Raw genomic sequence first — 144,179 nt, 5'->3', positions numbered from 1 at the left:
GTGAACAAGACACATAGAATGCCCTGCCTTCAAGAAGTTTACAATCTTCCACAGAGATATTTCAGAAAGTGTGTGTTTAGAGAGAGAAGGTATGTTTAAGGGTGTGGAGAGAGGAGATTTTTCTGAATCGTAAATTGACTGTTTCCCCTCCACAATTTTATGAGGGCTGGCTAATTCATAGCAAATGGAATGTATACCTCTGGACTTTCATATACAGGGATTTTTGAGAGAAAAAATAAAAATGGTTCTAAACTCTAAAACCTCCAAGTTCATTTTGTTCAACTAAGTTGACTCATGAAAAGTCATTTTTTTTTTTTTTTTTTTTTTTTTTTTGAGATGGAGTCTCGCTCTGTCGCCCCGGCTGGAGTGCAGTGGCGCGATCTCGGCTCACTGCAAGTTCCGCCTCCCGGGTTCACGCCATTCTCCTGCCTCAGCCTCTCCTGGTAGCTGGGACTACAGGCGCCCGCCACCACGCCCGGCTAATTTTTTGTATTTTTAGTAGAGACGGGGTTTCACTGTCTCGATCTCCTGACCTCGTGATCCACCCGCCTCGGCCTCCATTTTTTGATCAAGAATTATGTGGAAAGAGTGTAAAGCAAAATGGCTAGTATTGAAGTCCATGGAGAAAAAGATACATATTGAGGAGTTCAAGTGATGGGGTACCTAAAAGACTGTTAAATAACAGGAACTTAAGATCACTTTTCAGTGATTTCTGTTGTTTCATGTTAAATGCTTTTTTAAAATTAACCTAGACTAAAATAAAGTCTGCTACACAAATTGTGGGGTTTTGGAAAACTCAAGTAAAGTGATTTTATTCTATGTCTGTATTGGTATGGCACAAAGAGACGAGAATAGTTTTGGGAAGAGAGACTTATTATTCACTAGAACCAGATACTGGGATCAAGTGTCACCATAAAAAAAATCAGACCCAAGGAATGCACAGTAATCTAAGTGAAAACACTAAAACACTGCCCCCTCCCTCCACATTACACATGCCAAAACAGAATATAGGTCTGTGAGCTTGAGCCAAGTTTATTCAAATCTCATGTAGTTTTACGTGGGTTACTTTGATTAGTAGAGTTTGAGGTTTGTTTGTTGTTTATTCCAGTGGAAGAAAATTTTTAAAGCAACAAGTGGAGATACAGAGGTAAAAAGCATCATGCAAACTGTAGAGATCTGTAGGTCCTTCAGCATTGTTGGACTGTATATTCCAAGAACAGAGTAGCAAGTGATGAGGCTGATTGAGGAAGAGAATCAATTTCACGGAAATGAAAAGCTTTCTGTGGGTTGAGAGGCAGCTTGATCCATCCCATAAGCAATAGAGAGACATAGACTTAAGCAAGAAAGTGACAGATCAGCTTTATGACTCAGTAAGACCATTTGGCATTGTGGATAACATAGCTATGAAGGGATCAGGTACATAGTTAAAAAGGTTACTCATGAGTCAGTTCAGTAACAGGATTAGTTATCTAATACCTGACCAATTTCATTCAAGATTTTCTTGAGAGGCCTAGCATTCCTGCCAGTGTAAAGTACTCAGGAGCAAGAAACTGTTGCCTAGAAAAATGGAAATTCGGATTCAAGTTAAAAAGACAAAACCACAGAAGGATGACTTTGGTATTTTCTTTTAACTAGTGAAAACATCAGAAATTGCTAATGCCCACAGTTTTCCAGGAAGAAAGAATTGCTTTGCATGGGGCTTTCTTGCCAAAGTTCTCCCCACAAGCCCCACTTTTTAAAAGACAGCCTTTGGGGAAGCCCACAATCTATAAATTCGTATTTGAATAACTACTTGGTTTTGCTTTTGGAATTTTGTTACAGAAATTAAATTTTCTTATAAAAATGTTTTTGGAGGTTGATAATTGAGAAAGCCAGACAATAAGGATGAAAAAATAATGTGGTTCGATGTATTTAAAAGATAGAAAGAAGAATCTTTAAACAATGATAATCTGAAAATCACAAATAAATAAGAATATTGTGGACAAAATTGAGCACAGAAACAGAAAAAGATGAGGTCTTAAAATTCCTTATGCAAAAGAGAGCTTTTAAATCACATTTAAAGAGGTAAGAGAAACAAGAAGAAGAAATGCCTACTAGTTCAAGAAGTTTAAACACTGCTTTCTTTCAACTTATCTAAGTAGATAGAAAAAGTGATTAAGAGGAAATTGGAACCCAAGATCAGTGAAAAGGTGCTAAGAGGACTTAGCCATTTCAAAACATTTCAAGTGTGTGGGCCCAGAAAAATTAGATTTTATAGAACTGAAAGAAAATTCAGGGGTGATCATAAAACCATCATCAGTAATGTTTGTGTAATTGTACCAGTTGTAAATGGTTTTGATCGCAGGAAATATTATAGAAGACTTGAATAATTTTGGCATATGAAATAAAGGCTTTTAAAACTTTGGAGATAGGAAGTTGAGTTATGATTCTATAACACCACAAAATTATTGAACTCCTGCATTCCTATTTTTTTTTTCCATTTTGCCATCCTTGGCATATTAGCTTCATTAAAATAAATGCTTGTCACTTGTTGGTCACATAGTGAAAATCACAGCCCCAAACCATTGTATCCTCACACAACTTTGTTTAAGGTAAAAGGGTATCTATTCTTCTATCTTCTTTTTTCATTTATGGAGCAAAATTCTTGCCAGACCCAGCCTGTCCCCAAGCAGATGCCTCCTTAAATGTCTTTGTTCATAACTGAATTACCTTCCTAACCCTATAAAATCTGTGGTGGAATGAATAATGTGGCCATGATTAGGTCAGCTATCCATGCTTTATCCCCTAGGGAGTAGGGATAGTCCTGTTTTTCTTGAGCATTCTGGCTCCTAAAAATTGAGGTTCTATAAGATAAGAAGGACTACTGGATAGGTTTAATGGTACCATTTGGCAGAGTATTCATGAAACATAGTTATCAGAAGACAAAGATAAACAGTATGTATTTTTAAATTACTTGTTAAAGTTTTATTATGAAAATCTCATACTAAAAGTGAATAAGTCAATGACTCTCCCTGCCCAGTATCAACCTGCCAACTTTCACAATTTTCAATATTTTGCCAATCTTTTTTCACCTATAACTCACCCTTTTTGTGGGATTATTTAAAGGAAATTGAAAAATCATAATATTTCATCCTAAAATATTTTGTCTTTTTATAAGTGAAGATATTCAAAAGCCTAACAATACTCTTATGGCATTACAAATTATATATTAAAAACATAAATATAACCAACTTGTACCAAAATTTTTAATGGTCATGAAATGTCTTTAAATTTTTATTTTAAAATAATCTTTAGATTTACAGCACAGTTGCAAAAATAAGACAGAGACGTTCCTGTGTACTCTGTACCCAGCTTCCTCTAATGTTAATGTCTAACATAACTGCAGTGTAATAATAAAAATTAAGAAATTAACATTGACAAAGTACTATTAACTGAACTCTAGACTTCATTTGCATTTCCCAAATTTTTTCACCAATGTCCGTTCTCTGTTCTAGGATCTAATCCAGGATATGACATTCTGTTACGATGTCTCACTAGTCTCCTTCAACCTGTGACAGTTGTGTAGAATTTCTTAGTACCTTCTTATAGAAAAAAAAAGAGATTTTTCTACAAAAGATAATAAAATACGGTAAAATTTCAACAGCTATACAGTAAGATTATCATTTAAACACGTTGCCATTATTCACTCAGACCTTTTTATTCATTCAACAAATATTATTGAACACATAGTACCTTCTATGTATTGGGGATACAGTAGCAAACAAATGACAAAGTTCTCTGCCCTCATGAAACAAATATTCTATGATAAATAGCAATAAAACTCTAAAGTAAAAATAAATATGTGCATATTTGGAGACAGGAAGTAATCAAAGAACCAAGAGAAATTATTCAATAGCATAGGGATTTTTAGAGAACTCCTATATAACTGGAAAGATAGAAATAACTCAAGTAAGGAGTGAAAAGTTGACTGAATGTCTTGTGATCTATGGGAAAAAAATAAGGAAACTCCTTGGGAATTTGTCCTCATTCGTGAAATGACCTCTGCATTTTAATTAGGAAAAGAAACTTGTTTGGCCATACTGCATTGAAAGTCAACCTAAAGGATTATTTCCTCCAAAATAAAAACATAGTTTACAGTTTACATGCCAAAAGTCCAACCCTTAAATCCCAGAGCGATTTCCTCTTTTTATTTTAATCAATAACTTGAATAATGAGGTAGACTATTACTGTTCAACAATACTTGGTACCCTTCCTGGGGAAAGATTATATTTCCTTCCCTCTTGAAAATAAACTTGGCCAATGATCTTGGCTAATGAAATATGATAGAAGAAACACTAGTCACTTGTAGCTGGAAGTGCAAAAAGTCAGTTATGTCCCTACATTTTCTTTTCCCCCAAGCAAAATCAGCAGCTATGTTCCATATACTGTCCTGTCAGCCTGGGCCCCAGAATGAATACCACGATGATGTGGAGGATGGGAGCATCTCTCTATGTACTTATGTCATTCATTTCCCTCAGCAATATTTTGTGTAGCTTTCAGTGTGCAGGAGGTTAGTATGCTCATCTTCTGCATTAGGTTTTTGCAGAGTTTTTGTTGTTGTTGTTTGCATAGAAGTTGACTGTTGTGAATAAAGATGGTTTTAGTTCTTTCTTTCCAAATATAATCCCTTCTATATCCTTTTCTTTCCTTATTTTATTCTGGAAGCTACAGTGTAATGCTTAACGGATGTGGTGAGAGCAGATATTGCCTGGCTCCTGACTATAGGAAAAAGATTTTTTCTTTTTACCAAATATAATTTTGAATGTATGTATTTTTCTTTACCATTAGATCTGTTTTTGTTTCATGTATTTTGAACTCTGTTATTAGGTGAATGTATAATTAAGATTTCTATATTATCTTCATGAATTTACCCTTTATCAGCATGAAATGTCTTTTCTATCCCATATGAATACTGATATCCCTGTTCAAAGGCTTATTTGTCTGATATTAATATAACCATTTTAGCTATCTTTTAATTAGTGTTTATGTAACATATCATTTTCCATTCTTTTACTTTTAATATATTTGTGAATTTACATTTAAAGTGGGTTGCACTCACCTGCATCATGGGTATCCTTTTAATTTTTTTATTTTTCTATTAATCCTAATTTCTTCCTGTTATGTGTCATCTTGCTAATTTTTCACATGACACATTCAGCTATTCTAAATATCTAAACCTTTTTTTGAACAATTGATACTTGTGAAAATGTATAATTTATCCTCTCCTATTTAACATCTTTATAGAAAAATCTAGGTGAAAGTTTGTTATCAGTGAGTTTTTTATTTGTTCTCCATTCGTAAATGTCTAGCCATCTGTCAATACTGCAAGACAGTGGCTCATTGTTCTATCCTTACACAAATTCAGTTACCTATATACATTCCATCTATAGAAGGGGCCTACTTAAAAATGACTGCAGGATAGTAAATATGATGACATTATCTTAAATATTTTGCTTGTAATTATTTTCAATGGCGCACCTGAAAATACATGTTTCTTGAAAGGAATTAATTATTTGCTCTTGATGCTCAATGCTCTCTTTCAAAAAAAAATTATTTAGCTTTCATCTATCTTATCATGTAAAGAATAGAATAATTTATATGCATGTAGAACATAATACTCAATAAATTTTATTTATTATTAGACTATTCATGCTATGGTCATATTGTTTTTTAGAATTCAATTGTGCCTTATTTAGATTATTATCTTACAATTAAATATTCTCAATGCAAGCTAATTTAAATCCTTATTTTTTAAAATTAATACGTAGGTTTTCTTTCATTTCTTCTATGCCTATCAGGCTTTCAAAAGACAGAAAAAAATATTCTTCAACATTTCTTGAACTGTCAAGTCTCCGTGTGACACTTTTTAACAAGGTTAAATAAGAAATTTAATTCTCGTATAGGTATGAAAGGAAATGATGGCCAGTATAGATTTATCTGTGGTCATCTGAGGAAGACTCAGAAGAACTTGAACATATCTGCTAAGATCTAGCTCCAAACTAATGAGAGCAAAAACAGCACTTCCTTGTCTTTCACGGCGACATTTTTCCCTAGAAGTAAATGTTTATCTTGCTTTTGCATTAAGAATTGTGTTTCTTTTAAATGTAAAGAAATTGCAAGTCAATATTGTGGACGCTTTTATCTAAACACTTTTTTAGTTATATTGCATTGTTTTCAAAATCCATAGAGGCAACAGATGAGTAGCTGTGAAATACGTATGAACATTTCTCACCTTCATTCATCATTCTAAAAATTCCTATTTTTTATTTTTAAGGAAAAGAATTCTCAAATCCTTTCCCTATGTTTTTTTTTTTTTTTCCTTGAACTTTTCCATTTCTCTACTTTTACCCTAACCCAGGTTTTCACATCTATATCTGTTTCTCCTTTCCAGTTGAGTGCTCCAACCAGTTAGCAAGGCTGCCAGTAAGTAAAGATTTACTCAGCGTGTGAGGACGTGGAGGAGTATTTGGCTGGTGCATGCCTAGCCTAGCTTTCTCTGGCAGGGCTACACTGAAGACTACTGTCAAACAGAACTTCATATTGACCAAAAGACCTGGGGAAGAGCCATTAGAACCAGCGGAAATTATCTGTGGGTTGGTCTACTTTTTCTTTTTTTCACTGTGAAGGAATATTCTTTCTTTCCTTTCAGGATTGCTGTATTTCTTCAATTGACTTAAGAAAAATGCTTAAATTTTAAACAAGATGACATGTATAAAGAAGGAAAAACAATGCAACATATCCAATAAAGTTTATTATTTAGTTATATCTGTTAGTAAAAATCACATAAAGAATTTCAAATTCATATTCAAGTATTTAAATGTTTGCAAAGGCCTCACATTTATTGTATGACATGCCAAATGCTGTAATTGTAAGACTGTATCATTGGTGGTATTGCAAGGGAATAGAGTGGGTGAATATAAAAGTAAATACTGCATATATAAGAAATTATTTGCCTAGTGATCCTATGTAAATGGTTCTTAATATGTTCAAACTATATGTGTATGTATTCTTGGACATAAATTATAAAATACTCAAGTATTTGTGGACAATGTCTTCTTTAAAAATTATTTTAGAAACAGGGTCTTGCTTCATTGCCTATGCTGGAGTGTAGTATTGCAATCATAGCCTCAAACTCCTGGGCTTAAGCGATCCTCCTGCCTCAGCCTCCCAAGTAGTTAGGACTACTGGAGTGCACTGAATGCCTGGTTAATTTTTTTTTTATGTTTGTAAAGATGAGGTCTCTCTCTGTTGGCCAGGCTGATCTTGACCTCCTGGCCTCAAGTGATCCTCCTGCCTTGGCCTCTCAAAACATTAGATTACAGGTGTGAACCACTACACCCAGCCAGTAAGCTGGATTACAGGCATAAGCCACCACACCAGCCAGACAATATCTTGTAAATAAATAAAAAATTAAGTGATTAAAGTATATCATTATTCAAAGACATGACTTATAATGCAACAAGTCTCTTAAAAACTGTAACAAATTCAAAGTAGATCTTGCATTGCAGTGAACCAATATTCCTTTGAGATGACCTTAGGTGGATTCCACGCCAGAACACATGAATTACTCCTCTTTAATTTAAAACAATTAGAAGGTCAGGCACTTCAGTTGATTATATTATTTCAACAAAAGAAAGGTGTAGAAATAACCTCTCCTATAATAATGTACCCAATATGCACATTAATACCATTATCTTTGTTGTATCTATCCTACACAAGCCTCCAGGGTCACTATACCTCTTAGGTTTATTTGACATTACAAATACCTCTGTCTAGACTTAATTCCTTCTCATTTTCATTGTTTTTTATTCTATTAACTTTAGATATTCTAGACTCCAACCTAATTTGTCAACCAAGAACTGATTCTCACCATTTTTTCTGTGTGTGTCTTCCAAATTTTGGTTTTGCCCAAAGCCCTGACAACATGAAACTGCTCAAATCTTAAACTGCTGCCAGAAAAACTTCATGGCTGACTCACTGATTCTATCCTAAGGGTCTAGGTGTCTAGCTAAGAATCTACAATAGCCCAGTGTTTCAGTTTGGCATGGACCAAATGAATAAAGGAAAAACCAGATATTCTAAGAGTCCTTTGTCTTTCAGTTATTTATAAAAGTATTCTTTTCTAATTCTCTTTCCCTCTCTTTTCTCCAAAGTTGTCTTCTGCTAAGTTTTTATTCACAATTTTCATTTAACCATTTGTGGGTAAAACATTTCTAATAACTCTATATAATAGGCATAAAATAAAATTTGAACTAGGATCTCATATAAACTTTTTGCCTACATGATAATGTTTTAGAACATGAGTCAAGACCAGAAATTTTATCCAAAGTTGAACATCAATTTTTAAAATTATATGTTAGAAATTTCTCCTCAATAAGTTGTTTGATATTTCAAATAAAATATTAAACGATAGAAGGATTTAGTTTTCCCTCTTGGAATATATGATCATAACACCTTTCCATGTCCTTGTGATGATCGGCAATTTATTCTATGGATGTGAAAAATTTCATAGGCTTTAGATCGGAAAATCAAGTGATAATTTTGAACCTCCTGTCATAAGAAAATAGTCTGATATTAGCAATAGATAAAATAATTGGTATGTCATTTTGCTATTTCAATTATGCTGGAAAAATCATTTACATTTCAGAATCACTTCCATAGCATCTCCATAAGTTTTTAATAAAATATTTTTATTTAATAAATATTTTTCATAAAATATTAAAAATTATTAACAATCTTATTTAAAGCAATAGTGTCTTATTTTCAAATTATTCTGGAGTATAGTGAATAGAGTGTGAGTCTAAAACAAATCATTTAACATCTCTTCCTTTTGTTTTTCCCAGTTGTAAAATGGGAATGTAAACACCTACTTCATGAAGTTTTTGTCAAACGCAAATTAAATGCTCTATGTAAAATAAGTTTGTAAACTATAAGACATTTATTAGCACTTCAGGAATTATCATATGAAATTTTTATCAGTATAACAAAATTAGAATAATTTTGTATATTAAAACATAATGGAAGTTTGTATTAATATCAAGTGAGTATTATAATATTCATTTCTTTCAGAGAATAAAGGTTGAGATCATAATTTAAAAGATATGTGAGCCACAAAGCTCTTAAGGTTGAGGACATACATAATTGTGTAAAGAATTACTAGCTACAGTAATTTTTACACATTGAAAATTTGACTTTAGTTAACATAAGTGACCAATTCTATTTGAACTGTAAACAATAAATTAGAGCTTCATTTAAAATATTATGCAAAAAGCAGCATTTTAACCTATTACTCTTGTTTCAATTTATCACTGGAGTAATACATCTTATGCTATATTTATTATTAAATTAAAGCCTTAAATCTTTTCTTCTAAAATCTTGGGAAAATTTCATGCAACTATGTGACAGAAAAATATAATTTTATGTTAATATAATACTTACAGTATTGGTTTATTTAGATTTTCCATTTCCTAGAAGTGCATGGTTTAGCTTATTTATATAGCACAGTTAACAAAATCAACAAGTCAGTGTGTGATTTGATGTATTTGCTTTGAAGCCACTTATGTTAGAAGTTTCAAATAGGCTATGGATAAGTGATAATCTTAACAACTTCAGTTATGTCAGTTCTTGTCAATTTACAAAGTGCCGTACCTCTCTGTATGTCTCTTGTTTACAACACATATAAAAGAATGTGAAAATATTTTTCTTTTCTTTTTTTAATTTAATTTAAATTTATTTTAAGTTCCAGAATACATGTGCAGAATGTGCAGGTTTGTTACATAGGTAAACATGTGCTATGGTAGTTTGCTGCATCTATCAACCCATCACCTAGGTATTAAGCCCCACGTGCATTAGCTTTTTATCCTGATGCTCTCACTACCTCCTGTCCCCCAACAGACTCCAGTTTGTGTTGTTACGTTTCCTATGTCCATGTGTTTTTATTGTTTAGCTCCCATTTATAAGTGAGAACATGCAGTGTTTGGTTTTCGGTTTGTGTTAGTTTGCTGAGGACGACGGCTTTCAGCTCCATCCATGTCCCAACAAACGACAGGATCTCATTCCTTTTTATAGCTGCATAGTGTTTCATGGTGTATATGTACCATATTTTCCTTTCTACCACTCACAGGATTTGGGTTGATTCTGTGTCTTTGCTATTGTGAATAGTGCTGCAAGGAACATACATGTGTCTGTATCTTTATAACAGAATGATTTATATTCCTTTGGGTATATACCCATTAATGGGATTGCTGGGTTAAAAGGTATTTCTGCTCCTAGGTCTTTGAGGAATCACCACACTGTCTTCCACAATGGTTGAACTAATTTTCATTCCCACCAACAATGTAAAACCATTGCTATTCCCCCACAGCCTCACCATCATCTTGTTTCTTGGCTTTTTAATAATTGCCATTCTTACTGGCATAAGATTACAGGTATCTCATTGTGGTTTTGATTTGTATTTCTCTAATGATCAATGATACTGAGCTTTTTTATATGTTTGTTGGTCACATAAATGTCTTTTTTTGAGAAGTGTCTGTTCATGTCCTTTGCCCACTTTTAATACAGTTTTTTTTTCTTGTAAATTTGTTTAAGATCCTTGTAATCTCTGGATATTAGGCCTTTGTCAGATGGATAGGTTGCAAAAATTGTCTCCCATTCTGTAGGTTGTCTGCTCACTCTGATGATAGTTTCTTTTGCTGTGCAGAAGCTCTTTAGTTTAATTAGATTCCATTTGTCAATTTTTGCTTTTGTTCCAATTGTTTTTGATGTTTTTGTCATGAAATCTTTGCCTGTGCCTTGTCCTGAATGGTACTGCCTAGATTTTCTTCTAGGATTGTTATACTTTTGGGTTTTACATTTAAGTCTTTAATCCATTGTGAGTTAATTTTTGTGTAATGTTTAAGGAAGGGGTCCAGTTTCAATTTTCTGTATATGCTAGCCAGTTCTCCCAGCCCCGTTTATTAAATAGGGAATCCATTCTTCATTGCTTGTTTTTTCCAGGCTTGTGGAAGATCAGATGGTTGTAGATGTGCAGTCTTATTTCTGAGATCTCTGTTTTGTTTCATTGATTTATGCATCTGTTTTTGTATCAGTTCCATGCTGTTTTGGTTACCATAGCCTTGTAGCATAGTTTGAAGTCAGATAGCTTGATGCCTCCAGTTTTATTCTTTTTGCTGAGAATCGTCTTGGCTATGCAGGCTCTTTTTTGGTTGCATAGAATTTTTTTTTTCTTTCTTTTCATAGATAAATGACTTTATTTTTCAATGTCCTCAAATATCACCATTAAACCTGTATTCACTAGCAATTGGCACTTTATTATTAACAAAGAAGAACCCCTAAATGTGTCAAGTAACCACTGTAAACCAAATATTATAGCCTAGAATATATTCAAATTCTCTTTAGAATTTAGAAAATGGGAAGAAATTCATTTCCTTAAGAATGCTAGTATGTCTCAGCATAATTAATTTTTGTGAAAGGTTATAGTCTGGAAGGTTAAGGTTTTCCTGGTGCTTTGTAGCAATTTTGAGCTCAAATCAAGGAATTACAAAGTGTTAACACTCTTGGTGTTAAATCTAGCACTGACTATCAATACTATACTCTTGCATTGTGGAGGATGGGGGAGCTTGTGGGATTTGGCCTAATCTGTTTTGTTTGAAACTGAAAATCATGTTGTTGAAGTTTGCATTCTGTTTTCTTTCTTTTTTTTTTTTTCTCTTTTTTTTTTATTATTATACTTTAGGTTTTAGGGTACATGTGCACAATGTGCAGGTTTGTTACATATGTATCCATGTGTCATGTTGTTTTGCTGCACCCATTAACTCATCATTTAGCATTAGGTATATCTCCTAGTGCTGTCCCTCCCCCTCCCCCCACCCCACAACAGTCCCTGGAGTGTGATGTTCCCCTTCCTGTGTCCATGAGTTCTCATTGTTCAATTCCCACCTATGAGTGAGAACATGCTGTGGTGGTTTTTTGTCCTTGTGATAGTTTACTAAGAATGATGTTTTCCAGTTTCATCCATGTCCCTACAAAGGATATGAACTCATCATTTTTTATGGCTGCATAGTATTCCATGGTGTATATGTGCCACATTTTCTTAATCCAGTCTATCATTGTTGGCCATTTGGGTTGGTTCCAATTCTTTGCTATTGTGAATAGTGCCGCAATAAACATACGTGTGCATGTGTCTTTATAGCAGCATGATTTATAGTCCTTTGGGTATATACCCAGTAATGGGATGGCTGGGTCAAATGGTATTTCTAGCTCTAGATCCCTGAGGAATCGCCACACTGACTTCCACAATGGTTGAACTAGTTTACAGTTGTAAACAACAGTGTAAAAGTGTTCCTATTTCTCCACATCCTCTCCAGCACCTGTTGTTTCCTGACTTTTGAATGATGGCCATTCTAACTAGTGTGAGATGGTATCTCACTGTGGTTTTGATTTGCATTTCTCTGATGGCCAGTGATGATGAGCATTTTTTCATGTGTTTTTTGGCTGCATAAATGTCTTCTTTTGAGAAGTGTCTGTTCATGTCCTTTGCCCACTTTTTGATAGGGTTGTTTGTTTTTTTCTTGTAAATTTATTTGAGTTCATTGTAGATTCTGGATATTAGCCCTTTGTCAGATGAATAGGTTGCAAAAATTTTCTCCCATTCTGTAGGTTGCCTGTTCACTCTGATGGTAGTTTCTTTTGCTGTGCAGAAGCTCTTTAGTTTAATTAGATCCCATTTGTCAATTTTGGCTTTTGTTGCATAGAATTTTAAAGTAGGTTCTTTTCTTTTTTTCTAGTGTGAAGAATCTCAATGCTAGTTTAATGGGAATAGCACTGAATCTATACATTACTTTGGGCAGTATGGTTATTTTCATTCACAGCATTGATTCTTCCTATCCATGAGCATGGAATATTTTTCTATTTGTTTGTGTCCTCTCTTATTTCCTTGAGCAGTGATTTGTAATTCTCCTTGAAGAGGTCCTTCACGTCCCTTGTTAGCTGTATTCCTAGGCATTTTATTCTCTTTGTAGCAATTGTGAATGAGAGTTCATTAATGATTTGGTCCTCTGCTTGTCTGTTGTTGGTGTATAGGAATGCTTGTGATTTTTGCACATTGATTTTTGTATTCTGAGACTTTGCTGAAATCACTTATCAGTTTAAGGAGCTTTTGGGCTGAGTCAATGGTGTTTTCTAGATACAGGATTATGTTGTCTGGAAACAGAGACCGTTCGACTTCCTCTATTCCTATTTGAATAGCCTTTATTTCTTATTCTTGCCTGATTGCCCTGGCCAGAACTCCCAATTCTGTGTTGAATAGGAGTGGTGTGACAGGGCATCCTTGTCTTGTGCCATTTTTCAAAGGGGAATGCTTCCAGCTTTTGGCCATTCATTATGATATTGGCTGTGGATTTGTCATAAATGGCTCTTATTATTTTGAGATATGTTCCATCAATACCTAGTTTATTGAGAGTTTTTAACACGAAGGGATATTGAACTTTACTGAAGGCCTTTTCTATATCTATTGAGATAATCATGTGATTTTTGTTTTTAGTTCTGTTTATGTGATGAATTACACTTATTGATTTGCATATGTTAAACCAGCCTTGCATCCTGGAGATGAAGCCGACTTGATCGTTGATTTGAGCTTTTTGATGTGCTGCTTGATTCGATTTGCCAGTGTTTTATCAAGCATTTTACACCAGTGTTCATCAGGGATATTGGCCTGAAGTTTTGTTGTTGTATCAATGCCAGGTTTTGGTATCAAGATGATGCTGGCTTCATAAAATGAGTTAGGGAGAAGTCTCTCCTTTTCAATTGTTTTGGAATAATTTCAGAAGAAATGGTACCAGCTCTTCCTTGTACTGCTAGTAGAATTTAGCTGTAAATCCATCTTGTTGGTAGGCTATTTATTACTGCCTCAATTTCAGAATTTGTTATTAGTCTATTCAGGGATTCAACTTCTCCCTGGCTTATTCGTTCATAGAGGTGTTTATAGTATAGTGTTCTCTGATGGTTGTTTGTATTTCTGTGGGGTCAGTGGTGATAACCCCTTTATCATTTTTTATTGTGTTTATTTGATTCTTTTCTCTTTTCTTTTTTATTAGTCTAGCTAGCAATCTATCTATTTTATTTTATTTTAGTTTTTAAAAAAACCAGTTCCCGAATTCATTGATTTTTTTGAGATCTTTTTTCACCATCTCTATTTCCTTCCATTCCTCTCTGATTTTGGTTATTTCTTGTCTTCTGCCAGCTTTTGGGTTTGTTTGCTCTTGGTTCCCTAGTTCTTTTAGTTGTGGTGTTAGGATGTTGATTTGAGATCTTTCTAGCTTTTTGATGTGGGCATTTGGTGCTACCAATTTTTCTCTTAACACTGCTTTAGCTGCATCCTAGTGATTTTGGTATGTTGCCTCTGTTCTCATTGGTTTCAAAGAACTTCTTGATTTCTGCCTTAATTTCATTATTTACCCAGGAGTCATTCAGGAGCAGGTTGTTCCATTTCTATGTAGTTGTGTGGTTTTGAGCGAGTTCCTTAATTTTGAGCTCTAATTTGATTGCACTGTGGTCGGAGAGATTGTTATAATTTTGGTTCTTTTGCATTTGCTGAGGAGTATTTTATTTCCAATTATGTGATCAATTTCATAATCAGTGCCATGTGGCACTGAGAAGAGTGTATATTCTATTGTTTTTAGGTGGCGATTTCTGTAGGTATCTATTATGTCCACTTGATACAGAGCTGAATTCAAGTCCTGAATATCCTTATTAATTTTCTGTCTGATGATCTGTCTACTATTAAATTTTCCCACTATTATTGTGTGGGAGTCTAAGTCTCTTTGTAAGTCTCTAAGAATTTATTTTATGAATCTGGATGCTCCTGTATTGAGTGCATATATATTTAAGATAGTTAGCTCTTCCTATTGAATTGATCCCTATACCATTATTTAATGACTTTCTTTGTCTTCTTTGATCTTTGCTGGTTTAAAGTCTGTTTTGTCAGAAACTAGGATTGCAGCCCCTTTTTTTCCTGCTTTCAATTTGCTTGGTAAATTTTCCTCCTTCCCTTTATTCTGAGTCTGTATGTGTCTTTGCATGTGAGATGAGTCTCTTGAATACAGCACACCTATGGGTCTTGACTCTATCCAGCTTGACATTCTGTGTCTTTTAACTGTGGCATTTAGCCCATTTACATTTAAGGTTAATATTTTTATGTGTGAATTTGATCCTGTCATCATGATGCTAGCTGGTTATATTTCAGATTTGTTCGTGTAGTTGCTTCATAATGTTGTTGGTATTTGTACTAAGTGTAGGTAGTGGTTTTTCCTTTCCATATTTATTCATATTTATTATTTTCCTTCCATATTTCTTTCAGGAGCTCTTGCAAGGCAGGCCTGGTGGTGATGAATTCCCTCAGCATTTGCTTGTCTGAAAAAGATTCTACTTCTCCTTCACTTATGAACCTTAGTTTGGCTGGATATAAAATTCTGGGTTGGAAATTCTTTTCTTTAAGAATGTTGAATATTGGCCCCCACTCTCTTCTGGCTTGTAGGGTTTCTGCTGAGAGGTCCACTGTTGGTCTTATGAGCTTCCCTTTGTAGGTGACCTGGCCTTTCCGGCTGCCCTTAACATTATTTTCTTCATTTTGACGATGGAGAATTTGAAGATTATGTGTCTTGGAGTTTATCTTCTCATGGAATATCTTACTAGGGTTCTCTGGGTTTCCTGAACTTGAATGTTAGCCTGTCTTGTTAGGTTGAGGAAGCTCTCCTGGATGATATATTAAAGCATGTTTTCCAGCTTGGTTTTGTTCTCCCCATCTCTTTCAGGTACCCCAATTAGTCATAGGTTAGGTCTTTTTACTTAATCCTGTAGTTCTCAGAGGTTTTGTTTATTCATTTTCATTCTTTTTTCTTTAATCTTGTCTGCCTGTCAGACAAGATTTCAGTAAGATAGTTTTCAAGCTCTGAAATTCTTTCCTCTGCTTGGTCTATTCAGTTATTGATACTTGTGGTTGCATTGTAAAGTTCTTGTGTTGTGGTTTTTAGCTCCATCAGGTCATTTATGTTCCTCTCTAAACTGGTTATTCTGGTTAACAGCTCCTGTAATGTTTTATTGTGGTTCTTAGCTTCTTTGCATTGTGTTAGAACATACTTCTTTAGCTCAGCAAAGTTTTTTATTATCCACCTTCTGAAGCCTACTTCTGTCAATTCATCCATCTCAGCCTCAGCCCAGTTTTGTGCCCTTGCTGGAGAGGTTTTGTGATCATTTAGAAGAGAAGACACACTCTGGATTTTTGAGTTTTCAGCCTTTGTTTTTTCATTGATTCTTTCTCATATTCATGAGTGTGTCTAACTTCTATCTTTGGGGCTGCTGAACTTTTCATGGGCTTTTGTAATTGTAATAGGCCCTGAAGATACCACTGGTCTGATTTAATGAAAAGTATAAAAATTATGGAGGTAGAAACTATAGTTATAACTAAAGGCAAAAGTATAGAACACCTAATATCACACCTGTTTCTAAAACTGGACTATTTAACTAACAAAAAAACTTTACACTTTATATGGAAATATAAACATGTGTGACTAGCTAGAAAATTTCTTAGAAACATAAGTAATAAGCAACATCAAGCGTTAAAATATATCACAAAGCAAATCAATAAAAAATGTTAGTATTGGATGAGTAACAAATCAGTGAATCAGAAAACAGATCCAATAATTATATCAAATATTTCCGAAAATTTAGCTCATATATGGCAACATTTTCAAATTTATATGGAAAAGATAGATTATTCAAAAAGCAGTTAGGAAAAATGGGCAGTCACTTAGAAAAATATAGTTGAATTTCTCCTTCCCTCAGTCCTTCTACCAAAATAAGTTTTAGATTGAGATAACATTTGAATATAATCAATACAAACTTTAAAGTACTTTTAAAAAATTGAAGATTTTTTAAAGCATGCTTGGAGTAAGAATGGCATAAATAAGACAAAATTCAGAAATTACCTTTTAAAATATTTGCTAGTTAACAACATACAGGTACAAAACTAAAACTGAGAAGAAAAATGACTGGGGAAAGTGTTTGAAATTAATATGCAAGTATTTATTTTTTAACTAGATAGTGTAGCATAATAGTTAAGAATTCATACGTATGTTTGTACACCTACATTAACACATGCAAATATATGTGTATGTGTGATTGTAAATGCATACCAAGTTTAGCTGGAATTATAAAGGGAAATTGGGATTCAGAGTAATAATAAGACTTGCTTTCCATCTCATATCCTTCATATTGGTGCACCCGCACCAAACGAATCTTCCCGAATCAAACCTGACCCCTCCCCCTCATAAATCACTCAACTCCCTATATTATTAAAATTCAACACTATCACCAGCCCATCATATTCTTTCGCCCATAAAACCAACCCAACCTCCATTACCAACCCCACTAAAACACCCACTAAAACCTCAACCCCCGACCCCCATGCCTCAGGATATTCCTCAATAGCCATCGCTGTGGTATACCCAAAAACAACCATCATACCCCCCAGATAAATTAAAAAAACTATTAAACCCAAATACCCCCCTCCACAATTTAAAATAATAGCACACCCCACTACACCACTAACAACCAGCACTAAACCCCCATAAATAGGAGAAGGCTTAGACGAAAACCCCACAAACCCCACTACCAAAATTACACTTAACAAGAACAGAGCATATGTCATTATTCTCGCATGGACTACAACCACGACTAATGATACGAAAAACCATCGTTGTATTTCAACTACAAGAACACCAATGACTCCCCTACGCAAAACTAACCCGTTAGTAAAACTAATCAATCACTCATTTATTGATCTTCCAACCCCATCCAACATTTCTACATGATGAAACTTTGGCTCACTCCTAGGTGCTTGCCTAATCCTCCAAATCATTACAGGACTATTTCTAGCCATACACTACACACCAGATGCCTCCACAGCTTTCTCATCAGTAGCTCACATTACCCGAGACGTAAACTATGGTTGAATTATCTGCTATCTTCACGCCAACGGCGCCTCAATATTTTTCATCTGTCTATTCTTACACATTGGCCGAGGCCTATACTACGGCTCATTCCTCTACTTAGAAACCTGAAACATTGACATCATCCTCCTACTCGCAACTATAGCAACAGCCTTCATGGGCTATGTCCTCCCATGAGGACAAATATCTTTCTGAGGAGCCACAGTAATCACAAACTTACTATCTGCCATCCCATACATCGGAACAAACCTGGTCCAATGGGTCTGAGGTGGTTACTCAGTAGACAACGCCACACTCACACGCTTCTTCACCTTTCACTTCATCTTACCCTTCATTATCACAGCCCTAGCAGCCTTACACCTACTATTCTTGCACGAAACAGGATCAAACAATCCCCTAGGCATCCCCTCCCAACCAGACAAAATCACCTTTCACCCCTACTATACAACCAAAGACATCCTAGGAATATTCCTTCTCCTCCTTATCCTAATGAGCCTAGTACTATTCTCACCCGACCTCCTCGGAGACCCAGACGACTATATCCAAGCTAATCCCTTAAGCACCCCTCCCCACATCAAGCCTGAATGATATTTTTTATTCGCATACGCAATCCTACGATCCGTCCCTAATAAATTAGGAGGTGTGTTAGCCCTCCTACTATCAATCCTCATCCTAGTAGCAATCCCTACACTCCACATAGCTAAACAACAAAGCATGATATTTCGCCCACTAAGCCAACTCACGTACTGATTCTTAGTAATAAATTTGCTAACCCTCACGTGATTTGGAGGACAACCAGTAAGCTACCCATTCATCACCATCGGACAAGTAGCATCCATACTATACTTCACCACAATCTTAATCCTGATACCAACCGCCTCTCTAATCGAAAACAAAATACTCAAATGAACCTGCCCTTGTAGTATAAACCAATACACCAGTCTTGTAAACCGGAAATGAAATCCTCCTTCCAAGGACAACTCAGAGAAAAAGTACTTAACTTCACCCTCAGCACCCAAAGCTAAAATTCTAACTTAAACTATTCTCTGTATTCTCATGTGGAGGCTATTTTGGGTACAACCCCAGTACTAACCCATTCTCCCATGATTTTATGTACTTCGTACATTACTGCTAGTCCCCATGGATATCGTACAGTACTATAATCACTTGACTAGCTATAAGACATAACTCATTAATTGTACATACCAGGCAATCCAACATGCTTATAAGCAAGTACTAGAATTCCTCAACTAACTATAAAACATTCACCCCCAACCCTACCATTAAATCCTCACTCAACATGCGTATCAAACGATAGAGTCCGTCCACCAACAAGACATAGCACATTCATTCGTTCGTCGTACATACTAAGCCTAATCCACAATCAACTCACAATCCACACAAGTAATCTATTTCAGATAGGAATCCCTTGCCCAGCATCCTCCGTGAAATCAATATCCCGCACAAGAGTGCTAACCCTCCTCGCTCCGGGCCTACAACACCTGGGGGTAGCTATAGTGAGCTGTATCCGGCATCTGGTCCTTACCTCTCGGCCATATAATCTAAAATCGCCCACACGTTCCCCTTAAATAAGACATCATGATGGATCACGGGTCTATCACCCTATTAACCAGTCACGGGAGCTTTCCATGCATTTGGTATTTTATATAGGGGGGTGTGCACGCGATAGCATTGTGAGACGCTGGAGCCGGAGCACCCTATGTCGCAGTATCTGTCTTTGATTCCTAACCCATTCCATTATTGATCGCGCCTACGTTCAATATCCTAGCCGAGCATAATCTGTCAAAGGTGTTAATTAATTCATGCTTGTTGGACCTAACAATAACCAACCAACACACCCCTAAACCACACCCCCTCGACGGAATGAAAAAATTCACTCTGCAAACCCCCCCTCCCCCCAACATCTTTGCCAAACCCCCAAAAACAAAGAACCTCGCCCAGCCAACCCCGCTAAAATCCAAATTCATCTTTTGGCGGTACACACCTTTAACAGCCACCCCCTCAACTAGCACACATTCTCCCCCTCTCTCCCCTCCGCCCACCCATTACTAATCCCTTACCCTGAACCAACCTAACCCCAAAGAGTCCCAGTTTATGTAGCTTAACTACCCAAAGCAAAACACTGAAAATGTCGAGACGGGCCCACTCACCCCATAAACAGATAGATTTGGTCCTAGCCTTTCTATTAGCCCCTGGTAAGATTACACATGCAAGCATCCCCGCCCCGGTGAAATCGCCCTCCAAATCATCCATGATCAAAAGGAGCAGGTATCAAGCACGCAATTAATGTAGCTCAAAACACCTTGCCTAGCCACACCCCCACGGGAGACAGCAGTGATAAACCTTTAGCAATAAACGAAAGTTTAACTAAGCTATACCAACCCCGGGTTGGTCAACTTCGTGCCAGCCACCGCGGTCATACCATTAACCCTTGTTAATAGAACCCGGCGTAAAGAGTGTTTTAGACCATTCTCCAATAAAGCTAAGCTCCATCCAAGTCGTAAAAAACTCTGGCTGGCATAAAATAAACTACGAAAGTGGCTTTAGTACCTCTGAACACACAATAGCTAAGACCCAAACTGGGATTAGATACCCCACTATGCTTAGCCCTAAACTTCAACAGTCAAATCAACAAGACTGCTCGCCAGAACACTACGAACAACAGCTTAAAACTCAAAGGACCTGGCGGTGCTTCACACCCTCCTAGAGGAGCCTGTCCTAAAATCGATAAACCCCGTTCAACCTCACCATCTCTTGCTCAGCCTATATACCGCCATCTTCAGCAAGCCCTGACAAAGGCTATAAAGTAAGCGCAAACATCCACATAAAGACGTTAGGTCAAGGTGTAGCCCATGAGATGGGAAGAGATGGGCTACATTTTCTATCTTAGAAAACCACGATAACCCCAATGAAACTTTGGCGGTCGAAGGAGGATTTAGCAGTAAATTAAGAATAGAGTGCTTAATTGAACAAGGCCCTGAAGCGCGTACACACCGCCCGTCACCCTCCTCAAGTATATTTCAAGGAACCCCTAACTAAACACTCCACACATCTATATAGAGGAGATAAGTCGTAACATGGTAAGTGTACTGGAAGGTGCACTTGGATAAATCAAGGTGTAGCTTAATATAAAGCACTCGGCTTACACCTGGGAGATTTCAATTAAACTTGACCACCCTGAGCCAACCCTAGCCCCAAATCCCCCAGCCCTACTATCAAATAACATCAACCAAACCATTCACCCGTATAAAGTATAGGCGATAGAAATTATTAACCTGGCGCAATAGATATAGTACCGCAAGGGAAAGATGAAAAACACAACCGAGCACAAAATAGCAAAGATAAACCCCTGTACCTTCTGCATAATGAATTAACTAGACACAACTTAGCAAGGAGATCCAAAGCTAAGACCCCCGAAACCAGACGAGCTACCTAAGAACCGCTGAAAGAGCACACCCGTCTATGTAGCAAAATAGTGGGAAGATTCATAGGTAGAGGTGACAAGCCTACCGAGCCTGGCGATAGCTGGTTGTCCAAGACAGAATCTTAGTTCAACTTTAAATCTACCTGTAGAACCCCCAAATCTCCTTGTAAATTTAACTGTTAGTCTAAAGAGGAACAGCTCTTTAGACACTAGGAAAAAACCTTGTAAAGAGAGTAAAAAGTGTAAACCCCATAGTTGGCCTAAAAGCAGCCACCAATTAAGAAAGCGTTCAAGCTCAACATCACCCACCTAGTAAATCCCAAACATACAACTGAACTCCTTTCACCACATTGGACCAATCTATCACTCTATAGAAGAGATAATGTTAGTATAAGTAACATGAAAGACATTCTCCTCCGCATAAGCCTATATCAGACCAAAATACTTCGCTGACAGTTAGCAGCCCAATATCTAAAACCAATTAATAAATCATTATTACCTACACTGTCAACCCAACATAGGCATGCTTACAAGGAAAGGTTAAAAAAAGTAAAAGGAACTCGGCAAACACTACCCCGCCTGTTTACCAAAAACATCACCTCTAGCATTACCAGTATTAGAGGCACCGCCTGCCCAGTGACACATGTTCAACGGCAGCGGTACCCTAACCGTGCAAAGGTAGCATAATCACTTGTTCCTTAAATGGGGACTTGTATGAATGGCTCCACGAGGGTTCAGCTGTCTCTTACTTTCAACCAGTGAAATTGACCTGCCCGTGAAGAGGCGGGCATAACCTAACAAGACGAGAAGACCCTATGGAGCTTTAGTCTATCAATGCAAACAACACCCAATAAACCAACAGGCCATAAACTACCAAACCTGCATCGAAGACTTCGGTTGGGGCGACCTCGGAGCATAACCCAACCTCCGAGCAGTACATGCTAAGACTACACCAGTCAAAACGAACTCTCACATGCAATTGACCCAATAATTTGATCAACGGAACCAGTTACCCTAGGGATAACAGCGCAATCCTATTCTAGAGTCCATATCAACAATAGGGTTTACGACCTCGATGTTGGATCAGGACACCCCGATGGTGCAGCCACTATCAAAGGTTCGTTTGTTCAACGATTAAAGTCCTACGTGATCTGAGTTCAGACCGGAGTAATCCAGGTCGGTTTCTATCTGTTCTATATTTCTCCCTGTATGAAAGGACAAGAGAAATAGGGCCCACTTCACAAAGCGCCCTCCCCCCTTAGATGATATTATCTCAACCTACAACATACCTAGACCCGCTCAAGAACAGAGCCTGTTAAGATGGCAGAGCCCGGCAATTGCATAAAACTTAAGACTTTATAATCAGAGGTTCAACTCCTCTTCTTAACAACATGCCCACAACCAACCTCCTACTCCTCATCTTACCCACCCTAATTGCCATGGCATTCCTAATGTTAACTGAACGGAAAATCCTAGGCTACACACAATTACGCAAGGGCCCTAATATCGTAGGCCCCTATGGCCTACTACAACCTTTCGCCGATGCAATAAAACTCTTCACCAAGGAATCCCTAAAACCATCCACATCAACCGCCACCCTCTACACCATCGCCCCAACTTTAGCCCTCACCATCGCCCTCCTACTATGAACCCCTCTTCCCATACCCAACCCCCTAATCAACCTCAACTTGGGCCTCCTATTTATTCTAGCTACATCCAGCCTAACCGTCTGTTCCATCCTATGATCAGGGTGGGCATCAAACTCTAACTACGCCCTAATCGGCGCATTACGAGCAGTAGCCCAAACAATTTCATACGAAGTCACCCTAGCCATTATCTTACTATCAGTCCTACTAATAAACGGATCATTTAATCTTTCTACCCTTATTACAACACAAGAACACATCTGACTACTCCTACCAACATGACCCCTAGCTATAATATGATTTGTCTCTACATTAGCAGAAACCAACCGAACTCCATTTGACCTCACCGAAGGGGAGTCAGAACTAGTTTCAGGATTCAATACCGAATATGCTGCAGGCCCATTCGCCCTATTCTTCATAGCCAAATACGTGAACATCATTATAATAAACGCCTTAACCACCATAATCTTCCTAGGCACCACATACGATACCCACCTCCCAGAACTTTACACAACATGTTTCACTATTAAAACCCTGCTTCTAACCTCCCTATTCCTATGAATCCGAACAACATATCCCCGATTCCGCTACGACCAGCTCATGTACCTCCTATGAAAAAACTTCCTACCACTCACCCTAGCACTACTCATATGATATATTTCTCTATCTACTATAATTGCCAGCATTCCTCCCCAAACCTAAGAAATACGTCTGATGAAAGAGTTACTTTGATAGAGTAAATAATAGGGGTTTAAATCCCCTTATTTCTAGAACCATAGGAGTCGAACCCATCCTTGAGAATCCAAAACTCTCCGTGCCACCCGTCGCACCCTGTTCTAAGTAAGGTCAGCTAAATAAGCTATTGGGCCCATACCCCGAAAATGTTGGTTATACCCTTCCCATACTAATTAACCCCCTAGCTCAGCCCATCATCTACTCAACCATTTTTGCAGGTACATTCATTACCGCATCTAGCTCACACTGATTCCTCGCCTGAGTAGGTCTAGAAATAAACATGTTGGCCTTTATCCCAGTCTTAACAAAAAAAAATAAACCCTCGCTCCACAGAAGCCGCTATTAAATATTTCCTCGTACAAGCAACCGCATCCATAATTCTTATAATAGCTATCCTCTCTAATAACCTACTCTCCGGACAATGAACCACAACCAACATTACCAGCCAATACTCATCACTAATAATCTTGACAGCCTTGGCTATAAAACTAGGAATAGCCCCCTTTCACTTCTGAGTCCCAGAAGTCACCCAAGGAACTACCCTCACATCCGGCCTACTCCTCCTCACATGACAAAAACTAGCCCCTATCTCAATTATATACCAAATCTTCCCAGTAATAAACGTAAACATCCTCCTCACGTTTTCAATTTTATCTATCATAGTAGGCAGCTGAGGCAGACTAAACCAGACCCAACTACGCAAAATTCTGGCATACTCCTCAATCACCCATGTGGGCTGAATAATAGCCGTACTTCCATACAACCCGAACATCACCATCTTCAACCTAACTATCTACATCGTACTAACAACCACTGCATTCCTAGCACTCAGCCTAAATTCCAGCACTACAACCCTATTATTACCCCGCTCCTGAAACAAATTAACCTGACTACTGCCCCTAATTCCATCCACCCTGCTATCACTAGGAGGCCTGCCCCCACTAACCGGCTTCCTGCCTAAATGGCTGGTCATTGAGGAATTCACAAAAAACGGTGCCCTCATTATTCCAACCATTATAGCCATCATCACCCTTATCAACCTATACTTCTACATACGCCTAATCTACTCCACCTCAATCACACTATTCCCCACATCCAATAACGTAAAAATAAAGTGACTGTGAAAATATAAAACCCACACTCCTCCTACCTACACTCACCATCCTCACCACTCTTCTCCTACCAATCGCCCCACTTACATTCCCTGCCCCATAGAAATTTAGGTTAAACACAGACCAAGAGCCTTCAAAGCCCTCAGTAAGTTAACAAAACTTAATTTCTGCAACACACCCAAGGACTGCAAAACCCTACTTTGCATCAACCGAACGCAAATCAGCCACTTTAATTAAGCTAAGCCCTTACTAGACCGATGGGATTTAAACCCATAAAAATTTAGTTAACAGCTAAACACCCTAAACAACCTGGCTTCAATCTACTTCTCCTGCCGCGGGAAAAAAAGGCGGGAGAAGCCCCGGCAGAATTGAAGCTGCTTCTTTGAACTTGCAATTCAACGTGAAAAATCACTTCAGAGCTGGCAAAAAGAGGTTTCACCTCTGTCCTTAGATTTACAGTCTAATGCTTTACTCAGCCATTTTACCCCCCCCCCCACTAATGTTCGCCGACCGCTGGTTATTCTCCACAAACCATAAAGATATTGGAACACTATACTTGCTATTTGGCGCATGAGCCGGAGTCCTAGGCACAGCCCTAAGCCTCCTTATCCGAGCCGAACTAGGTCAACCCGGCAATCTCCTGGGCAATGACCACATCTATAACGTCATCGTAACAGCCCACGCATTCGTCATAATCTTTTTCATAGTAATACCCATTATAACTGGGGGCTTTGGCAACTGACTAGTCCCTCTAATAATCGGCGCCCCCGACATGGCATTCCCTCGTATAAATAACATAAGCTTCTGACTTCTTCTTCCCTCTTTCCTACTACTGCTTGCATCCGCCATAGTAGAAGCCGGTGCCGGAACAGGATGAACAGTCTATCCCCCGCTGGCAGGAAACTACTCCCACCCAGGAGCCTCTGTTGACCTAACCATTTTTTCTCTACACCTAGCCGGAGTATCATCTATCCTAGGGGCTATTAACTTCATTACCACGATCATCAACATAAAACCCCCAGCTATATCCCAATATCAAACACCCCTCTTTGTCTGATCTGTCCTAATTACAGCAGTCCTACTCCTTCTCTCCCTACCAGTTTTAGCCGCTGGCATTACCATACTACTAACAGACCGCAATCTCAATACCACTTTCTTTGACCCAGCTGGAGGAGGAGACCCCATTCTATATCAACACCTATTCTGGTTTTTTGGTCACCCCGAAGTTTACATTATCATCCTACCAGGCTTCGGAATAATTTCACACATCGTAACTCACTACTCGGGAAAAAAAGAGCCATTCGGATATATAGGCATAGTCTGAGCCATAATATCAATTGGCTTCCTAGGTTTCATTGTCTGAGCCCACCATATATTCACAGTAGGTATGGACGTAGACACACGAGCCTATTTTACCTCCGCCACCATAATTATCGCCATTCCCACTGGTGTTAAAGTATTTAGCTGGCTCGCCACACTCCACGGAAGTGACACCAAATGATCCGCTGCAGTACTCTGAGCCCTAGGCTTCATTTTCCTCTTTACAGTAGGAGGCCTAACTGGCATCGTATTAGCAAACTCATCACTGGATATCGTACTTCATGACACATACTATGTCGTAGCTCATTTCCACTACGTCTTATCCATAGGAGCCGTATTCGCTATCAAAGGAGGCTTCGTCCACTTATTCCCCCTATTCTCGGGCTACACTTTAGATCAAACCTATGCCAAAATCCACTTTGCCATTATATTTGTAGGAGTAAATTTAACCTTCTTTCCTCGGCCTATCCGGAATACCACGACGTTACTCCGACTACCCCGATGCATACACTACCTGAAACATCCTATCCTCTGTGGGCTCGTTTATCTCTCTAACAGCAGTAATACTAATAATTTTCATAATCTGAGAGGCTTTCGCTTCAAAGCGAAAAATTCTAATAATCGAAAACCCCTCCACTAACCTAGAGTGGTTGTACGGATGCCCGCCACCTTATCACACATTTGAAGAGCCCGTCTATATAAAACTTAGACAAAAAAGGAAGGAATCGAACCCTCTAAAACTGGTTTCAAGTCAGCCCCATAACCTTTATGACTTTTTCAAAAAGATATTAGAAAAACTATTTCATAACTTTGTCAAAGTTAAATCACAGTTTCAAGCCCCGTATATCTTAATGGCACATGCAGCTCAAGTAGGCCTACAAGACGCTACATCCCCTATCATAGAAGAACTAATCTCTTTCCACGACCACGCCCTCATAATCATTTTCCTTATCAGCTTCCTAGTCCTATATGCCCTCTTCCTAACACTCACAACAAAACTAACCAACACTAATATCACGGACGCCCAGGAGATAGAAACCGTCTGAACAATCCTACCTGCTATTATTCTAGTCCTAATCGCCCTCCCATCCCTCCACATCCTTTATTTGACAGACGAAATCAACGACCCCTCCTTTACTATCAAAGCAATCGGCCATCAGTGATACTGAGCCTACGAATATACAGACTACGGCGGACTGATCTTTAATTCTTACATGCTACCACCATTATTTCTAGAACCAGGGGACCTTCGACTCCTTGAAGTCGATAATCGAGTAGTTCTTCCAATTGAAGCCCCTGTCCGTATAATAATTACATCACAAGACGTCCTACACTCATGAACTGTCCCCTCCCTAGGCCTGGAAACGGATGCTATCCCCGGACGCCTAAACCAAACCACATTCACCGCTACACGCCCAGGAGTATATTACGGCCAATGCTCAGAGATCTGTGGGGCCAACCATAGCTTTATACCAATTGTTCTAGAACTAATTCCCTTAAAAATCTTCGAAATAGGACCTGTATTTACCCTATAACCCCACCCCCTGCCTCCCGTAAATTTCACTGTAGAGCTAGATCAGCATTAACCTTTTAAGTTAAAGACTAAGAGAACTACCACCTCTTTACAGTGAAATGCCCCAATTAAACACCACCGTGTGGCCTACAATCATCACGTCAATACTTCTCGCACTATTCCTCCTTATACAACTAAAAACACTAAACATGCACTACCACCCACCCGCTTCCCCAAAACCCATAAACATTAAACCCCACAACAACTCCTGAGAACACAAATGAACGAAAATCTATTCGCTTCATTCGCTGCCCCTACAATCCTAGGCCTACCCGCCTCAGTGCCAATTATTCTATTTCCCTCCCTATTAATTCCCACTTCCAAATACCTCATCAACAACCGACTAATTACCACCCAACAATGACAAATTCAATTGACCTTAAAACAAATAATAACAGTACATAATACTAAAGGACGAACCTGGTCCCTCATATTAATTTCTCTAATTACTTTCATTGCTACAACTAACCTCCTTGGCCTCCTACCCCACTCATTCACACCAACCACCCAACTATCCATAAACCTAGCCATAGCAATTCCCCTATGAGCAGGCACAGTGGTCACAGGTTTTCGTCTCAAAACCAAAAATACCCTTGCTCACCTTCTACCCCAAGGCACACCTACACCTCTCATTCCCATATTAATTATCATCGAAACCATTAGTCTATTTATCCAACCTATAGCCCTGGCTGTACGATTAACTTCAAACATTACAGCAGGTCACCTACTAATACACCTAATTGGAGCGGCCACACTAGCCCTATCAACTATCAACCTACTTGCAACTCCCATCATCTTCACGATCTTAGCCCTACTAACAATCCTTGAAATCGCTGTCGCTCTAATTCAAGCGTATGTCTTCACACTCCTGGTAAGCCTCTACTTGCATGACAACACATAATGACCCGCCAATCGCATGCCTACCACATAGTAAAACCCAGCCCCTGACCTCTGACGGGAGCTCTCTCAGCCCTCCTACTGACGTCTGGCTTAGCCATATGATTTCACTTCCACACCACCACTCTACTAACACTAAGCATACTAACCAACGCACTAACCATATTCCAATGATGACGCGACGTAGTGCAAGAAGGCACATACCAAGGCCACCATACAATACCTGTCCAAAAGGGACTTCGCTACGGAATAATTTTATTTATCACCTCAGAAATTTTCTTCTTTGCTGGATTCTTTTGGGCATTTTACCATTCCAGCCTAGCCCCCACCCCCCAACTAGGAGGGCACTGACCCCCAACGGGCATTACCCCGCTTAACCCCCTAGAAGTCCCACTTCTAAACACCTCCGTACTCCTCGCATCAGGAGTTTCAATCACTTGAGCCCACCACAGCCTAATAGAAAACAATCGAAATCAAATAATCCAAGCACTATTCATTACAATTCTACTAGGCACCTACTTCACCCTCTTACAAATCTCAGAGTATTTTGAAGCCCCTTTTACCATCTCCGACGGCATTTATGGCTCTACATTTTTTGTAGCCACAGGCTTCCATGGACTCCATGTCATTATCGGATCAACATTCCTCATCATCTGCCTTATCCGCCAGCTACTATTCCATTTCACATCTAAGCACCACTTCGGCTTTGAAGCCGCCGCTTGATACTGACATTTCGTAGATGTGGTTTGACTGTTCCTGTATGTCTCCATCTACTGATGAGGATCCTACTCTTTTAGTATAAACAGTACCGTTAACTTCCAATTAACCAGCTTCGATAACGCTCGAAAAAGAGTAATGAACCTAGTATTAGCTCTAATAATTAACACACTCCTGGCCTTGTTACTAATAATTATTACATTCTGACTACCACAGTTCAACACCTACATAGAAAAAGCTAACCCCTACGAATGTGGATTCGACCCACTATCCCCCGCCCGCATCCCATTCTCCATAAAATTTTTTCTAGTCGCAATTACTTTCTTACTATTTGACCTAGAAATTGCTCTACTACTACCCCTACCATGAGCTCTCCAAACGACAAACCCATCACTAACGATCACATCATCACTTACACTAATCACCATTCTAGTCCTAAGTTTGGCTTACGAATGATCACAAAAAGGACTGGACTGGGTCGAATTGGTAAGTAGTTTAAGCTAAAACAAATGATTTCGACTCATTAAATTATGGCAACCATACTTATCAAATGCCTCTCATCTACATAAACATTATACTGGCATTCACTATCTCACTCCTAGGCATACTAATCTACCGCTCACACCTGATATCCTCCTACTATGCTTGGAGGGAATAATGTTATCATTATTCATCATAGCCACCCTTATAGCCTTAAACACACACTCCCTCCTAATCAATATCATGCCTATCGTCCTTTTAGTCTTTGCTGCCTGCGAAGCGGCAGTGGGCCTAGCCCTACTAGTTTCAATCTCCAATACATACGGCCTAGACCATATCCACAACCTAAACCTACTCCAATGTTAAAACTAATTATTCCCACCATCATACTACTGCCTCTAACATGACTATCTAAAAAACACATAATTTGAATCAACACAACTACCCACAGTCTAATTATTAGCCCCATCCCACTATTATTCTTTAGCCAAACTAACAACAATCTACTTACCTATTCTCTGTCCTTTTCTTCTGACCCCTTAACCACACCCCTCTTAATACTGACAACCTGACTACTCCCTCTAATAATTATAGCAAGTCAACACCACCTATACAACGAATCCCTTCTACGAAAAAAACTCTACCTATCCACACAAATCACTCTCCAAGTCTCACTAATTATAACATTCACCGCCACTGAACTAATAATATTCTACATCCTCTTTGAAACTACACTCATCCCCACTCTAATTATTATTACTCGATGGGGTAATCAACTGGAACGCCTAAACGCAGGCTCATACTTTCTATTCTACACCTTGGTAGGCTCTCTCCCCCTACTCATTGCACTTATCCACACTCACAACACCCTAGGCTCACTAAACATTATATTACTAAGCCTTTCTTCCCAAAGCTTAACGGATTCTTGATCCAATAATTTCATATGACTAGCATATATAATAGCCTTCATAGTAAAAATACCCCTTTACGGACTTCACCTATGACTCCCCAAGGCCCACGTTGAAGCCCCTATTGCCGGCTCAATAGTGCTCGCCGCAGTACTCCTAAAACTAGGCAGCTGCGGCATAATACAGCTCACCCTTATTCTTAGCCCACTAACAAAACACATAGCCTACCCATTCCTAATATTATCTCTATGAGGCATAATCATAACAAGTTCCATCTGTCTACGACAAACAGATCTAAAATCCCTCATCGCATACTCCTCCGTAAGCCACATAGCCCTTGTAATCGCAGCTATCCTCATCCAAACCCCCTGAAGCTTTACAGGTGCAACTGTCCTCATAATCGCCCATGGACTAACTTCCTCCTTATTATTCTGCCTTGCAAACTCAAACTATGAATGAACTCACAGCCGCATCATAATCCTATCTCGAGGGCTTCAAACCTTACTCCCACTGATAGCCTTTTGATGACTCGCAGCAAACCTTGCCAATCTCGCCCTACCCCCCCACTATCAACCTCCTAGGAGAACTCTTTGTACTAATAGCCTCTTTCTCCTGGGCAAATACCACTATCACACACACCGGACTTAATATACTAATCACGGCCCTATATTCCCTCTATATATTTATCATAAAACAACGGCTGGGTTATGAGATATATGACAAGATTGAAGAGGGATGAGTTTAGAGTGATATTCTGCGTGCAGGTAAGCAAATACTTTATCTTTCTAAGTAACTTTTTTTTTATCCTACAGATACTGGGGTGCCATTAATGAATTCTGGCATAGAAATTATATAAGATACATATTGTAAAAAATAACTCCTATGATATTGTAAAGAATGAATTTGGAAGTGGCAAGACTAGCAAGAAGATCATTTAGGTTGGTACTGCTATAATTCAAGCAAGAAAGCCTGAGGATTTAAAGTTAGACAGCAGCAGGGACAATAGAGAGAAGAATAACATAGAATCAATGAAATTTTCTGGTGGATGAAACATAATAAAGGAAAAGACTGATTCAGAAATAACTCAAGTTTTTTGCCGAAGGAAAGTATTACCATTCAGCTGTATGTGGAATACAGACAACACAAATTTGTTAGGGAAGAGAAGAATATATTTGATTTGTTGACTTTAAGTTGCCTCAACTATGTGAAGATATACAGTAGTTGGTTATACTTATGTGCCTGGATATTATTGCAGAGATCTTGGCCAGAAGCAGATTAGGACGTCACTGTAGGCTAGGTAATAGTCATGAGAGTGGATAGGATCTCCTAGGAAAAACTTGGTCCTTGTTTTCCACTAGCAATCTAGCTTAGTTACAGCTTATCATTCTTTCCCAATGAAATCAAGATAAAACCCAGGAAGAGTGCTTCTAAAAGTTGTTATAAATTTGTTTGGACTGTAACACATTTTAAGGTTGCCAAAGTTCTTTGCCGAGACCAGCTCTGTCAGGGAGACCCTAACCCAGCAGCACTGGAGGAAATAAAGACACATACACAGAAATATGAGAAGTGGAGTGTGGAGTGGGAAATCAGGGGACTCACAGCCTTCAGAGCTGAGAGCCCTGAACAGAGATTTACCCACATATTTATTGACAGCAGGCCAGTGATAAACATTGTTTCTATAGATTATAGATTAACTAAAAGTATTCCTTATGGGAAACAAAGGGATGGGCGGAAGCAAAGGGATGGGTCTGGCTAGTTATCTGCAGTAGGAACATGTCCTTAAGGTACAGATTGCTCATGCTATTGTTTGTGGTTTAGGAACGCCTTTAAGCGGTTTTCCACCCTGGGTGGGCCAGGTGTTCCTTCCGCTCATTCTGGTAAACCCACAACCTTCAGCGCGGGCATCATGGCCATCACGAACATGTCACAGTGCTGCAGAGATTTTGTTTATGGCCAGTTTTGGGGCCAGTTTATGGCCAGATTTGAAGGCCTATCCCCAGCATGTCACCCTTCTTGTTTTTGCAGGGCAATAAAAGCAAAGGCAGCTTTATCACAGTGACCTACTTCTCGCAGGAGTTGGGATCTTCATCTGCAGACTATACAAAGACAAACAACACATGTTAATAACACAATCATCATTGAAATCACAGAGCCTCCAGGTGTTTTTATCTATTTTAATGGGTTACTAGCTGCTAATCCATCTGCAGCTCCTTCAAGCACTCCAGTTCCTGGCATTAAGGTCATGTGTGCCTGGGATGCTTTAAATATTTGTTCTTTTAATTTTGCAACATCCAAAGACAAGTTTGTAGAGTGTCCTTCTACATGCTTTTTTATTCTTTCCCAAATTATTATTTTATTAAGAGCCATTAATAGTTTCCACAAATTCTTATGTTTAGCTCCTACAGCAGGCCATATCATTTGAGGTTGAGGTGCCACTATGCCACCATGCCACCATGCCACCATGTTTCCAGATAACAGGAACTCTAGCTGTATTTCTTACTATTTCTACTGTCTGACCATTTTGTTTAGACCAGCTGAACATAGTGTGGCCATGGCATGCAGACTGAGAGGTGCAATTCAAGCTAAACATCCCCTTAGGGGACCAATCAATAATGATTCCATAGGAATTGTTGCTCAGCACCTCTGCTTGTTCTGCAATGTAATCTTTCCAAATAAATACATTCATTATTTCTGGCCAGGTCCAATTCTGTTTACAAATAGATTTTTCAGGGTGGTATGCCTCAATTATAGGAGCAGATTTATTATGGTAAATACTGAGATCAGAAAGCATATGTAATTGTGTCATAGAGTGATTACATCCAGGCATTACTGCCAGCCAAGATTGATAAATATGCCTAGTGAGTATAATTATTCTCTGTGTCAGCCCTTGTTGATGGAATACTCATGGCAATGGTGATCACCGCTATCATAGCTATCATTAAATTACTGGTTGTCCTGCTTTCCTCAGGTTTTATTCTGCCATCTGTGACAGCTTCTTAATCTGTCCCCAGGTAGGTGGCTGTGTTTGACAGGTGTTGCTCGTGATACTTGGGGTCCTCCTCAGCATCAGTCTCAACATGGCTGCAACCGGGGGGTCCTCAGGGTCTGGCTGGCTCATGATAAGGTTTTAGGTGTCTTGATGGTATCCAAATCAGCTGATGATTCTAGCCTGGAGAAACACAAGCATAACCTCTACCCCAAGTTATTATATTTTTACCTATTTCCCAACTATTTGTTATTGGATCTCTTCACCATACCAGTTGTTCTGCTTCTGTCTTTGCAGCTGGTTTCTGTAGATATTGTTCAGCTGCTGTTAGCATCTGGCCTTTAGGCAGGCTCAAAAAATTTAAAGTCAATAATGCTAGATTCAATTGCATATGTGGTGTTCCGTAGTCTGTGTTTCCCCCTTTCTGCTTTTGCAATTGTCGTTTTAGAGAGAGATTCATTCATTCTACAATGACTTGTCCTTCAGAATTATATGGGATGCCAGTAATGTGTTTAATATTCCATATAGAGAAAAATGTAGCTACAGCTTGGCTAGTATAGCCTGGGGCATTGTCTGTTTTAACAGAAGCTGAAATGCTCATCACCACAAAACACTGCAAAAGGTGATGTTTAACACAGGCAGAAAACTCTCCTGATTGGCATGTAGCCCAGACAAAGTGAGAAAAGGCATCCACACATACATGTACATAAGCAAGTCTCCCAAATGAAGGAACATGTGTGGCATCTATTTGCCAAAGAGAATTAGGTTCCAATCCTTGAGGATTGGAATTGTTAATACTCCTCCTGTAAAAAATGAGGAATGTACCATTTGGCAAGTTGGGTATCACTGGATAATAGCTTTAGCTTCTTCCCAGGTAATGCTGTATCTGTGTTTGATACCAGAGGCATTAACATGGGTTAAATTGTGAAACTCTCTAGAATTAGATATTGCAGTAGCAACTAGGTGATCAGCCATTTGATTCCCTTCAGTTACAGGTTCTGGAAGAGTGTATGAGCCCTAATGTAAGTGATGTAAAAAGGGTACATTCTACTCCTGACTGCTGTTTGCAATTGGGTAAATAAAGTCATCAGTTGTTCATCTGTGTGAAATTATAACTGAGCATTTTTAACTAACTCTGTGGAATGAACCACATATGAAGAATCAGAAATAACATTAATAGGCATATTAAAAGCAGTCAATACCTTAATTACAGCTATAAGCTCTGCTTTTTGAGCTGAAGTATAGGGTGTCTGAAAAACTTTACGTTTTGAGCCAGAATAAGAAGCTTTACCATTATTAGACCCATCTGTAAAAACATTCTCAGCACCTTTAATTGGTTTAAATTTAGAGATTTTAGGGAGAATCCAATTAGCTAATTTTAAAAATTGAAACAGTTTCATTTTAGGAAAATGATTATCAAGAATACCCACAAAGTTAGCTAAATGGGTTTGCCAAGTGAGACTATTTATAAAAGCTTGCTGTATTTATGCCTTCGTGATAGGGACAATAATTTTTCCAGGATCATATCCATGTAATTTAACAATCTGGGTTCTCCCATTTCCTATCATAGTAGTGATTTGATCCAAATAAGGAGTCAAAGTCTGTGAACTAGTATGTGGAAGAAAAAGCCCCTGTACAAGATCTTGCTCTTGAACAATAACACTAGTAGGTGAATGCTGAGTTGAAAAAATTAGCAAATCTAGGGTTTTTTTTTTTTTGGATTTATTCTATTTATTTGAGCTTTATGGACTTGCTTCTCAATTAGCTGTAACTCTACATCAGCCTCCTTTGTTAATTGCCAAGGGCATAGGTAGGAATGCCTGGAGCAAGTCATATCCAATTAATGTCCCCTAGTAATTTTTGAAAGTCATTTGATGTTTTCAATTGATACCTATGTATGGTTACTTTTTGTGGCACAATTGTAGTGTCATTTACTAAGGTCCCTAAGTAGGAGTAAGGAGCAGTAGTCTGAATTTTGTCAGGAGCTGTAATTAAACCAGCATGAGAAATCAAATTTTGCAAATGATCATAATATTAGAGTAATATTTCTCGAGTGGGGGCAGCAAAAAGTATATCATCCACATAATGAATAATGTAACACTGTGAAAATTTTTTATGAGTAGGTTCAATTACTTGCCCTACATAAGGCTGGCAAATTGTTGGACTATTTAACATGCCTTGTGGCAACACTTTCCAATGAAAACACTTAGCAGGCTGCAGGTTGTTTACTGCAGGAATTGTAAATGCAAATCTTTCACAGTCTTTCTCAGCTAAGGGGAAACAGTCTTTTAAATCTATGACTACTAAAGGCCAATTTTTTGGAATCATAGCAGGAGAGGGCAGTCCTGGCTGCAATGTCCCCATAGGTTGTATAAGTGAATTAATGGCTCTTAAGCCAGTTAACATTCTCCATTTACCTGATTTTTTCTTAATTATGAAAACTGGAGAATTCCAAGGGGAAAATGTTGGAGCTATGTGTCCTTTTTCTAATTGTTCAGTAACTAATTCCTCTAAAGCTTCCAGTTTCTCTTTACTCAGTGGCCATTGTTCTATCCAAATTGGCTTATCTGTTAACCATTTTAAAGGTATAGGTTCTGGAGGCTTAACAATGGCTGCCATCAAAAATGATATCCTAATCCTTGGCAGGAACTTTGTCTTTCCACTTGAAGTGGTTCCTTCAAAGCTTGCAAATTTTTTTCTAGTCCCATACCAGGGACTTACCCCATTTCATGCATCATATGTTGACTTTGAGGGCTATATAATTGCTCTGGAATTAGAGCTTGTCCTCCCCATTGTTGTAATAAATCTCTCCCCCATAAATTTGTAGGTACAGAAGTTATTATTGGTTGAATAGTCCCAGGTTGTCCATCGGGCCCTTCACAATCCAAAATATAACTACTTTGATGTAATTCATGGGATTTACCAACTCCAACTATGTTAAATTGAGTGGGTTGAATTGGCCACACAGATGGCCAGTGCTGTAGAGAAATGATTGAAATGTCTGCTCCTGTATCTACCAAACATTTAAATTTCTTTCCCTGAATAGTTATTTCACAGGTAGGACATTTATCAGTAATTTGATTCACCCAATAAGCTGCTTTGCCTTGTTTATTTGTGCTTCCAAATCCTCCTGTTTGTTTAATTTCACTTTTCCCCATTTCCACATATGGCACAATTAGGAGCTGTGCTATATGCTCTCCTGGCTCTGCTTTCCAGGGAACCAAAGTAGACATAACAATTTGAATTTCCCCATTGTAATCTGAATCAATGACTCCATTTGTACTTGTACTCCTTTCAAATTTAAACTAGATCTACCTAGAAGTAATCCTATCGTCCCTGCTGGCAGCATCTGACTGAAGACAGCAACATACTTTGACAGTCCCATTACAAAAGGAGAACCTGGGCCATAGTGATTAATAGCTTGTTTAAATTCTTTGAGTAATTTAAAAGGAAAAGGCTCAAACGTAGCTATACTATTTCCCTGCTGATCTGGGGGTGTATTCTAACAGAGAACTGCCAAGCCTCTATATCACCCGCATGTCTAGCTTACTGGATTGGTGCCTGAATAGAACTGAGAGTGGTCACTAGAGGCACTGTTTAAACAGTCACTGAAGCAACTACTTTTCACCCAGTGTCCTCCAGAAAAGAAAGATCTTGAGGGACAGGCCACTCTTTTTCTTCATAATAAGGAGGGGGTACAGAAGGGTAGAGATGGACCGCTTCTTCCTTTGCCACTTTAGTTTTGGCTGGCAAACAAACCTGCTCTGTTACCTCTTCTGTTACTTCGTTATACTTTCCTTTTTCCTTATTATCAGTGTGAAAAGGTTCCAATGTGGAACAAGCCAGAGCCCACACTTGTCCCATTGTTACCCTAATGCTTCAGAGCTCCACTTCTTACTCACTACAGGGATTGCTTAAGAGTACTCAGGTGTCCTCCAGCTTAGTTCCACGTTCTCCAACCATTGCTCCAGCAACCCTTCGACCTGGGTTCGAGCCCCACGTATGGACACCACTTGCTGAGACCAGCTTGCTTGGGTAGACCCTAATCCAGTGGCACTAGAGGAATTAAAGACACACAAACGGAAACATAGCATGTGGAGTGGGAAATCAGGGGACTCACAGCCTTCAAAGCTGAGAGTCTCGAACAGAGATTTACCCACATATTTATTGACAGCAAGTCAGTGATAAACATTGTTTCTATAGATTATAGATTAAAAGTATTCATTATGGGAAACAAAAGGATGGGCCAAAAAAAAGGGATGGACTCTGGCTAGTTAGCTGCAGCAGGAACATGTCCTTAAGGTCATGTTCTAATAGCAGATCGCTCACGCTGTTGCTTGTGGTTTAGGAACACCTTTAAGCAGTTTTCTGCCTTGGGTGGGCCAGGTGTTCCTTGCCCTCACTCTGGTAAACCTACAACCTTCAGCGTGGGCATCATGGCCATCATGAACATGTTACAGTGCTGCAGAGATTTTGTTTATGGCCAGTTTTGGGGCCAGTTTATGGCCAGATTTGGGGGTCTATCCCCATCAGTTCTTCATAGTCTTGATTGTATAGTTGCTTTATGAGGTCTTTGGGCTGCGTATTTAAGTAGTTTTTTTCATGTGTTATCAGGTTTTATTCTTTCATTTCCATGTTTAGAACTCCCTGAAGGATCTATTGTAAAGCTGGTCTAGTGGTAACAAATTCCCTTAGTAGTTGCTTCTCTGGAAAAGATTTTATTTCTCCTATGTTTATGAAGCTTAGTCTGGGTGCATCTGAAATATTTGGTTGGCATTTTTTTCTTTAAAAAACCAAAATAGGTCCCCAATTTATTCTGACTTGTAAGGTTTCATTTGAGAAGTTCACTGTTAGCCTGATGCAGTTTCTTTTGTGAGTGATCTTACATTTTTCCCTAGCTACCTTTAAGATTTTTTTCTTTAATGTTGACCTTGGACAGTCTAGTGACTATATGCCTTGGTAATAATGTTCTCCACATGAACTATCCAATTTGGTCTATGTTTCCAGTGCATAGATAATTGTGAAATTTTGCAGAAGTGTTATTATTCTGTAGATATAATATTATTACTAGAGGCTTATAGAAAATAATTAGGCAGGCTTCCAGAGAACATTTGGTGTGGATTCTTTTTCCTATTCATTTGGGAAGTCATTCTTGAAAAATAAAGTTTTCATTAAAAGTAGAGAACTCTATTATTTGAAGATATTTTCTAGATTATAAGAAAAAAAATCCTCCTGGCAAAAATAACTCATCTGGGACATATTAAATAGTCCTATTATTATCTTAGGAATTAGATCATATGTTTACCCATTCTGATACCACTTACATAGAAAAAAATTAAAAACCTAAAATTGGGTAAATTCTCACAAGATTAAAAATGTACATCATCGGCATTACTTGGAAAGACATTAATATATCTATAGTATCAAATATTCAAGATGGTGTTATAAAGGAATAATACTGTAAATGTCAAAAACATATTAAGGAAATCAGCTCCACTTCTAAGCTCTTAAAATAACCCTATCTAATATATTTTAGCTCTTTTTAGTTTTGCCCTTTTCATTTTTTCCATTTCAGGATTATAATATTTCAAAGCATTTGTGGTTCACAGCTTATGCCTTTAGCTTATTTGTAAGGCAACATTTTTGATTGTTTAGAGGTCAAATTATCATGTTGAGCATACTTTTTGTGTTCTTCCAAGCTCTTAAGCCTCCAGCATGCATTCCTGCTTTTCTTATCAAAATATTGGATCTAATAAGCTTGTAAATTCTGTGAGAAGCCACTAACATTTGAGCGGAATTAGGAATCCACATATCTGAAATAATACCAAAACTTCTTGCAAATCATACTATTTTTCAAAGATAATCTGGACACTATTGTTTAATTTTTTTAAGCTAATCAAAGTGAAAAATATGAGAGTTTCTCTTAGATTATCTTTCTTTTTATTAAAAAAACTGAAGATTTCTGTTTCTTACTGTAGTGAAATAACAAGGATCAAACTTCTCTTCCCAACATACATATATATGAAGGAGGGAAAAATAGATGATAAAATTGTTTTCAGATATTGGTCACCAGGCAACACTTGTAGTGCCTAAGAGAAAGGAGACAAGCAAAGTGATCCCCATGATCACCTGTCTGTGGGTCTTGCGAATCATTCCACCTGTAGTCCAGAGAGGAAGTTCCCAAGCAGAGCATCACTGTGTGAGTTGAGCAGACAAAGAATTAAGTTCAAGAACGCTGAGACTATCAGAAGTTGCAATGCAGAGTTTTGGAAAAGAGGAGGCTATTCAAAGAAAGAAGTCCAAACATTTGCATGAGGTCACCTTCAGTTTTTGCTGAATACCAGGCAACTCAAGCATAATGTAATACTCCAAACGATTGACAAACAGTAATAAGAGAAGAATAAACAGAACCATTTTTAGAGCTCACCCCAGACTAGGAGACAACCTAGCTCTGATCAACAAGAGTGGATATTCCTGGCTCATCACCTGAAACAGTAAATAGAGATCTTAATATGAGAGTAAACTATCTCTAGATTATGATAAAGTGACAGTCCTAAAAGCTGCCAAAGTAAAAAGAACCATTTCTAGAGACAAATACATAAAAGAATGACTACAGATATCTCTTCAGAAAATACATAAGTGAGAAGACAATGAAATAACATCTTTAAAGTGCTAAAAGCATACAACTATCAACCTAGAATCCTACATCCAGTGAAAATATTTCCCAAAAGTGAAAGCAAAATAAAAACCTTGGAAGAATACCTGTAATAATAAGTTTGTGTGTAAATATATTTTATCATTTAAAATTTCAGATACACTTGACTGTTTCAACAAACATAGTTATAAATTGTGAAATTTATAATAATGCAAAAGTAAAATTATGACACAAGTAGCCCAAAGAATGAAAAGGGGTAAATGGAAGCATTTTGTTGTAAGGCTTTTATGTTACATACAAATAGAATAATATGTTTTGCAGAATAGCTACTATTACTTAAACATGCATATGATAAGCTTAAAGAAATTGTCAGAAGCATTTGAATCGGAGGGACTCCATCTTGTATGGGAGCTAGATTAAATAAGTCTGAGACCTACTGGGCTGCATTCCCAGGAGGTTATGCATTCTTAGTCCCAGGCTGAGGTAGGAGGTCAGCACAATATACAGGTCACAAAGATCCTGCTGATAAAGCAGGATGCAGTAAAGAAGCCCTCCAAAACCCACCAAAACCAAGATGGTAATGAAATGAACTCTGGTTGTCTTCACTGCTCATTATACATTAATTATAATGAATTAGCATGCTAAAAGACACTCCCACCAACACCATGACAGTTTACAAATGTCATGGCAATGTTCAGAAGTTACCCTATATGGTCTTAAATGGGGAAAACCTTCAGTTTCAGAAAATCCCTGCCCCTTTCTCGGAAAACTCATGAATATTCCACGCCTTGTTTAGCATATAACCAATAAATAACTATAAGTATACTAAATTGAGTAGCCTATGCTACTGCTCTGCCTATAGAGTAGCCATTCTTTTATTCCTTTACTTTCTTAATAACCTTGCTTTCACTTACTCTACGGGCTTCTCCTGAATTCTTTCTTGCATGAGGTCCAAGAACCCTCTCTTGGTGTCTGGATCTGGGCCCCTTTCAAGTAACAAAATCACTAAAAAATTAAAACAAATAGACTTGCAAATGAGCAAGAAGCAGAGTTAAAACGGAATATTTAAAAATTTCAATTAATCCAGAAAAATACAGGAAAGAGTTAAAGCAGGTAAAAAGCAAATAGCAAGCTGAGAGATTTAAGCCTTATCATTTCAATATTATATTTAATGTAAATGACATGCATATTTAACAGGATAAATTGTCAGACAGGATTTAAAAAATGGCCCAACCCTGCTACCTACAAGAAAACTATGTTAAATATAAAGAAATGATAAGATTAAAAGTAAGTCTTTAACAATGAGATCCCACTGCACACCTGTTAGAATGCTAACAGTACATGCTAGCAGGGATGCGGAAGAACCTTCAGATATTGCTGGGAGGAATGCAAAATATGGTACAACCACATTGGAATATTTTTTTTTTAAAGTTAGGCATACAATATCCCTTATAAGGGAATCCTTACAAGGCTTTATTTATGATCACCAAAATCTGAAATTAATCTAAATGCTTTTCAACTGGTAAATGAATGATGTAATATGGTACATCCACATTATGGAATACTACTCAGAAGAAGAATGCAATGTACCACTGACACACAACAGCATGGATGAATCTCTAATCATTTGTGCTGAGCGAAAGAAGCCAGACTCAAAATATTACACTGATTTCATTTTTTATGAAATTCTGAAAGAGGTAAAACTATCTGACAAAACAGAACAGGGGTTACAGGGACTGAGAACAGGAGACAGCATTGAAGATAATGGGGCACCAAAGAATTTTTGAATTGATTGTGTTGCTTGCTAGATGACTGTATGCATGTGCCAATAGTCTGAGAATAACACCACAAATTATGCAATGTATACACTAAAATGCATAAAAATTGGGTCTCAAAAAAAAGTAAGTGGATGGATGGAAATTATTCAGCCACTATCATGTGAATCCTGGAGTGGCAAGATTAATATCAAATAGTCTTCAGAACAAAATTATTACCAAATATTTTTATACAAATTACATGCTAAACAATAATATTTTGGATATGTTAGATCAAATAAAATGTATTATTCACATGAATTTTTTTTCTTTTACTAATGTAGTTATTTGACAATTTAAGATCACATGTGTGGCTCATATTAAATTTCTATTGGATGGTGCTGGAATAGTGTGTCCGAGGATAGATCCACATACTAGTGATCAATTGACTTCTTTAACAGACAGTAATGGTAATTCAATAGGATAGCATCATCTTTTCAACAAACGGTACTTGAAAAATTGAATATCCATATGGAAAAAAATAAACCTCCACCTTTACCTCACACTATGCACAAAAGTCAGCTCAAGTGGATCATAGACTTTATAAAACTCTTAGAGAAAGCCATATTAAAAAATTCTTGCAACTTGGTGTAGCAAAGATTTCTTAGATATGACACAAAAAGTGTAAATCCCCCCCAAAAAAAAAAAAAAAGATAAACTGGACTTCATCAAAATTTAAAACTTTTGCTCTTCAAAAGATGTCATTAAAAAAGGGTTAAGACACTAACTGGAAGAAAATATTCAAACTTTCTATATATAGTTCATCTTTTAAAAAGATATACATATATATTTATATATGTATTTATGTATTTATATCTAAATATAAAAAGATAACCAATTTTTAATGGGAAAAATATTAAAACAGTATTTCACAAAGTAGGTATACAAATGACACATGAAAAGATACTCAATGGTATTATTCATCAGGTAAACACCAAATAAAACCCCAATAAGATAGCATTACACACCAGTTGAATCACTAAAATCAAAAATATCAAATAGAATTAATTTATTTAAATTATTTTAATAGATATAAAAGATTAATTAAAATAGAAAAAGGAGTTTGCCAACATGTGGAGCAAATGAAAGCTCTGTTACATTTACTGTGAGAATGTAAAATGGCACAACGACTTTGAAAAACAGTTCAGCAAAATCTTTTAATTGTATATTTACCATATGACCCAGAAATTCTACTTATGTACTCTAAAAACGAAAATATATGTATACTCAAAGACTTGTACGTGAATGTTTATAACAGCTCTACTTGTATTAACTAAAGGATGGAGCAATTTTAGTGTCTGTTAATAGGTGAAAGATAAGACAATTGATGGATATGCATATAATAAAATACCACTCAATCATAAAAAGGAGAAAATTACTGCTAAATGTAACAATATGAACAAATCTCAAAAACATGCTGAGCAAGAAAGGCAAGGCAGAAGACGGTAATACTATATATTAATATAAAACTCTAGAAAACACATCTTTTTTATTTAAATTATACCTCAATAAATTTGATTTAAAATGATTGAACATGGTTCATGAAAATCTGAAATAAAATCCACACAACCTCTGAGAAAATGCAATATACAAATGGAACTATCATTTAGTTAGTGTTCAGCAAGTGCTAGGTAATTTCAACTATGTTCTATCATTTAATTTAATTCTGTTATCAACCCTGTGAGGAAGTAATTATAATTCCCATATTACATATGAGCAAACTATGCTTAAGCAAAGTTTAATGAAACTTCAATGGCATTAGCCAACTAGAAAGAAGCAAAGTTGACATGGAAACACAACGTTTTTCACTACAAATGCAATATCACAGTTTATGCCTAATTTTACATAATTATTAATGATATCTAATGTTATCATGTATGTGGATATCTATATGCATTTTGTATTTTTATCTTTAACAAGAAATTTTGTTATGTTTTCCACTTCAATGCTTCTCCCAGAATTCCTACATTCTAGGCACAACCACCAAGCATGTCATCATTCTTGCTTCCTGAAGTCCAATGGCTAAGTTTTAACTACTTTAATGTCTTCCAAAATATGGTTTTCTTATTCTTTGATGGTTTCTTATCTATATTAGTCTGTTCTTGTTTTATGGGTGTACTGTATCCCCTGAGGATATTGATGGTAAGATTTTAAGAGGTACTTTTGTTTTCTCTGAAACATCTGCTTCTTCTGGTGTCCGTTGATGTGATGCTTGCTTTTCTGTGCTTATGTCTGACAGTTCATTTTGTCTGTTTTTATATCTGTTTGAAGAACTGGATTGATTAAAGTAGGTATCTCTCATTGCCAACCTGTCACCTGGATAAGAGAGGTCTGACTTAAAGTTCTTTATGTGTATCATGGCATGTTAATAAGGTGGACTCATTTGAGGGTATGTGGGCAGGGTGGGGTTGAAGGGTAGAGTGAAATCCAGGAGGTCACCTGAATGAAAATCAGAAGGCAGATTCTTCAATCACTTTGCTTTATGGCTGTACCATAAAGAGAAGCCTTCTCCTCAACTGCACCCTTCTCTTGGGTGGGCTCTGAGCTGAGGCACCATGTGTTCTGAATTGTCAATATGATTTCAACTGCCATCCACTTTCAGGATATCCATGCTTTTATGAGCATAACATTTTTATTTGTCTTTATTTCCCTTTTTATGAATTGATGAAAGAGAAGTAATTCAGTCTATTTTCTTGAAAAAGTAGTTTACTAATTAAAAATCTACGGAACGCAAACCTCATCCTTTCCTGGTGTTCCCTGAGTCAGTGTTCTTTTTAAAATTTTTTATAGTCTACTTTTAAAGAAAGCTAAATCTCTATTCCTCTTCTACAGATCTTTCTACATCTAGCAAATGTATGGCATATTCAAAGATTACAGAATTCTGTATAAGAGTAATTTCTAAACCTGATGTAAGGAGAACTAGTGAAATTATTCCCTGTCCCCATGGAAATGTCCAGCAGGAGTGATCCAGTAGCAAGAGATGGGCTTTAGATTTAGAGAGATGGAGACATGAATCACATTTCCCAAACTCAAGGCCCTAGACCGTGTTGCTTAACCTTTTAGAATCTACACTCTAAGACATAAGAATGGGAAAATAATATTGTCTCACAAGTTTGTTGTGAGAACCAAATACGTTAAATGTATAGCAGTGTTTCTAAAATATTGTTGGTTCTCAACACACGTCATCCTTCTTCCTGCTCTCAATCATCTTCAATTCATTGCTTACAGACATATTAATCATGTAAGAATCAAACTCTAGATCCCAGGAGTATTAAATAACTTTATTGTAAGGGGCTATAAAACTGTAAGTTTGTTATTAATACAGAATGTATCTCATACTTTGCTCCTGTGCTCAAACTCTGAATTCCTGAGTGGCTTTGAGTATACTGTTATGTGTCATGTTATTCATGTGTTATTCATGTGGCATCTGTTAGAGCACCAACAGTGCATTTTAACCCTAAAGAGATTCTTTCAACCTTCCTCTGCTCCCCCACTGACGTGTCCAGACTCACGTACAGCATGCCTTCAGCTTTTCGTTGCTGTTGTTTCTAGACTATTCCTGCCATAAGGTATTTTGCATAGTGTTTATTTATGTAAGAAATTATTCCCCTTCCAAGTTACTTCTACTCTTCCTTAAGTTCTTCTAAACTTTATGTCAGTTACTCAGGAAAGTCATCTTTACTCTTCCTGCAAGGTCAAGTCCTTCTTTTCAACACTGCCATGGTATCATAAATATTTTCTTTGTAGTAACAAAGTTCTATAATCTCCATGGTTTCCTATATTTATTCATGTGATTATCTAATTAGTATGTGTTCCTCAAGAGAATCTAATTTCCTGAAGGCATTTTTGTTTATAAACATATCTATACAGTGATCAGCGCAAATCTATAGCAGATTGTAGGAACTCAGTAATTTTTGCATGAATGAAAGCAGAAAGCTTCAGAAGGGGCTTTTTGTTATATTGTCCCTAATCATGCTGCTCTCATATCATTTTGTAAAAAATTCTTATCTGTCTTAGCAGAAGGATTCAATCAGCCTAGGCTTTTTAAAAGCATTTCTAATTAAATTTTCTTTTTTGAGACCAGGTCTTGCTCTGTTGCCCAGGCTGGGGTGCAGTGGTGCAATCACGGCTCACTGTAGCCTCAACTTCCTAGGCTCAGATGGTCCTCCAATCTCAGCCTCCCAAGTCAGTGGGACTAGAGGCAGGCGCCACCACGCCTGGCTAATTTATGTAGAGATAGGGTTTCATCATGCACAGACTGGTCTCAAACTCCTGCGCTCAACTGATCTGCTCACCTCGGCCCCCCAAAGTGCTGAGACCACAGGCTTGAGCCACCACATCCAGCCTCTAATGATATTTGCTATCAGTTCATGCCTTTTAAATAATTATCTCTAATTTCTACTTCATCGTCTGTACACGTTTTTTTTTTAAACAGAGCTTATCAGATACAGTCATGTGTAGGCCCTCTGCTTTTCATCCTCATCAGTACAGTGGTAAACATAATTGCCAACTCACTGTGGTTTTAATCAGAAAATATTTGTTAGTAATCATTGGAAAATTAGTTTTCATAACTTAATGGTCTAGTGCAAGGATGCTTGCTTACCAGCATTGTTTCACGTTCTGATAATTCCGTGCAAGGTGACATAAGGATCGGAGGATAAAAGGAAGTAGAGAATATCTAATTGTTAAGTATAAGAGCAGTGTTCTAACGAGTTTGCCTGCTTTTTTTAAATCTCAAACTGATACAATTTCAACTTAATTACAACAAATTAATAAAAGAGGATCAGATTATTTCACTAAACTATTTCTTTAGCTCCTGAATATTATGGTGCCAGGGTAGAAATGTCACCTCAGATAAGTTTTTAAAATCAACTCTAACAATGTAATTCTTTGTGCAATGAATTAGCTTAAAGTCCAAATCTGAAATTTGGTATGTTTGCAAAAATGATAGCTGTTTCTTTGCTTGGCTCACCATGCTATTTAGAAGAGTTTACATTTCTTTAAAAACATTTTAGAACAGCTAGAGAACAGTCAAGATTTTAGAGGACAATATTGAAAAGTGGACCCTGTAATATGCAAATTATCTAAGGTTAGGAGAGTTATTTTCATAATACTATGCTTGAAATACATAATTATTTTTTAATATATGAAAAGTATTAAAGTAACACATGGTCTGGTAAACTTTAAATGCTAAAATAATGATATTAATACTATTCTACAAGCATTGATCGGTTTTAAATCCACGTCTATCAATAAACTATTTTCACTAGCTATAGCACTTTATGTTTGTGTTGACCTCACACTATAATGTGGAAAAAATATTCATTTTCATCAAAAATAAAATTAGGAATTGTTGGAATGCTCACTCAACAATACTGATATACCATTTGTAGAGTCCAAGGAAGTAAAAATCACTGAGGTAATTGTGCTCTTGGGTAGAGAGATGAGTAAGAATATTACCATTCTCAAAGAGCTTATCTTTTAAAGAATATAATAAAACACAAATTAAATAATTACAATGGTCAAATTAAAAGGATATCATATTGGAGAGCATTTAATTCTTACAAGAATCACAGGAAAATTCCTGGAGGATTTCACATTTTTTTAAGTGCCAAAGGATCAATAGTATATGACAGATGAATAGTTTCCCCAAATTAAATAACAAAAATGATTATAATAATAGAAAATGGCATCCACTGACCACATATTATGTGTTTATTATTCCTTTAAGTACATCACACATAATGTGTCAATTAATTCGTAGAGCAATCTTAAGGAGATATTTTGTTCCATTTCACAGGTAAGGTAAATTGAAGTTAAATAACTTACCCGAGGACACGCCTTGTGTAGAAGATAGGTAAACAATATGAACAAGACTATGGAAGTTCTTAAATGTTTTTACAAGGGTGTTTGGTTTTTCTTCAGCAATGAAAACTCATGGAAGAGTTAATTTCAAGGGTTCTGGGGCTGGGAAATACGAATGTATTAAAAAGGAATGGAGAAAGACACAAAGAGGCTCCAGCTGAAGACATTACAATAGTAAGTGGAATTGACCATGAAGATCTAAACTAAGGGCAAATAGAAGAAAACCTTATACTGACAGAACTGATGGGGCTTCCCTGTTGTGGCAGGAGCAGGAAGGACCAGAAAAACAGTCTATGTAAAGTCATACTATTTAAAAAGATGGTCATGTATCCTTTTGAAAAAATGTTCCCATAAAAATCTGCTTTTAAGTTTTGCAATCCTTAACGTATACATCATTGTTTTAATTACCAGTATTTGGAACCACTTAGCTCTAAACCAATACTTATTATATGATCAAAAATGTTGATGTCTTTATAATTTGCACTCCAGGAGCTATTTATGTGAACCCTTCTTCTTTTTCTTTTGTATTATCTGCTCTCTTGCTTTCCTTGATCATTGCATGGAATTTATCCCTCCTAAACTCCTACTCATTTACTTTCTAAAAGTATTTGAGGTATTTATTGTCCTGTCAATTCTTTTATAATCACTTTGTATCTTTCAGATTCTTTTTTCCTACTTTATAAATTCTTATCTCTCTTTATTCAAAATCTCCCTTGCTATGTTTCTAAATATGTTTCTCTTTCACATACAAATACCTAAATAATTAGGTCGATTTTGTAGACATCTGGTATTGAGTATGTTATTTATACTAATGTCAATAAACCAAATTTAGAAGACTTACAATAATTTTGTTCATTTATCTTAAAGTGATTTCTAAATCAAAATAGGCATGCAAAAGGAACTGAAAATAAAACTTTGAAACATGATTAATTTTAATATGTTTATGGGAAATAGTAAATCCACCAGCAGAAAAAAAATTACCAAAACTAACATTTTACAGATTTTTAGTATCAAAGCACAATACATTTTTCATAGAAACAAATAAATCACCATTATAGGTACCATGATATGGCAATATTTATACACAAGGTCATTTACCATTTAAAAAAAAATCAGTGGCAATGGTGATGTAATACATTAGTTCATCTTTGTTCAACTTTTTGCTATGATACTTCCTGGCCTGCAGGAGTATTTGCCAGGATACAAAAGAAAATATGTGACCTCAATTTTAACAGTACATAGAAAGCTCTGGCTGCCCATGCTTAACCCTACATTTACTACATGATTGCTAGGAATGTTTTCATACCACCACTCTGACTTTATTACATTTATTTTTAAGGCCATTCCCAAGGAATCAAACATTTTAACAGATTCATTTGGATATTAAAGGATTATTTTATATAAAATAAGAAGTGCAATATCAGAACTTAATATTCTATATGCCTAAATTAACAGAAAAAAAACTTTACAGTTATTAAGTGGAAAATTATTTGATTTTGGAGTTGGTAATGGCATAGCACTGAACTGGGGAAAATGTGATAAGATTTCTTTCAGTTTTAGAGTCGATTATTTTTAAAAGTACTAGATTTTCTGAGGGCCATTCACATTCAATGTTTAGATTCATTTTATTAGTGGCATATACAAAGCACCATATAATATATGAAATGTAGAACAACCATGACTATGTAATTAACTGTAGAAATAACTGCTAAGAAAATATAGCAATATTTAACACAGGATTTCTAAAACCATTATACTTTTCCCAAAGCTAATGTCCCATGTTTTATTTTATAGACTTTGTTTATCAAGATTTATATGCATCTGGCACCTTTTTGGGCTGAAAATAGCTGATGTACTCTGTACAGTAATGTTACAGTTTTATACAAAATTCAGAAATATTGCATTTGGAATAGTCTTTATGATCCTCTTCCAAGTATTCCATTTCACACAACAGCAAATACTCTGAATGCCTTTCCTCCTGGAGGATTCTGTAAACTGCAAAAAAAAAATACAAAAAGTATATTGATGTCATCTCTATACATAATCCTTCTTATAAATCATGCTTTCTTATGACAGTCAAGAAAGCAGCTCTACGAATCCAGATGGTCAACTTTCTTAGGCTACTATAATTTAGAGTTATTGGAAAGCTTGAATGAGGATGACTTAACTCTTAACTCTTGGTTCTATGCTGGGCTGCAAGTTTACTAATGACATTTAAGATGTGTAATGGTAATAACAGTAGTCTCCACAGAACTTCACAGATTCTAGATCATGTTTTCCTGTATTACCTACTTTCATTCTAATGAAGCAGAGTTCAGCAGCTGTTATTCAATTTTAATGAGGAATACTGAGACTCAGATTTAAAACTGATATGCATGGTTACAAGCTAAAAAGATAGCTGATACTTAGGCAACACTCTAGAGCACTAGCTTATTATCATTGCCCAAGTCTGACAAAATTTAAATTATATTGCTATCATACAGATTAATACTCTTAACATCTATAATTTCAAGGAAAATGTTAGTAAGGATATTTAATGGTCAATTCTGAAAGACCTAAGAATATCTTCACTGAGATGAAAAAATACACACACACACACACACACAGCATTCAATGTCATTTTGAAAGTACTTTTAAATAGAAGTTAAAAGTAATGCAGACTCATAAATTTTACTCTTTATTAAATTGTGTATATTTATTTAGCAACATAAATCTAGATATGTTTTGTTTAAATGTCTAAAAGTTAAAACAGATTGGTAGTACCATTAATCATTATTTATTCAAATCAACTGTAAGCTTTTGAAACTTTTACATAAAGTTTTATTTTCTTAATAATTACAAAAGACTTTTGGAGATCAATAAAATAAATGCTAAGAAAGAGACAAAGTGAAAGATCTTTTATATTTTTATTCATACAAGAAAAAAGGGAGAGAATTTTAGAGTGAGCAAAAATAAGGGTATCACAAGTGCGCACACACAACATATACACACATGTGCATGCATGCATGCCAGGTTTTTCATGCAAGTAGATGGCCAATCCAAAGCCATTTTACTTATGAGAAACAAACTGACTGAGTGCTTTAGGAAGTGAATGTGTTTGGTGTGTTTCCTTTTTGTACACAAATACTGGAATAACACATATCTCTGAGCCTACAGACTGAATCTGAGCTTTGAGATTTACAAGTTATATGAACTTGGGCACATTATTTAACCCCTCAGAGTCTCAGTTAACATATATATATGTATATATGTATATACATGTATGTATATGTGTATATAGAGGTATATATATATATCTCTATATGTGTGTATATATATATACATTCACACATATATACACAGAAACACATATATACATACACATACACATATATACATACACATATGCACACACACATATATACAGTCACACACATATACATATACACACGTATATACACACATACATATATACACAGACACACACACACACACATACATATACATACACACACACACACACACACACACACACACACACATATCTCCGGGTATAGGCCTGACATTTCAGGGCTGTCGAAGCTGAGCTAACATACTTAGAGTGCTCAGGAGCATCTAACATTGTAATTTTCATAGTAGGTACTCAAAAATAATTATTATACTGTTTTATTAGGATATCACCTATCATTTTATAGTTTTAAAATAAATCTAAGAATTATGAGGCATCAGTTTAGCTTATAAAATTGCATATCCAATTTTATAACTCAAAGATTCATTTTATATATTATTGGAGCAAGTCTGAAGGCCAACCTTAAAGGTGACTGCAATGGTAAGACCCCTCCCCAATCTAATCTAGCAAACACCTGTTCTGTCCAAACAGTAGGCTTTAGAGTATCAAAGCAATAAAAAGCAAATTAGCTTCTTTTATCTCTTCTAGGTCCTGTTTGTCATTCTTAAATTTTAGCCTTTGTTCTACACTGGGCTCACTCTGACCAAATGTTCATAGGTTAGATTATTCATCCCTCATGTATGTTCACTTTTGCCTAATACAAACTCCATCATAGTTCTGCATATGACTATGGCCCCTCTTCCAAACCCTAATATATTAAGGAGGCCATGAGCAGGTTGTAGAGGTGTCACTTTCTCAACACTTACCTCTTGATATAGTCTAATATGAAAACAGATAATGCAGATTTGTATTTTTGTGAGGATGACACCCAGATGGTTATGCTGAAGATAACCTAGATACCCCATATGATACATCCTTTGGTGTACATGTGTGTGCTCTCCACTGGCAATTTTGAAGAACCCAGGAAATACCCAAAAGTTAGGGATTTTTCTATATACAAATAAATAGGACTTTTAATATTACTTTTATAAGTAATAATGATTTTAAAAATCACCATTGCTTCATTTATTTTAATATTTATTGATACCTGATAAAGTGAGTTACATGAATTTTCTCAAATCACCAAAATATGACACTAGTGGGTGGGTTAAATAATATGAAAAATGACCTGAAAGAGTTCATTTATATCACACTAGGCGTCCAATTTCAAATCAATAAGAGAATTTGGTTCTAGGGAAAATCAGACATTGTTTTTGTCAAATACTTTGTCAGATAACTGGATTAGAGAAATATTCTGTGCCTTGCTCACCTAGAAAGAATTAAATATAAAAACTAATCTAGAAAATCCAAAAGAGGATGAAAGAAAGTTCCTAATTATAAGATCAATTAACAAAAGAGTAGTTCTGACTTGTAATCCGATTTTCATGTTGATTTTTATAAGCCTGCAGGAGACAGGCACCTCTGGTACTACAGCTTCTCCCATCCCTGGAAGGCTGACTGGTACACAAGTGTGCAAAGGAACACACTGGCTCTGCCACTTAACTTTGAAAAAAATTAAAAATATTAAAGTGGGTCAACTGTAAAGCAATCATGAATACAGTGATAAACAGTATTTAAAAGTATACATACATATGTTTTGTTTTTACCTTTCTGAGAAGATTCCATTCTGAAAAGAAGCAATGTAGGTCTTTCTTTTGTCCACAGGCATTACATCAACATAACCACCGTGATTTCGAACCACTCCAGCATGTACTGCTGCTCTGCAGATACTGGACAGCTGAGAAGGTAAAGAAACAAACTGCCATTATTGAAAATTCCTGCCGGACTTGTCCAGCCTATTCTTCTATTATTAATAGACTGAAGTCGCTGACATCCTGATGTCATGCATAGCCAGTGAGCAGCTACAGGACGAGGTTTTGTGCATAAAAGAGTGTTTGAAATGTCACAAAGTCAAAGCCAATTTGGAGCAAGTCTGAAGGCCAACCTTAAAGGTGACTGCAATGGTAAGACCCCTCCCCAATCTAATCTAGCAAACACCTGTTCTGTCCAAACAGTAGGCTTTAGAGTATCAAAGCAATAAAAAGCAAATTAGCTTCTTTTATCTCTTCTAGGTCCTGTTTGTCATTCTTAAATTTTAGCCTTTGTTCTACACTGGGCTCACTCTGACCAAATGTTCATAGGTTAGATTATTCATCCCTCATGTATGTTCACTTTTGCCTAATACAAACTCCATCATAGTTCTGCATATGACTATGGCCCCTCTTCCAAAATACAAGAAATGGGGCAGTTTTTTTCTTAGTAAATAATATAATCTACACAGAGAAACTTTGCCTAAAAGAATAACCCTAAAAAGAAAAAAATGAAGAATCATCATAGCTTCTACCTTCATTTGCAATGCCGGTCAAATTAGTTTTAATGGTCTGACATGAAATACTAGGAAAGTCCTATGATTACATTGTACTAGTCATATAATCTGAATTGAATGGGATTTCTATGGAGAAGAAAATTATTGTTTCAGGTCCAATACTTTTGAATTTTTAAAACTACTGAATTCTAAAAGTCAGATCATTTCTTTTGGCCCATTAAAATCTTCTCAAGATTTTAACATTTGCTTTACTCCAAATGTTTTACCAAAATTTGTCAACAACTAAGTACAATCCAAGGAAATCCAACCAAAGACAATATTTGAACTGTTTCAGTATAAAGCAATCCATGTCAAATGCCCATGGGTCTTTTCTGATCCCATTGCTGTGTTCTTTTCTTATCTCTATGCACATGTGAGTGATTTAATATGCTTTTTAAAGTTCACATAAGCATGTATATCTTACATGACCTTGCTTTATTACTGTGCTGTGAACTCTAGAGCATCAGTCAGTATTTATTAGATCAGAGTCTGAATGCCAAGCTGTTTAATCCTTTCCATGCTTTTGCTGTATCGCAAAATACCATGTATCTAAAACCTGCATCCTTACTCAAAGGCATTTTCTTCAACACTTAAAGTTCCATTGAATCATATTTGCATCCAATATGGTTCCTAACAGATGGAATTAAAAATAATTCCGTGCACATTTCAGTATTTGTTCTCCTAAAAGGATATTAATCAGCATTTTTCCCAAGGCAACAAAAGTGCTTAGATATAACATTTACTAAGTCCAAGTATTTAATATGTTTTGAGACTATTGTATTGCCTGCAATTATGCATTCAGCAGGCATCCCTATTTGAGTTCAAAGGTCAGAAGACATTTTCTTTTCATAGACTTTTAAAAAATTAATATATGATGAAAAGAATTATCTGTAAAAATAGAATTTTTTAGTGAATGCAGAAATATATAATAAACTATAAATACAAGTTCAAAGAAACAGAATGTACAAGGTCTAGCTCTACAAACGGAAGGAAAGAAAGAGAAAGGAAGGAGGGAGGGAAAGAGGGAGGGAGTCTGGCTGATTGATTCTCACATTTCCATCCTTTATTTGGAGAGATAATGTATTTTGTAGGGCCAGGAAGACTGGCTATTAATGATTGGACCTCTGATTTCGTACTTGCCGTTTGACAGTAACCTTTATATTTCCAACTTACTCTTCAAAGGACCTATATAAGACACATATTATGCACCCACTTCACTGAGGGTAGAAAGATAAAATGATCTCAAGATATGAGTTCTAACAAAACCTTAACTCTAGCAAATAGATGACTTTAAAGATATAGAAGTATACAGGATATTTTGAAAGACTTTCACTAGACATGACTAAAATTAAAAGTTCTCCTGCTTAAAGGGAAAATCTGAAAAGTATGATTTCTTTGGAAATCTCTGTTGAGTTCAGATATGCATATTCCTATATATTTATTAATCTACTTGTTTCAACAAATATTTATGTGCAAGGTACTTGGTTAATATCTGATGTAACTATGTGCTCTAAGCTCTGTTCAGGCAGGACATGCCTGTCTTGTTCACAGCTTGGCGGACATCAAATTAGTGATCAAAAAATGATGAATGAATAACCCAGCTGCTGCCCTTGAGAAACTTACGAACTAATAAAAGAGATAAGGTAATAATCATAATACCCAATATAACAGGCTAAGTGCCAAAAGGAAAAAATGAAGTTATAGGGGTTGAAATAAGGGCAACTTCATACTTGGGTTGGAAGGTCCAGCAACGCACCCTCACAGAGAAAGTGGCAATAATTTAGGTTTTGAAGAATGACCACAGTTTTGACACAAAATTTTCAAAAATACTGTATTTCAACAGAGGCAAGAATATAAGCACAAATGTGAAGACTAGTACATTCAAGATACCAGCAGGACATTTCAGTGGCACATAAGACTAGTGCAAATCTGGAGCTTGAGAGAGACTCAGAATTGGAGAATAACTGCAAAGGTAAAGCTGAACTGAAAAAAATCTTGGTAAGTAAGCTCACCAAGAGAAACAGGTGGTAATGTACATATTCAGGCCTCTTTACATGATCAAATTCCCTTAATATTCTATTGAATATGTGCATAAGACATTTCCTAAATTTGCATTTGTAACTCTCTGGCTTAGAAATCTGTAATGGTTTCTAAGTGTTTGCCTCATAAAACGTAAACTCATCAGCAAGCACTTTCAGACTTTGTCTACACACTGATGTGAGCTGGATTCCTCTCTCTCTCAGACTAACTTGGTTGAAGCCTCTTTTTGTTCCGATTTTCAGCAGCTTAGAGACAAAGCTATCTGCTAGACTGATGTGCAGCTCATTGACTCTTAACTCCATTACTTCGTAAATGTCACTTATCCCACTAGAACATGTTCCCTGATCCTCTTTACCAACCGACACTAAAAACCTGGCTCAACAAGCACTTAACAGGCCTGGCATCTTGGAAGGCCAAGGCAGGAGGACTGCTTGAGGCCACACCAGCCTGGGCAACACAGTGAGACCCCACCTCTACAACAACAGAAAAAGAGCCAGGCATGGTGTCATGTATTTGTTAGTCTAGTCACTTGGGAGACTGAGGCAGGAGGATCACTTGAGCCCGAGTTTGAGGTTAAACTGAGATATGATCATGCCACTGCACTCCAGCCTCGGCCATCACAGCTCATATTCCTTGTCCAACCCCACTAAGATCATCTCTTACAACATCCCCTCGACTAGTTCTCTTTTGCATATATTTTAATGTAGCATCTCTATGACTCTATGCTACATTTTAAATGGCCGTTTGGCAGTGAAGATATTGTTTCAACTTTTGACAAATTCCTAATTATCTAGTTTAGACTTCAAATAATAAAGAAGCAAAACAAAAACACAACACATTTTCCTTCCCAACAATGACTACAGACTATTTCATTATGTGTCTTATATAAAACATATGGGGAGACTGTGAAGAAAAATTTTGTCAAATAATTATACACTCATATCTTACATATGGATATTAATTTTTCAGTGATATGGATGTTTAAGTCTTCTGAGAATGCATATTAACAAAGTCTGTTTCTTTGCTCTGTATATAAATGTACATATATACATTTAAATGTGTCTATACATTTATATATATACATGAATGTTGAGAGCTGTATAAATTAGGATACTTACATCAGAATAAACTCGAGTTCCAATTACACGAGCATAATGTGGATTTGCTTGCATACAGTTACGAGGACAGTATACTCTGAAAAAAATAATATATTTTATATATATATAAAGTAAGCTGGTTACTTAAGTCTTTCTTATTAGTAAAACCACAGATATGCATACACAAAGTAAGCTCGACATTCTAAACCCTACTCATTTTTTCTCCTGAAATAGGTCAGTTGTACAAGCCCAAGCAGTAGACACAATTGCTTCTGTTTATCTGTTTCTATCTTTTGGCATAAATGTGATTTTAAAAAAATTAGTTAGGAAGCTTTCTAATGTGGGGATTTGAAGCCAAAAGAAACATCAGAAAGCATCTCAATGTATCTGAAAAGTTGGTACCCAATGTATCTGTAGAATTTAGTAAACCAATAACTTGGAAAATCTGAATCATTGTCTGCCTCATACACCTCAGTTTCTCTTCTTTATATTCACATCTTTGGAATCTCATCCAATTTCATGGTTTTAATTATCATCTTTAAATGGCTGATTTCCAAATTTACATTTCCAGTTGGGACATCTCTTAATTCCAAACTTGAATGTCCTACTGCTTATTCAACATCTCCACTTAGCTATAATAAACATCTCAAGCTTACCATGTATGAAACCAAATTCCTAATCTCCTTCTCTAGTTCCCAAATCTGTTCTTTCCCTAGGCTTCCCATTGCAATAAATGGCACCTCCATGATTCCAAGTGCTCAGGCCAGAAACCTTTCTATCCTCAATCCCTCCCTTAATCTCACACCTTTACATTCAACCCATCAGCAATTTCTATTGGCTATACATGAAAACATATCCAAGACCAGAGCATCCCCAAGCACCTCAATCATGGTAACTCTGGGCTCTATCATCTACTGTCTAACTTACTGCAATAGGCTCTTCTATGCTTCTTCTATGGTCTCCCTGCTTCCAATTTGGCCCTCTCCAATCTGTTTTCCATACTTATATTAAAACGTACAAGTCCAGCCAGGCGCCGTGGCTCATGCCTGTAATCCCAGCACTCTGGGAGGCCGAGGTGGGTGGATCGCCTGAGGTCAGGAGTTTGTGACCAGCCTGGCCAACATGGTGACACCCCATCTCTACTAAAAATACAAAAATTAGCCGGGCATGGTCCTGGGTGTCTGTAATCCCACTACTCAGGAGGCGGATGCAGGAGAATTGTTAGAACCTGGGAGGCGGAGGTTGCAGTGAGCTGAGATCATGCCACTGCACCCCAGCCTGGGCAACACAGCAAGACTCCATCTCAAAACAAAACAAAACAACAACAAATGTACAAGTCCAAACACATCATTCCTCTGCTCCAAATATTCCAGTGGCTTCCATCACATTCAGAGTAAATGACAAGGGCCTCAGGAAGGTCAATAAGCCCTGCATCTTCCATCCTCACTGCCTTTCCAACTTTATATCTTACTCCTTTCCCACTTTCTCACCCTGCTCCAGTCACACGGGCCTAATGGTTATTCCTCAAACACACACAATAGGCTTCTGCCTTACAGCCTTTGCATTTATCTTCCTCTCTGCGTGGAATGCTCTTCCTCCAGAAATCCTACTGCCTTACTGATATCTGGTCGGCTTAGCTCACTTAAAAGACATTTCCAAACACTATTTTGTTGTTCAGACTCTAATACAATATGACCAAAAGCTATTTATTTAAACATAGGATCCAATTATCAATATTTAATCAATCACATGATATTTTTAAAAATCTACCCCCAAAGTTCAAGAAACTGTCAAATGGCACTTTACTTTTAATCAAGTGGCTCGTCTGCATTCACACACACACACACCCATCACTAAAAGGAAACACAAACTAAAACTGGAAAAAACACAATTTTAAGTAGTAAATGAGACTGTCAACATAACTACATGATAATCATCAGTGGATGACAGCATCAACAATTTTCCTGAAAGTATTCTAAATACACTTCAGTTGAAACTACCCTTGCCAATTGAAGCAGATCTTCCTTAACATAGCTTTTAAGAAATAGTTATAGTTTTTATTTCTAAAATTTGTATAACACTGTATACTCTAGAGTGTATATACTTCACATAACATGGAAACCAGAACCATTTAAATATAATAAATCCATCTGAGTTTCTATAACTTTGAATTAAAGCGTTGACTGTTGTAAAAGATGCTGTCTGGGGTTTCTGCAGGAAGAAGGGTGTCCCCTTTGACTAGAAACTGATCTCACTGTATTTGAGAACTGCTAGGCATTCACCATCATCCTTATGGTTGTAAAATCACTTGCTCTGCATGTTCTGCAAACTTTATCTTGTCCATATTCAGTTGGTTTGCAGAATGCCAAAGTCAGTAGTCCAAGTTGAGTTAGTTTCTACTTAGATGAGTTCAGGTAAAACAAAGATTGGGGGAAGTTTTTGCTTGTTTGTATTCCAATCTGTTTTTAACAGCTTGTTACATACTACTGAGAAGGTAGGTACTGGTCTAGTAAACTTTTTTTTTTTTTTAACTACAATTTGCCAGTAAACTGAATGAAAATGCTGACATACTTTAATATCTACTTTTACATCTTGAGCATTCAATAAATTTTAAAGATCTAATTGTTTATAGACATATGTAAAACTGGATAACATTTCTTACAATTTTTATAAGACACTAAGTAATAATTACTACATAGTAACCAAATGGTTACCAAATAATAGTTAGATCGTTTATTTTGAATTGTTCTACCAGACATGGAAACTTTCAAGGACATGACTTGCAGGAATCTTGTTTCTTCAAGGTCTTCTTGAGCTAATTTCATTAATTTATTTGTCATTTTTTATCCAGAATAGACTATGCCTCAGGCTACTTAAGTGATATGAAATTCTAAAAGAAATATACCAACTACATGATTCCCTAAAAGTTATAACCTGTCATATAAACAATATCATTATAACCCAGTTTATGAAACTATTACAATATTTTTTCTTTTTCTTTTTTCTGAGACGGAGTCTTGCTCTTTCGCCCAGGCTGGAGTGCAGTGGCGTGATCTCAGCTCACTGCAAGCTCTGCCTCCTGGGTTCATGCCATTCTCCTGTCTCAGCCTCTGGAGTAGCTGGGACTACAGGCACCCGCCACCACGCCCAGCTAATTTTTTTTTGTATTTTTAGTAGAGATGGGGTTTCATCGTGTTAGCCAGGATGGTCTCGATCTCCTGACCTCATGATCCACCCACCTCAGCCTCCCAAAGTGCTGGGATTACAGGCGTGAGCCACCATGCCTGGCCGAAACTATTAAAATTTTATACAGGAAAAACAAATGAGAATTTTGTTTCACTGAAATAGGAAAAAAGGGAGAAGCTTTTCAGACTACTTAAGGTCAATATTATGCATAAATTGTCATTTCTATGGATTTATTATATTGGTAACAGTAAAGACTAAAATTAAATTTTAAAAATTTATATCATTTTCCTTATTTCTATGTTTTGCTTTCTGAAACAAGCCAAGAAATAGGGAGCTTGTTTATTAATGCTTTACTTGATTTATCCCTTTTGCAATAATATTGATATAGTTTGTTTTGTAGTTATAAAATTACCCTTTATTGAGCATCTACTAGTGAGAGCCTTTATGTTGGAATGCTCTACAGAGACTATCCTTATTATTTGGTCCTCATAAACCTAGTCACATGGCTGACATAAGGCTAGGCATAATATTCGTACTTAGTAGGTATGTAATACATATTTATAAATTTAAATTCTAAAGTTCCTGGGTTTTTTTCACATATTATGATGCTAAAATTTGCCAGCTTCACCTAGCAATACATCTTTACTTTTTTCTATAAAACTGCAATCTGTAAGTGTAGAGGTCTTGAGAAATCTGAAAAAAAAATATTTCTACAAAATTGACTAAGACTACGAAGCAAACAATGATTTAATCAAATATGTGAGCCTTATAAGAGGATAATTAGTCAAGCTCTAGTAACAGGAGATTGTATTTTTATCACAAAAATATTCAGCATATAATTCACTGGTGGTCAAATGGTAAAAAGCATATGATGCACTTCACCCAGTAAGAGGTCCTCAAATTATCCTACATACTTGGTAATCTGCTGATTTCAGCAAACACACAAGCTGAAGAATTTTAAAATTCTCAATTAGCATGCACCAAGTTAGCTGACCAAAAATATTACAACAGCAGTCTTGCATTAGTAGAGACAAATGATTTGAAAGGAAACAGGCTATTTGTATGTGAGGGCATTTATTGTTTATATCACATCTGTAACTTAGAAACTGACAGAAAATGAAGTACCCTGTTATATGAAGATCACAGTCTTCTGTTATAAAGATTCCGTTATGTACCTTGTGAACAGCCAATCCCATTCTTTAAGTGAAACGTTGCTTTCATTTTAAAAGGGTAAGTAATGATGTTTTTCCAAAGTAGATAAACTTTTCCATAAAAATTAAGCTCCTTAAATTTTTAGACTAAAATGTTTTGTCAAATTACAATTATATCTTTAAATCTCATTACTAGTTTTTAGTAGTGTGGATATTTGCATTAATGGAAATAGTGTGTATAGAACTAGGACTGGATATATGCAGACATACTTTATTTTTCCTATCTACTGATTATGGATTAAACCATAATACTTCTAACAGTTTTCATCTTAGCTTGGCCAAGATAAATAAAGCTTTTTTCATTATTTTATAGTACATAAATTCCATTATAATCTTGTAAAAGAGAATATAAAAAAAAAATAAAAGAAGGGCAAAGATGGGCTTTTTAACTTACCAAATGCAATCAGATTGATCTAATTTAAAAAACTGGATAATGATGTTAAAAATATGAGTTATGCCACTTTAGTTTCTGTTGTAAGAAATTGTTATGAACTGAATGATTTTGTCCCTTTAAAGTTCATACGTTGACGTCTCAATCCCCAATTTGACTAACTTGGAGACAGGGCCTTTATGAAGGTAATTAATGTTAAATGAGGTCATAAGGGTGGGGTCCTCATCCAATAGGATTACTGTCCTTATAAGAAGGGATGTAAGAGAGTGAGCTCTCTTTCTCCCTCCACCATGTGAGAACACAGAGAAGGTGGCCATCTGTAGACCAGGAAGAGAGCCCTCATCAGGAACTGAATCAGCCAGCATCTTGATCTTGAACTTCTCAACCTCCAGAACTGTGAGAAATAAATTTCTGTTGTTTACACCACCCAGTCTATGCTATTTTGTTACAGCAGCCACAGCAGACTAATAAAGGACTCTTTGTACCACAGATGAACATACAGATTACATGCATAAACCCTGACATTATGAAATAGCAGAGAATACTTTTGCATTTGGAGAAAGTACACTAGGCCTGCCTGGAGTGCATGTAGTTTATGATGTTTCATTGCTCCCTCCTGCTTAGCAGTTCAAGATTATACACTTTTGAATCCCAAAGACATCAGAATTTCAGACAAAAACAGTCATCACAGGGCCAAAGCCCCTTATGTGTACACTGGTTTACCTTGGGCAATGTGAAGCAGGCTTATGAAATGGACAGAGCTGTTCCACAGTTGTTTCACAAGTCACAGCCTGAACTGAAGAATTAAAACACAAAACAATGAGTGAATCCTTCGAAAGCAATAACATACTACACAGTACTAAGAAAATAAGATGAAGAATGTGCTAACCTGTTACTTTAGAGACTGTGAAGGAATTAGCAGACTGATATTTGCTGAAGGTAAAAATACAGAAATGTTAATTATTTTCATATAGGCATCAGCAACAGCAGCATCATTTCTGGTATCTTTCAAGTCTATGAACACTTAATTTTCTTTTTAAACACTTACTAAAATAGGCAAGTAGCAATATAAGAATACATCATCAGTTTTATACTAAATCTGTATTACCATCAGGTATTAACCAAATCAACACCATTCTTAAGGTGATCTCTTTTCATTATTAAACTCAAAAACGTATAGATAATAGCATAGAGCCATATATATATATATATATATATATATATATTTGAAACAAATATATATATTTGAGCCATATATATATATATTTGAATCAAATATATATATATATATTTGATTCCTATCAAAATTAAAACCCTCAAATACTAATTTCCTGACTCCACGGGACCAAACTATTTAGTCTTTCACAACAGGAAATACAAGACAATGTTGTGAAAAGACTACAAAATAATAAGTACCTAAGGGAGCATCCATTATTCCTTTTTTGTTCCCCCTAGTATCTAGCAAAATTATACGTAAAATGAATAAACTTCTCCTCATTACATGCATTATTAAAAAGCTGAAATATAAGATTAGGCACACAATTATACATCAAAATTTTAATAGGTTTATATAACATCTATGGCAAAACGTAAGGCTTATTTGTGATGGTACTTTAACATGGTACACTCTCTGAATACACTATCTCAGAACTGAAGGTGTAAAATTTCAACAATTCTTTATTTCCATCAGCTTCAAATTCAATATTTAATATTCATCATCTATAATGTGTCCAAAAGAAACAACATTCTTTGAGGCATAAAATATACAATCTATTAAATATAGCCTTCAAGTTTCAAGAGAATTTCTATAATACAGATAATTGAAAATTAAGAGGAAAAAAGGTAAATAACAGGATAAATGTCCTTTAATGGGACACCCACTGCTTGGCTTACTAAAGCTAATAACTAATATTTATTGAAAATAATAAATGTTTTCCAAGTGAAAGGTTAATTAATGAATATTTCTATAGAACTTCTGGCCAAGTATGGTGGCTCACGCCTGTAATCCTGGCACTATGGGAGGCTGAGGCTGGCGGATCACTTGAGGTCAGGAGTTTGAGACCAGCCTCGCCAACCTGGTGAAACCCCATCTCTACTAAAAATAACAAAAATTATTTGGACACGGTGGCACATGCCTGTAGTCCCAGCTACTTGGGAGGCTGAGGCAGGAAAAGTTGAACTTGTGAGACTGTCTTAAAAAAATTTTTTTTGGCTAAAAAGAGTTATCACTAACAGCTAAAACCCACCCTTCAAGCCTTTTAATAAGACTGTATAAGCCAGATGTGGTGGCTCACACCTGTAATCCCAGCACTTTGGGAGGCTGAGGCGGATGGATCACCTGAGGTCAGGAGTTCAAGACCAGCCTGGCCAACATGGTGAAACCTCGTCTCTACTAAAAATACAAAAATTAGCTGGGTGTGGTGGCACGCACCTGTAATCCCAGCTACTCGGAAGGCTGAGGTAGGAGAATCGCTTGAGCCCGGGAGGTGGAGGTTGCTGTGACCTGAGATCACGCCACTGCACTCCAGTCTGGGTGACACTGCACTCCAGTCTGGGTGACAAAAAACAAAACAAACAAACGAAAAACAACCATAAAAAAAAGACTGTATAGGAGATCATTCCACAAATTTTTGAGAGTTCCTAATAGTTTTTTATAGTTATTAATTCTAACTTAACCCCACTGTGAAGTTTCATGCAACTGTATTGTAACAAAAGAGACAATGTCAAATTTCCTAAGAAAAGGAGTTCTGTATGAACTTCAGTAATGTTTACTGTTTTACTTAGAGGGAAAAAAAGACACTAAAAAGGTATTTCAAAAGCCCCCATTTTTCTACTTTCTATACGGTACATGTAAAAATGCACAGTGTTTTGGAATAAGGTATTTGGTACACCTAATAGGAGAAACATTAATAAAATTAAATGCTTTTATATTGGGATACTTTTAAATGGACAAAAGAAACATGACATAGCATAATACATATTTAGAGAATTTTTCAAAATGCTCTTTTCTCTAATGTAATTTATCTTATCAACAAAGTTACTGTTGCATGAAATAAGCCATTTTCCCTAAATAGGACAGGAAGAATATGCAAATTACTTACCCTTCTCAGGGTATTTTCTGTCAAGCTAAAAAATGTATTGCTTTACATTGGGAATTCACTGTAAATTTATACATTTTTAATGAAACTCAAAAATTTGGAGTTTTAGCATGCCCATTAAAAGCAAAAGAGTTCAACTTTGACCTTAAATGCTTTATCTTCTTTTTGTCTAAGAAAACTACAAGATAAAATGAACCTTGAAAATAACCAAATTCTTTCTTCTTAAATTATTCTATGCTTTGCTCTAAAAAAAACAAAATGTGTTAGTTCACTGTTACAATTTAAAATTATCTGGTCCAAAAGATTATTTGGGTACTTACCCAATTGTTTGAATACCATTTCTATTGGACTTGATGAAATAATGTTTTCTTCCTTGTCTAGTGATATCTACCCAACCACCATCATTGTCTATTATACCATAATGAATTGCAGCTCTACAGATGCTGGATTGCTTGGAAAAAAGGAGGAGATAAACAGATGTTAAAAATATCAGAGTTCTGCATAAGTCCCAACTATTTGCCACTTATATGACTTTCAATTAAATAAACATTTCTGAGCAAAATATCTGTACTTATGTAAGGTGTTATTTTGCACAATAAAAATCAAATATTACATGGAATGACTCTATCCTCAAATAATTACATTTATAACACTTACCATTTCATAATGTACACTGCCAATAACTTTAGCTTTACTATCCAAACAGCCAGCAGGACATTCGTACCTAAATAGAAGTAATTGGGCACAAAATTTAGTTTCTCTGAATCTCAGTACAATATAAAAATATTTATTATATTCAATTAATTTTCAAAATAACAAATATTACCTATTGCACGTTGTTCCTTTGCACTGATCTCTTAATCTTACTTCACAAGAAACAATTTGGGCTACAAAGAAAAAAATAGCTAAATAACTTAAATAATATAAAAGCAGTTGTAGTTCATTATATACAGCCTAATGACAAAACTTTTTCCGTTCTAAAAATGTTCAAATTAATACAATCTTGATGGATATACCATTTACGTACTTTAAAAATTTTTATAAGTAATATAGAGGTCTTACACATTTGCTGTGTGCTTATGACTTCATTTCTGCTACTATCATCTGATCTTGTCCGGACATGGGTGTCATGGACTTGTGATTGCTGTCGTTCTATTTCATTTGTTTCCTCTTCTCGAGGGGGATAATACCTGTCTGACCCTTCTGTTAGAGAAAGCAGATTTAGAAAATATTAACCCTATTTTACATGTGCATGAATTATCAAATAATAATATACTTTGATACTCCTATTTAACATTTAGAACTAGAAAAATCAGTACTGTTTTTCTGCACAGGTTTTGGCTTAAGGTGGTGATCTTAGGTACTCCAGTGGAATAAATGAACACACATAAGCCTTTAAGTCCTTGATTCATTTATGTTAATGTTCGACTAATAGTCAATGAAGCCACTTCTAAACTTTGCTACATTTCAACATATCATTGTTTGATTTTCAATAATGACACCATGAAATCTACACAGTGATCTAATAAAGTCGTGGCTTAGCAAAATCAAATTTGTTTTCAATTAAAATAATATTCTTAATATTTTCAGGAGGATCACATTTAGACTTCTCCCAAATGGAAATATGGCCTAAAGAAGGATTCACATGCCCTTATTATTTATGACGAAATCCATGTCCATAGAAAGTTTTTTTCCTTTAGAAGAAAATTCAATGTGCAGAAATTTAAACGAGTATGGAGAGTAATTTCAAACTTTGAATTTAATGTTTATTTCCAGACTGGCCTTTATCAAAGGCTTGACAATGGCACATTTTGGAGAGGCGTATTATTTTGATGCATGCCCAAGAACTCAGAACCTAAAAAAAAAGTATGAAGTCGCAAGAAAGTCAGCTTTAAGTAAAAGATAATGGTCACCAGGGAAGAGGCAGGTAGGTTGGAGGTTTGGACATAGAGAATATGAAAAACACCCACACAAGGAAAAAATGCTGCAAATGCTTCCAGGAATTTTAAAATGGCTTATACAACAGAGGGACATACATGGGCACTTCTTGTCTACTCATTTTAGTTAATGAGTCATTAAGGGAAAAAAAAGAGACACCTGTCATTATGAGCACTAAAAAAGGGCTGCAATTGTTCAAATATTTCCTAAAATACTTCGTCTACATTATTCCTCCTTTAGTCATCAAGAAAAAAGTACAAGGCAGTAAAAAATATTCACTTGAATGCACAAGTGCATGACTTTTCACAAAACTTTGTCATAACAGTTTATCTTTATGTGCTATAAACAGGACACCATATTTACTTTTTAAAACATCAAATGCATTTGAGAGTACTACTTTTATAGTAGTTTTATATTACTATTATACTTTTCTTATTATTTTAGCATGACAAATTGAATAGTGTGCAGTGAGAGGTGAAAAATCAATATAATTAATTCATTGAGCATGGTTCAATACACAAAGGGGTATTTTGTTAAAAATGTTTAAAGCACTAAAAATAAATTGTGTTAAATTGCTAAATCCTTTAAAAAAAGATGACAGTTACAGAAATAACTCTAGTCAACCATACATCAAGATGACTCTTTTTAAGAATATAAATATACTTGTCATTCTGGGGTAATTTCAAAGTAGAATCAGAAATGGTTACCTGAAATAACCATGGAACTTTAAAAATTTCATATAACCAACTTATTAGTAATATAAATATTTGTAAAAGATTTCTTCAAAATATTTGAAATAGAGTTCTAGATACTTTTCATGTAATAATTAAGTGCACTTCTGGCTTTTTTAAACATAAGTAATGCAGGAGCTGGATTAAAATATAAATCAACATGAATACTACAACACAATAGCACTTACCTTTGTAGCACAGATTTTCTCTACAGCCCCCTCCAAAACTAGGTGGGCAAGCAGAACAGGGCCGCCCATGTTTGTAAGGGGCATGGCCCCACCAGTTTCCCCTTTAAGAGATGATACGCTCTATTAAAAAGTAGTCTAACGGCATAATTTATAAAATATTGTGAAACATCACTATATATGAACATTCTAAGTAATTATTTTGGTGTATAGATTTAAGACATTCATATAATTTATTACAGAGCCCTTTTGGTTACTAGGTTTAAATATAAATTACTGCCTCATTTTGAAAATTTCCAAAGTAATTTATAACACATATTGTTAAAAATTACAAAATCAAACTTTTGCAGAAAGCCAAACTCTGCCATGGAATATTCACTATATTCCATTTACTTTAATAAAAACACATTATTAAACTTGAATTTGACCCTAAATATGATTGTGTCACATTGTTAACGTAATCCCTTAAATGGTCTTTACACAGATTAAAATACATTTCTCAATTAATGTATAGTTGTTAATCTCTAATAAATAACAATTATTCAATATTTATGGATAGTATAGTGAGCAAAACCAAAGACATAAAAACATGGTTCCCATATTTACAAAGATTATACTTTCATATTTCATATCCCCCTTTATGCATTTATTTTATGCATTAGGCAACTACAATTGTTGCCATATTAAATAAACAGAATTAAAATAATACACTTCATTCAGTGATACACACTGAAAATGGGGAACAATCGGGAACATAAAGTATTTTCATTTTGTTAAGAAAAATGTACATCTGAATGTAGTGTTTTGTCTACTCACTTTGGGGAGTAATTGCACACCAGGTAGATAGCTTTGGGCCATATCTGCCCCCAGATGTTCATGTTATGACACAAATTAATGGCACAACCGATTCTGTTACTAGTTGCCCACACAACCTATATTAGAAAAATGAAAGGCTCAGAAAAAGCAGGCTGAAATGAAATAGGATAACACTTCTGAGAGAAAAACGCATAAAATTTGAATGTGAGAAGCCAACTTTTATCATTCAAAATGAACTGGGATGAAATCAAAAAGCATCTTTTTCCTGAGACTTTGAGTAATACCTAATTCAATTTTAAAAAGAGAGCTACAGAAAAATAACTGTGTCTGGTTATAAAATGCAAGCATTTTCAAATGCAAATTTAGTAAATAATTCAAAAGTTACATCCTCACAAACTTAATGTCATATGAACATTTCTATGAAGAAACTTTTCTGACAAAGGAACAGAAAAATCACATCCTAAACAGCAAATACTGGAACAAAAATTTACATGTTCAGATTTCTTATACAACATGATCTTTTCATCATGCCACTGATTATCAGACAGTTTGATGCTGGCCAATCTTATCACATGCAAAAGCATACAGAACAATTAATCTGCTTTATATTCACCAATAATAAGTCTGATCAGCAGTGAGCTTTATCAATCTGCCTTCAGTTGTTTGATTTGGAAGTTTAGAACACACTAATTGTGAACACGAAATATAAATATATATATATGTTGCACATGTAAATATTGAATGTCATTGGTAAATAAAACTATTTTTATTCCTTTAGATAAAACTTTGACACTGAAGATGGTAAATTTCTCCCCATATTACTGGGGCTATATTAAAAATGTTTGATATGCAAAATCACTGAAATAATGTCTATTAAAGTAGATGTTTGGACTTTTTTGTATAATAATTATTTTCATTATTTATAGAACTTCATAAGCCAATTCAACATAATCAATATCCATATAAATTTTTTTAATAACCATATTAAATGATATAAGAAAGACACATTCACTAGCCTCATTTCTTTCATAGTTACATTAACTCAATTTGGGGGAATTAAGTATAATACCCCCCAAACGTACCTGTGTATAATGTGTACATACAGGGCCAGAACACCTGAATGGACAATATGGGTTGCATTCATGTTCATATGGGTAGCTAAAGTCTTTCACTTCATCATACCACGATTGTACATGAAACGTCGGGGGCCTATATCTATTGGAAAGAAAATAGTCACAGAGGGCAAGCAAAGTTGGAGAAAATACAAAACTAAATATTGCAAAATACATTGGTATAATTTGGTAGAAAGAAACTTTGGCGTAAATTATTAAACTTAAATATTTATGCCCATTAATAATAAATTGGTGATTTATATTAAAGTCTAAAAAACTGCTGATTGTTCTGGTGTGGCATTTGTTTTTTGTTACTTGTTTCGTGATTACTTTTCTTTCAGGCACCAAGTCTCTGAAAAATTGTACTGATGAATTAATAAGGATTTCATTTTAAACACTTATGTTTTCAGAAAGAAGAAGTTGTGCTTTAAGATACCTTCCCCAGTGTGCTCCCAAATTCTGTCCAATTGATGGAAGCAAGCTTGCAGGTCCATGCTCCCACAAGCAACTTTCAGCCCAGGATTCTGCGGATCTTTCCAGCTCTACATCCCATGTCTACAGTTTAAAACAAAAGCAAAATGTGCACATGTAGCATTTGGACACTTCTTCAGAACACAGCATTGAGCAGTTCTTGCATTTTCTTCTTTCTTTCTTTACAAAGTCAAAATCATAGTCTGGATTCTCATCAGACTCAAAAGTCATCTAAATTTCTGCACTAGCCTCCAAATCAATCTCCCTGTCTCTATCTCTTAACCCTCCAAATTGCCCCATATGTGTTTAGAATTACTTAGTGAACACGAATATGCTGAAGTGATTCCTCTGTCTAAACATATAAAATAAATCCCTATATATATAAAGTCCAAGGGCCGGGGTCCCACTCTTCCCTATCATTAAGCATACAAGTCCTTGCTCTTGCTGACATTGTTTCCTCTCCCTAAGCATCCTTCTCCCAGTTATTTGTCAGACAAGTCCCTACTCTTTCTTCCTTCACAATCCAGCTTTATAAAATACTTTTTCTGTGACATGGTATCAATTCTCTTAGATGTAAGCTATCCCTTTGGGACTCTTAAGGCTTTGTTACATTCCTTTGTTTAGCACTTATTACATTGTAATATTAGTATTTGCTTACATATCTACCTCTTTCATGAGACTGTAAATTGAATGGGACGGTGCTGCTGGTATCTTTGGTCTATTTTCTAGTGTCTATCATCTGGACAAGGTGATTAATAAATGCTTGTTAAATACATGAATGATTAACAAATCTGATTCTCATAAAATATATGCAGACATAAAATTAAAATTAAATGATGACAAATTCATTCTTTTAAAATAATTTAAAAAGAAATAATTTAAATCACTGATTAAGTTATTTTAGTGAAATGATTACTGAAATAATTTTGCAAGTTCTGGGTTTAGTATTCAACTTATTAATTTGAAAAATATGCAGTATAGTATGTGTGCTGGTAAAAACACCGAGTTAAGTAGACCTGGGTTCAATCTTAGCACTACAATTACAGACTCCAGGCATGTTATGAAGACAGGATAACAAATCTGGGAATGGAACCTGAGGACACAACCCAAGTGACAGCGATGAAGCTGAAGAGTAGACAGTGAAATGATGTTTAGAAATTTAAACTCCTAGAACTTGATAATGGCTGGAGTAGGTGATAAGGGAAAGAAAAGGTGAAGACCGATGATACTACCAAATTGGAAGAAAGGAAATAGGGAAAGAGAAATAGATGGTTGTAATACAAGTGTGTGTCTAGGTATTTCCATGCATATTTCAACGGTGATGTATGAGGGCACATATGCCAAGTAGAGAGCAGAACTATATGACTGGGGGTCCAGAGGAAAAATATGCTCTGAAGATATGAATCTTGAAGTTATTCACCCAGAGATAAATTTATTCGGGAATATTATATAGAATGAGAGGAGGAATAAAAAAGAAAATTCTGGGGTTATCAAAATCTAAAGGGAAAAAACCCTAACAAGATAACAAAAGAAGCCAGGCAAGACAGGATAAAAGAGGTTAAAGAAAAACTAATTAATATGAAATTATAAAGCAATGAGAGAGAGAAGATATTTTGGGAGTAGAGAATGGGTAACAAGTGTGAATGACACAGAAAACCAAGATTTCCTAAGTACTAATTCATGACTAAAAGCAACTTCAGATCAATGATGGGTGAAGAAATCAGAACACAGAGCATTAATAAGTGAAGAGAAAGAAAAAGTACAGAAAACAAATGTGAGTTACTTTCTCAATACTTTAGAGAGGAAGAGAAATGTGGCAGAAGCTATAGATGAGATGCCAGAGTCTAGGGAGAATTTGTTCACTTGCTTTGATTTTTAAAGGATACAGGAAATCTAATCACGTCAATACGCCAAAAGGAAAACACTCTAGGGACAAACAGCCATGGAAAAAGAAATGTATGTTTGAGGAGAAGAAGTTCCTAATTCATTAATATAATTTTTCATTGGTGAATATTCCTCCCCATTCCATTGTGGCTCTGAAATATGGATCAAATCACAAAGGAAAATTTATACAAAATTAGAATAAGTTTATTATCATTAGTGTATCTTAACTTTCTAGCAAAAATACAAAAACAGTGTACATGCTACTAAAAATATAAGAGCAGCAAGAGTTGCTGCTTTTCATAAAAGTTTTAATTTTACTTTCAATTAGTGTCAAATACTCAAGATGAATGGTTTTAAGACATGGACATCAGAAACAAATGCTATAAACAAGTACTATCAGGTAAGCACTTTATTTGCCAATTACAGGCATATTATTAATTAACTTTACCATTTAACTTTGACCTAATTTTATAATTACATATAATGTTTATTATACAAAAGTATAATTCAAGTTGTGGTCACTATTTGTCCAAAGAAGAATTAAGTAAGAAACACTGAATTTGGCTGAAGTCCCAGAAAATGGGCAAAATGTTGATTTCCTTTTGTATCTAGAAAGTTGGAGAAGTAATCGTCTCTCAAAAGCAAGCAGGTTTCCAGATGGAGTCCGTAAAAACATAGGTTGTCCTTAAGAGACAAATTATTGTCTGCAATCCAGGAAATCAGATTCTTGCAGAGTACTCTAGTTATACACAGGACATAACTACACTTATCTCTAGGTTGTTTTTTTTTTTTTTAATATATGAATCTCCTATTCAAAGAGCAGCCAGAAAACAGAGGAAAAATAGAAACAGTTCCTGGAAGGCTAAAAATAATTGCTTTGAAACAATTGTGATGGTTTTAAAATACCCTTTCCACCAAAGGTGGAGTTGAATTCCCCCCTCTTCCTTTGAATTTGAGCTAAATAGTGACTCACTTCTAATAAACAGCAAGAGGCTGGGAGACTTCGGTAGCTAGGTTAGGAAAGAAAGCTTCTTTTTTTTTTTTTTCTGTTAAGACACATCATGATAGACCTAAGCCAATGAATTAGGAGTCCAGTTACCATGAATAGGTAGCTGGAAAGAAAATATGGAGAGAGCTCCAGAGATGTGAGTTCTTCCAGCCGAGGCATGTGACCTGTGAGTTTGCAAGCCCTCAGATGACAGCAACTCAAGTCAGGGCAATCACAAGACACCTCAAGTGAGGACCATCCAGCTGAGCTCTTAGAAGAATCCTTATGGCCTCTACTCAAGTTCAATTTACTCTTGTTTCACACGTGATTCTACAATCTTAGGTGTCAGTTTTCCCTATGAAATTGAAAATGGATCCTTTTTAGAAAAGATATACAACTAGTTCCTAACTAGTTTAATATACTACAGTGTATTTAAGTGTTTCAAGTTTGCTTATATTTCTGTTGTATATAAATCGGAATAAAATGTAAAACATATTATTCAAATACTTTAAAGCTAATTTTTCTTATTTGTAAATTTGTTAGCTGAAATAGAAGGTAACTCCGATCACTTTGAGAACTAAAATTCAATGTTGAATATATACAATGCATAAGCTGTATTTAAGGTATGACTTATGATTTTATTTAATCCATTAAAAATAGTGGGAAAAGCATACTGAATGAACTATAATATTGCTAAAATAATGGCATACATTATTTTAATATAAGTGCTGAAGCAGAGAGGCATGCAACTAAAATTTAGTTCTTTATCAATATTAATATTAGTGACTAAAAATAATTATCTATTTATAGAATTGAATAAAGAATACCTGTTTAGGTCAAGTTCAATAATACAAATCAAGTCTTAAAAACTTATTGAAAAGAAATTCTATCATGACTTAACAATAAGCATGGTACATATTTGTTAAAGCTACAACATATTTCAGGTTTTAAAACTGCCAAGAAGTTATATCCATCCCATTAAGTGTAGGTTAGTCCCTACACATTTCTATTTAAAATCAGGTTTACAAATTAAATCAAGATGGCCCAAAGAGCTTCTTTTTTTCTTCCTCTAAACTATTCACCCAGCACTAATTTAAAGTCAAACCACACTACAATTACCATTTCTCTATAAAATGAGTACTTGGGTACCCACTTCTATACACTTGAGGTGTGCAAAAATGAAAACTCTTTTTCCCAACTACATCTGAAAGTTGTTCCTTCTTAGAGCATAGTTAAGTCTTCAATGAAGTTTTATTACTGAAAGAAATATTTAGAATACTATTGACATTCTTTGTCTCCAATGATATTTTTAAACTAGTTCAGCATGAAGGCTTTCTCATCTCAAGTGTGTGTATGAGAAATTTTAAATTTTGGCAGAGAACTTTCAAAATTAAACCAGGCCAAGTATAGCGGCTCATGCCCACATTCCCAGCACTTTGCGGGAGGCGAAGGTGGTAGGATCACTTGAGGCCAGGAGTTCCAGACCAGCCTGGGCAATATACAGAGACCTGTCTTTACAAAAAGTAAAAAATGAAAAATTTAGCTGGTGCAGTGTCAGGTGCCTGTAGTCCCAACAAGTTGGGAGGCTAAGTTGTAAGGATCAAGGGAGTTTGAGGCTGCGGTGAGCTATGACAGCTATGATCATACTACTGCACTCTAGCCTGGGCCACAATGTAAGAACTTGTCTCTTAAAAAAAAAAAAAAAAAAAAAGGCAGTGGTTCACATCTGTAATCCCAAGATAGCGCCACTGCACTCCAGCCTGGGTGACAGAGCGGGACTCAGTCTCAAAAACAAACAAACAAACAAAAAAACTAAAAACTGGTAAACCTACAAATACATAGTAATTTTAGTACTAAAATATCATAGAAATGAGAAATTATGTAGCCATCTAGATACATAAAAATTTGCTATCCTTTGTGAAACATGAAGGAGCTCCCACTGGAACACCTGCTATGTTGCTCGAATAAGAGTCAATGACAGCTGGAAATCATTCAAGAATGTAATTTAGGCTAGCAGTATTGCTTACCAGTAGGTTGTATCACTGTATATTATGCAAAAACAGTAATTAGTGATACAACTTTTTCATTCTCTTTGACACAGAGGTTTTTTCTCTTAAAAAGATTTAAAGATTTTCAAATATATCTTCTTGCCATAGTAAAATTAATAGCTCTTCCCAGATTTACATAATGTGAAAATTCATTTCCTGGGGCTTGTTTACTCTTTATAACTTCAAAATTATTACAGTACTACATTAAACAAGAGTTGAAGACCAATAATTAATAACTAAGAATCTGTCTGAAGAGAGTATTTTCTGATAATTGAGGTTTCAAGAATGTTAATGAAAAACTAAAATGGAAGGTGTTATTATTTTTCATATAAATATCAAACATTAATTTCACAAAGAATATCTAATGTTAAATATGTTTTCCATTAATTAGCATTGTTTTGGATTACATTAAAGGTTACAAAGTTTTATGAGATTATATGCTTGATGCAAATTTGTGTAATCAGACTTTCACACATAAATTACCCCCAAAGATTAGTGGTGGGGTGGAGGTGATGGGCCTTCATTTATCCACAAAATTGTTTGTTAAGTTATAATTAGTCTACCACAGAGACCAGCATGACACTGAATTTGTTAAGTAGTTTATTTTACAGAATTCTTTAGATTCCTCAATAAATAAAATAAATTAGTAAATAATGAAATTTTAATAAAAAGTTGGCCAGCATGGATAACTTAACACCTCTAACCACTACACAGAAATAATTATTGACTAGAAACTCTTACATAACTTCATAATTGTTAAATGCTAGTCCCTATATAAAGATTGCAAGATTTTTGGCCACTGTAGAAACTTTCACCAAACTGGATGAAGCTACAATGAGACTTTTAAAGACATGCTGAGAAAAATGTCTTAAATAGATAACATAAACCTTTCTCAAAAAAATTGGAAAATAGCAACAATTGCAATTAATTATCTAAAAATTGTATATAGCATAGATAATATAGAAATGATTTAATTTGTTGTACAACATTTTGCAAAACTGATGTAGCCTTAATGGACTTCCAAGATAAATGCCCAAAAGAATTCCTAATTGGACTATTATACCGTTAAGTAGTCTAATTAGATGACAAATACTGGCCCATGATATAATTCACACTACGGGCTTTTAAAATATGCATTAGCTCAGACACAAAAAGTCAAATACTGCATGTTCCCACTTATAAGTGGGAGTTAAACAGTGGGCACAGTCATGGACATACAGAGGAAAATAACAGGCACTGGGGACTCCAAAAGGGAGGAATATGGGAAGGATAAGAAATGAAAAATCACCTACTGGTAATTGGGTACAATGTTCACTATTTGGATGATGGACACACTAGAAGCCCAAGATATCTATTACACAAGATATCCATGTAACAAACCTGCACGTGTACCCCCTGAATCTACAAAGCAAAATAAAGTATGCATTTCTCTCTGGCAAAGTAATAATCTAATGAAAATATGGTGGCATTGCAAAGGCAGTTATGCTGGAAGTCCGGATCTAGGCTGGAGGCTCTAAAGTCTTACCTTTCCACTAGTGAAAGCTGAAAATAATGATAAAATTATTTTTAAAACTGTCTTAGCATTTGCAATGAGTTTTGAACAATGAATTCCCCAAACATCTTTCTTTTGAGACACACAAATGTGCATGCTTAATTCAGAAAAGCACTCCAATATCTCTAATCCTACCTATCCCGGTTCTGAGCAGTCAAGGGCTGACAGAAGTAATGACAGAATTACGCTTTAGTTTTCAATGGTGCTGAAAACGCCCCTTCTTTAGTGCTGTGTGTTCTGGACCTATATCAGTCAAGGACATTCGTGATCAATTTTCTTCTTCTTTTATTATACAGAGACAAAAGTATGCATTGTTCAAATGACTCAAACCATAAAATACATGAAACACCCTGGAAGAGTTCTCTTTCCCATTTAAATTGTTTATTTCCAAATTTTTTTTTTTTTTTTTTTTTTTTTTTTGAGACGGAGTCTCGCTCTGTCGCCCAGGCTGGAGTGCAGTGGCGCAATCTCGGCTCACTGCAAGCTCCGCCTCCCGGGTTCACGCCATTCTCCTGCCTCAGCCTCTCGGAGTAGCTGGGACTACAGGCGCCCGCCACCACGCCCGGCTAATTTTTTTTTTTTGTATTTTTAGTAGAGACAGGGTTTCACCGTGGTCTCGATCTCCTGACCTCGTGATCCGCCCGCCTCGGCCTCCCAAAGTGCTGGGATTACAAGCGTGAGCCACCGCGCCCGGCCTTGTTTATTTCCAAATTTATATCTTTGATTATATCAAGTTTGGTTTCTATTTCCTTATCTCTAACATTACGGAGCTGAAATAAGTCTTTCCAAATTCTTTTGTACTTAAATCGAAAAGACTTAGCTTTCCAATTCCATTGTTTGTACTTCACAGTCTCTAGATGATACCCTGTATTGCTTGTAGTATCCCATAAGAATTAGCTGTAAAATAATATTTCTGGTGACAAATAAAGGCATCTGATGACAATTAAAATGACAATGAAGAGAATCTCAATTACCTAAGAAACAAAAGCTGTTATCAAACTGCTGTTTGAGAAGCTGTTTTGTGATAACCAAGGAGATTTCAGATTTTCTAATTATGAGCCCATGAGAGCAGAGCTCAATTTTTTCGAAGTATTTTTGATATTGTTCATAACAGATAAATACAACATAGAACCTTCAATAAAACTTTCCATTTAGTTGAATAAGAAGATAATCTTAATAAAAAGTTAAAACCAGGCCTCTCTTCAGTTTAGTCCTGAAATTATGATGGTAAAATATTTGAAAATAAAGCACAGACTTCTAAATACAATTTTTTGCACAGCTATCAGGAACACCAGAATTTTTCAAGCTCATAAATGCAGAAGTGATTTGAGAAAATCAGACATACTGTCAGGCCTCTGAGCCCAAGCCAAGCCATCGCATCCCCTGTGACTTGCATGTATACGCCCAGATGGCCTGAAGTAACTGAAGAATCACAAAAGAAGTGAAAAGGCCTTGCCCTGCCTTAACTGATTACATTCCACCACAAAAGAAGTGTAAATGGCCGGTCCTTGCCTTAAGTGATGACATTACCTTGTGAAAGTCCTTTTCCTGGCTCATCCTGGCTCAAAAAGCACCCCCACTGAGCACCTTGCGACCCCCACTCCTGCCCGCCAGAGAACAAACCCCCTTTGACTGTAATTTTCCTTTACCTACCCAAATCCTGTAAAACGGCCCCACCCTTATCTCCCTTCGCTGACTCACTTTTTGGACTCAGCCCGCCTGCACCCAGGTGAAATAAACAGCCATGTTGCTCACACAAAGCCTGTTTGGTGGTCTCTTCACATGGATGCGCATGAAACATACAGAATTATCTTTTTAAAAATACTGCTTTAAAATATAATTCTTGCTATGCTACCACTTCTGAAATAAAATATGTTTGCAAATCATCCATCTTAATTCGATCCCTTCCCAAATCTTTTGTGTTTTCCCATGTAAATCAGAAACTACAATCCAAGAATCTGATAAAGTTGTCAACGTGATCCTAACTACAGCAATAACCTGACTTCCAAGATATCCCAATAGTTTGTTAGTCTATGAAAATAATACATTGAACAGTTCAGAATACATCAGATTCAAATTCCAAATATAATGACTCATTATAAAATCTGTAAAGCTACATAATTTTCTCCCATGCATCAATGAAATAAATAAGTAAATAAATCTGTGCTGAAAGAGTGTGAGATGCTTTTGTGACTAAATCATCTGGTATTAAATGCACTATGGCAAGCAGCTGTATTGCATTCCTTACAATTCAATTACTCCAGGTATTTTAAGTGTTGTGCTTCACCCATTCTGAATAGACTTTGTAGTTATAGGGAAAATGCACGAGGCTCAGATTTCAAAGGAAACACTTGTGTTACAGGGCACAGTGACTTTGCCAACTACTGAGAAAGAAGCATTACCTTAAGGCAATGCACAAATTAGGGTCTCCTGCAAATTCAGAGATGTGAGGCACGTGTGGCAGTGTTTCACTTACAATCTAAAACAAAGGCTTAAAACCTTAAAAAAATAGCAACCTAACAATTTAGGAAACTCCTCTACATCTTATTAAAATTAAAATAACTTTTGTAATGGAAACTTAATATGCAGATATACTCAAAAGATTATTTCAATTAAACCCATTGTATCAATATATAAAGATATCATATTTAATATTACATCAGATGCATGTCATGGGGCTTACTGTCTTTGTGGGACAGAAAAGCCATTAATTTTCTATAGAATTACAATCCTTACATTTTCTATAGAATTTCTACTGATTAAGCTCATCTCATCTCAGTGTCAAGGTCCCCCTCCCCAAGTTTGGCCATACCTTACCTAACTCACTTATCCAGAAAATCTTTAGTAATTGCAAATGTATCATATAATTGACGGTACTTTAAGTCTTGATCTCTACATATTCTTTACTTCTTGATCTTTAAGTCTTGATCTATAGACATTAGGCCATTTTATAAGAATAAACATCTGTGTTTAGTTTATTCATAACCCAGTAAATTTTATATAGATGCAGGATTGATCTAAAAGTCAAGTCTATAAAAACGCATCATAGGAAAATTCATTAAAAAATCCCTCTGCAGTATCTACTTATGAATTAGTTTATGTTTTATATTCAAATATCAAAATAACCATAACTTAGGTTTTGAAAGTAAGTAAAATATAATTGCTTTTGTGTATTTTCAAAATGAAATAAAAAAAGATCTAAAAAGTAAAAAACTTCTTGGACAAAAGAAGAAAGTTAATGGACACACTGAAACTGAAATCTACAATTTGCCATCCAAACTTGAATTTAAACCAAAGATGACTAATATAAGAAACATTCAAATGTATATTTACATACTTTTAATGAAACTGCTGTTACATTGCTCAGTGTCTCTATATTGCTATATTAAGAACTCTGTGATAAGTTTCCACTAATAATTCCTGCCTCAAGAATGATAAATTGCTGTGCCCGCAAACAGGCAGTGAGAGCTACAAACAACATACGGTTTCCTGTTTTCCTTGAATGCTATGAAGCTCAAAGCTGGTTTATGAACCACAGCATTCTCAATCAGATTTTTAGACATTCCTCAGGAATATGACTATAGCATTATTTTCCTCAATATTAAAACAATGACTAAAAGGATGATTTTTTTAAAGAATGGTTTTCAAAAGTCCTTATTTAAAACTCTGAGAAAGAAGACGGTGTTAAATATTCATTTACCCCACACAGCCATCTCAGCCCCTTACTGCCAAGTTCTATGTCTCACAAGATAGCTCCACATACTGAGTTACCTCAGGCTCTCCTGCCCCCTGGCTTCTGGTTAGATTTGGCCAACGAAATACACAAACAGGAATTCCGAGGGTGGGAGGTGAATTTCAGAACGTGTTGCCCCTCTGAGTCCTCTTGGCCTCACCGCGATGGTGACTGGGTCCTCTCACACAACCCTGCTTCCAGGTGCCTGTCTTCACCGGCCTGGGTCAGGACCACAAAAGCCTGGGCACCCTGCCACACCCCATGGCTCGCTTTAATCCTGCCCACAACTCTGCATATAGGCCCTTCATTATTATTATTATTTTTTTTTACTGTTGAACCCTAGTTATTGTGGTATTTGTTTCCTGCTGAGAAACAAATATTTGAAAATAAAAATCTTTCACAGAATTTTGATTAGCAAACTGCCTAACAACCTGTTACCTGACACATACTAGATCTTAATGAATGCTCTCTTCTTCCCCTGCTCCTATAAGAATCTGCTTGATTCGCTGTAATTAATGTATCCTGTCTCTTCACTTTGGGAACATTGCTGGTATTTATATGAGTAAGAGAGAAATTAAAATTCAAAATTTTGAATGATTGAAAAATAAGATAATCACTGCTATCTAAAGTTCCAATGAGAGAGTAAATAATCTTATAATTCATATTTAAGACAACATGAATTACAAAACAAAGGCTGGAGCATGTTACTCCTAGCTTTGCTGTAAATTCTTAACAATTAAGTAATTTAAGACCTTTGTTAAAAACAAATCTTTCTGAGATTCATTTCCAACTGAAGCCTCCAAGTACCCCTGAAGTTCAGGTTTCACTAACATACATATATATGTAAAACATTTTTTAGGTCAAGAAAGGTCAAGAAACTCAAAGTTTGGAAATAATTTGTAATAAATGTTTCGCTTTAAAAAATCAGACTAACACTGTCATATTACCTCAAATAAAATGTTTCATCATGAGTAAGCAGATAAGAAAATGGAATAGTGCTATGCTGCTCAAGTCTGCCATGATTCACACTTGACAGAACAAGGTTGTTTCCACCATTTGGGAAAATCTGACCAAGCCTAAACATCTCCATAATTGAGGCTGTGATCAATTCACACAGATTGTGACTGCCATTTCCTCCCCACATTGAATCAGCTGGACACATATTTTCACAACAATCCCTTACTGATAAGGGTCTCACCATATTCCCTTCCACACAAGGACGGTAACTTCTACCAAATACTATTTCAAAACATACCTCTTTTAAGAAGCTTTACTGGTCACTGCTTTATTCTGAAATTCTTCATGATTTACATGCAGTTTAAAGTATATTAATTTGTACTTCTTACCATACTGTGACTTACATCTTGAAAACAGTTCATCAAGAGTCTTGGCATTCTGATCACTGTATCTCCTGGAAGATCCTATCCTGAACTTCAGAGGGGTTCTGGCCACCCCCAAATCATGAGACAGAGATGTCAGTAACCCAGCGCAACTCAGAAAGTCAATGAAATCCAGTGATAATTTAGCCACCTGTCATGTTTATTAAAGAATGAGTTTGCACTAACCCAAAATGAGTAAGTTTGCCCTAAGCCAAAAAGTATTCTACTTAAAAACACAAAATTTTGTTTTACATAAAATTCTGTTTTATGTAAAGTTGTTTTGCATAAAATAATTTGTTTAAAATATATAAAATTGTTTTACATAACTTTATATTTTTATTATGTTTTACATAATGTTATATTTTTCAAGAGTACTTCAGGATATGTAAAACAGTATTTTACATATCACATCAAACTTACAATGATATGTAATTATGTAAAACATTTTAGTGAAAAGCTTTCACTAAAAAGAATGTTTTTGCAATTTTCTAATAAAACTATTTTGTTAAGACAGAATTAAATCCTTTTCATTCTGTCCACTTTAAATTGTTGTTGAAAATCTAGTCATCTTTTCATTTTTTTTCATTCATCCCATTTTGTTTTCCTTCCGGCTAACATAAACTGAGCTTAGGGCATGTGTCACCCACACAACTGGGGAATGCAAAGATTACCATGGCACAGTCCCTTCCTACAAAGGAATGTGAGGCTAGAGAAAGGCACAAGGATGTAAACACTGCAAGCAGAGGCATGTAAATGAGGCTATGGAAGCCAGGGAACTGGGTCTGGGGGCACCTAACTCTGTATGGAGGGTTTAGACAAAAGCAGGTTAGGCTCTAAGTGAGTCTTAAAGGAAGCAGAAAGTAGAAATTCATTACAAAGAAAACAAGGAGGGTAATCGGCATTCTCACATCTGCAAATGGCAGCAGGCTTGGCAAGATTTGTTCAGCATTAAAAATCTCAAGGCATATGGAATAACACGGTAGATGTTCATGTGAAATAGCACTGCTTTGTATTTGTTCAGGTTGTACTCACTTATTCATAGTACTCTTGATTTAGCAGACCTCTTGGCCTTTTCTTTCCACACAGGAGTTTCCATGTTCTTATTCCATCTTCCTTCAAGAGCTGCCCCTCCCTCAACACTTTTATCATTGGATTTTCCTTCTCTGGACAACATCTGATCTCATTCATTCATTATTTCAGATACAGATTTGACACGTCTTGGCCAAGCGTAAGATATAGTTTTATGTTTTATTACCAGCAGCACCTTTACTGGATTGTCCAGCGTTCTGGTGGTTACTTTATATTGTTTGAGTTGCAACAACATACAGGGGACATTCTAGAAACAGTAACTCCCACGTTCACTCCTGGTCTTGCCTAATAGCTTATTATCCTTGTATCTAGTTGCTGCCTTCCAACCCCTCATAGTTACTCAACTGAAATTCTACTTCCTCCCTTCTTACTCATATGGCCTTTAAGGTTTATTCTGTAAGTGGCTGTATTTCACTTTCACTATCCAGCAGAATTTTGTCATTAACTAGTTATGAGATTCATTTCCCATTTCTCCTCCAATTAGATTGACTTCAACATTTGGCCTTAGAGGAGAGAATCTTATTGTTCGAACTTCTCCAACATTGTGTATTATAAGTACTTTGTAAAAAAAAAAAAAGAAAATGAAAACGAAATTCCATTTTCCTGCCTTAATAGTTACACTTACTACCTTATAGAAAGGGAGGAGAATGTGACAGTTGAGGAGGGAGAAAATAAAGAACCTGTATTTTACAATTATTCATGTCCCAATTTAAACCCCCACTTCCTCCAGGAAGGCTAAAGCCTTCTACTTAAAACGAGGTTGCTAGAACAGCGGCCACCACATCACCTGGGGTCTTGTTAGAAATACAGAATATTGGGGTTCCCAGAACTACTGAATCAAAATATGTATTTTAACAAGATTCCCAGGGGATTCATAGGCACATTAAAGTTTGAGTAGTATTTGACTAAAACACCCCTTATTTCTACCCCCCAAAATCATACCTACTTGCTTTGCCATGACAAAAATATGCTTTCTATCTTTAATATCCTGCTGATTTCAAAATATTTTTTGGCTTAAAACTAAAAATATAAAGCATGCATGGCTTATTAAATAGACTGTGTCCTTGTTCAAATGTTTGCCTTTGAGGTTTATGAGCTGCCAATATAGAAAATCTGCTGTCTTTTATGTATGTATGTATGTGTAAGTAGTTGACTTAATCACACCTTATTGATTCTGTTAACAAGTCAAAAGAAGAAAAAAGTAAGCTTCGCCAGATCAGTTTCAGGTTCTTATTTTTAGCCAGTTTAATAACCCAGTAATCCAAGTTACATATTTGGGTCAACAGTTCCATAATTTTCATAATTTAGATTCCTGTATAACCATCTGTATTTAGCATTCAATCTGCAATATGAGCCCCAAACATCCTATTTGGTATGTATCTGTACTTGATCCTTATTATCTAACATCTGAATACTTAAAAAGTTAATCCGTTACTAACATGTCTTTGATTATCTCTTTCTAGTCTCCAGATGTTGCCTAGTCAAATGTCTCCAAAGGGCAAGCAGGAGACACCAAGTAAAGTGGCTGGACGGAGTGGTGCGACCAATGGCAAATCAGAGAAGAAATTATTACTTTAAATCTCTGATTCTTGGCAATACCTTGAAATAATATAGTAAACTTCTTCACTGCTATTAAACCTCCGAACTTTACTTTTTTTTTTTTCTTTTTGAGATGGAGTCTCTCTGTTGCCCAGGCAGGAGTGCAGTGGCACGATCTTGGCTCACTAAAACCTCCGTCTCCCAGGTTCAAGCAATTCTCTTGCCTCAGCCTTCCAAGTAGCTGAGACTACAGGCATGCACCACCACACTTGGCTAATTTTTCTATTTTTAATAGAGACGGCGTTTCACCATGTTGGACAGACTGGTCTCGAACTCCTGACCTCAGGTGATCCACCCACCACAGCAACCAAGTGCTAGTATTACAGGTATGAGCCACGGCGCCGACCTAAACCTAAGAACTTTAAAGCATGGTAAAACAGGTTAATACAAAGCACTTAAAAACTTCCCACACATTTTGATTCCACAAATATCCTTAAGCCAATTTCTCCAAAACTATTTTTCATAATGTCCTATCCTCAGACCCCCTTCTTTCCTGCCCTCTCAACTCAGCTGATGATCTTGATAGTTCACTGCGTCTGGGCAAAAGAGAAGATTTCACATAATTCCCTTCTGTTTTCTTCATTAAATGCTCTGAACTACCTGCTTCAATACGAACAACCTCAGCTTTTCCTGTTAGAATAAGTTATATTTTCTTCTCCTATCCAAGTGCTTTCTCAGCCTATTTATTCCCAGCAACCTGTAAACATCTCTAAAAAACAAAAAAGCAAAAGCTTTCCCTTATGTCCCTCTAGCTTTATCCCATTTTTCTGATCTCTTCACAGCAACATCATCTCGAGATAGTTACTTCTCTACTTCCTTGCCTCCCATTCTCTTATCTGCTTAACAAGACTTCTGAGCATTCCCCACCACTGAAATTAACTCTCAGAAAGGTCATCAGTGACCTCGATATTGACAAAACCATTGCAGACTTTCCTTCTTCATCTCATTCTCAGCAATAGTGAAAAAGGTTAACTTTTTCCTGTTGAACTCTCCTCCTGGCTTCTGGGACACCAGCCTATCCTATCCTTTCCTCTTACCTTGCTGACCACTGGTTCTCAGCTAACTTCTTTCTGCTCGACCTCTATATAGCTGCATGCCCCACAGCTCAGTCTAAGGCATTCAACCCTTGTCTATAAAAAATCTTCTTCTTGGGTGTTATTATTCAGTCAGTTCAGAGAGTTCCTAATAGCTACATTATTTCCATATTTTTTACCTGTGTCCCACCACTCGACTGACCACTAAACATAACTAAGGATGACATGCATCTCAAACAAACTTCAGCCAAAAAGAAACTACCGATTTCATCTTCACTTTCTCCTGTCTGTTTCTCCTCCTGTGTCAGCAAATGCTTCAACTATCCACCAAAGAGCTTTGTAAAAACCTAAGAACATCCCAGATTCCTCCTTATCCTTCACCCTTCACATTATTTTCAGCAAAACCCATCGGGAATCCCATCAAAACATATCGTGGAACCACTCACCTTCTCCATCTTTACCCCTATCACCCTGATCCAAGTAACCACCATCTCTCACACAGAATATAGCAACAGCCTCTTAACTCTGCATTCAGCCTTTCTCCTCCTTCAGATGATTCCCTATAAGGTAGACAGAGTAATTTTTTTGAAACTGGAAATAAGAGGAAGTCAGTCCCTTGTGAGAAACTGTCCAGTGCTTTTCCATTTCATTCAAAATAGAACAAATTTTTATTCACCTAAAAGGCCAAAAAGGATTCTGGGGCCAGGCATAGTGGCTCTCGCCTATAATCCCTGCACTTCAGGAGGCCGAGGCAGGAGGATCACTTGAGCCCATGACTTCAAGACCAGCCTCGGAAACACAGCAAGGCCAATCTCTGCAAAAAATTTAAAAATTAGCTGGGTGTGGTGGTATGTGCCTGTAGTCTCAGCTACTCGGGAGGCTGAGGTGGAGGATTGCTTGGGCCCAGAAGTTTGATGCTGCAGTGAGCCACGATTGCGCCACTGCACTATAGCCTGGGTGACAGAGCAAGATCCTGTCTCAAAAAAAAAAAAAAAAAAAAAAAGATTCTGGCTCATGCTTATATGTCTACCTTATTTTCTAATACTTACCGTTATGGAATAAAATTCAGTCGCACAGTCCTTCTTCGTTAAATTCCAACCTTATTCCTAACTTAAAGACTTTGTGCCTAGTATTTCTCCTGCCTAGAATGATGGGTCTCTGTATCTTTCCTTAGCTGACTCCTTGTAATTCACCAATTCAGGAAAGCCTTCTCCAACAACCCAATATGATTAGCTCCACCTCCCTCATTCTCTATCACCTCACTCTGCTTATTTTCATTAACTTTTCAAACTTTTTATACACTCATGCATTCCTCAGCATTAAGAACAGTGTGTCTGTCACATAAGTGCTCAATCAATATTTGTTGATTTAAATGCCTTTTTAAACATAAATTTATCAATAACAACAAATCACTTTAATCATTATAAAAGCCTTACAAGTAGCTTTTAAAAATTATGAAGGCAACAAGTATTTAGGAAAGTAAGAACATGGTTAGACATAAATACTGTAATATCTTCACCAGATAATTCATTACCACTTGAATTTTCACATTTTTCTTTCTGTAAACTAAATATCATACATATACATGTATTATATATGCATATATGTATAAACATCCATGATGTATGTGTATGTATATATATATAACACGTGTGTGTATATGTGTGTGTGTATGTGTGTATATATATATATGTATATATAAAGCAATGACCCATTGCCATTTTTATAAACACTTGGCTTCGCGTTAGTAAAAATCATTAAAAATAAGAGAATTTAAGTTTTAAAGCATATGCAATAATTTGGTGTATAAATTCCCACAAGGAATAAATGAGAGAGCACAGCCTGAACAATAGCAAACAGAGAATTTTCCTGAACTAAATGTAATTCTTAATTGGGATCATATGATTAATTAATATTTCCATTTTTAAATAAAGGCATTCATTTTAAATAAGGCATAATTTGCAAAAATTATGCAAAGAAATTACATTTTCCTATTTATCGTCATAAAAATTGAGATATGTTCCCTAATTGAATTATCTCTTCTAAAACTAAGTAGAAAACTTCAGGCTGGAAGAGAGATAAGACTGTGTATTAGCTGGGCCTAGTGGCACATTGCTGTAGTCTCAGCTACTCAGGAGGCTGAAGTAGAAGGATGGCTTGAGCCCTGGAGGTCAAGGCTGCAGTGTGCTGTGATCGTGCCACTGCACTCCATCCTAGGGGACAGAGACCCTGACTCAAAACAAAGGACTGTGGGTACTACCTGACCCACAGGAGATGTTGCATGTTTGATAAATAAGTAATGAATTAATTTTTCTGATCCCATTCTTGAACCAGTCTTGGACCACTATGACTTCATCCAAACTGTATTATCAGATTTCAGTAGCCTCTATATTGTCAAATACGTTATAAAATTGTCATATCTGCATTTTACTTGAGCTTTATAAGCAGCATTTGACAGAGCTGATCACCCTTTCTGCTTTTCATTTGAATTCCAGGTCATCATGTTCTTCTAGTTTTCTTCCTAATTCTCAATTTTCTTTGTGTTTTTCCTTCTCACCTTCCCTGCCTTTACACTTTGAAGTGTGTCAATAACTCATGTCTTGAACATCTCTATCTATACTCATTCCCTTGATGATCTCATCTCTCCTCAGGATTTTAAATACCATCTAAATGGTGGTGGGTCCTAATTTCATGTTCAAGATTGTCCTCCATATATTAACTGCCTTGTATCTAATGACATACTTGACATATTCATTTGGATATCTAAGCTAAATCTCAATTTTAATATGTCTCACACTGAGCCCCAGCTTTCTCTACCTAAAGCTGGTCTATCCATATTCTTCCCCATCTTAGAAAAAATAACAACTACAATGCTTCCAAGTTCCAATGGCGCAAACTGTACAGCTATACCCCATATGCAAAATCTATCTGCACTGCCTCCAAAATGAAATAAAATCCCAAAGACATTCCCCATGATAGTGCAATTAATAATGATTGCTGGGCAGAAACTGGACAATTTCCTGTTCTATTTCTCATGTAAAAGTTCTCATTTTCTGTTTTTAAGGAGGGAGGAAGGAGATTGCGTTTTGAGAGGGAAGGCAGACTAGGTGAGGAAACAGCAGGCGTTATCTATCCCAGGAAGGGAGGAGACAGAGGTTGGGTTCCACCTCCTCTAATCTCTTGAAATTGTGTGGGTAAAATGGGTAACCAGTGATTTCTGGAATCTCTGCAACCATTCCAGAAATCCTTGCAAGTTGAAGGATCCAGAATCTTCTCCACTGATATTCAAACCAGAGTGGAAACTGCCATCAGTTTTCAAAACACGACAGCCAAAGCTTGGATGGATTTAGATCTTGCGTCAAATGCAGGAAATCCCAGCCTACTGGCTGCCTGGCCAGCCAAGTCAATTTCATTCATCTTGCAACAAGGCCTCCTTGAATTTTTCAAGATTAATTTTATGATCACATAGGGAGTTATATTCATACTCTTTCCATTTCTTACTAACTTCATGGCTGCCACCCCACTCCTAGCCACCATCAACTGTTGTACGATTACTGCAATTGCCTTGTCTTCCTGTTCACAGCTGTGCTCCTCCCACCACCTAAAGTCCTCTTCGCACTGCCTAAAGTATGTTCTCAACAAAGCCAGAATGATCCTGAGTAAATGTAAGTAAGATCATGCTATTCATATGTCGAAATGCCTCAAATGGCTTCTTATCACTCAACTAAAAGAAAGTCTTTACGATGATCTGCATCCTTCCCCAGTTAAATTTGTAACCTCATCTCCTACCACACTTCTCATGCTCCCTCTGTCTGCCACATGGGCACCCTGGCTGTTTGGAGACTCACATCAATTCCATGCAAGGAAGAATGTTTGTTCTGTTTACTACTAGGACCCTAGATAGTGCCTGGCATTTAGTAAACTCCCAATACATGCTGAATAAAGGAATGAATAAAAGTACAATTCCAAAATTTTGTGGCATATCTCAGGCTCTGGATGTTCCATTCTCCTATTGAAACTACTTTTCTTCTCTTGTCTTTCTAAGCCCCTAGATATGTTGTTAACATTTAAGGGAGAATAGAACTGGGTTGTAATGTCACTTTTCTTTCTATAGATATTGCCATCTATGGTGCAATTTTCAAAAAGAAAAATACATTCATTTTAAAGGTCGAAGTCTTAAAAATATTCAAATTAAGGTTTTGTAAACTTTAAAATTCTGTAGAAAATGACACTTAAAACAACTTTATTGTATCTCAATAATACTATTAAAGCAAAAACCCCTTAGGAAAATTAAATAAGCTATTTTAAATTCAGAATAAGGGAACTTTAGTAATTTTAAGTAATAATGATATTCTTTAAATAAACAAAAATTTCATATACCTTTAGGTATGTGTAGATACTATATGTCACAGAGATAAAAAATATTTAATTTTTGAAAATGACCAGTCAAGCAGCAGTATTGCAATAACCTTAATTGCCATTAAACACTAATTGCAATAAAATATTCATTGCAATGAATTCCTGGCACTTGTACCGAGATTAGGAAACAAGCTACGGGTAAATAAGTTATAAGGCCATCATTTCTTTATCTACATTTATTCTGGACATATACCGCTGATAGCAAATAATGTTAGAAAATATGAATTTATAAGAATAAATGAAGCAATTCACAAGCTAAAGATCACTTTTGCATATTCCAGATTAGCATCAACCTGTTCAACAAACTAGGTTGTCCCATGTCCAGTTTCTGGAGTTATCTTCTGTACTGAAGCACAGAAGGAAAAAAAAAAAAAAAACATAATTTCTAATTTTAAGCATGGCCTTAGAAAGAACATAAGTAACCAACTGAAACCAAGACATTGTTTGCATCAACATACACCCAGGACTGAAAGTACCACCAGTTATTTGGCCCCTGGGTTCCGGTTGCCTAGCGAAAGGAGAGGTATTCAGATGTGTTTCGTCTTACAGTTAGAAAAGATTCATGAGAAGGTTCTGCCCATAGCCTCTCCAATACATGAGGGGAGAGGAGGCATGCATAGCAATCAACCCCCCAGTACAGTGTCTGCCAACACTTCTCATAAAAACAGGGAAACAGTAATAACAGCAAGAAACAGTTTACATAGTTGACCTATGTGTCCTTTTTAGGTCAGGTGCCCTCCCTGGTTGCTGAAGTACATTCTACACTTAGGTACACTTTGTATAGTAGCAAACTATTTTGAATTTTATCTATAATGTTTTAGAGACTCTATGTTAAAAATATGTAACAAGGGGTAAATACTCATTAATCTGTTTTATTATTTAAATTCCCCAACATTTCAATACCTTTACTAATAGTTTAGTAGCTCTATGTTATAGGACAATTTTTAGCAGCTCATGAAAATTTGAAAAACTAGAGAAAAAATCCCGAATTATTTGAAGCATTTATATCTTGTTCTCAAGTGTTTCCAATTTCCCACATCGATATCTCTGGTTTTGGTGATATCCTATCTTCCAGAACTTTTATTATTTTAATTTCTCCGTCTTACCTGTCCTCCATATTTGTTTCATATAATCTTACCTATTCATCCATCTATCCCCTCATTCAAAAAGTATTTATTGAGCATTCGACAATACTCAATCAACAAATGTTTACTGAGTAGCCCTTCTATTCACCAAGCTCAGTTATAAAGATAAATAAGGTATGATACTTACCCTTCTAGCAATTCAGTCTTAGAAAGGAAAACAAATACGATATTTCACTGCAAAAAAAATAGGCTTTAATACTATAAATAGGCTTAAATAAGTAGGAATGCAGCAGTGGAATGGCGAGAGCAGAGGGAGCTTTATAGGAAAGACAAGGTTTAAGCTGAGTTTTAAGGGAAAAGTAAGAGTTTGTGGCTGGGCGTGGTGGCTCACACCTGTCCAGCACTTTGGGAGGCTGAGGCAGGTGGATCACCTGAGGTCAGGAGTTCGAGACCAGCCTAGCCAACACAGTGAAACTCCATCTTTACCAAAAATACAAAGATTAGCTGGGCGAAGTGACACACGCCTGCCATTCCAGCTACTCGGGAAGCTGAGGCAGGAGAATCTCTTGAGCCTGGGAGGCAGACATTGCAGTGAGCCGAGACAGTACCATTGCACTCCAGCCTAGCACGAGGGCATGAGGAGTTATGCCCATCTTCAAGAACATTGAGTAATTCAATGTGAGCACAGGTTCAAATAAACACAACAGAGTTGACCACTCTGGGGCAGACTGGACAACATGCTTCCCTTTATAAGCTAATCATGGTGGGCTTTAAATTGTGAGCAGCCAGAAGTCAACAGAACTTTTGCGCAACTAAGCAACCAGCACAGATTGGTTTGAGGGAAAAGTCACCTTTATTAATGGTGAGGAGAGTAAGCTAAATTAGAAATAAAGTAGGTACAAAGACTGGCATGGTGGCTCACGTCTGTAATGCCAGCACTGTGGGAGACCAAGGAGACCAGGAGTTTGAGACCAGCCTGCCCAACATGGTGAAACTCCATCTCTATTAAAAATATAAAAATTAGCTGGGAATGGTGGTGCGCGCCTGTAATCTTAGGTACTTGGGAGGCTAAGGCAGGAGAATCGCTTAAACTTTGGAGGTGGAGGTTGCACTGAGCTGAGGTTGTGCCACTGCCCTTCAGCCTTGCTAGCAGAGTGAGATTCCATCTCAAAAAAAAAAAAAAAAATAGGAACAGATTGGTATAGTCTGCTAGGTGGGAAGCTGTGGTACCAATGTAGGTATAAAAAGAGCAAAGAAGGCCGGGCGCGGTGGCTCACGCCTGTAATCCCAGCACTTTGGGAGGCCAAGGCGGGCGGATCACAAGGTCAGGAGATCAAGACCATACTGGCTAACGCGGTGAAACCCCGTCTCTACTAAAAAAAATACAAAAATTAGCCGGGTGTGGTGGCAGGTGCCTGCAGTCCCAGCTACTAGGGAGGCTGAGGCAGGAGAATGGCGCAAACCCGGGAGGCGGAGCTTGCAGGTGAGCCGAGATCGTGCCACTGCACTCCAGCCTGGGTGACAGAGCGAGACTCCGTCTCTAAAAAAAAAAAGAGCAAAGATTAGAATGAAATAGAAGAGAGGGATTCAAAAGACATTTGAGACAGAATCTACACGATTTGGCAAGTAATGGTGTATTGATGTTTGTGTATGTATGATATATGGAAATGTGTGGTAAAAAGTTAAGGATGTGCCCAATTTTCTGGATTTTTTTTTTGTATGTTTCTTAGAAAGTACTGAGAAGATGTTAGTGATATTCATCAACAACAAAGAGGTTGGCAGGTGAGGTTGGAGGAAAAGGATAAGGCAGTTTTTTTTTTTTTTTGACACTTGCAGTGTGCAGTATTACATTGTGGAGTAATATTACATGGAGATTGTCCAATGGGCAGTAGGAAATATAAAAATGAAGCTCAAATGAAGCTCAAAGACAGGGCTGTCAGCTGGAGATACAGAATATGGAGCCACAAATATAGGATATTTAAAGTCAAAGGAGTAGAGAAGTCCCTCCAGAAAGGGAAAAAGACAGAAGTGAAAAGTTGGGAAACAAACTTTTCAGAGATGTGTGGGAAACAAGAGCATGGGAATATGGAAGAACCAAGCAATGGGATCTTAAAACTCATAAGGCAAACGCTTGAAGAAAGCAAAGCTATTCCACAGTAGCACATGTCTTATCTCACTACAACCTATCAGGTTTGTTTCCTTTTTTTTTTTTTAATAGACTTAAAGCGTGTAAGTGTGGTTTTGTTACATTGATATATTGTGTAGTGATGAAGTCTGGACTTTTAGTGTAACTACCACCCAAATAATGTACAATATACGAATTACATAATTACATATATTACATAATGTAATATACACACTACATAATTTCTCATCTCTTGCCACCCTTCCAAGTTTCCTGTGTTTATCAGTCCACTTCCTATGTCCACGTGCACATAGTATTTAAGCTCCCGCATGTAAGTGAGAACATAGGAGATTTGACTTTCTGTTTCTGAGTTATTTCTCTTAAGATAAGGATCTCCAGTCCCATTCACATTGCTGCGAAAGACATGACCTCATTCTTTTTTATGGCTGAGCGATATTGCATGATTTATGAATTAAAGACTTACATGTAAGACCTGAAACTATAAAAATTGTACAAGAAAACCCAGGGAAAACTCTAGACATTGGCCCAGGCAAAGAATTTATGACAAAGACCTCAAAAGCAAATGCAACTAACACAAAAACAGACCAATGGTGCTTAAACTAAAAAGCTTCTGCACAGCAAGAAATAATCACAGAGTAAACAGACAACCTATAGAATGGAAGAGAATATTTGTAAACTGCGCATCTGACAAAGGACTAGCATCTGGAATCTACAAGGAGCTCAACTCAATGAGAAAAAAAACAACCCCGCTAACAAGTGTGCAAAGGACATGTACAGATATTTTTCAAATAAAAAAACACATAAAAATGGCCAATAAACATATAAGGTTTATATTCTTTCATTTATTTTGCCAATGAGAAGAACAACGCCTTGAATGGTTGCTATCAGGGTTCATGTGCCAATAAGCAGCAGAAGCAAAATGTGAACCTGCTGAAATCTAGATCCAAAGCCAATATTTTTTCCTCCAAAACCTACTGCCACTTCAACAACAGTATCACTGAATGACCTACAAGTTCCAGTTTCTCCATTTACCCCAAATTAAATGTAGGTAATCTCCTTCCTTAGGATTACTGGTTTCTATCACCCATAACTTATTTCTCCTCTTCCCGACTCTGCCACAAGGTCTGTGCTTTCATCAACTAATCTGCTTCCATGAACTTACTCTGCTTCCAGTTCCCCACAACCAGCCTGCCAATTCCTGCCACCCTGCATTTTTCTCTTCCTCTTTGTCTAATTGACGTATACCCCCAACGCTTTCCTACGATTCATGTTTCTGACCACCTTCAGAAACAATATGTACCTCATCTCACCCACTGATTAGCTCTCAAAATTAGAAATGTTCCATTTGTTCTGTGCTCCTCTGGCATTACTCACAGACATGAACAAAGAATTCTTCTGTCCTTGCTTTTGAGCAAATTTTCAAATGAGTCTATTTCTTTATTCTCAACGCCAATGAGCTCTTTAAAAGAAAATAAGGCTTTCCAGACTCAAGTTTTTTGTGTTTGTTTTAAGGCAGTGTCTCGCTCTGTCACCCAGGTTGGAGTGCGGTGGCGTGATCTCAGCTCACTAAAACCTTCCCCTCCCGGGTTCAAGCGATTCTGGTGCCTCAACCTCGCCAGTAGCTGGAATTACCGGCACATGCCACCATGCTTGGCTAATTTCTTGTATTTTTAGTAGAGACGGGGTTTCACCATGTTGGCCAGGCTGGTCTGGAACTCCTGACCTCAAGTGATCCTCCCACCTCTGCCTCCCAGTGTTGGAATTACAGATGTGAACCACTGCACCCAGCCCAGACTCAATTTTTAACCCTAAAAGTTAAATGAGTAAAAGAATACGGGTAGAAATGTAATATTAATAATGTCTGGATATAGCCTGGCTCCCATAGGTTTAAGGACAAAGAGTTAACTAAAATATGCACCAATAGGTAACTGGTTATTCAAACATTTAACACGAAATGACAGACACATAGGGTATAAGGGGCCAAAATCAGCAGTACTTACCATAGGACACTGCAGATTTTACAGAAAATAGCTCTTTAGCCAGTTTAAAGGTTTTCTCAGAATAAATACATTTTAAATAACGATTTGAATAAATTGGATTTTTATAAGAATGATCTACATCTCATTTGCATTGTTTTAAAATGCCTAAATCAACAGTATTTTAAATAAAATAGTATTTTAGACTTCACCTTAAATGTGTACTCTAGAAAATGTGTATTACAGTTGGGCAATGCACTTCTCTGCAGCCCAGTTAATGGCCAAGACACAGTTCCAGTGCTAATAGTATCTAAGGGCAACACAACATAAACCCCGGCTGGTTTCTGAATCTACATTTCAAGGATAGACTGAAACCAGTGAAACTAAAAAGAAACTCATATAAACATCCCAGACCAGACATCATACAATAGGCAGTTATTATTATTTTTTTTTGGAAGCCAGACATGAAAACGAATCACAGAACTGTTCTTTCATAATTTCCATACTATTTAAAACATACACACATATTCTGAGATTTCATTTTGTGGGTTGACACTCCCAAGTCTTCCTTATTTTAAGTAAAAAGCAACTGAATACGTATTCACATGGAATAAGCATACAGTAGCCTAGTTGGAAGGGCTCCAGAACTGGCTACTCTCTTTGAAGTCTCACAGATGAAGAAGTGATAGAATTTTTCACTTTAGACAAACACTATACAAGAAGCAGAAATATGAGACATTACAGATGTCATATCCTGCACAGTATTTTGAGAAGAGCTAACAATTTCCTTAGATATTATATTTAAACTATATAAGGAAACATAAAATTAGTTTTATATGTCTTCATAACATTTAGTGAGATCTTGAAGTATGTTTGATAATGAGCTAAACTTTGTCCAGGTTATCTCCTTTTATCTTCACAATAATCCTTTGAGGTGAGTATATAATACTAGACACCAGGAAACTGAAGTAGAGAGAAATTAGCAAGTGCCCAATGTCACACAGCTAGTGGGTGTCAGTGCCAGAAGTTTAACCCAGACAGCCTCATTCCTGAGTCTCAATTCTTAATCCCTGATTAGTTCTCTTGAGTGCCACCTACTTTCTTTAGGGTAAAATAATTTTTCTGGTAAAAGTTAAAATAGTGTAATGCCATACTTTATAATGGGCAATACAAACTTAGAACTTCCATGCTTTGTGAAAATTATCTAAATAAAGAATATCCACCAAAACTAAGGTAAATGCAGAAAAAAACTAGAATGTATGAAAATTAACTGCAATGAAAATGCCATTTCCAATGTTTGTTAAATAAGTTTTGCCATCACCAATAACTACTTATTATCAGTCTTTGCTAGTGCATTCCTCATTCATGGAAGGAATATAATAGATTTTTGAAAAGTTTTCTAAATGTTTAGGGTATGAAATGGCAGTATACTCATGAGTTACATGCTAGTAGTCTTAAAGAAGTAATTTTGTCCCATAAAGTTGCAAATTTACTCAGAGTAAATATAAGGTTGTTAAGGATAAGCTGAATATTTTAAATTAATCCTTTGCCAAGGCTTATTTTCATGCTTCAAGTTCACAAATAATAAATCCAAGGGGAGAAAAAAGCCATTGCCAAAGCACTCTTTAACACAAAGCAACCATAAAAACGTATCCTTTACAATGTCATTTACATGTTTATAAGAAACAAAGACCCACCAGGAACAATATATTTCAGCAATCCAGAAAGTTTCTTCCAATTATTAGTCTGAATTTTTCAGATCCACCATTCATAAAAAGGTTCTACAGGAATTAGGAAGTAAATTTTCAGCTAAGTCAATTAACAGCAAATATATCACCTGTTTTGCATTTTCACTATATTAACCTTCCTGGTAAGAGTAAAACTTACAGCACTTACTAGGAACATCGCATCTAAAGGCATTTAGTCCTACACTGAAATGTCAAGAGCTCTTAGAAACAAAAGGAACATTAATAGACGAATATGCAGAGGAAAATACCCTCAGAGAAAATCTTTTTTTAACTTCATATAAAACAAATGATTAAAGAACAGCATGAGGACTGCTGATTGAAAGCATGAATAAACATTTCTTTTGTACATACCACTTGAAAAATGTCCTTACCATATACTCCATATTAGAGGCTGTTGGATACACCTGACTTCGTAATTTATTATGAAGGTCCAAAATACTCTGCATGTCATTGTCTGTGATGGCCCTTTTCCCTCGTTGTTTGGCTGTCCACCACTCACCATCCTCATCCATGTACTTTTCCAAAAGTTTCTCCAATAAAGTGGCATTAGGAACCACCATGGCTGGAATTGCTCTAGCCATGAACAGCACTGTGGTTACTCTGAGCCACTCCCGCGCGGTACACTTCATAATGAATGACCTCAGGATTTCCCCAGGAAAATCTCCAAGACAGGCTCTTCCACTCCTTTTGGCTAAAACGACATGTCATGTGATTAAGATGAAAATTCCAGCAGATATGAATTTTCTAATAACACGAGCAAAACAATAGTTACAAAGGAAGTGTGCCAGTTTGATTTGTCTATTTAACAGCAGAAAATGGACACTCACATTTTGAAATAACTTATCTCCAACCCATTTTTTTCTTCCAGAGGACTTTTCACAAATAAGTTTCCACAAAATAGACAACTGTATTATCCAAGATAATACTCCTGAGGCCAAAAGTAAATGGCAAAAGTAGCCTAGAAGAGTCAAAGCTTGAAAATACTATGTGAATTGCAAGACTTTAAGTGGCTATACATTACATATATCCTGCAAAGGATGTTATATCTACCTAGAACGTTTGATTTCAATCTAGAGGTTCATGTCTCTCTATGAAGAGAGTTAATATTGTTAATATTTTATTTGGTATTATTTTATTCCAGTGGCCCATCTCTGTTTCACACTCAGAATGTCCACAGCATTCTAAAATTGAGAGTGAATGTTTCAAAGAAATACAAAAGGCTATTCATATATGCATCCATGGCTACATCTAGGGGGCCCCGTGAACTACTGCAAATGAATGGTTTGGGTCCCTGGGGTAAGTCTCTTCTTATTCAGGCTCAGGTCAAGAACTCAATCTTTATTTCCTGGAAAGTCTGTGACTAATCTGTGGCCTGCACCCGAAGAAGCCAGCAGCTCCCCGGCAACTTGAGAGCTTTTCCTCTCAAGTGTGAAGGCACACACTGTTCTTTCTCTGAACTCAAATGGAAAGCGCGCGACAGAGAAAGTAGGTGAAACCAACAAAGTCACTTACAAGAATTAGAGCTTCCGCTAATCTCTATCGTCGCTGCTTTCTGAGTAGCCCACCCACCCATCGTGCCCAACCACTCTGTACAGTTGGCTTTTTTTTTTTTTTAAGTAGTTTAAGAAGGCAAAGGGAGATAGGAAAGGGTGGCAGCTTGACGACCCAGCGATGCATTTTAGAATCGCCCTTACCTCTCCAGTGTGAAGTTTCCTGGGAGAGGTGAGCCAAACCGGACGGCTGGCGTCTGCAGCCGCCCAGAGCCTTCACAAGGGACCGCAGACGGAGAGCCCCGCTCGGGAAGGGTCTGAGCACCGCGCGTCCGGGGGCGACGTGGGCGCTGACTGCAGCAATACGCGAGCCTCCGCCTCTGCGGATCCCTGAACCTGGAAGAAGTAGCAGGCAAAGCGTCCAAAATCAGACCTGCAGTTGGGGTGGGAAGGGAGCTGCTTCGTTAGTTTGCCAGGGTGGGCGCCCCAGCGTCTCTGAGCATTATCTGCAGGAGCGAGGGGCGGGGACACGAGCGAGGCTCGGCGGCGGAGGCTGGCGGCGACCTCTTGCTCTTGCTCTGTACAGCCGGTGCGCGCAGAACCAGGCGCCGAGCGCTTCCGTCGCTCCCTCGCGCTCGCGAGCATTTATTGCGGCCCCAGCGCGGGCACGTGACTTGAGCGCCCCTCCTCGCCCACCCCCACCTCCAACCAGCCCTGGCCAGAGGCCCGCCAGATCCGGGAGAAGCAGCCCGCCCTTGCTTCTCCGGAACGCAGCGAAGCCAGGGCGCTCGGCTTTTGTGGGCGTGCTTTGGGCTCCCGAGACCCAAGCCGGGAAGGTCTGGCCCCTGGTGGGAGATGTGTGCAAGGAAGGCCCCAACCCCCCTCAATCCTCCAGCTCTCCTGCATTCAACGATCCTCCTCCCAATCAGTTCCTTTCTGCTGAGATGCTGAAATGCCTTTAAGGGTCCTTACAGACGAGGGGGCTGCCCCAGAGAGCATGGAGTGGGTGGGGGATGGGGTTAATACCTTCAATCTTGAAGACACAAAAGAGGAAATAGGGGACGAAATGGAGAAAGATTTTTCCTTTTATTTTTCCCAGGGGTCCGCATCCTTGATGAGGACCAGGTGGGGAAGATGTTCAATAGAATTTGGGGTCAATATGTGACTCAGAATGGCCTGACAGTTGAGACCCCCTCTTTATTCATAAAATATGAGGCATTGTCTTCTCAAGGTGGCCATAGCACTTCTTTTTCCGATGATGTATACGTTTAAGGAGTTGATATAAAGGGTTCCATTAATTAATTTATCAGGGATTGTTGACAGGAATTGAAACACCAGCGCTAGAATAGGTAGTGAAAGGAGAGGCCGTTCCTCTGTTCATGTTGTAATCTGGGGTAAGAAAATTACTAATTTTAAATTCACAACAGCTTACCCTACCGAGTGTGGGGCTTTTTATTTTTATTTTTAATTATTTAATCCATGTTTGCTTCCCTAATGTGGTGAATCATAGTCTCAATTTTCCTTCTTTCTAAATGCTAGAGTATCTAGCATATGATCAAATAAAGTACAACATTATGGTAGTAACTCAAATCATCCCAAGCTGTTGCCTGTCTCTTTCCACCATTCAACTACACCGTATCTATCAAACCTAAAAACTCAACTCTAAGCCTCAGCTGAAGGTGAGACCTTGCTTCCTGTCACAAAGAAAAGGGAAGCATCACTTATTAGAAAGGTGCAGAAGGTGAAAAGTTTTGATGCACGTAAGACTTTTATAGAAGTGTAATTTTGCAATTTTATAGCAGTTTTAAGTACAAAAAAGTTCTTAACTTTGTATTTTTCAAATAACTATTCATAATTTCCATGCACAGGGTTGAGAAAACTGGCTTTCCCTCCTAGAAACTGATAGAAAACCTCCAAAGTTTATGGTAAAAGAACTATCGTTTGTTACAGCAGATGAAGACTATGTTTTTATACTGCAATGTTCATGTGGCATTGAAAAGTATACTGAATATTGAATAAAGAGCCGTTGAAAGTAATAATATTACTTGAAACATTTGCAAAGAGAATTCAAATTAGGAAGAAGGGAATTAAAATGATAGGGAAGTGAAGTTAAATGAATTTGTAACTCTTGAATATTTCAGTTATAAACATTCTTACACAATGTATGAATCCAACACCTAAAGGCTTACATTAAAGAAAATAAAAATTGTTTTAAGTCTTTAATTCCAAATCTTTCTCTAAACAAGGAAAAAACATCCTTTGACTCAGCATTTCTTTTGTCTTCCAATTTGGGTACTGCAGGTGATTTAAACATTCATCATGTTAGCATTTCAGTAATACATCTTGTCATTCCTGATTGAGTATATATGTCGGAAATGCCATTTTGAACAGTAAAATCAAACACAATATTCTTGAATACTCAAAGATGATACTGTTCATATTTTTTATTTGTTGTTGAGAAATCTGTGTGTAGACATAAGAAAATATCTTCTTCACACAGAATTCACGTAAAAGTGGCACTTTGGTTTGTGGCTAAGGCTGTTACTTGTAAAGCCCTGGTTGTTTTTAGCATTACTACTTTCTTGTGGCAAACACTGGTGGTTGCCTACCAACAACCAGCCTTCCACCCCTTTCTTCCTTCAAAGCCCATAGCCTCCAATTTACAGGGGATATCCACCCTCTCACATACTGTCAAACTGGCATCTTCAGGAGGCGAATGTTGATCAGTCAAAGCCAGTCATCACAATCTATCCCTGCCACCAGTGACTGATTTAGCATGGGCATGTCGTGCAACCCTAGCTGTTGAAAGGAAGACTTGGGGATAAGGAGGAGGGTTGGCAAGGATTTTCTTCTGTGATAAAAAGAGATGCAAAAAGAGAAAACGTCTCCTTAGGTACCAGTGTGTAAGTCTGTGAAACTGAAAGATGCAGCTCTTACTTTGCAAAGAAGACAGACAAGCCTGAGGGCAGAAACCCATTACCCCGGCCAAACAAAAAGACCAACTGGGCCTGACTCTCCCTGCCGTTGACCAATCACTGCAACACCTATCTTCCATTTTTCTTGCTAAAATAAATAATAAATGTTTACATAACAGTGATTAGGTTCTTCAGTTACATGCACCACAAAGCATTCTAACAGATACATTTCTACAAAGAAGATACATTTTTCTGTCAATATCATATTTTTTCCATGTGGCTATTATTGTCTGCTTATGTGCATAGTTATCTTTAAATCTATTCTTACGTGTTTTCCTATACCTGAATTTGCAAAAGTGGGTATTATAGACATTTTGTTCACTGTATAATTTCATGACTCCATGTCTGTTCTATCACCACTTTTTTGGTAAGTACATCCTCTATTGGGGAGGTGTAAGAATAGAATTCCTGTTGTGTTAGGAGGTAGAATCAGTGTAGGGCAATGTTTTAAAACTTGGAATTTAAATTAAGCTGCCTAAATTAGATTCATGAAGTGCCACTAGTCATTGGAATTTGTGCAGCCCTGAATCCTTTCTCTTTAAATAATAGTAGCTATCTCATCTGTTACTTTTGTATTAAGATGAGTTAATGCATGAAAGCGTTTAAAACATAACAGTAAGTAGAAAGTACTCAAATAGGGTAAATGTTAAGTCCAGAAAAGGGCCTTAGAAGACCCAAATATGGAATCAAGGTTGTGGAGTGTCCCATCTCAGGAAGGAATGCTGAAAAATTGATTTGCATCCTTCCTGCCTCTGGCCAGACCTCCAGATGGCCCATTACTCAAGATAACCATCGCAACCACAGATGCTGACCTGCATCCGGTACCCCTCACAAGGTTTGCCCAACCTAGCCTGCATAACTTCTTACACATGATGTCAATTCTCTTGCTCTGCCTAATTAAAAAAATCCACACCAGCTTTTTCAGGGAGTCAGCTGGAGGATTCTTTTGCTTCTGCTGTCTCCCTTATACTCAAGCACAAGCCCGAAATAAAAGCCTTATCTGGGAAATCTGTTTGGCCCGTGTTAACTTTCATTACATTGGAAGCCAAAGAGTCTGTGGTCTATAAAAATTCCATTTTCTGGCTTCTTTCGTGTCTATTTTCTTTTATTTCAGTATGTTTGTGAGACTTATTCCTGTTGTTGTATGTAGCTGTATATGGAATAGCTATATGACCAATTTTAAAAAAATCTTTGGCCAGGTGCAGTGGTTCATGACTGTAATCTCAGCACTTTGGGAGGCCGAGACGGGTGGATCATTTGAGGTCAGGAGTTCATGACTCACCTGGCCAACATGGTGAAACCTCGTCTCTACTAAAACTAAAAAATTAAAATTAAAAATAAAAAAAGAGCCAGGTGTGGTGGCGCATGCCTGTAATCCCAGCTACTTGGGAGGCTGAGGCAGGAGAATCCCTTGAACCTGAGAGGCAGAGGTTGCAGTGAGCTGAGATCGCACCATTACACTCCAAGCTCGATGACAGAGGAAGACTCTGTCTCAAAAATAAATAAATAAATAAATACAACTTTAAAACTTCATTTTTATGTTTTTTTTTTACCACCCTTTCTTCACTCTATGCAGCTGGGAAAAAAAAGTCAGTAATTTCTATGTGTACTTCTGTGCTTTTTCTTTGGTGAACATACCACAATTTATTTGTCCATTCTGTTGTTGAATATTAGGATTGCTTCCAGTTTAGAACTATTAAAAATAGTACTGCTAAGATCAATCTCATACATGTCTTTTTGTGCACATATTAACACTTTTTGAAAAATTGGCTATGTAGTTTAGAGTAGAACTACTGGGACCTAAGGTATGCTTCTGTACAACTCAAATAGATAAACTAGGTTGTATACCTTATTATTAATTTGTAAGTTTTTTTGTTTTTGGTATATGTCCTTTTTAGACATAAAGTATATCATACATTTATTATTCCTCTCCTTGCTTTGCCTTTTCAGTTTCTTAATCCTATCTGCTGATGAACAGAATGTCCTAATTCTAATGAAGTCCAGTTTATCAGTCTTTTCCTTTGTGGTTAGTGCTCTGTGGGACCTTTAGAGAAATATTTGCTTATCCTAGAATCATGAAGAAAAGTCTCCTGTGTTATCTTCTAGCATTATTATTTTACATTTTACAGTTAGATCTTTGGTCTATCTGAAATAGGTTTTTGTGTTATAATGTGAAGAAGGATTAATTTAAGATTACAATGATTATATATAAAGCTTACATTTCTTGTCATCACTATTAAAAAAATTCATGAATTTGTTCTGGAGAACATTCAAGTTTCAGAAATAAGAGAGAGAAAAAATGTCATTGTTCTTTAAATCTAGAATTATTATGATGTTTCAATTGGACTATTCAAAAATACAATTGCTGAAACATGGATGAAACTGGAGGCCATTATCCTAAGTGAAATAACTCAGAAACGGAAAGTCAAATACTACATGTCCTCACTTATAAGTGAGAGATAAGCAGTGGGAACACATGGACATACGGGGTGTAATGATAGACACTGGAGACTCCAAAAGGTGGGAGGGTGGGAGGAGGTTCAGGGATGGAAAATTACCTATTGGGTACAATGTTCACTATCCGATGACTTCACCACTACACAATATATCCATGTAACAAAACTACACTAAATCTATAAAATTTTTAAAAAGAAAAAAGTATATTACTGCTAAGGCCTATATTAATGCCATAATCCAAAAACTCCTTATTTCTTGATTGTGGAAAAGTAATCATTTTAAGCTTATTTTTAGATTTGCAGACCCACTTTGTCATCTGTTCTTTGAAATTTGACTGATCTTCAATCACTAAATGTAATAATTCATTTTTAATTTTCTTCTGCAGCTTTACTGTCCTCTGTGCATCTGAAAGAAATGTCAATAATTTCTCTATGTGTTTCTGTGCTTTTCTTGATATTGTTTTCACAGCTTGAAGTTTCTTCCATGTATTTTTTCTGAGTATGAACACCCTTACCATCCCCATTGCAAAGATGTTAATTGTTCTAGCCAGCCATTTTTTTTTTCTGGTACTTCTCATTTCTCTAAATCTAATCACTTTCTATTCTGTAAATTATAGCTGTTCATATACTTGTATTTCTCCCGCAATGCTAAAATCTCCTTATGAAGAGAGATTATGATGATATGAGCTTTGTATTTCTTACCATGTGTGTCTAATGAACAAATAAATTTGGATTTTTGGAATATTTAGTATTTCTTAGAAAAGGACACACATGTCCCTGGATGTACCAGACATAGCATAATTGCTCCCTACAGTATCTGCAGACCCACTACAATGAACAGCTTTTCAGTAAGCAGTTAAGAAGTACTGCCCCAGTCATTCACTGAGATTAAAATGTATATATGTAAATATTTCTTTTAAAGAAGGAGAGAGGGAAATGCAATCCATTTCCAGACCATTCACCCTTTTCAATATACTCTTCCTAACATCCACGGGAAAATGTTTTCTAGAGAGAGGACTCAAATATTTATTAAGAATTGAATTTCAGAATGATGCTCTGTTTAACTGATATTCTACTATGTATGTTTTATCAATTGATGGTTTATATTTCCATAAATCTCTTTATCACTTATATGAAAATCTGGCGTATTCAGAGTGTTAGCATCTGAGCATCATAAGAGTGTCGTAGGTCACAGCAGGAGCCGTAGATGTACAACTAAAAAGAGCAAAACTGTGTAGATCGAAGCACTGTATTTTAATTTCTTTATATCACACAATATCCAGAATAGTGGATAATACTAAAAAGTTTTAAAATTAAAGAAGTATTTCTGAAGTACATTCAGGGTGGCGTGAGAAATCTAGCTGCAGCTTCATCTTTTGCTGATTTCTTATTTCTCTAGATCTGTAGAAGTGCTTCACAATGTGCCTAGCTTAGAGGTTGCCTTTCAGGTTTACCAGGAGGGGCAGTTGAAAGGCAAGCATTGTAAAAGGAAAAGTATTCACCCATCAATCTTCAGAATTAATGTCAGAGACAGGCTTTTCATCCTAATATAAGGAGGATGAAAGCTTTCTCAATTGTTGTTAGTTAGCCCGTGATGAAAAAGTTGGCAAAAACCTTGCAGTCCACTTTTAATGGTAATTTAAAGAGTCATATTTTACAGAAGTAAAACAATTAAAATCCCTGGATTCATCAAATACATACAAATAAATGCATTAACAATAGTGTATGTGTACCTACGTATGTAGCATTTGAATGTTAAATACATTATTTCACTAGATAGTGAAGGAGAGATTTAAAAAATTAATTTGATAAGTTGCAGGGAAAACACGGGAAATATGGAAGAAAATATGCAACTTTTTATTTGTAATGTAACATCTAACTAGTCTCCTGAGAATAAGCCCAAGAATTAACACAGATTTAGAAATGCTTTCTGTTTAAAAAAAATATAGTATGATAAAATAAAAAATAAAGGTTTTGTTAAATAATGACTTTATAAACAATAAACCAAGCACAAAGATAGAAAATATGCTTAAATAACCAGCTTTTACATACAGATCTAAAACATTCATAACCTCTATTATCTGTAATTGCATTGTTCACAGAAGGTGCCTTTTGCTTTTGCTTCTATCTAGCTTCATGCTATGCTGTTAACACGGGTACCCATTCTTGGCACTTCCCTGCCTCCAAATATTTTTGTCCTTGTGTCATTTGACCAAATTATTCTCCAAATTATAACATCTCTCAGTTGCTGCCTGTCTCTCTCTTCTCCTTCCTCTCAAGTTTCATCCCAAATCCTAAATCTTCCAATAACTTCTAATCATTCTCATACAGAAGTATTCTACCCACAATATAAAATCTACACATATCCTCAAATACTCAAAGAAAGCAAAGCTCAACAGGAAAAACATGTCTTTTAGACTTAAGAAAATCCTCTTTTCTAAGTGGCTGTTTTAATGACACTGGTAATCCAGATATTAGGATCATTAAAATATATACTATTTTATTTAAAATATTATTTAGCTATCTAAACTCATAATAAGAAAAGTTAAATTTAATATGTACTTGCTAGAATTTAGGTGCGAAAATGCAACTGGTCAAGGAAGTGGCTTTTTTTTTCTTTTAAAAAAAGCACCATTTATTGATAACTAAGTATACTCCATGTAGTAATAGATCGAATTATTTGCCTACAAATCTTCTTTCTCTTGTCACTGACTTTGGGCTGGGCCATGTGACTTGCCTTGCTAAACAGAATGTGGCTGGAGGTGACAGAGTGCCTATATCAAGCTAAAACTTTTGGGGGCATGGCAGTTTCTGCCTGCCCTCTTTGAACTTCTACCTTCTGCCATCAGAACAGCATACCCAGGTAGCTGTTGCTCTTTAGTTTGAGTATGTCTGAATTGACCTAAATCCTGGAGTCTAACCTAGTCCTGCTGAGGCCAGCCAAGACCGCAGCCAATCTGCTAGATATACAAATACCCAGTAAACGTTTCTGTAAGCCCCCAATATTTTTTGTTAATGTATTACTGGGTTTCTTTCATTACTGATTCCTCTATTTTTTCTCACCTCTCACTGACTAGATCAGAGAAACAGTAAGTAAATTGCAGTGATAAAGTGATCATTGTTATTTAAGATTTGCTTCTGTCTAAAATATAAATTACTCTTTTTATTGATACACACAGAATAATTGTACATATTTATGCGATACGTGAGATATTTTGTTTGATATATGCATATAATGTGTAATAATCAGAGTATCTAAAACTGTCAGTTGCACAAACAGACATGAATGCCCAATAGATGTTTCTGTAAGTCCTTAAAGAAGCATTAAATTTTTTTTGTTTATTTTTTTGAGACAGAGTCTCACTTTGTCATCCAGGCTGGAGTGCAGTAATGTGATCTCGGCTCACTGCAACCTCCGCATCCCAGGTTCCAGTGATTCTCCTGCCTCAGCCTCCTGAGTAGCTGGGATCACAGGTGCTCGCCACCACACCCAGCTAGTTTTTGTATTTTTAGTAGAGATGGGGTTTCACCATGTTGGCCAGGCTGGTCTTGAACTCCTGACCTCAGGTGATCAGCCCACCTTTGCCTCCCAAAGTGCTGGGATTACAGCTGTAAGCCACCGTGCCAGGCCGAAATATTAATATTTTAATGTCTGTTGAACAAAACTGTCACATCAAAAGACTGATAAATACTTTTATATTTAATGTACCAATCTTACAAAAACTGTGTGAAATAAATATTATTGAGGTTCACAGAGATTGTGACCTGAACAGAATTTATTTTTGTTTGCTCATTTAATTTTTAAGTTTGAGGATATATGCGCAAGTTTATTATATAGGTAAACTTGTGTCATGAGAGTTTGTTGTACAGATTATTTCATCACCCAGGAATTAAGCCTAGTACCCATTAGTTATTTTTCCTGATCCTCTCCCTCCTCCCATCCTCCATGCTCCTACTGGATCCAGTGTCTGTTGTTTTCCTCTATGTGTCCATGTTTTCTCATCAGTTAGCTCCCACTTATAAATGAGAACATGAGGTATTTGGTTTTCTGTTCCTGTGTTAGTTTGGAAGGATAATGGCCTCCACCTCCAACCAAGTTCCTGCAAAGGACGTGACCTTGCTCTTTTTTATGGTTGCATAGTATTCCATAGTATATATGTACCACATTTTCTTTATCCAGTCTACCATTGATGGGCATTTAGGTTGATTCCATGTCTTTGCTATTGTGAATAGTCTGAACAGAGTTTGATAATAAGCTTTTTTCTCAAAGCTCCTGTGCTTACCACACCCTCCCTCTTCTTGCCACCAAGCCTGTCTCACCTTTGATCCTTTGTTTTTCAGGTACAAGCATATTTTGAAAATATAAAAATGGTCTTGGTAGTAGGGAACAGTAGGTAAGAAATAGCAAACTAATAGAGAAGATGCAGGCCAAGCATTCTGTTTTGAAGTTTCTAGGTTTTACTAATGGCTAGTACCCTCATTAGTGACTTAACTTTTAACAACTTTTATTGTGAGTCTTCACAATATGCTGATTTAGTCAATCATAATCTAATATTATATTTTAAGAAGTGAGCCACATGATTAAAAAAAAATGGCCTTGAAAGAGTTGTTCAAACTAAGTGGGATTCTTGAGTTTGGAAGGGTCTGGTAGTACAAAAAGGCACGTCCACTTGACTGAAGATGAACAACAGAAAGCATATAGTCTCAAATCCAGGGTAAGACATATTTCTTGATAATAGAAAAGGAAAAATGAAGTTCAAAGGCTTTCTGCCCTGAACAATATTATATAAAGGAATTCATGTTCTAAAATGTAGGGTCACGCTTATGCCAGGAAGGAAGAAGTAGGTGTGTGTGTTTTGAAAAGTGAAGAGTGGCTTATAGCCAGATGGCAGACAGAATGGGTGAAGAAAGAATCAGAAGAATTCAAGACACATTCCTTGGTTTGCCAAAGCAGCAGTCTGTCTAAGTTTATTCAAGATTTAATACTTTAAATTGAGGTGAAACAGTAACTTTAATTATACATTTGGAACATTTAAAAATTAAGATTGCCTGTAGTTATAAAAAGAACATCTGGAAAGAAGCATGTAAGAAAAACCATTACTTCTGCAAATCCCATAAGATGGATTCAATTTCTATTTTAAATTAATAGCTTATCTGTTAGTAACAATTCAGCTCACAGACCATCTATTAACAAGGTGAAGCACTGGTCCCACATGTTGAAAAAATTGCCTTTATCAAACCAGGTTTCCTGTTCCACTTCTGGCTTCTCACCATTTGTTTAAGGTCTGCCCTTAGTTCACTTTGTTAAACCAAGGGATAGGAATAGAATTAAAGAAATGCAAACATGAAAGAAAAGAATATAAAGTTATATAATATACTCTTTCTTTTACTGTTACCCCTTTTACTATTCTATCCACAATCCCCCTCTCTTACTGTCTTAAAAGACAAAGTTTTGTTTGTCATGCTCCACTTTACTTTTAATACTAACATGTTTATATCTTAAAAATCTATTTAACTAAAAATTATTTTTTGAAAAAAGTTTTTAGCTATTTAATTTGGTAAAATATACATTGCTACTGATCTTCAGTTTGTGGCATAACCCTGGCGTCACTGTACTACTGTGGCTGTCTAAGGGAGAATATAATATCCTTAGACAGAGGCAGCTCTGTCTTGGTGTTTCATGAATACTCAGTAATTATGTCTTACTGATTCATAAGTCTACATGACTTTGGTTGCTTTTCATTGGTAATCAACACCATGAAAATACCTGCAGAGACTTTCAACAAGCCTCTAGAAATGTATTTTATTCATCAATTTAGTTTTCACTTACTCATCCATTTTATAAAAACAGGGTAAAAACCTTTGGATGATTATAAAAAGGAGCAACTTCAAGTTATTATTAGTACAATTATAGATAAAAGGTATATTAAAAGAAAATTTTCGGCTGGGCGTGGTGGCTCACGCTTGTAATCCCAGCACTTTGGGAGGCCGAAGCGGGCGGATCACAAGGTCAGGAGATCGAGACCACTGTGAAACCCTGTCTCTACTAAAAATACAAAAAAAAAAAAAATTAGCCCGGCATGGTGGCGGGTGCCTGTAGTCCCAGCTACTCGGAGAGGCTGAGGCAGGAGAATGGTGCGAACCTGGGAGGCGGAGCTTGCAGTGAGCCGAGATCCCACCACTGCACTCCAGCCTGGGCGACAGAGGGAGACTCCGCCTCAAAAAAAAAAAGAAAAGAAAATTTTCTTTACTCATGTTTGTGGAGAAGTAAGCAAGCACAAGTAAAAAAATTCATGACTACATTCATGTATAAAATTTACTAAACCAAATTATTGGCAAAACATTGTCAATTTTTAAAATTAAAACTGCCCTAATTTTAAGAGTTTTCTGCCAAGAAAGTGTCATAATTCGGTTTGACTCTCTCTGTTCTCAGATGTAAGTATCATGTCTTTCATAACTATGAGAGAATAGTGAAAGCCAAAGGTTGGTCTAGTCTTGAAGTTTAACCACAGGAGATAATATCTCAAAAAATAAAATGTACTCAAGATATCAATTTCATTATTATATGCATTTAATTATGGCAAACTTGAAGGCCATCATGCCTGCTAAGGACAACTAACAACATCAGTTCCATATTCTGAGAAATTATTTCCACCTATTTTGCCAGCTTTACCAACACTATTTTCTTTTTATTTCATTGCTATTTCAAGATTTCCAGTACAAGAAATAACCTTTGTTTCTGGACTCAAGTCTGATAGAATCATAGTTTAACCAATATAACTTAATAAATTCAAAGGAATGGAGGACTCAAAACTCATGGATATTTTCTATGTTCTTTCCCATGTTTTTATAGCCAAATTATTCCTTTTCTAAATAGAATAATAAGTTCACAAATAAAATTCAGCCAATTAACTTTGTATTTATTGCATCTAAAAGTTGATCATTTAGAGCTCTAATGAAAGAAACTTGCACTTGATTGGGCTCCCAGTGGAATTGTTACACTACTTTGGATGAAATTTGTGGATTTGTTTCCTGAAGCTGCATGAGATGGGGTTCTCAGGATTCTTGACAGAGTGATGGTCTTTTGACCACTATCAAGACCAACTGCTTCACCTGCCACAGGTGCTAATAGAATCAAGGGAAAGAAGGAAAAAATCACCAGGGAAATGCAACTTTTGATGAGATGGATGATTGAACTGTCTGATTATAAAACTGGACCCAATGGCTTCCACCCCATTGCCCTATCTAGGTGGAAGATTTCCACATACATTTTTATTGTTTCTTATTGATTCTAGTTTATGGGGGTAAATATTTTATAATATATGATATGATTTCAATTCTTTCCATATATCAAAGTCATATTCTTTTCAACCTCTGAGGCCAAAACAGCACAAAGTCCTTCTAGATAGACACCAACTCTCATCCTTTCTATGACTGACCTGGTCAAACTTTGAAGAAATGAAAGGATTCTAGTTGCACATTCAGAAGATTTTTGAATTTTTGATTTTGGAAAAAGTAGAAAACAAAGTCATTAACAAAAGTAGGTCATTTGAATGAGGTCTTCTCCTTTGGTCAAGACACAGAATGATAAGCTATTAGGAAAATAGTGCTTATACCACAGATTGTACCATGGTTGGCAAAGGTTGGTGGAATTTGTTTTATTAAGGGACACTTCCAGCAGATTTTCTAAGACTCTATTTCTCCAAGATCAGCTTTTTAAAGGAATCAGATCTATAACTGAGCACCATGACCAGCCAAATCATTTTCATGTGTCTTTTTAGAGAAGTTTATTGCCCTTTGAAGTGTTCAACAAGTTAAGAATGCAGCAGTAGGTTGGCAAGAAGCCACTCTGTAGATAGCATCCCATGATGATTTCTGCACAATTAAAGATGGTAGCTAAAGGCCCTTAGAGTGTGACCTGAAGAAAAAATAGCCAATACTGTCCCATGTGCTTGGCTGCATTTTATTAGCAATGTTCTCTCTACTTGCTTGGTATATAATAGATGTGGCTTTTTTTTAAAGTAGTAGACTGGCCCATTCTTAAATGGTGCTGTGAATAATTGCCTTCATTGTGGAAAAACAGAATTATAGATTTATTTCATACCACAAACAAAAATAATACCAATTCCATTAAAGATCCTCATGAAAGAGTGCTGAGAACTTGTAGGATTAATGTAGGAAGAATATCTTTTTACTATCAGGAAACGAAAGAATTTCTTAAACAAGATGAAAAAAACAAATAGTCCAAATAAAATGATATATTTAGCAACGATAAAAATAAATAGCTTTGGTATAATAAAAGATATCAAAAACAAAATTAAAAGACAAACCACAGATTAAAATAATAAAAGATTAAAAGATAACATATCAATGACTGGTTTGTATTCACAATCAGCAAGGTACCTCAAAAATCATTAAGCAAAACACAAATGACCCAACAGGTGAAATTGGGCAAAGAATAGAAGGAGAAAATTGAATGGCAACAAACTTATGAAATGTACTACCTCATTAGTAATGAGAGAAATTCAAATTAAAATAATGAATACCAATATCAATTTCTGGCCAGGATGTAGAGAAATATGGACTCCCATTCTGACATCACTGGGACTTGCCATATGCTGGGAATCTGCAAAGCACATCCCATTACTCACAGATGGTTGTATATGAGTAAATAAACTATAACACATGCAAGAGACAAATACACATCAGCATAAACTGGAGGTTGCCTTTAGGAAGGATAATAGAGTGATACAGGCATATAAACTGTGGCGATAATGACAAAGAAGCTTTTTCTGCATCTGATACCTTTTAAATTGAGAGACAGACACACAGAGAGAGAGATCTGAACCATGAGTATAGCTGTTAGACTGTGCATCTTCTTCAGCCTTCTTACCACTACCCTTTAGTAGTCTCCTCACAGAACTCATGTCCTACTATATGTATAAATGTTCAAACCAAGTTGGGGTAAGGATTATTATTCCCTTTAACATACAATGAAACAAAGTGGGAGCCATTAATTGACTTGCTCAAAGCTAGCAATTGAGGCAGTCAGAATTAGAACCCAGACTTGATATGTCACAAGAACATTTTCTGTCAAGGCATCCTACCAGCTACATCTAATGATGAACCTAGGGAGGGACTGGCAAGCAGCATCTGTGGCTCAGAGGGACCTCCTCCAGACAGGAGGTCCACTCCAAGCTCTGCCATATATACTCTCATGGACTCAAAAAGTTACATGAGCTCTCTGAGTCTTAGTTTACCCATCTCTAAAAGAGATCCACTAACACCTGCAGAGTGGTATTGTAAGGGTCAAATGTGATGCTAACTATAATGTACTTTATCAATGCATGACTACAGACAAATTATTTTAGAAGAATGTCTTATGGTTCTCCAGAGGGACAGAACTGATAGGAAGTTTGTATATATGAAAGGGTGTTTATTAGGGGCCCAGCGCAGTGGCTCACACCTGTAATCCCAGCACTTTTGGGGGCTGAGGTGGGGGGATGGGTTGAGGTCAGGAGTTTGAGACCAGCCTGCCCAACATGGTGAAACACTGTCTCTACCAAAAATACAAAACTTAACCAGGAGCGGTGGTGTGTGTCTGTAATCCCAGCTACTGGGGAGGCTGAGGCACCAGAATCACTTGAACCCAAGAGACGTAGGTTGCAGTGAGCAGAGATTACACCAGCCTGAGTGACAGAGGGAAACTCTGTCTCAGAAAATAAAAAATAAAAAATAAAATGGGAGTTTATTAGGGAGAATTAGCTCATATGATCACAAGACGAAGTCCCACGATAGGCTGTCTGCAAGCTCAGCCCCAGTCCAAAAGCCTCAAACGCAGGGAGACCAACAGTGCAGCCTTTTGTCTATGACTGAAGACCAGAGAGCCCCTGGCAAACTACTGGTGTAAGTCCAATAGTCCCAAGGCTGAGGAATCTGGAGTCTGATGTCCAAGGGCAGGAGGAACAGAAGGAAACATCCAGCATGGGAGACAGATGAAAGCCAGAAGACTCAGTAAGACTTAGCCCTCTTTCTTCCAACTACTTTGTTATAGCCACGCTGGCAGCCAATTTGATGGTGCCCACCCACACTGAGGGTGAGTCTTCCTCTCCCAGTCCACTGACTAAAACACCCTCACAGACACACCCAGAAACAATACTTTACCAGCTATCTAGGCATCCTTCAATCCAATCAAGTTGACACATAAAATTAACCATCGCAAAGACAAAGTAATCTCTTCTGATTAGGAATTAGCAATCCTAAAATCCCTATTACCTACCACAGTGCCTTGCACCTAATAAGCATTCAATAAATATTTGTTGATGGTGATGTTGACCTTGTCCACAAAGAACACTAGAAGTCAATCAGATCTGGCAATTCTCTATCAAAGTCCCATACAAATGCATTACCCTACAAAGGAGTAAAAGATCCCAGGCTAGTACAGAAAAATAATATAATGCATTAATCTGTCACTGCATGAAACTCTTTTATGATAGCTGATCTTTTAGTCTTTGGATGAGTATGCCTCCTTATATGACAACAACATTGTAATATTTTCTAAAGGGATGAAAGATACTGTTTCTCCTTCAGCACCAAAGAAGCCATTCCTAAGGCAGACAGCTACCAATAACTTAACTATATTTAGAAGAGATTGCGAACTAAACATATTCCTCTAATTCTAAACTTGACAGTTAGCTGCCCAGCTCCATTCCTCTTTACCCAGTAATCTCTAGGGCTACTTCAATATCACTGGACAAGGGGAAAGTGTGAGGAATGGGGGAGCAGCATACAAAGAGTCAGAGTTCTTAATTGGTTGTTATCAAAATATGGTATTTTGCAAAGTTTGTGAAAACATAAGACAAGGTGAACATATTGTTAATTCCTTTCCTGGGGTCCTGGAAATGGCTTGGGCAGGTGATGGGCCCTGAAGCTTCATTTCATCAGCCTCAGGGTTAATCTGCCTCCGTCTCTCTTCCAAGCAGCACTCTCTATTGTGTGTCCCCCAGGTGCCGAGATACTCCAAGGAAGAGGCAAAGTAGCTGGTAATAAAGGGTTAGGGAGAGGAGGAGCATCCCTCCCTGTCCCACAGGTGAGTTCCTATTGGCCTAGTAATAATCTTGGTTGACAAGCCTGCCTGAAAACTGGCGAGAATTCCAAGTCTCCTCTCCAGTGGAAACTGTAGAAGAGAACACTCCCTTCCTGCCAAAGCTCATGCTCTTCCACTGTTAAAGAAATTAAAATCCAAATGCCATCTCATTGATGTTTAAAGTAAATGAGCCTGACAGAAATGGCTTCTATTATTTTTTGAAGAGAATTTCATGACTCCATGACAATGCATTAGATATTTCAGAAAATGCTTCAACACTCTGAGGCTAGAGAGGTCCTGCTGGCACTAGTAAAGCTGTGTGTTACTACCCTGGGCACTAAAGGGAAGGTATGGATGCAACGCAGGTGAATTAGCTTTCCTGTTGAGTCTCCATGAACAGATCCTTCCATGTGCTACATGGAACCTGGCGGCTTAAAGAATCACTGCATGCCTAGAGCAAAATAAGATATATGTTATTATAACCAGCGAGTATATTTGGCACAGAGAGAAATAGGGCTCAATGTGAAATCCGGCTCTCCTTTGCCTTTCCATCTGTGCCACAAGGAAGAGGGAACTGGAGGTTCACATAGGGACAGCTTCACAGAGAAAGCAAGCTAAAAAAAAAAAAGCCCTTAAAACCAAACCACAACCATCCTCACACTAACCTGGCCCTGTAGAGCCCTAATTCCAGTAACACCCTTGGATTGCATCCACTCTTCCCAAGGCTCTCTCCCAAGACGGAACAAGCTGAGGAGTGCCTTTTTGCTTAAAAGAGACACTGAAGAACAGCATTCAGCAACGTAGTTCTTGCAGGCAGATGAGCCAAGTAAACAGCTCTGATGAGCAGACTAGTTTTTTCTAATTCACTAATTAATGGGCCTCAGATTTATAGGATACCATGCCACAGAGGCACCAAAATTTGCCTTCTCCCAATATAGCCTCTAAAAAAAAAGAACGGTTCTATATTTAAATATAACAGGTGCATTCTAAGTTACACCTGTACATTTATGATTCCATATCTCATATATTTTCCATAATTCTAATATTTAATGTAGTCAGGCAATTCATTATTTAAAGGGCATACACAGAGAAATGCAGTAACCTCAATAAGCAACATATCTACCATGGAAAAGAGCCCAGGCATGAGGCAGACCATGCTGAAATCAACATTTTCCTCATGGTTGAAATTGAAGAATAATCACTGATACAGTTTTGGATGAGGTCATTTAAGATAACATGCTGTATAATTGGTAATAAGAGTAAAAAAATCAGAAAAATGTATATGCCACACTATCTCTTTCCTCCATTCAGGTGACAACTCCAAAATATTTGCATATTGGCCATAAGTGGATTTACACGTGTTATATTTATTAAGATATTGTAAAAGCCAGAGGGAAACGTTCATAAACATCACTCAATAACACTTAATCTTTTTAATGGTTAAATGGTCAAAATGGCATCAGTGCAATGGAAAAAAAGAAATTAGTAACAATAACTAAGTTGAAGCCATTAAACTACCTTCTAACTAACATTCTCTTTCTTCTATGGTTTTATCTCAACTACATCAACAGTTCACTTAATTTCTTCAGGAAAGGAAGGTAATTTAAAAAGCTATTTGGTCCTGAAATATTTAATGCCCTTACTTAATGCAATTTAGAAATTTTAATATCTCTTACCTTTATTTATATAAATACAAAGTAAAACTTTGAAATGCCAAAAAACACATTCACATAAAACTTTTTTTTTTTTTTTGAGACGGAGTCTCGCTCTGTCGCCCCGGCTGGAGTGCAGTGGCGCAATCTCGGCTCACTGCAAGCTCCGCCTGCCGGGTTCACGCCGTTCTCCTGCCTCAGCCTCTCCGAGTAGCTGGGACTACAGGCGCCCGCCACCAGGCCCGGCTAATTTTTTGTATTTTTAGTAGAGACGGGGTTTCACCGTGGTCTCGATCTCCTGACCTCGTGATCCGCCCGCCTCGGCCTCCCAAAGTGCTGGGATTACAAGCGTGAGCCACCGCGCCCGGCCTAACTGTAGGTAGTTTTCAAACATTTTATGTTTATACAATTTTTTAAAAGATAAACAGATCGAGTAAACAGAGACTAGACAGAGTGCTCCCTCTTCTGGTAAATCTATGTATTTTAAAACAAAAAGCATTTAAAAAATGAAGCATTTAGTTCACAGTAGATTTAATCATCCAAGGATATAAATGTCACTATAAACTATTTAAAATAGACTATAGTTATTAATAGAGCCCCCAAAGTGGGACCTTAGAGAATAGCTTTAAAATCGGATCTTTGAGGGCTAAAGTTAAGTTTTCTTGCCTTTGGTAAGTAGTGAAAATTTTTTGCCCAAAGAACACAAGAGGCATTCCCTTGACCACTATACTTGCATATAATTATAATTCAGATTAAAATTCAAGATATTTGGGAAGCAGTAGATGAGGGCTGTGGGGGGAGCAGAGGGAAAGGGAGTAAACTACTGAAGTAAAAATATGCTTTTCTACTCATTTATAAAGAAGTTGAGAGAAATATATTACCACGACTCACTTTCCCCTGAAGTTTTGTTTATTTAACTTTGCCTCTTGCTCAGCAAGGCAGATTAGGAATGAAGATAACCTGACGTAATATGTTATAACCAAAGGAAAGAAACCAGGCACTTTGGAAGAAATGATGAAAATTGACTTTTTGTTATTTTTTCTCCTCTATCCTGTATTGACTGTTGGTTATTACTGAGGGCCATTCATTTATGAAGGAATGATGGTCTAAAGTAAATTTATAAATCATTGATTTAGAATTTGTGTGTGTGTGTGTTTTCTAGAGAATTAAGATTGTAAATGGTGGTGTGTGCCTTTGCTAGTTCTTAAACAGTCAAATAAACATGTACCAGAATAGAAAAAATGATCACTTTGCTGCTTTGTATAGGGAAATGCTTTCGCAGACTACTTTGGAGGAGGTATTGCAGTAGCCGTGAGGATTTAGTCCACAAAGAAACCTGAACTGCCAGATTAGAAGTGTGCCATGTGTTGCATAATAGGTAAGGAACTGAGAGAGTGATAAGAGACAGCCCGTGCATTACAGCAGAAGACCAGAAGCTGGAGGAAAGATGGGCAAAGTGACTGCCCCAAGTCAAATAAATAAAGAACTTCTAAGAACAACGATGTCTTGTTTTGTAAAATCCCTTTATTTTCCCCAGCCATGATCTAAAATAGCAGGAGAGCTGGCGCCCCCTAGAGGACTATTTTAGAAATTTGTTAGGGTTTGTGGTGTGGGGTATTATTTACCTTCATCGTTTGGTTGTGAGGTGGAGAAGCAGCTCTTGGCCTAGTGTGGCTAGTGGCCAAGGATGCTAGACAGCAGTGAACGTCCTTATTCCAAGTGAGCTCCTGAGGTATTTTCCTAAACAAAACATGCTCTTCCTTCCAGATGTAAAAACATTTTCTTCAAGCAGCTACATTTAATATATCTGCATGTTAATTCATCTTTTAAATCTGATTTAAGAAACTTACTATTTGTGACTTTGTTTCTAAAAACCAAAACTAAACAAAAAAGAGAGATAAAGAAACAAGAAGAAAGAAATACAGATGCTCTCCGTGTGTGTATGTGTGTATATATGCCTAAAATATGTCTTTGGCCATAATTTTCAATTGTTAAATATAAAAAATGTGATAAGAATATGTAATTGAATGTTTGAGAGTAGACTTTAAAACTTAGCTCACAAATGAAGGTTCACAGTTCATTGTGAGCTAAGTTTTAAAATCGTTACTTTTTTTCTGTTACTTTTTAATCTTCACAAAGAAACCTGTCAAGATTAAACATTCTACAAAAAAAAAGTTTTAAAGTTGGCAAAAAATATATACGGCACTTTTAAGATTTTTAATGAAAAGTTTGAAAATTGTAAACACACTGAGTGGAGTATTTTGAAAAATCTCATTAAAAGAAGAAAGTTCTAGTTGACAATGATAGAACAGCACAAATAACAAATTGTAATGAGCCCCATACTGCTGGAGAAAATTTAATATTATAATAATCCAAGACATTATTAGGACGTCTTAGGATGGAGGGAAATACAAATTATATAATTTCTGTGCCTCTGTTATGATATTTTGTTCAATATTTGATATTATAGAATTTTGATTTAATTAAAAAACAGAATGAATATGTAAAATTGTTTGACAAAGGTTTTTATGTATTAAAATATATCAATAGTTTCTTTTAAATGTGTAATGATATGCAGATTTTCTTAAAGTGAAGAAAATTACCACTGGTTTATCAATAAACTTGTTACTTTAAAAATGTCTGTCTGACCTAGAATTTGTATAGGGTTTTTTAGAAAATTAGATGTGATAAATTTATAAATGTTGGTTAGTAAATAGTATGTTCTCATGTGGAGGCTACTAAAAAATATTATCTTTGTACTTAAAGATCCATATGAACTGAAATAGGAGGTTAGGATATTAATTAATTTGAAATAGAGTTGGAACATACTAGCCAACTTTTACAGAAAGCGTTAATTGAGCTAAAAGATACCCTTGAGAGCAAAGTTGAATTATCAAACATTTGAATCTAGTGAAGGCTTTCATATACACACTTTGGAAAAAAAGTAGCATCTTTATTTTTATAGTAGCTGACGAGTTTTTCACAGATGTACTGCAGCTACAGCAAAATGGATGAAATCAACTGTATATGGATAACAGAGGTGACTGGAGACTCTTTCCATCATGTGAATGAAATATTAAATCCAGGGATCTCATGAAATTTCATTAATGAGGCTAATAAATGTTTTAAAATGTTTCATATCATTATCATACTAAATATCTGAAATATAGCACAATGGTAAGTAATATATTTTGCTACAACTGTATATTTAAGACACATTTTTGTGTTGTGCACTATTTTTTAATCTTTCTCTAATCTGGTCCCTAGAGGTTTAAAACATAGACTCTTTTATCATTTTATCTTTGTTCCAACCTAATGTCTGTTTCCTATCAAATACTGAATATACAGTGTTTAGGTTATTTTTAAGAACTAAAGACTGAATGATTGCCTTGACACATGTTGTAATTTTAGATAGAAAAATATTTGCTATCAAAAGCTTGTCTCATAACATAATGTCAAGAATTTGATGCTTAAATTTGAAAATAAAGTCCAGTATATTTGCAAGAATATTATACTTCCTTGTTTCTCCCCTTCAGCAGCTATTAATTTTCTTGGAACAATAGTCTTACCCCAATTATTTTCATTTTTCTCTTGTTACATACAAATTACTTTGCTTTGTTAATACTTTTTCTGACACTTTCACTTTTCTTCTGATTGTTGTTATTCTCTTCATCCCAAATGTTTTATTATAAATATGTTCAACAATCATCGAAACACTTCATTTTTTCTCCTAGTGTAGTCAATTCAGAGTATTAAATAACAGAAATGCGTTTTTTTTTTTTTGTTGTTTGTTTGTGTGTTTTAAGACGGAGTCTTGCTCTGTCGCCCAGGCTGGACTACAGTGGCGCGATCTCAGCTCACTGCAAGCTCCGCCTCCCGTGTTCACGCCATTCTCCTGCCTCAGCCTCCTGAGTAGCTGGGACTACAGGCGCCCGCCACCATGCCCGGATAATTTTTTGTATTTTTAGTAGAGTCGGGGTTTCATCATGTTAGCCAGGATGGTCTCGATCTCCTGACCTCGTAATCCGACCGCCTCGGCCTTCCAAAGTGCTGGGATTACAGGCGTGAGCCACAGCGCCCGGCCTCAGAAATGCAGTTTTATTATAAATTACTTTCCTTTCCTTTTTCCTTGCTATTATAATGAGGATGCCATATTAACTATTAAATATTCAAGTTAAAATTCAGTGGTTTGGGATACTAATCAGCAGCAAAAAGAAACAAGCTATCAATTCACACAAAAACATCACTAAAAACGTAAACAATGCTTTGTTAAGTTGTAACCAAAACCTTTCCTCATTTTATGTAGTAGTTGTATCCCTGGAAAAATTTAGTGTATATTAAAACTGTATAAAAATATTCTGTTTTTATCAAAGAGGCAGAGTCTAGTTCACATAATTATAAGCATAGTTTTCACTTGTGTGGAAAGTCTAACAAGACATTTGAAACATATGCATGATCTGAAAAAATTATTCACTATGAAGGATGGTGAAGCTTGAGACTTTATATCAAATTTCTTTTCCACTTTTTAAGCTAATTTTCATACCCATGATATTTAAGTTTAATGCCTGTATCTGATATAGACAATCATGACACAGTAATTTGCATAAAATTTAAGTTACTACTTCAAATTTAAAAATTGACAACATTAACAAGACAATTGATGTGAAATTTCCCAACTATTAGTTTAGTTTCAGACACAGGAATCTATGACACCTAGTCTATTTTACTTTTCGCATCTAGCTTTGGAACATGTCTCAAACAACTGGGTGCAACTAGACATATCTACAAAATGTTAGAGATAAGTAATCCGGGCCCCTGTTTACACATCTTTGAGATTCCTTGCAGTGTTTCGGGGATTAAAAATATGTTTAAAGTATTTACTGCTGTGCCTGGCTTATAAAAAGGCACAATCAAGCAGTAAATTGTTACTGAGGATAATTTGTTTCAGGAGGCATAAACTCCAAGTGTATATGAAATTATTCCTGAAATACAGTAAAAATCATTTTTTTGTTATCCAAAGCCAGAATAATTTGAGAAAGAAAATAAATAACATAGATGTGGATAGAATCAATTTATAAAATAAATATCCGCAAGTCCATACTCATATAAATGTTTGAATAAATAAATAAATGAGGGAGACATTTATTATATTAGACAAATTAGATTATATTTGACAAATTAGATATTAGACAAATATCACATGCAGAAAAATTACAAATAATTCATGTAGATACTCTGCCCTCAAGGAGGTAGAATACAACTTTCCACTTCTTAAGTGTGGGCTGCAGACAGTATCTATCTTCCAAAGACGACAGCATGGAAAGAAGTATAGGAAGAGTAGCTTTAACCTGGAGAAACCTGACAAATTCTGCCTCAGCCACGTGATCTAGGCCAACATCAACAATGACAAATCACGTTGAGCCCATGTGCCCTTGATAAGATGTGATGAAAATGGCACCCCACCTCTGTGGTCTTCTTTTCAAAATCATATCACCCCAGGATAATCAATAGGAAAATATCAGACAAATCTTTAAAAGAGACATCCCGCAAAACATCTGACCCAGTACTCCTAAAACCTGTCAAGGTCATCGAAAATAACAAAAGCCTGAAAAACTGTTGCAGCCTTCATAGGAGCCTACGAAGACATGATGCTAAATGTAAAGTAATTATCTCAGATGTGACCCTGGAACAGAAAAAGAACACTAGATAACTCAGGAAATTGATTAAGTACAGACTTTAGTTAATCCTAATGTAGCAATATTTGTTCATTAATTATAATAAATATAATTTGTTAATAATACAGGAAACTATGTACAGGGTATATAGGAACTCTTTGTACTATCATCACATTTTCTTTTTGTAAATCTAACACTGTTCTGAAGTAAAATGTTTATTTTAAAATGTCTTAAATTACAGCTTTTTTTTCCAAATGACATAATCCGATGAAACGAACCAGGGCATCTTGGAGGATTGACATATTAAAGACTAGAAAATATTAAATGTATGATGAACTTGAAGCATTTGTTTTGACAGAAAATTACAAAACAACCACCACCACACAAAATATGGATGGGAGCATGTCAGAACATAGGAGCCAACCTGAAAGAGCTTCTAATGGCCAAAGCTAGAACGATTTTAGCAACAAATGAATAATAATAGTATTGGAGCCAAAGAATTAGACCAAAAAATTAAAATCAATATGCACAATTACACAATTGTTATAAGTAAATTATTATTATTATTATTATTATTATTATTATTATTTTTTTTTTGAGACGGAGTCTTGCTCTGTCGCCCAGGCTGGAGTGCAGTGGCGTGATCTCGGCTCACTGCAATCTCCACCTCCTGGGTTCATGCCATTCTCCTGCCTCAGCCTCCCGAGTAGCTGGGACTACAGGTGCCTGCCACCAAGCCCGGCTAATTTTTTGTATTTTTAGTAGTGACAGGGTTTCTTCCGTGTTAGCCAAGATGGTCTCGATCTCCTGACCTTGTTGTGATCCGCCTGCCTCGGCCTCCCAAAGCGCTGGGATTACAGGCGTGAGCCACCACACCCAGCCTATAAGTAAATTATTGAACAAATAAATAAATGGGGTGGGGAGGGGAAAATCATTCTTTTTTTTATTATTATACTTTAGGTTTTAGGGTACATGTGCACAATGTGCAGGTTTGTTACATATGTATCCATGTGCCATGTTGTTTTGCTGCACCCATTAACTCGTCATTTAGCATTAGATATATCTCCTAATGCTGTCCCTCCCCTCTCCCCCCGGGAAAATCATTCTTACAGAAGAATTTCAAACAATACATTTCAATAATTTTCATTTCTGGGTGTAAAGCTTAATTCCCCCCTTCCTGAGTGTGAGCTGGAATTAACGACTTACTTCCAAATAATAGAATATGGAAAGGGAAAAATACTAATTTAACAGTGGAGAAACTTGGCAGACATCACCTTAACACCTAAGTGATCAGGGTTAACACCACCAGCAATAAGTCATGTTGATATTAGCTACCCAAGTACCCTTTCCTATGATGTAAAGAGAGGGGCACTTTACTCCTGTGGTGTTTTTCCTCTAAACCATAATACTATGTAATCATAAGAAAACATCAGACAAACTCAAATACAGAGACATTCTACAAAATACCTGACTAGTACTCTTCAAAACACTCAGAAATCACACAAAAAAGGAAAGGGTTGAAAAGGTTACAATTCAAAGAAGAAAAAGGAGATATGGTGAGTAAATGCAATGTGGTACCTGGATAAGATCCTGGAACAGAAAAGGGACATTACAGGAAAACCGATGAAATCCAAATGCAGTCTGTAGTTTAACCAATAGTATTGTATCAATGACATTTTCATAATTTTGAGAAATGTACTGCGGATATGTAAGATGTCTACATTGGGGGAAAGTCAGTGATATATGAGATATAGGAGAAGTTATATGAGAATTCCACATATCATCTTTGAAAACTATCTGTAAGTCTAAAACTGTTCCATAATGGCCGTCTTTTCAAAATAATCACACATATCAATGAAACTATTGGCATTTTGAATTCAGACATGAAGAAATCAATAAAGAGGTGCAGTGGCTTTGCTTTTTGCCTCAAAACTGTCTTGACAAAAAAGAAAATTCCCAAAATGACACTTGCTTTCTGAAATGTCAGCAAAATCTTAGAAAAGCAGATAAAGAAATATTCGAAACAACTGTCCACACACATGTGGTTTTGTTATTAATGGGTGAAATTAAGAGCTCAAATGTTTACTTAGAACAAGTCAAAAATTTAGCTACTATGGTAGACTCCAGATTTGTGTAGTTGGTCGATTCTCATGAGATTTTTTAGTGTAACTTTATCTAAAAATTACTCATATAAAAGCTTCTGCAGAAATTTACTCCAATTCTTCAGAAGGAAAAAAAAAGAGTAAATGATTTTCAGAACTCTCTACACCTCAAGAAAATTGTCACATAAGAATTATTTTAATTTGTAATTAAACTAACGAATCCTGCATGTAGATGTACTTATCCAGCAATGAACACTAACAAAGAATCTGTAAACTATCCTTTTCACTCATGACCAATATAAATACAGATTGCAGTATCTTTTACCTGCTGCACAAACATCCACAGATTCAAGCCAAAATCATATACTGTCTAACATACTTTTCTCATCACTGCTTTTCGTGTTCACGTATTTCCAAAGTCTATTTGTTGTTCTTGCCTAAATTACTCATCAAATTTAGGGAATTGTTTTGACAACACGTGTATTTCGGAAAAATTTTAGAGTTTTGAAAAAAATAACTAGACCCATAAATTTACTAGGTAGGCACTGGAGTAGTACTTTACCTTTTCAACAGAGAGAACCAAGAAATTTACAATAGAAAATGTATTGCACATTTTTTTCAAAAAGACAAGGACCAGGTGTGATCTCGCTATTGCAGCACCATATATTAAAATTTGCCATTAACTTGTATATATATCTGGCAAATTCTCTTTCTCTTTTTCTCTTTGTGAAGAAAGAAGTTAGAACTCTTTGACCCTGTTAGGTTGAGAATTGCCTCCCTTACATAAAGACAAGAAGTTGCCTTGGTTTGCTTCAATCTATGGAAGAAAGGTCGTATCAGTCCACTACCTTTGGTCAATAGAAGGCACCTCTTGCTTTTAGGTTGAGAGATGATAATGAGAGCAATTGGAATGGGGCCACACGGTAAATCAACAGGCAGCCGTAGAAGCACTATTTTTTCACTGCTATGATCCCAATCAGAATAAGTACACATTTGAAATATTACAAAGGCATGCCCTTGGCAGAACATATGGAAACAATAAGCTTCTTTGTGCTACAAATATGACATTTTCTTACATAAAATTGTCACCATCTGCTTACCTCACAGGTGTTAAATGATGGAATGGTGTGATTGAAAAGCTTATATTCCTAAAAAGCTTTGAAGATTTGTGCTTTATTCTTCATGTTGATATCTTTAATCATTTAATTTTCCAAGCTATGTTTAAATAAGGTATTGTTTTCCCAAATTATATAAAGAGATCACTAGCTTCAGATTTTAGATAATTTATTTTTATTTTTATTTTTTAATCATTTTTTATTTATTTGTTTTTTATGAGACGAAGTCTCACTCTGTTGCCCAGGCTGGAGTTCAGTGGCCCATCTCAGCTCACTGCAAGCTCCGCCTCCCGGGTTCACGCCATTCTCCTGCCTCAGCCTCCCAAGTAGCTGGGACTACAGGTGCCCTCCACTGCGCCCAGCTAATTCTTTGTATTTTTAGTAGAGGTGGGGTTTCACCGTGTTAACCAGGATAGTCTCGATCTCCCGACCTAGTGATCCGCCTGCCTTGGCCTCCCAAAGTGCTGGGATTATAGGCGTCAGCCACTGTGCCCGGCCCGAGAATTTTTAAGCAAATAAATTTTTGTTTAACAAATCTTAGGTTTGGGATAGAGTTAAAGTGGACTTCACCATGGGAACTGATCTATTATAGAACTTGCATATTATATAAAGAACCATGCATTGTCATTTTTTAATATATTTTGAAATGTATCAAACTAAAACTACTTTTTTTTTTTTGCTAATTTTCAAACAGCCTGTAGAAATATATTCAAGAGACTGCAGGAATAGCGATTTTGGCCCCAATTCGTTTACTTCTTCAACAAATATTTACTAAGCATCTCCTCAGCTGATGAGTATTTGGCTTTCAGATTTGGCACTGCTGTGTTGACAACAATTCTCTCACATTCATATGAAACGTAATGAGTTGTTTTCTGCTTCCACAGTGATTGGGAAGATTTTCATGTTCTTTTTATTATTGCCTTACCTTAAGGAATGAGAAAGGGAGAGTAGGAGTCAAGTTGTTATGAGGAATGCCCAAATAAATACTATTTATAATTGTCTCATTTAGGAAGAAGTCTAAACATGATTTAGTTCAGAATGTGTTGTTTTTAATAATTTTGTGTACATCATAGAGAACTGGCAATGGAATTGCTTTGCTTTCTGGTCATAAATTCAGAAATTGAAGGAAAAGAAAAATAATTAGAATTTGTAAATAAGCAAATATTTTAGTGGAATCACAAATGTCTAAAATTGCCTGAAAAGGTAGAGTATTTTAATAGCAAAGTGACTATAGGAGAAACTAAGGCTGTTGCCAAATACCTACCACTCCATGCCCACATAAAACATTGAGTCAGGATGACTTTAATGTAAAATTCTTTCAAACCTTCAAGGAATTCATGTTTATAACCTATTTTAAATGATCTGCAGAAAATAGAAAAAATGTTTATCTGAAGAAGTGTACAGAGCATATATAATGCTGAGAAAACCTAATAGAAATGCCTTAAAAATATATAGAGGAAGGAAAAGAAACATGGAAAAATTAAGAACAATAGGTCAATATCATTGAAAATTTGAAAATCGAAATCAAAAATGATATTTAGAAAACTGAATTCAGCAATATATTAAAGTAATTGTTCAGAATGGCCAGGAAAGTTTTATTCTAAAAGCCCGGTATGATTGGACGTTGGATAATCTATGGATATAATTTATTACAGAATAAGACAGTTTAAAAATTATATGATAATCTTGATATATTTCAAAAAGTTATTTCATAGATCTTCAGGTTGATTTTAGATTTATAAAGTTATTGATGCAACAAGAATTAAAGAGTGGTTTAGAAAATCCTAGCTATTTCAAATGAACAATCGAGATTTTGTTTAGGAGTTCAGTTTAGTATCAATTTTGATTAAAATGGTGAAATAATTGGGATATGGTCATTGCTGTTACAGCTCCCAAATCTTAGTGGTTTATTCGATAAAAGTTGCTCACACTACTTTTCTATATGAGTTCTTGTTCTGGCAGTTCTGCTGAGCAGCTCTCCTCTAAGTGTTGACTCAAGATTCACTCTCTTTTTTATTTTGGCCTCAAAATTCACCAAGGAATCAGAACTTTTGGCCTCTAGCTTCAAATGGGAACAGAGAAAGTAAGGATGATTACTTGAGAAGTTCCTAGGGAACAGGCTTGGGAGTGGTGTACATTACCTCTGCCCACATCCCATCCACTTCTATGGTCCCACCTTGGTGCAAAAGGGAATGGAAAACGTTGTCTAGCTGGGTACCGAGAAGGAAAAGAAACTAGGGTTTGGGAGGTGCCTAGAAGTCTCTTCTCTAAAGAGAAATAAACAAAGGCTGCCTCCTTTCACAACTATGTATCATCATTCCAGAAATGATAGCTAATACAACATCTGATATAGTCACAGGTGGTAAAAATATTGGTAAAAGTTAGGAAAAATTGTAATTATTTACTGATGACTCCATATTACAAAGACAAAAGAATCAACTGAAATGCTGTTAGAAATTATGGCAGTTCAGTAAGTTTACTAGTCAAAAAATAATTGTAGAAAATCCAATCATTTTCTGATATAACAATAATAATTTAATAGTATAATGGCCAACATTTAGGAATACACATGAAAAGAAATCCTTAGGCCAGACACGGTGGTTCACATCTGTAATCCCAGCACTTTGGGAGGCCACGGAAGGCAGATTGCTTGGGTCCAGGAGTTCAAGAATGGCCTGGACAACATGGTGAAACCCTGTCTCTTTAAAATAAAAAAATAAAATAAAATAAATATTTGAGGCTTACAGCAGTAAGCCTTCAAAATTATACAAAAGCATGAGAGAAACCTTGAATAAGTGAAGAGATATGTTTCTCCAAATGAATATTTTATACACTAAACAGAAATATATCCCTTAATTTAAACTATAAATTTAAATGCAACATTCAGAAAATTCTCATAATTTTAAATTTTATGATATAATTTTAGAATTTTATGTGAAAGCATACATATGTGAAAATTTTGAAAAAAGTTGACAAATGAATATAAGTTTGCTATATCAGACATTAGAATATATTCTAAAGCTGTAATATTCCAAGTGATGTATTATGGGCACCAGAGAACAGAACAAAAATGTCTTTAAAATATGAACACTAAAATAACTGTAAAATGTGAGATTGATGCTGGCAGGGGAAATTAGAGAGTAAAAATTCAGTTTTTGAACAAATACTTTTTATTTGAAAAAAATCAGTAGGGTCAAGTCACAATTTTAAATAACATATCAAAATATATTTCCTGTTAAAGAATTAAAGATATCATAAAGGCAGTAAAAGTAGAATTCAATATTGTATACTGGGAAAGTTATTTTTAAGGACAATGCCAAAGGTAGACTCCATCTACAGATCTATTTATTTCTTTTTTATTCTACAAATATTCACTCAGTGCCAAATATACACTGGATATTAATGACCACTGGTGAACTATTTTTTTGTGTTTTTGCAATGTAAATCATTACACAAATATTTAATGAAACTGTGAATGTCAATATGAAGGATAATGATAGGAAAATAGAATGTGTAACATGAGGAAACAATCTACTTTGGAGAGTTAGGGAATAGTTCCTTGCAGCAGTGGCATCAAAGATTAACTCAAAAGATAAATAGAATTTAGGCAGGCTATTGTGTGAACATAAATTCAAGCTAGGCATGAGGGGAAGTGGGTAGAATTGCAGGTGAAATATGAAGATTTTAACTATGGTAATGATTGGTAGTGGCTGGAGAGATGGAGAGAGTAATCAGATTCACTATCATTTTAGAGGAAGAATCCACCTACTAATGGTCACAGTAATGAATTAGATAATGGAAAAGAGGAAAATGTAAAAGATGACTCCTACGCTTCAGATGACAACCATGTGTTGGCTTAAGGTCCCATTTCCTGACATAAAATATTCTGGAGGAGGAATTATTTTCATTAGTGGGAGGTCAGGAGTTGAACTCTGAACATTTGAATTGAAGATCCCTATCTTAAATGAGGCATCTAATTAGATATACTAAGTAGGATGCTACATGAAAAGGTCTGCAGCTCAAGGTATTCTCACCTAGATTGGTTTCCAGTCATGGGTATATTCAAATAGAACTGAAGTTTCAGGAATACATGGCATGGCTTAAGAATAGAAATTTTACAGTGTATGAGAAGTATCAACAGTGTGTAAGGAAAATGAGAAGGAATAATGTCTATGACTCATTGCAGAGGAACTCTACCATTTAAAGATCATGTAATGTGATCACAAGATTAAGACTTTTGTGCTTCTGAAACTTCAGCATGAGAGCTTTATACATTCTAAGATAGAGAAATAAAAGGCTTAAGAAAGGAAAGAACAATATTCCATTTGGTTTTACTATTACTATTTCTCTTTTTTGTATTCCATTGTAAGTATGAAGAGACAGTATTTTTTAAAGAGATGGGGTCTCCCACTGTTGCCCAGGCTGGAGTGAAGGGGTCATAGCTCACTGCAGCCTTGAACTCCTAGGCTCAAGTGATGCCTCTGCCTCCACCTCCCAGGTAGCTAGGACCTATAGGTATGCACCACCATGCCTGGCTATTATTTTTTTGGTGGAGGTGAGCATCTTCCTATGCTGCCCAGCTAGTCTCAAACTCTTGGCCTCAAGTGATCTCCCATTTCAGCCTCCCAAAGTGCTGGTATTACAAGTGTGAGTCATGGCACCCAGCCAAGAGATAGTATTTTTGACAAATTGAATGAATAACCCATTTATTCTCTGTAAATTTTGTTGTACAATAGCTTTCTAGTCATTGAATTAATGACCATGACTGCAGGGTTAGATGAATAAAGTCTAAAGCAATAGTTGAGCTAATGCTTCAAATTATATTGTTTTTAAGTTCACAGTCAGATAATCTTAAGTCATGATATGTAAGGTAAGCTTTTTGAATTTAGACAACTTCATTCTCAATAAAAAAGCCTTGTCAAAAAAGGAGCAATGCAAAGGAAGTGTCACGTATTTGATTGTTAATTAGTACTGTATATAAATATGTTTACCACAATGCAACATCTTTCTGGAAGAAAATAATAGCTAAAATCATAGCAAATTTTGTAACCATCTACTAGGTAGAATTTCAGTTTTGCACATTCAAACATAATTTATATCTATGTCATCAAAGCAGCTTTATACACAAAGTATCCTTTTAAAATAACAATCATATATTCAGTCATTCATTTGTTCAGCAAATAATTTGCTAAGCATCTCCTATGTTGTAATAACCATGTTAGGTATTTGAAGTCTTGAGGTATTGATGCAAGAGGAAGTAACATCCAAGCAGAGACCTGCAATTTTAGCAAAATAAGAACAGATGATGAGGGAAACGGGAATGAGAAGAGTATATCTAGCAAAGAGAATGACTCTTAAGAAGGCTAAGTGGTTAAAGAGGACCATACACTAAAAAAATAAAAACACTAGTGGAAAAGGTGTAGAATAAGGCCAGAAAGCCAAGGGCTTTCTCAATTACTTGAAGGAATATGAACTATGTTGTAAAAATAAATTGGAGCCATTGACTAGACTTTTTCAAAACTTCTTTGAGGTATATTCCACATGTCATAAAATTCACCCACTTCAAGTGTACAATTTAATGATTTTTTTGAAATCTTATCAAATGTAGTGGTGCAGCCATCACCACAACTTAGTTTTGGAATCTTTTATCCACCCCGCTACCCCAGTAAGATCCCTCATGCATAATTACTCCTCATTCCCATCACAAGCCCCACTAATCTACATTCTTTCTATGTACTTGTCTTTTCAGCATGATTCATGGAAATGGATTTACATAATGTGGTTTCTTGTGCATAGCTTCTTTCATTGAATATAATGTTTTTGAATTTCACTCATGATGTAATGTGTCAATAATTTAAAGGCAATAATGAAAGGCAATCTAATAAACGTATTTGCTGAATCCCTACTATGTGCTAGGTACTATTCTAGTCACTTAGGGGTGCATCAATGAATGAAATGGGTAACATTAACTTCTCTTGAGAATATTACATTCTAGAAGAAATGACAGCCAATAAATATTTAATGTAACAAATAATTGGATTATGCAGTATTTGAGGCAACGATGAAAGCAATGGGGAAAAAAGCATAATTCTGGGAAAGGAAGACTAGCTGTACTGCTCAGGGTGCAAGTTGTAAAGTTAAATAGGGTGAGTAAAGTAGACCTCATCAAGAAGATGAAATTTGAGCAAAGAATTTAAAGAGTGAGGGATTAATCTAATGAACACTTGTGGGAAAGAACCAGGTATTGGAAACAATCAGAGAAAATGTTCCAGAGTATGCTGACAGGAGCATCAGAAGGCAGAAGTAGGACATGAATAAGAGAAGTAAAGAGAGGCCTGATAAAGAGGACCCTGTGACTCTTTGTAAGACTTTGGCTTTGCCCCAGGTGAAATGGGAAAATGTTGCAGCATTTTGAAAGAACTAACGTCACGTGGCTTAGATACTAAAAAGGTCCACTCTGACTGCTGTATAAAAAAAGACTGTTAGTGGAAAAGGATAGACGCTAGAGGATACAGTAGGAAGCAAGTTGCAGAAATCCAACCCAGAGATAAACAGTGGCTTGGACAAATTAAGCAACAGCAGAGGTGATGAGAAGCAGTCAGATTTAGGATATATTTTAGTGGTAGTGTCAATAGATTTTCCTGGCATTTTAGAGGTAAGATGTGTGAGAAAGAGGAGTCCAAAAGAACTCCAAAATTTCTGTTCTGAACAATTTCAATGATGAAGCCAACTGAGACTGGGAAAGTGAAAGGTAGAGTAACCCAAGGAGAACATTAGGAGCTCAGTCATAGAAATGCTAAATTTCAGATGTCCCATCCAAATGAAGGCAGTTGGATAACTAAATAAGTTCAGAAGAGAATTCTAGGATGGAGATACAAATTTTGAGTTTACTAGGTTAGAGATGATATTTAATACCATTTGTATGTGAAGAGATCATCAAGACAGAGAATGCAGATGGAAAAGAGAAGATTACCAAAAAATGAGTTCTATGGGCATATTACAGGAAGATAATTCCACAGTAGTAAATGTAATCTAGATGGCATGCTCAGTTAATACATTAAAGACTATAGATGGCTCTAGGGAGTTTTTACTCTTAAAGAAGTGAATAACCTAATTTTGAATCATTATAACCAAGATTGATCCCAAAAAGGAAGTCTTTAACAGGCTGAGATGATATGAGTTCATTAGGTCTTGGCCAAGGCCCTTTGAAGGGGAGACAAAAATGATAATAAGAGATTGGCCTGATTTATAGGCTGAATCCAGTTGAATAAAGATTATTCCCAGACAATTCTCAAGATCTTCTTACAGATGTGAAAGACCAACTTGTTTTGCATTTCTGCAGACATTTATGAATTAACTAAGTTCTTTAGTTCTTGTAAATATTTTATAATACAGCAATTACAGAAGGACATTCATACAGTGGCATAGGTGTGAAAACATCAATTATGCCAATGCTATTTTCTTTGGCAGAAATTTTATGAGTTCCCATTTTAACTTTAAACAGTAGGAGTGTATATATGATTAATAATATCTCATAACATTAAATTTTCACCTCCATTTAGTAACCATTGTCATAAATGGGATCTTTTAACTTTTCTTGGTAATGATTGAAGTCCGAGGGAATACACTTTTTATTTTTTTAGAATTTCACAGGAATTCTGATGATGTAAAAAGAGAGAGAGACAGAGACAGAGAGAGAGAGAGAGAGAGAGATGAGTGAGAAATTGGAATTGTTTTTTCATCTCCCTACTGCCGGCAAATCCTTTGGCCTTGGTGGGTCCCAACTTGCCTTCACAGAAATGTGTTATTGCAATCACATGATAACTGGTTCTGTAAGGAGGTCTTGGGGGCACAGAGAGCTAGTAAAGTATAACAATATATTTTTAGGTTTATTAGATATCTCTTGTGATGCCTTCAGTAAGAGAAACAAGGAAGTCCAGCAGACAGAAAAAATTAGAACCAGACAGTTAAAAGGCCTATTCTCTATTCTGACAAATAGATCTGGAGTTATGGGATTGACAAATAGATTTATTTTCTGAACAATGTGACTTTCTTTTTAAAATCAAAGGGCACATATTGTAACAATATTTACCTAGATTTGCAAATTCTTGCCTAGGAGTTATCTTGTTCATTCAGCAACATATTATATATTCACACTGGTGTTTTTCAGGGTCCTTCCAGTTTCTCACATCTCTCCGCCAGCTGCTTTTCCCTCACCCCAGGCACAGCTGGTCTATTCATCTGCTTGTGTTGATCAAGTTATTGAAAGACATGACCTTAGTTTGCCTTGTGAGACTTATTAGCAGTGGAAATTTGCTTTTGCCTCTGATTTCAGTTTACTCCATTAAACTGAAAAATGAAAGAACACTGCTACACTGTGCAATTAAAACTGATTTTATTAAAATAGGAAGATTTTCTTTTTATCTTTTTTCCTTCTTTTGAAAACAGCCTCACCAACTCTATTATTTCCCTCTTTCATTCCTCAAGGGTAACCACAGTTCTAACATATAGCCTTGAATCCACGAGTTTTGTCCTTTACATACTTACATATGCGTCTAATATGATACTGTTTCATCTGTCAAATTTTTTGGAAGTGGCATTGTACTGCAGCCAGCTTTTGTTCACATATTATGTTCCTGATATCTCTCCATGCCAATACCTCCATATGTATGTGTATATAGGTGATTAGTGCATTCTGATAAAGAATTTTTCTAGGATTTGAACAAATTTACCCTCCCACCAGCAATGTATGGGAGTTCCCAGAAATCCATATTATTGAGGTATTTGTTATTACCAGTCCTTTTATTTAACTATCCTTGGGAAAGTGCAGTGGTATACATTGTGGCTATAACTTGAATTTCACTGGTTTTTTTGCACTTTAAAAAATTGAGATAAAATTCACATAACATTAACCATTTAAAAATATGTCAGTCAGTAGTTCTTGGTATATTTATAAGGTTGTACAATTATCATCAGGATTTAATTCCAGGAAATTTTCTTCACCCCAAAAAGAAAAACAACACTGTTAGCAGGCACTCCCAGTTCCCCGCTCCAGCATACCCTGACAACCACTAATATACTTTCTGTCTCTGTGAATTTGCCTATTTTAGACAGTTTATGTGAATGTCATTTAACAATGTGTGACCTTTTGTGTCTGGCTCTTTCATTTAGCATAATGCTTTTAAGGTTTTTTTTATACCTGAATAATATTCCATTATATAAATACATCACATTTTATTTATGCATTCATCAGTTGAAAAACATTTGGTTTATTTCCACTTTTTGGAATATCATGAATAATACTGCATGAACGTTTTTGTACAAGATTTTTGTGGATATGCTTTGAACCCAATAAGAAATGAAACATAAGAGAATATAAGAGAATTGAATGCAAGGTAATTAAATATGTTAAGTATATTGAATATGAAATAAATATATTGAAATATATATGTTTTCAATACCAAAGAGTTGAATTGCTGTGTCATATGCTAAATCTATGTTTAACTTTTGAGAAACTGCCAAACTTTTCCACAGCAGCTGTCCCATTTTACTTTACCACCAGCAGTGTTGAGGGTACCAGTTTCTCCACATCTTCACCAACATTTGTTATTTCTCATTTTTTCCATTAAAGTCATTCTAGTGGGTGTGAAGTGGCATCTCAGTGTAGATTTTATTTGCGTTTCCTTGATGACTAATGATGTTGAGCATCTCCTGATGTGGTTAATGACTGTCTGTAGATCTTTCTTGGGGAGCTTTGTTTATTTTTAAATTGGGTTATCTGTTTTTTCTTCTTGAGTTGTAAGTGTTCTTTATATATTCTGGATACTAGACCCTATAACATATAATTCACAAATATAACTTTGTTCTAATCTATGGGTAGTTTTTTATTTTCCTGATAGTATCTTTTTGATGTACAAACATTTTTAATTTTAATAAAGTCAAATTTATCTATTTTTCCATGGTCACTTGTGCTTTTAAAGCCACAGCTGAGAAATTACTGATTAATTCAAGGTCATGAAAACTTAGACATGTATTTGATTATTAAAGTAGTTGTACCAGTCAGGGTCCCCCAGAAAAATAAAACCAATAGGATGGATAGAGAAGGAAAGAAGGAAAGAAGGAAGGAAAGAAGGAAGGAAGGAAGGAAGGAAGGAAGGAAGGAAGGAAAGAAAAGAAAGAAAGAAAGAAAGAAAGAAAGAAAGAAAGAAAGAAAGAAAGAAGGAAGGAAGGAAGGAAGGAAGGAAGGAAGGAAGGAAGGAAGGAAGGAAAAAGAAAGAAAGAAAAAGAAAGAAAGAAAGAAAGAAAGAAAGAAAGAAAGAAAGAGAGAGAGAGAAGAAAGAAAGAAAGAAAGAAAGAAAGAAAGAAAGAAAGAAAGAAAGAAAGAAAGAAAGAAAAGAGAAAAGAAAGAGGGAAGGAAGGAAGGAAGGAAGGAAGGAAGGAAGGAAGGAAGGAAGGAAGGAAGGAAGGAAGGAAAGAATTTATTTGTCTTAAGGACTGGCTTAAGCAAAAGTGGTGCTGACAAGTTTAGAATCTATAGAGCAGATAGGATGAAAATTGAGGTAAGAGCTAATGCAATTTGAGTCCAAATCCATAAGACAAGCCAGCAGATTGGAAACTCAGGCAGGATTTCTACATTACAAACTTGAGGTATCTCTATAAGCCTGCAAGAGCCACAGTGTTACTGGGCTTGGGTTCCCCCCTAATGCAGATATGACTGCATCAGCCGATGCCCATAGAGGAAGCACTTAGACCAGTGCTAGCCAGAGGGGAATTGTTGATCCCAGTGGTTGGAACTGAGGATATTTTCACCAGATATACTAAGTTATGATAAAAGAAATTTTCCCACAGTATTTTATTTATTTATTTTTATTTTAATTTTTTGAGATGGAGTCTTGACCCGTCACCCAGGCTGGAGTGCAGTGGTGTGATCTCAGCTCACTGCAGCCTCCACTTCCCAAGTTCAAGCAATTCTCCTGCCTCAGCCTCCCAAGAAGCTGAGATTACAGGCGCCCGCCACCAGGCGTGGCTTATTTTTTTCTATTTTTAGTAGAAACGGTTTTCACCATGTTGGCCAGGCTGGTTTTGAACTCCTGACCTCAAGTGATCCACCCTCCTCAGCCTCCAATGACATAATGAAGAATGCATCAGAGTCTCTCAATACCAGAATTGATAAAGCAGAAGAAAAAGATTAATGAGCTTGAAGAAAGGCTATTTGAAAATACAAAGAGGAGATGAAAGCAAAAAGAATAAGAAAGAATGAAGTACACCTATAAGATCTAGAAAATAGCCTCAAAAGGGCAAAACTAAGAGTTATTGCCCTTAAAGAAGAGGTAGAGAGAGAGATAGAGGTAGAACACTTATTCAAAGGAATAATAACTGAGAACTTCCCAAAACCTGGAGAAAGAATCAATATTCAAGTACAAGAAGGTTATAGAACACCAACTAGATTTAGCCCAAATAAGACAACCTCAAGGCATTGAATAATCAAACTCCCAAAAGTAAAAAATAAAGAAAGGATCCTAAAAGCAGCAAGAAAAAAGAAACAAATAACATACAACAGAGCTCAAATATATCTGGCAGCAGACTTTTCAGAGGAAATCTTACAGACCAGGAGAGTGTGGCATGTGAGAACAGTTTGGAAGTTCCTCAAAAAACTAAAAATCAAGGTATTACAAAATTCAGCAATCCCACTGCTGGGTATATACCCCAAAGAAAGGAAACCAGTATATCGAAGAGATATCTGCACTCCCATGTTTATTGCAGCACTATTCATAATAACCAAGATTTGGAAGCAACCTAAGTGTCCATCAACAGACAATTATATAAAGAAAATGTAGTACATATACACAATGGAGTACTATTCAGCCATAAAAGAGACTGAGATCCTGTCATTTGCAACAACATCAATGGAACTGGAGGTCATGATGCTAAATGAAATACGCCACGCAAAGAGATACAAACTTTGCATGTTCTCACTTATTAGCGGGAGCTAAAAATTAAAGCAATTGAATTCATGAAGATAGAGAGTAGAAGGATAGTTACCAGAGGCTGGGAAGCATACCGGAGGGGTGGGCATGGAGGGATGGGAGCAAGTGGGGGTGGCTAATGGGTACAAAAAATAGAAAGAATGAATAAGATATTCTATTTGATAAAACCACAGGGTGACTATAGTCAATAAGTTAATGGTACATTTTAAGATAACTAAAAGAGTTTAAATTGGATTATTTGTAACACAAATAGTAACTGCTTGAAACTAACACAGGAAGAGAAAACCAAGCAACACATCTTCTCACTTATAAGCGGGAGCTGAACAATGAGAACACACGGACACTGGGAGGGGGATAATATATGTGGGGGCCTGTGGCGGTGGTGGCGGGGGAGAGAGAGAGCATCAGGTTAAATAGCTAATGCATGCAGGGCTTAATAAGTAGATGATGGGTTGATAGGTGCAGCAAACCACCACAACACACATTTACCTATGTAACAAACCTGCACATCCTGCACATGTATCCCAGAACTTTAAATTAAATTAAATTAAATTAAAAAAAGAATAACTGCTTGAGGTGATGGATATCCCATTTACCCTGGTGTGAATATTATGCATTCTATGCCTGCATAGATATGTCAAAATATCTCATGCACTTCATAAATATATACACCTATTATATGCCCCAAAAAACTAAAAACTAAAAAAAAATTTTAAAAAGAAAAGCCCTATCAGATTTTGACATAAAGATTATTAGGCTTCCTAAATAATTTAGAAAACATTAGTACTTTAAAAAATCTTAATAAAATTGTGTTATATAAATGTTATAGCTTAAAATCCACTGGTGAGTTTTCTTTTAGGAAAGCTTTTAATTCTGAGTTCCAATGCGTAGTACATATTGGACTATTTAACTTTCCCTTTTTATTTTGTTAATATAAGTAAGCTGTGATTCTTTTCTAGAAATTTGTCTATTTCATTTAATTTTCAAGTTTATTCAAAAAGTTTTCTAAAATAGCTCCTCAGAATATTTTTAATATCTGGAGGAATTGTTTTAATCTTAACTTTGATCATTTTTGCCTTTTTTCTATTTTTTCCAAGAGACTACCAAATAATTACTTTATTTGCAAAACATCTATCGGTTACACTAGTTATACATGCTTAAAATCAGCTTCCAGTATATATTGTTGCTTCTATTGTAACCAGGTCTCATGGGCCTGTGAATCATGGGTGGAAATGGGAATGACTCTTCACTGTTGCTTCAGCAGGCAACATGATTTACTTAGCTCAGGTCATCCAGAAAGACAATATGCTGTGCTACAAAATAAGTCTAAATAAATTAAAAGCATCCGGAGTATGTCCTCTGAACACATTATAATTAAATATAAATAAATAAGTAATATAAAAAATACTAATTTGGTTATGAAACAATACACTTCTAAATAATCATAGTTGAAAGGAGAAATTACAAGGCAAAACGGAATAATAATAAAAATACCACACATCAGAATCATAAACAGCAACAAAACCCAAAAGCTTACCTGGAACTAAAGGATAGGAAATCTCAGTTTGCAAGATTAATATAAAGAAGTCAATTGTTCTTCTATACATTATCAATTAACACTTGAAATTTGAAATATAAAAATACCATTCACAATAGTACTGAAAAAATACTTTAGTGTACATGTATGTAACAAAATATATATAGGATATATATGTGGAAAACTGTAAAACTCTGATGAAAGAAATAAAGACCTAAATAAATAGAAATGTGTTCCATGTTCATGCCTTGGAAGACTCAGTATTGTTAAGATATAAATACTTTCCAACTTGATCTATAAATTCAACACAATCCCAATCAAAATCACAAAAAGCTATTTTGCAGATACCAACAATTTGATTTTTAGTATAGATGAAAAGGCAAAAAATCTAGAATAGCCAACACAATACTGAAGAAAAACACAGAGTACTGATACCATCCAACTTTAATAGTTCCTATAAAACTACAGTAGGCCAGGCGCGGTGGCTCAGGCCTGTAATCCCAGCACTTTGGGAGGCTGAAGTGAGCAAGTCACTTAAGGTCAGGAGTTCGAGACCAGTCTGACCAATATGCTGAAACCCCATCTCTACTAAAAATGCAAAAGAAACAGCTGAGTGTCATAATGGGCCCCTGTAATTCCAGCTGCTCGGGAGGCTGAAGCATGAGAATCACTTGAACCCGGGAGGTGGAGGTTGCAGTGAGCTGAGATTGCGCCACTGCACTCCAGCCTGGGCGACAGAGCCAGACCCTGTCTCAAGAAAAACAAAAAACAAAAAACTAAACAAAACAAAACAAAAAAACTACAGTAAACAAGAAAGTATAGCATTGGTGAAAAAAATGGGCGCATAGATCAACAGAACAGAATACACAGTCTAGAATTGACACATATATAGTCAATGGACCTTTGACAAAAGACCAAAAGCAATTCATGGAGAAAGGGTATCTTTCTAAATGTGATGTGGAACCATTAGAAGTTTATATGCAGAAAGAAAAAATGGGACTCTAGCCACAGACCTCGCCTTACATAAAATTAATTCAAAATAGATCAAAATTAAAATGTAAAATACAAAACTTTAAAATTTCTAGAAAAAAACACAAAAAGATGTGTGTGACCTTGAGTTTGAGAAGAGATTTTAGATACAATACTAAAATCATGATTCATGAAAAATACTAAGTTAAACTATATTAAAATTAAATTTTATGTTTTGCAGAAGAAACTGTAATGCAAGTAAAAGGACAAACCACAGGCTGAAAGAAAGTATTTGCAAAACACATACCTGATAAAGGACCTGATCTAAGTAACACCAAGAACACTTTAAGCAATAAGAAAACAAAAGTCTAAACAAGCAAAAGATTTGCACAGACACCTCACAAAGAATATATACAGATGGTGAATAAGCATATGGAAAGATGCTTAAGTTCATTTGCCACTAGAAAATTGCAAATTAGAACTACCAGATACCACTAGACACCTATTAGAATGGTTAAAATCCAAAAAACTGACAATACCAAAGTCTGTCAAGGATGTGGAGGAACAAGAACTCTCATTCATTACTGGTAGGAAAGTAAAATAGTACAACTGCTTTGGAAGACAGTTAATCCGTTTTTTACAAGTGTGAGCCAGAAATTGTGTTTTTGCATATTCATTCAGCTGATCTGAAAACTTTTGCCCACCAAAAAACCTGCATGTGAATATTTACAGCAGCATTATTCATAATCACCAAACACTGGAAGTAACTAAGATCTCCTTCAATAGATAAACGGATAAACATACTGTAGCAGTCCATATAATGGAACAGTATTCAGTGATATAAAAAATGAACTTTCAAGTATGAAAAGGCATTTGAGGAAACTTAAATGCATATTGCTAAGTTAAAAAAAAACGGTCTGAAAGGCTACACGTTGTATGAGTCCACTTATATGATATTCTGTAAAAGGCAACCAAAGAGATAGTAAAAAGATTAATGGTTGCTAGGGTTTGGGGGAAAGGGGCAAGGGTTAAATAGGTGAAACAAAATGGATATTTTTAGGGTGGTGAGACTATTCTGCATAAAACTCTAATGGTGGGTATAAGGCATTACGCCTTGTCAAACCCCACAGAACTTTTCAAGCACAAAGAGTGAACTTTAATGTATTCAAATTTAAGAAAATAATTTATGAGATCCGTGGATCCCAGGAAGGAATGCAGATTATGACAAGAGACTTCAACTGTATTACAGATGTATGAAACAATCTTACTGAAGGGATGAGGGGAAAAATGATAATCCAAGTTACTTTGAAAATGAGTGGCATCTGCAAGACTGAAGGCAGAAAGAACCGCACACAAGCACTCTGTGTAGAGCACATAAATACTCTAGTTCCTAACGCTGCTGTCCATGGGGGTATAGGTCAACCATTCTGATACTGCTATGCATGTACACTGAAAATGAATGATTAAATCAATAGCTGGCGGAGTGTGGGAGCCAGATTTCTCACTCTTGAAGTGGGAAGTTACAGATAAGAAAGGGGAGAAGGCTAGATGATCTATGTGGTAATGGATTAGAGTTGGAACCTCGGTATGAACTATGTTATGTTAATATAGACATAGTTGTGTATGAGTATTTATAGATATGCATATATAAACAAGTTAATATTTAAACCCAGACATTTTTTTTTTCTGTTAGTTGTAAAGGCCTAAAATCAGTAGCAATGAACATCCTCGGTAACCCTAATACCTATATCTCAGTTTTTATTACTATTCTCCAGTTAAAAAAACAGGGCACCTTAGAAAAATGGATGATTGTACAACTGGAGTGAAAAATACATAAGCTGAGCTGGAGCATCTTGTAAAGCCACAAAGAAAGGACATGTTTAAAAAAATCCCACATTGATGGAAATATAATGAAGGGCACAGGAGTCAAGTGAAAAAGCTCCAACAGCAGGACGAAACAATTTGAACAGAATAAATGAAATAGTATTGAATTATAACCCAAAGCATAAAGTAAATATCCCTGAGTTCATTCTCATATAAATAAATGATTGAATAAATTAATAAATGGGGGAGAAGTGACAAAGATCCTATATAGAAGAAATCCAAATATACTTACCACTTTTATTCAGCATGGTCATAACTATAGCAATAAAACAAGAAAAATAAATAATAACCATAGATATCAGAAAAAAGAGGAGTAAAACTATGCAAAGTGAAATAATTATTTACATACAAAAATCCTATAAGATCTACTGAAAAACTACTAGAATGAATAAGTAAATTCAGAAAAATTGTAGGATACAAGGTTAACATACAGAAGTCAAATTTTGTCATAATTATGACAGCACAAAACGAGGGAGATAAATTTTAGAAAATAATTCAATTTAAAGTAGCATGATAAAGCACAAAATTCCTAGGAAAAATTATTTTAACAAAATAAATGGAAGATTTATATGCTCAAAATTATAAAACATTACTGACAGGAATTAAAGAGGACAAATAAATGAAGATATATCAAAAGGTTGAAAATATTAGCATTATTAAAATGTCAATCCACAGTCACAATATATATATATAGATTTGGACACAATCCCAGTAATATACCTAGAGGCTGTTTTGTAAAAATAGAGAAACTGATTCTGAAATTCATGTAAAAATGGAAAAGATCTAGAATATCCAAAGCAACCTTATAACAGAACAAATTTGTAAGACGTATTACTTGACTTCAACACATATAAAACTACAAACAGAAAGACAGTTATTCAATAAAATAGAGAAGAGGACTCAGAAGTTGACTCAAACTTTCAAAGTCATTTGATTGTAGACATAGATGCCAAAACATTCAATGGGGAAAGTCTGTTAACAAATGGTACTGTACCAACTGGACGTACATTAAAAAAAAAAAAAAAAAAGAACACCAATCTCTACCTGATTTTATACATAAAATTTAATTCAAATTAGATCATCAACCTAAATGTAAAGACTAAAATCATAAAGCTTTAGAAGTCATCATCAAACAATATCTTCACGACTTGGCAGTGGACAAGCATCCTAGCGTGATCCCAGATAGCAATGAAAATAAGGAAAGATATTTAAAATTGATTTTATCAAAATTTTACTTCTCAGAGACTATTGTTTAGCTGGGCATGGTGGTGTGTGCCTATAGTCCCAGCTACTTGACAGACTGAGGCAAAAGAATTGCCTGAGCAGGGAAGTCGAGGCTACAGTGAGCTGTGATTATGCCACTACACTCCAGCCTTAGCAAGAGCAAGATCCGTCTGAAACAAACAAAAACGAACATAAGAAAGAGCGAGAGAGAGAGAGAGAGAGAGAGAGAAAGAAGGAAGGAAGGAAGGAAGGAAGGAAGGAAGGAAGGAAGGAAGGAAGGAAGGAAGGAAAGAAAGAGAAAGAAAGAAAGAGAAAGAAAGAAAGAAAAAGAAAAGAAAGAAAGAAAAATTGTAAACCATGTTTGGGGGAAAATGTCTGTAAAACAGATACATGACAAAGAACAGTATATTTTAAAAAATAGTATATTTTATAAGCATATTTTATAAAGTCTACATTTATATAGTATGTGTCATATAAAATAAAATGCATTTTTAAAATATCTACTACTTAACAACAGACAAATATCCCAATTAAAAATGTGTAAGGGATTAGATCACACTTCACAAAGGAGATATATGAATAGTCGACCAATACATAAGTGATCAATATTATTAGTCATCTAGGAAATGACAAAATTAAACAAATATTAAACTCTAGCTAATGATAAGAATGCAGAAGCGTTTAGGGAAGAATGTACTGACGTCTACATTAATAAAATGATAAAAACGAAATAGATTCATGATGGAAAGAATGATGGATTTGTGACACAGCAGATATAGTAAAATATTAATGGTTAAAACCAAGTTACAAGTAAATATTCACCATAAAAGTCTTACAATCAGCCGGGCGCAGTGGCTCACGCTTGTAATCCCAGCACTTTGGGAGGCCGAGGCGGGCGGATCATGAGGTCAGGAGATCGAGACCACGGTGAAACCCAGTCTCTACTAAAAATACAAAAAAATTAGCCGGGCGTGGTGGCGGGCGCCTGTAGTCCCAGCTACTGGGAGAGGCTGAGGCAGGAGAATGGCGTGAACCCGGGAGGCGGAGCCTGCAGTGAGCCGAGATTGCGCCACTGCACTCCAGCCTGGGCGACAGAGCGAGACTCCGTCTCAAAACAAAACAAAAAAAAAAAAAAAAAAAAA

General features: G+C 36.2%; 1 protein-coding gene and 4 pseudogenes across 2 annotated transcripts; 4 read left to right on the top strand and 1 right to left on the bottom strand.

Annotated features, from left to right (window-relative positions):
* The first annotated feature begins 22,880 nt into the window (after positions 1–22,880).
* On the top strand, positions 22,881–28,776 carry LOC129486522 (NADH-ubiquinone oxidoreductase chain 1-like; annotated as a pseudogene).
* Positions 27,154–28,776, top strand: LOC134737122 (cytochrome c oxidase subunit 2-like; annotated as a pseudogene).
* On the top strand, positions 28,096–29,560 carry LOC129486523 (ATP synthase subunit a-like; annotated as a pseudogene).
* A 423-nt stretch (positions 29,561–29,983) lies between these two features.
* Positions 29,984–31,616, top strand: LOC129485747 (NADH-ubiquinone oxidoreductase chain 4-like; annotated as a pseudogene).
* A 16,243-nt stretch (positions 31,617–47,859) lies between these two features.
* On the bottom strand, positions 47,860–98,995 carry CRISPLD1 (cysteine rich secretory protein LCCL domain containing 1). 2 transcript variants are annotated; one of them, XM_055286562.1, is made up of 15 exons: positions 98,580–98,995; positions 97,257–97,576; positions 70,171–70,289; positions 69,705–69,837; positions 68,623–68,738; positions 67,810–67,910; positions 66,015–66,155; positions 65,779–65,839; positions 65,610–65,676; positions 65,273–65,403; positions 62,744–62,787; positions 62,578–62,650; positions 57,088–57,163; positions 53,172–53,302; positions 47,860–50,192 (listed from the first exon to the last, which is right to left on the bottom strand). In XM_055286562.1, exons 2-15 carry the CDS (start codon positions 97,512–97,514, stop codon positions 50,141–50,143), a joined length of 1,503 nt encoding a protein of 500 aa, XP_055142537.1. In that variant the 5' UTR covers positions 97,515–97,576; positions 98,580–98,995; the 3' UTR covers positions 47,860–50,140. The 2 variants fall into 2 exon arrangements, with proteins under 2 accessions (XP_055142537.1, XP_055142538.1); XM_055286563.2 differs by lacking the exons at positions 68,623–68,738; positions 70,171–70,289; positions 97,257–97,576; positions 98,580–98,995 and having other exon boundaries at positions 49,149–50,192; positions 69,705–69,879.
* Positions 98,996–144,179: the final 45,184 nt, after the last annotated feature.

This window comes from Symphalangus syndactylus, chromosome 7, assembly GCF_028878055.3.
Source record: "Symphalangus syndactylus isolate Jambi chromosome 7, NHGRI_mSymSyn1-v2.1_pri, whole genome shotgun sequence".
NCBI classification, from domain to species: domain Eukaryota; kingdom Metazoa; phylum Chordata; class Mammalia; order Primates; family Hylobatidae; genus Symphalangus; species Symphalangus syndactylus.
Note: the sequence above shows the minus strand (reverse complement) of the source record. Positions and strands in the feature narration are given on the sequence as shown.

What these genes read in the sequence shown, in the direction of transcription:
- CRISPLD1 (XM_055286562.1), bottom strand. Translation starts at nt 97,514, where the DNA reads ATGAAGTGTACCGCGCGGGAGTGGCTCAGAGTAACCACAGTGCTGTTC. An exon ending in GTGTGCAATTACTCCCCAAA is followed by an intron (nt 67,911 to 68,622) that starts GTGAGTAGACAA and finishes CATCTCTTAAAG; the next exon opens with GGGAAACTGGTGGGGCCATG. An exon ending in AATGGAATCTTCTCAGAAAG is followed by an intron (nt 50,193 to 53,171) that starts GTAAAAACAAAA and finishes TTTTTTTTGCAG; the next exon opens with TTTACAGAATCCTCCAGGAG.